Source organism: Eimeria tenella, genomic scaffold (genome assembly GCF_000499545.2).
Source record: "Eimeria tenella Houghton genomic scaffold, Eth_scaff12, whole genome shotgun sequence".
In the NCBI taxonomy this organism is placed as follows: domain Eukaryota; phylum Apicomplexa; class Conoidasida; order Eucoccidiorida; family Eimeriidae; genus Eimeria; species Eimeria tenella.
In genome coordinates, this window is record NW_013541485.1 from 197,866 (window position 1) to 301,127 (window position 103,262).

The following is a 103,262-nucleotide window of genomic DNA, read 5'->3' on the forward strand; positions in this document are numbered from 1 at the left end:
GGAACTGATGGCAAAGGAACTCATTTTGAGCATCGATGCTGCAGCAGTTACAGCTGCGCTACATTAAGAGCCGCGCCTACTGGGCTTGAGTCGAACCTTTTGGTTTACGGACTACAAGTAACCGTTTGCGCATGTGAAGCACAAAGTTTTCACATGTTATTATGATCTACTGGCAATTCGCCATGGCGCAGAATCGCAGAACAGCACATGGCAATAGAGCTGCTAACGTCCAGGGCCCCCGTGAGCACCTGTGCAATTCCATACTGTGCTAGCATGTTTTCTTAGCAGTTTAATCACCCGCTCCTCTGAAAGTTTATAACCAATCATATTTTCTCGTTTATTTTCAGTGCATATTTTTGCCATTGCTGAACCCAGTAGTCGCCCTTCTGGCAGTCGGAAGGAAGGGGTGCCGTGTCTGCTGCATGGCACACAGGAGTCAAGCAGCAAAGTAAAAAAAATGAAACACGCCGTTTATAGGAGGCGAAGGCTTAGCCGGTAGCTGCTAACTGAGAGCACTTGAATGCGCACTTCAAGCAACATTGGGTAGACCGAAGGGGATGCTACACTGGGAAGACACTGCGCGGCTGCACCTATCTGGCAGCTGGAAATTCCACAAACGTCGCAGGCAGCACGAATGCGCGCCTTTCAGAGCCGTTCCGTCGGAAATGTCACACCTATGTCTATGCTGCAGCAAGCTAGGAATCGACGAAACTGTTCAACATTTTCGCCAATAATGGAAGGGCACACTGAAACCTTCAGCAAAGAGCTGTACGATGCATTGCGCAAAGCTCTGTCTGAATGCATCAAGCAGAGGCCAGTGGACCCATGCAAGTTCATAGCGGGTACGGCTTTGCAGATTCGGTCTTGAGCACAATTTGCTGCTTGGGAGAGTGGTGCAATAAGTAGCTAGCTGTCCTTCGGAGGGGTCGAGGTTGTCACCAGACTTCGTCCTTACGTAGGTGATTAGAGTCGATATTTTGATAGTTGAGAAAGGACTCTTCTGGAGGGGGATCCAGAGGGATTTTCTGTCGCATTGGTGCTGTGGAGTTGTTCGTCAGAGGTCCTGCAGCACGACAGCCATTACTCAAGACAGTAAGGCATTCCACAGGGGAGCTACCTACTGAGTCCCAAATATCGAGTTTCTCTACCCCCGGAAGCCTCCGTGTGGGGGCACTATAAGCTTACAGTTGCCAGCGAACATTTAAAAGAGGGCGAGCGCACGAGACATTTCACGAGCAGACAATAAAGTAGCTCCTGAACCACTTCTGTGCGAATAGGGAGTACCGCCGGATGTTGGATCACGTTAAGGGGCAGTGTGGAGCTAAGTCGCCTACTTAGGCGGGAGGATGGCCCTGCTTTTCTTCAGCGCATTTCGTAAGTAATCAATATACAGGCTGCAGCACTGGTGCACTGGTGAAGATGCCTGCTCTGTCGGAATTCAGCAGAAAAAGTATAGCCGTGCTTTTGCTTGTGTGGTCTGTCACATTTTCACTTCGAGTGCAGCTGTAAATCATCCCTGCTCCATGTGAGCATTGACGTCAGCGCCGAACTAAGGCTTTTAGCTTTGAATAAACCGGTTCTATGCCTTCAAAGTTGCTCTGCTCTGCTTTGACGCCTGTGCTAAGAGAGAAACCCACCTCATCTGAGCTCTAATAACCTTGCAACTTTCTCGGGCCCACGGCAAGCGTTACTTCAAGTCACCTGCTTGGCCAGACTCAATGACACAATAAGCTGTCTCTAGCTTTCTTGTTGATGAAGATTTAAAAGAAGCAGAAATCGGCACTATTTCCCTCATTATATCAACGGAATAACGCATATTAGACAGAAACAGGTAGCAAAGTGAACGAAGAAGCCTATACTACGCTTCATGTACTTTAGGGGAAGCGAAACGTTTAAATTCGGGAAAAGAACTCAGGCATGTAAACCAGGAACGGATGACGACGCACACTCAGCTATGCACCACCAAGCTTCTCTCACAATCGCACTGTGAACCTTCATATGTCGGCAAAACATTGATGTTTAATTTGGAAGAACTACGGAGATAATCTGCGCCTCTGAATCACGTGTCTAAGGCAGCTATTTGCAGAGAACAAAAGAAAAAATATCTCTAGGGGTTACACTTAAGTTTTTTTAAAGCTTTGCAAGGACTGTCAGCGAATTTTTCAGCGGCGACTTGTGTGCCGCGTCTTCCTGAAGTCACCGTGCTTTTCCTTTTGACGAATGTTGTTCCTCCTTCGCTGTTCACAGCTTCCTCTGTGGCAGTCGTCTCGCTGAGCGCAGAAACTTACCTTGCTACCACTGGCAAACGAAAATGGAGTTAACGCAAGGCAGCATCCGTAATCTTTTTGTCAGGAGATGATTTGATGGGGTATCTACTCTGACATAAGCTCCTCACACGGCTTTACTAAATGTCGAGTTGCCTCAATCGTTCCGTGTAAGCCTGTAACTGGGCTAGCTGGAAACACTAATGCCCTTGTAGATTGGTGGGGATTCCAGCTCCAATTGTGTTCGCATGAAGCATGATATGCTCTCTCTCCGGCATGCCGCGTCGAAACTTCCGGTGCAGCTCATTCGTGTTAGCGGCTGGTTGCTTATATCCTTGTGCTTATGTGGTTCACTGCTCAGTGTAGCTGGTGGTCCGGCCCGACGGAAGTAACTCTCCTACACGTCTCTCTCACTCTATGCTAAGCTGTAGGCTAGCCTATTCGTTTCCAACAATGCGCTCCAATTGGTCGTACTGCCTCCGCGTTTTTTGTTTGATGTGATGTTGAGCTAAAGTTCAAAATGCTACGTTTTTACGCCCACTTTTGTTCGTTTGACGATTTATTCTTAATTAAAAATGTTCCTGCGCCTCCAGAAAGAGACGATGCAGTTTCTCAAGCCTGATGTACGTATGTTACGGCAATGCATTTTATTGATGCTGATGATACTACAGCTAGAAGTTGCTTAGCCGGAAGAGCAAAAACATTCTGAGGGTCAAGTGAGCAAGTCTGTGGACTTCAGAAGAATGGGAATAGCCTCCGCGCAGAGCTTAGCTTGAGGATTCCTGATGTGAAGGAAACCACACCCCCATGAATTTTCTTACCTGGCCATTTTATAGCCAGAATTGGCAAAAAGGACACCTGAGAGAGTAGCAAGGGGAGCTGTGCGTGTATCTAGCTACAGGAAGAAGCTGTAAGAGAAGGATTAAACAAACAGTAGCTAATAATCTAGCGTAAGGGTGGGAAAATGGGTTGCACCTGGGATGAGAAGCACGCGCGCAGTTTCTTTGGAGTAATTTCGACACATGCGCCAGGAGTGCTGCCAGGTGAAACGAATGAGGATTTTTTCTGGTATATCAGAGCATAGACACAATACTCAGGGCTAGCATACCTGGTTTGAGACCCAAGCAAGCATGCGTACAAGTAGTATTCTACGCTATTGGTGCACAAACGATTGTCGCTTATGGTGCATTGAGCCCGTCAAACCCTTCGACGTCAACTTTGGCCCTCCGCCCTACCTAAGCATCTACGAGTACAATGCAATCAAAGATATACCGGGGCCGTGCTTTTCATAAATTGATTCTCTGTATTGAACTGTTGTTCATCGCTTCGGGGCGTAGCACTGAATTTGAGTATGTCCCAGCCAAAGGCCCATGGGCGTCAGTGCTTGTCTTGCACCTTCTATTCGAGCCATAAGCCGTCGGAGCCGACGACAAGCTGCTGTTCATGCAATGTCTTCGTCTTTGCGTGTACTTTTTGGCCTTCCGATGCACTCAGATAGGCCCTGGTACACCATGAAGATTCAGTTATCGATCCGTATTACAGGCAGTCACGAGCTCTGTCCAGCATACAAAGAGGTACGTATGCCATCGTTTACTGCAGAGCAGTAGCTCTGCAACACCCGTCAAGGATGCCCAAAGGTCATTTGTTAAACAGAGTAAAGGACTCCGCAGGCTTCTGTTCTAGCCTGGTACCATATCCATTCGAGCAGAGAGTTCAAAACTTTATACCTTAGACTACAGAATCAAAAATTTATTTAGAAAGTGTTGCGTTAAAGGGGTGCGCTTGGTACATGGAAGGCTTGGGCGTTTTTTCGAGCCCTTTGCCGAAAGTGAGACAGCTGCACAATAAAATACCTCCAAGATGACTTAAGTAGGCGAGGCAGAAAGGAGCCAAGGGAGAGGCCAAATTTAACTTGTGCAATGAGAACTTTGGAAGCAACCGCATTGAAACTCATTTTGCACACCCGTGGAGACTCCTGAAAGACCGAGAAGGGCTACAGCGATGCCACCAACTGCGCACACTTCCTAAAACTACATTCTCAGTCAACTGTTGACCTAAATTAGCAAGAATCCTCTGATATTATGGACAAATGAGCGTTGAACCACCACCAACTGGTGCTGTAGTAGAGCGATCTAGCGATCAGTTCAGTGGCTTGCTTTCCCGAATACCGAACCCATAATGCCCAGTAACACTGCAAATCAAACTAAAAAAGAAAATTTATATTTTTAGTGTATCTAACGGGCTAGTTTGTTGCCGACGCGAATCACTTCTTGGGTCAGCGGAACTACAACCGATGGCTGCCGACTGTCGGGGGCCGCCGCTTAAGCCGTCGCTGCCTGCAGCTCTGAAAGTCGTCATAGCTCGCAGCGCAGATCGCCCTCTACCTTCTTCTAGTGTGCTTGTTTGAGAAACACTTGAAAAGTAAACTCTCCGGAGTTGTTTGCGTTGGTGATTGAAACTTCTCCATCTGCAAAATCTACAGTTAGCCCTCGGCGGCCCGTTTGCGCTGTCGGCTGCGAGTCTACTGTCCAGCGACACCTGTCGATACGGCCATTTCGCTGCATGGACAGTGTCAGCAAACCATAAGTTTCAGGGAGAGAACATCTCCCTTTTTTCTTAAACCGCTCGGACCGTTTTTGTTAGTCTTTGTGTGCTGGCGACGAAGGCTGACACAATGGCCTCACTCCGCGATGTGCGACTGCCGACTTGGCAAGAACTTCAACGCTACGTCAGAGACCCTGAGATTTTGACATCGGAAATCTTGTTCCTGATTTTGACCTTATCAAACATTTTTGTGGTGTACCGTTTATTCCTCGATATCGTCCCATTTCCAGTTTTCGTCACTTGGTGGCAGCTGGCCCAAGGCCTTCTGATGGCTTGGTGCCTGGGCGAGGTTGGACAGGAATATCCAAAGCTTGCTTACTTCCCACGAGTTGAAATAGACAAGAGGCTTCTCAGGAGATTGTTTGTACCGACGATTGTCAACGCACTCATGCTCGTACTCGCGAACGTCCTCCTGTACCGAGTGCAGTGTATTGCAACTCTCCCCGTCGTAGTTGCCTTCGCTGTTGTCCTTCACCATGTTACCCGTTTCGTGGGTTGCGGAGAAGAATACATGCCTATGCGCTGGCAAGCCATTGGTCTGCTGTTTACAGCGTTTCTTCTAGGCATCACGGACTCAAAGACTGTCGGCTCTGAAGTGCTGCCTTGGGCTTTGCTTTATGCTATTTTTTCTGCCGCCTTCCGCGCAGCGTTCCTCCAGAAAGTCATGCACGAAGTTGAAGGCAAAGGGAACCTTTTGCACAACCACCAGCATCTTATCTCTGTCATCATTCTTCCCATCTTGATGATAATTTGCGGAGAAGGCTCAGTACTTAGTGCTATGCCTATGAACTTCGGATCGCTTTACACCTGGCAGACTTGGGGGTGCCTTTTCACTGTAGGAGCACTTCCGTTTTTGAAGAACATTGTGTCGAATCGCCTCATTCGCAGAACTGGCCAAGGCCCATGGCGCTTTCTGGAGGTTTTGTCTATTTTCTTTGTTTTCATTATTGGCATCACTTTTGGCAGCCCCGGATGGCAAGGCTATATAGCCATAATTTTAGTGATTGCAGGGCGCGCTCTTGGGGCTTGTGACGTTCTCCTAAATGCTGCTGAAGCGGAGCAAAATGAAATGCGGCCAAGCGGGGCAACACGCCACACAGGAGATACAGAGGGAGGCGAGCTAGAACGTGGCTCTAACTCTAAGCAGTACCTTCAGTCCATCGAGGAGGATAGCGGCGAAGTGAGTCTAAACTAACACGTAGGCCATAAACTCAGTAGGAGATGTATATTTAGAAAGTGCTACACTCAGTGCACGTGCACAGCCCATGTCTTACTTCTGGCTGGCGTGTGTATGCTTGTTTGCCTTCTAGGCCTACGGGGAGCTCGCTGAAGGCGAAGAAAATGAAATGTGATGACTCACTCTGGCTTTCAAAGTGCTTTAGTTCAATCGGCGGCAGTGAAGCCTGCTGGTTGAAGCGCTGCCGAGATTTAGATACTGTGGGTGGCATTACCACAGGGTCATCTGCCCACTGGTGCAGACGCCCGCCTCTTGCCGTGCTTGTGTCCAGGCTTACTTTTATTAATTCGTAGTGACTACAATGCGAACAATAACGAGATCTATTAGTTCGCAAGTCAAAGATTTACTATGGCACGCCAGCCCCACCAAAAAACCCCATAGTGCTACCTCTTCTATTAGTGGTTTGCATTTGGATAAAGAGCTACATAAACAGCATGCGTACCTTTCTTTGGCTAGCACGTGCTGCTAAAGCCTCCGAATTAATTTCAAACAGAATAAGTGCAAGTAGCTACAAGAGGGAATTGCAGAAGCAACCCATAAGAGGAACCCTCAGACAGTCAACTTGTAACGTTGTGCGACTCTGCGGATTGCTTCCTTAAGCACAAAACGTCCTTAAAGGACGTCTGGCTAAAGAAGCCGTGCCACATGGCATTCAAAACTGGCCACAACTGACGCGTTTGTGATACACTTACATTCACATTTGTCCTTACGGACTTCACACCTGTGACACAACAGCTCTGCTAAACGGGTTTTGCTGTGCAGCAAAACAATGCCAAAAGCGGCAAGTGAGCATTTCACGCGCAGAGCTGCTGAATGTAAACACCTGAAGGAGTGGAGTTCAAGAATTCTGCGCGAACGCCTTCGTAGGCTTCGAAAAGTGGGGCAGATATGGAACGAGATGCGCTGCATGTTACAGTCGTTCCACGCGTCGAGTCAAGAGCGCCAGTAGCAAGGGTACCCAAGTACCACCATCTCCTCTAGGATTTGACTTCGAATATCACTTTAGGCCGTAGACGCCCAGGAAACCATTTTTGCTCGGATGGGCGCCCTAGAGAGTGCTGGATGTAGCGGACACCCTAAGAAATGCATTCGTAAGTAGGAACTGCAAAACTTCCTGGTGTTAATCTAGGATCAAAGCGAGGGAAGCACTAGAGGCGTGAGGAGTACAGAAAACCCGGCCCAACTTCGCATCGGGGCGGAACGAAACCAGGGGAAACGATATTAAACATTTGCAGGAACTAGGGGGGCAAGGCGTGCGTCCTAAGGCTCGCACCTCTATTTTGTGGTCGATATTGACGTGCGAATGCCCAAAGACGTGAAGCGAGCCGTCCGCCTGTCTTAGCTGCTCGTCAATGCGGCTTGACCCCATCACATATGCGAGCGCGCTGGGTTTCAATGGATAGAGAGTCGCCAGTTCAGCACGAGGTAGAAAGTGAGAAAAAGTAATAACAACTGGCCGGTCATCGCAACATGAATATTCATGCATGCGGCCTTTTTCGGGGGAACTGCTGGCTTCCACTTTAGAATTAACTGCATACAAACTCTTGGCGCTTTCCGAAGAAACTTTCTGACCCACCTGTGCCTCGGCGGTAAAATCAACAGCCGCCGTCGCGTCATGCAGATCTGGGAAGGGCGGCTTCCTCGCAACGTTTGGGAAAGTCCGTCCCGAACGTGTTGCATCTATGGTGTGTTTCTGAGTGTTGCGCACAAAACAATCTCGGCGCTCATTTTCAGCTGCGAAAAACTCTGCCAGACTCAGAGGCATTCCCCATGCGTCTGTAAATCGCCGTGGAGCGCAGCTGTCCAGTGCCTTACAAGCCACCTCCCTTGCCTTTTCGACCGGCAACTTTTGGTGGGGAGATTTGGACGAGGCATTCTTTGCCCATCTCGACCCACAGAGGAGCGCTGTCTCCTTCAGATTAGCATCTGCATGGGTAAGTGCGACAGCGACAGAAGCAGTAGAGGTACGATGCAGATTTTCAGTCCTGCACTGGTATCGTCTCCCTTTCCCAAGACACATTCCTGTGAACCGTTTGGACAAAACCGCTTCGGGGTCGTGTCTCTCGTTAGTATTGCCCTCCGCGCACTGCCGGCTGCCAGACTTCGGGTCATTGTTGCTAAGGGGATGCGGCCAACTGCATGCGCTGTAGTCCATCCAGTTTTCTGCTAGTGAGAGCAGAAGCTTGGAGCTATAAGCCCTGCTGCCCTCGCGTGAAGTGCCTCCTTGATTCGAGGCACGCGGATAGCGCTTGACCGGTCCCGGAGCTGAGCTGACAGGCGTGCGCGCAATCAGGGCTGCGCGACGAAAATGAGGATCGAGTTCGTCGTACCAAGAGAACAAAGGCACTAGTCGTACCCCCTTGGAAGGGGAAAAAGGCTTAGTGTGGATCCCCAGAGATTCGCACAGCCGCAAGATGCTATCGAACTTCTGTAGACTGTCGCCAATCCCTGCACAAACAGGCTTTCACAGTGGCTTTTGCATCCAAAATAGTCATATGCTAAGAAAGTGCTGCTCAACACATTCCTTGGCTTGGTAATCCCAGGGGAGAGGACTGAAATTCCCATACACAAATTTTACACTTTAAAGCAAACGCACACAAAATTCTCCCAGCCACAGCTCGTACTCTCCCATAGAAAAAGCTCGACTTATTTTGTTTTGACTATGGTGCTCCCTTACCCATGTCTCTATCCTTGTGGGTTACCCACAGCTCGTGATTCCCTGGCACGAATGTCACGTGCCCAAAAACTGAGCAGAAGAGCTCCAGTGAGCCTTTGAGGCCTTCCAACTCGTGATGCACATCGCCAGCTAAAATAAGAACATCCTGAGTGAAATCTTCTCTTAGTGGAGCGGTGGCCCCAGTGACCACTTCCCAAAGATGTTCGATGTTTCCCACCAACGATCCTGCCAGAGGAGGCCAAGTTGGTTGTTCTGAAGCAGAACCATCGGCTTTGGAGGTGCCTGGACAATTATTTTCGCCTCCAGAAGTGTATGAACGTGCATGGCTTGTGGAGAGGGGAGCTTCCGTAGAGTCGGTGCGCTTCCTGTTCAGCTGGCAAAACTGCTTGACAAGCTCAAAGTTGACTTTGCTTTCAAGATGCAGGTCAGACCAGGCAAAAATGCGCATTGTCACCAAACTGCAATGAAGTGAGCTAAAGCCCACTGGGGAGTTGTCTTTACGGGTACAGTCAAGGTTTTAACGGCACTCAACCTTCTGATGTTTTCGGTGGCGCGATTTGTCGTGCTAACCGTCTCGCTCGCGATCCAGTCGGTTGAAAATCTGTAGGCCGTTGAAACCACCACTGAAAAAAGTGCGAAAGAGTAAAAAACGAAGCTTAAGGCACTTGAGTTGCAATGTGGGCTCAACATGCCATTTCAGCATGCGGTGTCCTTCGGCTAGCAATTTTAGCCGCCTGGAGGTTGAATTGAATAAATTTTGGAGTACCACCACCACAACCGCTATGTTTGCACGGAGACCTTATCTTGTTTACTCCAGGAAACATTGTGTTTTCTTCCTTAGGGAATAGTTGTTGTTCTGCCCCTCAGTACGGCGGCGTCAGGTGAGCGACCGATTTGAAGACCAGGCATACTCAACGTCCACGGGGGAGCTGAAGCAGCTTCAACGGACAATTGCAGATTGTCCTTGGTTGAATTTGAGTAGTCAACATCTCAGAACACTAATGCTTGAATGAAATTGATGCATACGCTAGCTGTGGACTAGTGTCCGTGATGACCCATTTGGCGAGCAGCAGACCAGCCTAGAGGTGACCAGCCCCATCTGTTGCGGGCCAAACTTCCTTCTTTCCCCTCAAGGTATTATTTTTCTTAGATCACCAGCTTGTGTTGGTATGGAAATCAGTTGCTACCAAGTACGTTGGCAAAGACGACAAGGGACAGCCATGTTGCCTGGGTTTTTTTTACCATGTTAGGACAGTGTTAATTACACATGCTGCCGGCACTGCTAAAGCAGATTAGTTCCACCAGAAGTTCCATTTCCCCGAAGATCAGTGAACAGTAACATCCCGGTCAAAATCCGCCTTGCTGCAAATACGCAAGCGGCAAGCCAATGTGACGCATTCTTGAAGGCAAAAAGCTACCAACTGCTCGGTCTTATCAATTCAGTTGTCTTTATGCAAAAGGCGTGATGCAAGCCATTGGATGCGAAATCTCGTGTTCCAAGATGACCTTACGTCTATTCTACTGTAGTGCCAACCCGCCAGTTCAACGGGAAGGAATAAAGCACTGAATTTTCGGGCTCCAGAGAAGCCACTAAGCGTCAATATTGGCAGCCTTAGTTCAACGCTTTTGCACTACATTGCAGGCAGCTATTTGTTGCACCAGGTGATGGTTCCACCAAGCCTTTAGCTAGCAGCAAACACGGGGACATCCCGAGAGAGCGATTTCTCTGCATAAGCGCGAAAACACCTTTGTTCTGCTCGTCGATACGTCACAGTTTCTTCTAGTGACTAGCTATGCCTCCAAGCGAGACGGGGGAAAGTGCAGTAGGCCACTTAAGGCGCTACTTTCCAGCTGGCGACTTGATCTCGTTTGCTGCTTCTTTATCAAGGGGCAGTATAAATGTTATTCCCGCATATCAATTGCTAACACACAGCCAGATTTGTATACTCCTGAACTTGTTAGCCGTTTTGCAGACCCATGCTGAATTGACTCTTATTTTTGGCCAGTCCCAACGCCGGGACAGCAAGTGAAGCGAAGAAGGATGCTACATAGGAGCTCGCTGAAGTAGTCTGCTCATCACAGCTGCACACAAAACAGCTTCTAGAATACCAAGCACATGCCAGCAAACTCAAGGAGTGCACCATGGAATTCCATCCCCGCGAGCGCAGGTTCACAGAGACACGGTCGAGATCCCGCAAAGGGGAGGCATAGGGAGGAAACAAGCAGAATCACCTCCGCAAATGAGCCAACCCAGGGAAATCGTTAGGCTAAAGCGGGCGTGACAGTTTCATGGCCTCCTACTCTATATGATCCTGGAACGACGGATGCCACTGGCATCACAGCCACTCACATACAAAGAAGGCCGGAGCATGAGAAACTTTTTTCAGTACAGCAGGAAAGCGGCTTAGTAAGATAGACCTGAACCAATGCTGCTGGGGGAGAGTTAAGGGAATAGTTACAGGGTGGTAGTCCAGTGCACAGACCTACCTGAAGGATACAAGCGCTGATGTGGAGGATTGAGCAGCAGTGGAACGAATTGCTCCTACGTTTCTGCATTAGTAGCCGTCTTTTCCTTATTCTACATATTTCCGCTAACTGACAGCAAGAATACCACCGCAGATTCTGCAAAGGTGACCGACGAGAGGTCGAGATGCCTGCAGCGGAGCGCGTGGGGTAGTAACTGGCTGGCCCGACACTCGGCCTTTGCAAGGTCGTAACGAAGCTAAGTACAAACAAGCTGAAGGGCTGGTAGGAAGCAACAGCAGAGTTCTCAGGCCTGCGGGAATCACCAGAGGAAGATTAGTGAAAGTGACGGTGCGTATTGTAGATCTGCCCTGTTGTTGAGACCCACGACGGTCAACCAACTTTAGGCAAGACGGCGTAAGAGACTACGCAACCCTCCGACTAGCAGCAAGGAAGTGATGGTCTGTTTTGAGTGCAAGGGCAAGGAAGACTTCGCGAAAGCCTAATAATCACTAAAGCTGAAGCCTTGCAAATCAGGCGAAACCTCCAGGAGGCGCGGAGGTGAGGGCCACTACTCGAGGGATTGTGCCACTCCACCCAGACCAGGCAAGAGTGATAAAAATGGGCCAACTGCACTAATAGGCCTGACAAGAAGGCAAAAAAACGCCCATTTTCAAACAGCAAAGCCTACGAGTTACGGGGGACTGGCCTCGACGCGCCAACGACTAGGTGGAGGGCTGCTGCATGCCGTCAGGACGGGGCCGAATTTCACCGTCTTGCCCAGATGGAAGCAGAGAATCTAGAAGCGCTAGCAAGCATGTGCCATAGGTGCAGGGACTACAGCAGTTCTCAAGGTGTACGCTGAAAAAGAAGAGGAAGCCACTACGGGAGGACCTTGGCACCAATACTACTCTCAGCATGCACGATAAGGAACAGAACAAGGCAAGCGAAGAGTCTGAAGCATCCGGTAGTACTGAAATGCGAGCCACGCCGCAGCGGTGGCGACAGCAACTGTATACGTAACCGGGTGGTAGGAGCTGGAAGCTGCTGTGCAGCATGGGAATGACGGCTCATTTTGTCTGTCAGACACATAGCATGTGGAGCGCTTGTGAACAGTGCTGCGCCTCACAGTTTCATCAGCCCATCTCTGTTGAGCGGCCAGAACTGAGGCTGCGTCCCCTGTGCAAGGCCTGCAGTTTCACCATTGTCAAATAAGAGCAGCTACATATCAATTGCTTGGCGATAGGGCTATGTATGTGATGTGATACCTAGCGGGGGATTTCCTTGTGGGGCCTATACCTTACGATGCTGCTAGACTGGCTAACGGAACACCAGACAGTCTCTTCATTTTCAGGCTGATGAGCTACAGCGTCTGTGAATGGTGGATGATGCAATGTACCAAATAAAAGGAAACAGAGACAAAGGAAACGCAGCGGCAAAGGAAAAGAACAAACAACCCCAGCAGGCGCTGGGAAGGACCCTAGCTGAGCAAGCCTACGTTATGCTGACCCAGCAACTGTGCCACAAAACTGCATGAGATGTGGCTACACTCCTTCGCTCCACTCCCAGACGTTACAAGACACGCCGCAAAGCCAATGCTAGCATGCTTGTAAAAGGCTACTGTGAGGCTACTGTGCGAGGCTCAGGCCAGCACGATACATCTGCGGGGTGCACTATGGATGTCCAGCACCATACCGGCTTCACCAGGAGTGCGAAAGCTATCCACCATTCACTTGCGCGGAGAGTGCCAAGAACAGCTGATGCGTGCGTTAACAGGGCACTGCTGTCGGATCCCTGCTGCCCAGTCCCGCATCCCATTCCCCGCCGGCCTGCAAGGCGAGCGAAGCTGACAGGGGAGAGTCCTAATTTCTCACCTCCAGCCTCGACGGCACACAGTTCGACCAGTGGATACGGTCATTTGAGGCTTAGAAGGAACCCCTGCATATCCTCCAGTTTTTTAAAAAACACCTGGCAGCGTTGCCAGATAGGTCACATGCAGTGCTGCCACCAATCATCCAGATGGCTCCACACTAGTTGATCTCACGAGCATAAGCACGAATTTCTTCTAACCACAACTTCATGGGCTCGCTGTGTGACTCCCTAGGCAGTGCTTAATTTATTATACGACTGCACGAAATCTCGAAACCACGAAGCACGACAGGGCATATGGGTTACTCCGCCTTGCTTGAGCCGAAGCACATGGTTGTTTCGTTGCTGTATTTAGACACAAAATCTTGACACTCATCAGGGCCTGTTGATGCAGAATTTTAGAGCTACTCGTGAAGCAATGTTCCCTCCTCCTTTTATACTTACAAGCAACAGGCATATATACTGACATCTCACATTATTCAAGAGGGGCAGTTTTCGTACTAGCATGCAAACAAGTCAGCGTCCTCAGGCAAGACGTGAACTCCGTTCCCCAGAAATATCCAATGTATCATATAGAGTTTCTCGCCGTCACTTCACACTAATCCAGCGATCTTCGTCTCTGGTAAGATTAGAACGCATACCGGTCATCATACTCTCGTATATCTGCAACAGCTCATGGCGTCAAAGCCTCTACTAGATCATTCTGTTCGTTGGCTTGGTTTTCTACAGGAATATCAAGACCTCAGAATCACATAATTAAGAGCTGTACATAGCAAGGGTGGCTCTGCCTCGACACCTCCGCACCCTATCCCGCCTGCTCCTTGTGGTATTCCTCTCTAAGGCCATAGACACTCCTGAAAGTGCGCTAGCCTTGGTCGCGCTCGATAAAGAAAGAGGCAAAGCGACCTTAAACACGCGGCAGAGTACAGAGCGTTCGCGCAAGCACACGCCTCCGCGTACCCTATCATCCCGTCTGCGTGCGACGAGTTTTTGCTGTTTCCATGAAGGAGGCTCAAGTGCCGGCAACCCTCAATCCACGTCTCTTTAGCATTCACTTTCCCCTGGTGCAACTTTTCAGTCGTCAGCATTGCGACCCCTCCTATGGTCCCCTTCAGCGACGCACGTGTTTAGCATGCTTGAGAAGCTCTGCCACGTATACCTAGTTGCCTTTCTACTGCTTCAGCATGCTGCTCACCGGAACGACGCACGCCACTAGTACAGAGACAACATTAAAAAAGAGAAATAGTATGCGTGCCATGGTGACGAAGAGGTTTGTGTGTTCAACACGCCTAACTAGTCACACAGAAATCGTGTCTCGGATCGTTCATGCAGCATTTGGAATAACGCTAGCTCTAGCCAGCTACGCCCACTTGTTGGCTCTTAGTCATCTGTGGTTATGCTCAGCGCCGCAGCAGTCAACCAATGTTAACAAATGTCACCTATGGCAAAGTACCCGAGGTCCCCTTACCTCGGAAGAGTTCCAAATGCACCAGCAGTACCTCGAGCTGTAAGCAGTACCACTTGGCCACAGTATCTTGAGCAGTAAGCAGTACACAGAGGCACACAGGAGTGCAAGTAAATATTAGGGATGTACTACACGCCGCTAGTCACTTTACACCACTTCTCCGTTGAAAATTGATGCATACATGTTTTATCTATCTATCTTCGCCCATTGTTGTTTTCCCGGTTGCTCAGGAAGAGAGCATCAGCTCTTCGCAACTCAGCGACCGACGAAAGGCAGGCGGTTTCCTCGTTTGGTCTGCTGTAGCGGCTGCATCACTCAAGTTGCCCGTGTTTCTTTACCAGGTAGACCTGAGCGCTCGCTTTACTGCGATTACTGCAGCTACACCCGTTGCCATGGTGGTTCCTGCAAAAACGCTCTAGGCCCTCCCCGGCGAAGCACCCCTTTTGCCAAGGGTCTCGCAGGGAAGGCTACTGCAGAAAATAGCTCACCCCAGCTGCTACTGACGCAGCTACTGTCCAAGCGGCCCCACTTTCCCACTACTACAGACCTCTAAAAGTAAATGCAAGCTCCACCTAATTCTCGAGCACCAGCACCAACTGCTTCTCTTTATGTGCAAACCTAAATCACAAAAAGTGCTGAAGAGCAACATATCTCCAACCAAAAACAACTCTAGCGGTTGTCTTTGTAACTGCAGCTGTAGCAGCTGCTGGTGCAACTGCTGCTGCTCTAGCTGCAGCTGCTTCTGCCCCAGCTGCAGCTACTTCTCTAGCTGCAGCTGCAACAACTGGAAAGCTCTAGCAGTGCCTCTTGGCACTAAACAAGCAGCCCTCGCTGCTGCTCCTACAGAGCCTTTGCCGCTGCAGTTTCTCTCTCTTCTGGGCACACCGTATGTATCTTGATGAGGCACGTTGCTGCTGCTGGTGCTCCCGCCAGTTGCATGAATAGTCAGAAAGATGATCAACTGCAACGACAGACCGACAGATGGGCGCCTGCAGCTGCAGCATTGCCTACGGCTTCGGTATTAAACGCTTGAGGCCCATCAGCCTAAACGGCAGACAAATAAGCAGACAAAAGAACAGCGAAAAGTACGTATGTACAGAGGCTCAAAGCAAAACAAAAAGGCAGAGGCAACAGAGTGAACACACCTACAGGGGGACTGAATGTGGGTCCTCAACCTCAAAGTGAATCGTACGACATGAATTATGGCCTCACCACTGCCTGTTCGAGGCGTGCCATTCTGTGGCTGATAGGTCTGCGTGCAAACGTTGCGCCTGTGCAATATCGCCGCCTTGCAGAGCGCTGCACAGGGCCACAACCTTCTCGCAGCCGCTGCCACTCAACTCGCCTTGCTGCAGCTGTGGAAAAAACAACAGCACCAGCATGTCCACGCTAGCGCATTGAAGTGCATGAGACATCACTAGATACAAATTTGTAACAACTTCAGCCGAAAGCCGCTATATCTAAGCCCTATCCCCAACCCGAAAACCTTCAATATGCAATCTTAATCCTAAGAGCGAACAATAGTGGAGGAATCACCTTGAGAAGAAGGTCCTCCACCTTGTTCGAAAGGTCTTGTGCTGACGGCCCCTGCTGCATCTGCAACAAACCGCTCAATACGCTGCGCACGAATGCCTGCAACAGAAGCAATAATAGCAAATACTGGTCAACACACAGTGGTTCCAGCCGTCTCATCCTGTCTAGGTTTGGCAGTACTGCCAGAATTCCCCAGCATACCACGCAGCGACACAAACACCAGTTGCGGAAAAATAGCACACACAGCAATAACACCAGCAGAAGAAACCAGCACTTCGTGCTCTTCCAACAGCATCATCAGCAGAGTAAGTCCTAGCGGCAGTTGCAGCAGCAATTATAGAAGCAACAGCAGCAGTTCCCGCGTACCTGTTGGTCTGGCGGCAGAGCCTTTCCTTCCGTCCCCTTTTCGGAAGCTTTGTTTATGCCCATGTTTGCTGCATAGGTGCTCTTCGTTGCCCTTTGGTTCTGCAGCGCAATAAAGTTGAGCCCAAACTCACACAGTGTGTCTAAATCATCTGCTGCCGTTGCTGTTGTTCCTTTCAACGTTGTCCCAGATACTTCGGTAAAACACTCTGTGCGCTCATCTACATTTTTTGTCTGCCGCCTAGCTTTTCGAATGTACATCTTTTGTGTTTTTGCTCTATTTGTAAGTATCTCGGTTCCGCTCCTAGTTGCACTTTGCCTGTGGATTCTTCTGCCTGTCTCTGCTTCCTCATTCCCTCTGCATTCTTCCAGTACATGAATATTTTCTATCTGTAGGGCTGGAACGAAACACCCCTGACTCTCTGTCTGTGAAGACTTTCTTGTTTCCTTCGCGTACTCAGCCCCTGCCCGTGTTCCAAACTTACGAGTTGTGCTGCTGTAGGTATTGGCCACGGTACAGGCATGCCAGGTTTTACAGGCTGGGCTCCAACAGTGGGAGCAGAATACGGGGCAGGACTGTGGCCCCCCTCGCCAGTTGGAGGCAAGCGAGGAAATCCACCCGCATGTCCAAAACCGGAAGCACCAGGCCCAGCGCTCGCTAGCGATCCCGGGGGGGCCGCCAACGATACCCCAGGTGCGCCCCCAAGAGCACCCGTCCCACCAGCGATATTACCGGTAGACGCGTTTGAAGGCGCCGGTGCTGACTGTGGTGCAGTGAAACCGAAGGAAGATGCTGGAGCAGCTGGTCTGAGTACGCTACCTCCAGGAACAGCTGTCCCACCAGTAGCAGCAGACACTGGGGGTGGCGGCACACCCCTTGGGGCGCCCAAGGCAGGGGAAGGACTCATGAAGCCAGCGGAAGAGATAGGGGCTACCCGTGAAACAGAACCCGGATTCTGCGGGAACATGTCTCGTTGCTGGTGATGCTGATGTTGCTGCTGTGAGCCTGCAGTAGTGAAGGACACACAAGGCAGCATATGCACCATTCAGCAAACCTCTGCCGTTCAGTGAAGCTGCTGGGGAGTTATCTGGGACACAACGCGGCCGGAACAGCACAATTTTGCGCTTTCCTACCGTTGGGAAGAAACCCTTGTTGCAATCCGTTAGTCGCTGGGGAGGGCCTGTGTACCGGCCCTAAAGCTCCTGATTGAGTGGAAGGCCCTGAGGCTGGCAGCATGCGGGGAACACAGAACTGCTGCGACTGCTGCTGCATCTGTTGCTGCTGCTGCTGGGGTGGGGGAGCAGAAGGAACATCATGGCCCCTCTGCTGCTGCTGCTGCAGAAACGGAGGCTGCTGTTGTTGCAGCGATGGCTGAGCCGGGGGCATCGAGCGCACTGGCTGCCGCTGCTGCTGCTGTTGCTGCTGGCGCTGCATGGCCCCACCAAACCCCGAGCTCTCCGCACGCAGATTGGGAGAAGTAAATCCTGCTCGCTCCATTGCTGTAGGGTTGCTGTAATACAGACGCATGGCCAGCTCAAGCGCTGCGGCACGCAGGGAGGACTCTAGGGCCTGCTGACCTGAACCAGCTGCTGCCGCTCCATCTGTTATGCTGCTTATGTTGGTGCTACCAACTCCCAAATACAACCGTAGAACCAACATCGCGCACGATCCACACGAAAGGCTGCTTGCCTCGTCTGCGTATGCACTGTAGCAGCAGCACGCAGCCACAAAAGCAGCACAGAAGCCGTAGATGGTACGCTGTGCTAAACAAAGCAATGACTGCAGCTTGGGCACAGCGACAAGTGAAACGTTTGACAAATAGAACACCATCAAATTGGCAGCGTATAGGCCAGCAGGCAGAACAGCAGTACCACAAAAAACAAACCTAACGACAAACCTAACACCAGCAACTCGTGTCTCACAGTGCGACCCTTTCGAATGCAGGGCAAGGGCCCTGGAAATTTGCTGCCGCTCTAAAGACGAGCATTTTTTGGATAGTATTGAGAAGCGGCTGCGCGAAGTAGTTGCTGCCGCTGCTGCTGCTCTTGCTGCGATGTGTGTAGATTCTCTGCTGTAGCTGCTGCAGCCAGATGTCGCATGCAGCTGGGAAATCACGTGACGTAATGAAACACACTAGGGCCCCCTTCAAGTCCCCCGACGCAGACAGCCGTTCCCCTAATTGCCCTGACGAGACACATCATCCCAATAAACAAAAATCGTCACAATAGGGCAGCACAAAGGATAAAGAAAGGCATACTAGCCGGGGCACTATAACTGGGTTCAAGCTTGCGTAGGCAGCTCAACGCCAATGTACACTGTACGCTCCTTCAGCAATAGGGTCTGGAGCCGGCTGAACGCGTATCGCTAGGAGTTTATTACTTACGCGCCAGTCGGTAATATGTGTCCTTGTCACGCGCGTAGCTCCCCAAGAGCCGCAGAGCCTCACGCCAGCATACCAACGAAACTTCCGTAACTAGGCTGTCCAGGCAATCTAGCACCGCGAAACCGAACAGCTGCAGGAAACAGTAGCAGCAAAATTGAACGAATGACAAGGAAGAAAATACCGACAGCTCACACAACACAAAAACCCATATACCAAAAGCGGGCATCCACCGCTTTTGCTGATGCATCTGCTGATGCTACTCCTGATGCTACTGTGATCGCGAATACCGCCTTTCCAGCTCGCGCCTTGGGTGCTGCGCCTGCCTACTACTGCTGCGCCCGCACCTTGAAAAATTCGTCCTGCATGTTGTGTACATACGCCTCCGCAACTGTGCGCCAAATGGCGAGGCCTTGGCCTTCCGCTGCTTCCCAAAGACATGCGTTGCTGCTCTGGCGCTGCTGCTGCTGTTGCTGCTGCTGAGGTAGCGGCGCTGCTGCTGCGGCTCCCGCCAGAAGCAGCGCATCGCTAAGCGTCCCGTAAACCTTCAGCAGCTCCACAGCCCCTTCTATAGAACCAGTAAGAAGACATTCCCGCAGAAGCTGCCATGGCGCAGATGCTGCAGCACGACAGTACGCACGGACATGCGAATACTGCAACGTTTCCTCTGCTGCTCCTGGTGCCGCAACTGTTCTTGTTCCTTCACGTTCTGCCACAGTGAAGCGGCCAGCGCACTGCTAACTGTACGGATGCGTAAAAAATACGCTATCAGCAACAGCAACTCACTCCAGTCAATATCGCCATGCTGTGAAGACGCCCTGCTGCTGGCTGGATTCGGCTTGACTGCCTGCTCTTGCTGTTGTTGTTGTTGCTGGAGCACGTCACCGGATGCGGATTCTTCCTCCCTTTGTTGCTCCTGTTGATCCTTCGAGGATTCACGTTCCTCTGCGCCCCCGAGTTGTGAAAAAAACTCTAAACAGTAGCCGCAAGAACAGCAGCAACAGAAGCATCTGCACAGGTCGGCTAAGAAGTCAGTTCGTCAGTCCTACACTGCCAGCCATCCAGTGAACTCCACCGGAAGCAAGATGCCTTGCTACCTTCTGGGCTAACTGGAAGAACATGCGACTGACTTTCTGGGTCCACTGCAGTCAAGGCAGCAATCTGCTGCTGCTGCTGCTGCTGCTGCTGCGTTCCGTTGCCATTACTCAACGGGTAGCCTGGGTATGACCCAGGCCCGTTGATGTATCCTTGCTCCTGCTGCTGGTGCTGTTGCGGGTGCATGGCATAGCCGTACATGGGATGCTGCTGCATTTGCTGCTGCATTTGCATCTGTTGTTCTTGCTCCTGCTGCTGTTGCAGCAACAGCTGCTTCTGCCGCTGCTGTTCTTGCACAGATGGAAGCGGATGGCCTAGAAGTGTCTCGAGCTGCTGCTGTAACTCCTCCCTGCTGCTCCCCCCGAGGTTCGGTATGCGCTGCAGCAATTAGGAACAAGAAAAAGGGCAGCATGAAAATCCAAGCAATGGCGCCGCCAGCGCCAGCTCTATGAAGCAAGAAATAGAAGCTCACCCCGTTCAGTGTGTCAAGCAGCGCCGACCAGACTTCTCGGTCTTCCGACTCACTCTGGTGCTGCTGCCGCTCCATTTGCTGAAGCTGGAGTGTGCAGATATCCGCCCAGCACTGCTGCCTTATAAGCCCGTCTAGCTGCTGCACCTGTGCAGCAAATGCTGCTGCAAGCTGGCCCGTTTCGTGTGCGTCTGTCTCTTCGAGCTTCGTCTCTGTAAACTCCTCGACGGACCTCAGCATTAACGCAGAATGAGACAAAGAAGTCGAGTACGCTAGCCGCCCGCTACTGCTGAAATCCACAGCGCGTGGCTTCTGCAGCAGCAACAGCGGAAGCACCAGCAAATGCGAATTCAGTAGCAGCAGACAATATGGCCACCTAAAGCCGAATTCCTCACGGCTTCCGCCAGCTCTTGTACCATTAGCAGCAGCATCAGGCGCAAGCAGCAGCGCCCTCGTTCCGGATCACCTTTGTCCTCAGAAGAAGCAGCAGCACCCTTAGCAGCGCTAGCAGAATGAGCTTGCTAAAATAAAGTGGAAGCGAGGTCATAAGCAATACTCTGCACGATTCCTTTCTTTAGTGTAACAATGTGTCCATTCAGGGGGATGGTTCCGACCTTGAACCAAGACGGTATAAACTTGCTGCTAGAGGGCCCCATGATTCTAGAGTCTTCTGGTGGATAGAAACGGTCTGCTGCTGATGACGGAGACCCCGCAGCACAATTGGAGGCTAGCAACGAGCACACAGAAACCTGCATGGGTGTCGCTGCTGCATATACGCCTGGCGCTGTTGGCGACCACAAGACCTGCATATAGGGCTCGACTGCCTGTTGCTGCACGTACACCTCAATGCCACTGCTGTGAGTCTGCTGCTGTTGCTGCACTGACTCTTCCGGTAACCACCAACAAACCAACCGGCTGTCGCGCCCGCACGTTAGCTGTAGCAACACAGGCAGCATCAGGAGGAGCATGGATGATGCGAATAGGACGCGCCACAACATCGGCAGCCAGGCTAGCAGCAATATCCAGGAAAGCTGCAACTACTGCAATCTCATAGAACGACCAACAACAGCCTGCATCAAAGCCACAACTAGCTGCAGCAGCAGTAAAAGCAGCAACAAGAGCGACGAACCACCATGCGGCTATCCGCCGGGCACAGCGAGGCAGATACAATTCCACGAGTATGGCCGTAAGGAGGTTGTGGAATGGCTTCTTTCAAAGGGAACGTTGCGTTGCGTAGGTCCCAAAGCTGGAAATACACAAGCAAATAAACGACAAGGGGGCGGCAGCTGATGCAGTGCCCCGCTAGCCTATTTGGTAGTGCAGACAATTCTACAAAACGGAAGGCGAAAGAATGAACAGGAAACGTCAAGCAGGGGATGACAATTAAGCGCAGACAAATGCGAAAACTATGCGACGACAGTGTGAAGGAGCTGAAGGAGATGCAACATCATCCCCACCTGCGGCGAAGGTTTTCTATCATCGTCGTAAACTAGTAGAAGCTGTGTCGGCTGATTTGGCAGCCACAAAACTGAACTTGGACGCGAATGGCGGTGTTGCGGGTCGCAGAAGCTGAGAAAACACGGAAGGTACAGGGTTCCATGCCATCGGTGCGCCGGACATTACCGCCGTGTCCCTTCTGTTATTGCTTTAACAACTTCATAGAAGCAACAGAACCCACAATAGCAACAGCAACAGCCACTGCCCTAACAGCAACAGGAGTCCTGCCAACAATAGCCGATGCGGCCAACTCAGCAGCAGCAACTACAGCAGTAATGGCAGGCATCACCTGATAGCATGCTTCCTCTGCTTCAGATCCCAGACAACAGTCTGCCCCGTGCCAGTGCCGGTGGCGATGATATGTGCCACCGAAGCGTTCCAGCTAAGACAGGTGCACTCGCAGTCATCACCTGCTGGATTAAACAATAGGCCAAGCACAATGAGACTGTTCACTAGGAAGTGAATGAACCCTACGCTTGCAGAATAAAACAAACACCAATGGCATACTACGTGAGTCCAACAGGACGGAGTTAATGCAGTGGCTACCACATCCAAACGCACACAGTTCCTTTCCAACTGTATGCGTATCTGTGTTCCTGATTGTATGTCCGTTTGTGTTGTCTCTGCTCTTGTATGTCGTATCTCCCTGTGTATTGATTCACGTGTAACCCCCTTCGCATCCAAAGTCGCCCATGTTTCTCCCTACCACTCTCCGCAAATATGTAGCAGGCTACAAAGTTTCCTAGCAAGCCAACCGGTTCAAAAATCCAGTGTTTAGCTACACGATTTGCTAGGTCCCACACAACTTCACTACATGGCGCGTTGGCCGCTCGAATAATTAAATTCCGTTGATAGTTCGGTAGCTGATTCTTCAATACAGCCTCTACCAAGTCTGCCGGTTCGCTAAATAGTCAGATAACTCCAGTCGAGTTGCGTTTACCTGCTCCATCCGCTCCGGGTTTGTGTGCAACTGCTTCCGTAGCAATCTCGACATCGACTATGGAAAGACCACCGCTGCTCGTGCCAGCAGCTAGCAACGAGGGCCGCAGCGAATTGAACTGCAACGCCTGCACGCGCTGCCCCCGCTGGACCTCCACCGTCTGCAGCAAACCCGAGGACCCACTATCACCAGAGGCCACGCCCTGACTACAGACAGGCGAAGGGACAGGTACACGCACAAAAAACAGGTACGGATGAAGGCAAATGAGACGCGGCATCACTGACCTGCGCAGATACACTTCATTTGGACAGTTTGGTCCTGTCCAGCTTGCTGAAGTCAACATTTAAGTAGGTACTTGACTCACCATAAGACAGAGAAGGAAATACAAGGAAATCCACGCAAAGGCAGAGGAAGAACCGCACATACAGTCGCAGAAACAACGACAGTGAAAAGTATACAGAAACAAAACCGGCAATGACGGAGGCAGAGGCAGTAAGAGAGATAAACAAGAACGAAAACTGGAAGATCCTAATGTATCCTAAAAAAAATCCAAATGTGTCGCAAAAAAAGCATGCCGAAACAAAGAAACCTAGGCAAAGCACACCATTTTCACATCAAACGCAACAGCAGCAACGGCACTATCGACGACAGGAGGGGCAAAGAACACCGCACTTGAGTATGTCGCCAGCATTCCAGAGAGTGACGTCTCCTTCAGACATGCCACCCGCGACAAGGCAGGCATTCGCTGAGCCTAAGTCGGTAGTTATGGCGGTAGCTATGCACTGGAAGGGAGAGGGAGCTCCCACAGAAGCAACAACTGGAAGGGAGGCGCTTGGAGATGACAAATCGAAGGAGGCAAACTCCAGCCGAGGATCAACACCCATGGTACCCAGCGCCAACAGCTCGCGGCTCCCCCCATCCCCTCCTGTGCTGCTAGTTTTGCTGCTGCTGCTGCTGGTGCCTTCCTGCACCGAGAGACCCCATGCGCCTGAGGGGCACCAAGCCACCGCGGCGCTGCGCGTGAGATTCTTTAAGCTCATTGCTGCTGCGGACGAGGTGGTGGGGAGAGACACAAGCTGAGCAGCACAGCAAGGCTCAGCCTCGAGAGCAACTTACTCACGGACTAAACACGAACAGCAGAATCAGCAGCAGGCACGGAAAAGAAAAGGGAGATGCTGCTGAGAAGATGAAAACAGACACAAATGGTGACGGGCAGAAATTGCCCTAAGTCAGATGTGCTACCAACAGTGAGCGCCGACTTCCTGCTATGGCGGCTCTTCCTGCTGCTGCTCCAGCGCCTGTCGCCACCCTCTGCGGCAGTTCTAGGGTCCAGTTGTGCTTTTTCCTGGTAACTTTCCGTTCAGAAGTACTCAGAGACGGCAAGCGGTGCCGCTGTTTATCGACCGCTGCCGCCTCTGGTACTGCTGCTGCTGCTGTTTATGCTGCTGCTGCTGCTGCTGCTGCTGCATGTCTAATGATCAGCGCGCTGATGTACTGCTATGCGCAATTTGTACCCTATTTTGCAAGCAAACCCTAGCTATACTAATAATCTTCCCAGCGTATCATATAGAAGGCCGTATCGCAAAACAGGGAGAGTCCTGAGGGTAGTCATATGAATAGAACTGGATTGTTTCACCCGTGAGCAGCGAGTTGCGTCACCATACACAGGCGCCTCATAGACCACTGGATGTCGTTTCTACTCCTTGCAATGCATTGGGCTATGTTTATTCCTTTTGACGACTTTGCACTATGGCGCTAGGCTTCATGTGACGGCTTTTCAGGCCTACAGACACCACTGGATAAAGCACAAGTAGCGCTTCTGCGGGAGCGAACCAAGTTCGAGTGAAGAATATAGTCCAGCGTTGGTCGCTGCAAGCAGTATCCAGCTAGGAGACTGGAGAGAGGAGGGAATGCCTGTGGTGAGAGTGAGTGGCGGGGAGAATGCGGGGCCCAGCTGCTCCCCATAACGTAAGTGAAGTACGCAATAATAAGTATGCAATAAGAAACATAACAGCACCCTTTCGCGCGACGCTCGAGCACTTCCCGTGGCCAGTTCAACGTCCAGGGGTGATGAGCAATGCCCAAATGGGAAGCAACTCAAGCGTTCCCCACCAGGTACGATCTTGGCTGCGGGAGGCGTTGACCCAGACACTTTCCTTCAGGGGATGGCCGGGCGACCTGTCTCCCACAAAGCGGACCTCAACTGATTTGAAAGGGGCATGCCTTTCGCATTAGTTTTGTTAGCCTTCCTTATGCCAGTGGTGCGTAGAACACGAAGAAAAGGAGGCCATGATATCTGGTTTAGTTTCCGCTTATCACTATAGCGGATTACAGACGGTCCTAGGCACTACTACTTGGAAGCTACAGTATCCCACAGTCTCGACCTTTCGGCAGGTCTCGATCGTTCCAGGCCTTGTGCACCTAGCTACATGCTGTTGGGCTGACTTTGCCTCAATATGCCCCCTAAAACACCTCCAGTAAACATTACCCTTGGGCAGCACATGATGAAGGCCTACATTGATGATGAAGACCTACACCTGACGTAGCTCGGGACAAAATCTTTCGCTGCTCAGCGCCAGAAGCAGTTTCGAAAGGAGCAGCGCAACCTTACGTTTCGTTCTTCACCCCTCCTCAAAGTCGCGTGCAACGGCGAGCTGCTCATCAGCAAACCGAGAACACCACCAAATAACTCGCGTAGACTTGCCACAGACTCAGTAAGCAGAGAACAGTAAGTCCGGAAGCTCCCGGTGATTCATTATGTTTGCAATGCCAATGCCCCAGGAATTACGGGCGCGCGGAGCCCGAAGAATTGGAGGCTTCAAACAGAGTGGGTCCGCATATCTCGTAAACTTCAGCTAGAAGCTGTCATTAAGCTTGCTTCCGTGTCCGCAAGGCTCTGTTCACGCAAGACCAAAAGCCAGATGTCAAGCCCACGTGCACATCTGGATCAGTGGAAAATGGGGAGCCAGAGAACCAGGCAACAAGAGCGTAGCATCTGGATACGCTTTACTTAAGAGCCGGCTCTTCCTTTCGCACCGCCGCAGCAAGTTGCCGCAGGTCATCGCAAGCTGCGAACAGCTCATCCCCTCAACTGTCCAATCAGCAAATCTAGGAACTTTACTGCCTGGGCCAAAATGAAACCATCCGGTTGTCCTTCAATGGCCAAGGTCTCGCCTACAGTAACGAAACAAGCGAACGTGACATCTTAAATGACACTTAAGCAGTACTGTGCGACAGTCCGGAAGAAATAAGGAAAAACAGCCTGAAGCAACAGTTCGTATTCTGCACAGTATGCTGCTCTGCAAGAGCAGCAAACTGTACAGGATACATGCCCTTTCCCGCCCTGAATTAAGCTTTGTGCATTGTGCGGAAACAGCGTGCTCTACGAGGCAACGCCGTACATGTGCGCCCGGGTGGCAGCCTCTTACCCCTATCTTTGAAGCCACACGCCTCAAGAAGTTCTAGCGACCCTTCACACACCATGACGCGGGACTTGAACGCCGCGTTCTCTTTTCTGAAGGGAGAATCAGAAACGTGCTGCCACATCTTGCTGCGATGCAACACCTCTTGACCGGCCAGCACCACTGAATGACTCTGCAGCACCTAGCATCTAGCCACTACATGGATTATACTCTGAATCCACCTACTCCCTTGGAGTCTAAGCTGTTCCTTGCCTGATGCGATGGTACTTGACATCTGTAGGGTGCTCTTTCGCGTTCATCACGTAGAGGCGCAATGTTGTCAAACAGACCAGAAGCTTCTGTGGCTCGTCTTTCCTGTACCTTTTGAACAGAGCATTGCTGAAGAAAGCTACTTTATCTTTGCCGCTCATTTTCGACACCCGCTCCTCGACGTCGGCCTGGGAAGGATCATCAGGCATCTGTGCGCAGCACTTGAACAACTTCGCGACCTCTCTTAATAGGCTGCTGCCGACTCTTATTCCCTATGGCGACCATTGATTACTAGTAGCACTTCCCCTCTTCGATGAAACATCTGCATCTCTCTACAGCAGTAAAAAACCCAATACAACCAAGCAGCGTGCAGTCAGCCTTAGCGCTTGCAAAAGCAACAGAAACCCCTGAGCAGACCTCGCAGCCAAATCTGTCCCTGTAGTCTTGACGTAGAAGTTCCCTTTGGCGTTCGCGCTCTTTCTTGGCCTCCTGAGCATTCAACAGCAAATGAACGTGCAGTTATGCTTGTCCCTGCTGGCTCAAAAAGGCTGCAGGGAGGACCAAGACCATCGGGTCATTTCTAAGAACACGTCGCTGGAGCTCAGGATCGCAAACTTCACTTAAAAATGGCGTAGTGGCGAGGGCTTGATTTTGGTCAGTTGGTTGTGGTCGTTGAGATACATGTGAAGATTTCGTTGTCCCGTGGATTGCATGCACTATTTCTAACCTCTTTCTCTCTCTGCAGCTGGCAAAGGGCTCGTTTCCTCGCCTCTTCCTCCAGCTTGGACTGCTGCTCCAGTATGGCCCGGGACTGCTGTAGTCTTAACCGTTCCTTTTCAATCGCCCCTTGCTTCTCCCGTTTTAGCCGCTCCTGAGCCCCACAATAGCACCAATCACAGACACACACTGGGGCTTCACAGTCACTGGCGGTTGCTCCCACATATGAGCAAGTAGCCTGTCGCAAAAAACCACGCAAGGCATCTGGTTCGGTCCCCGCGTATGTGCCGGACGCAATGTAAGCTGTGACGCGGCAGGGACACGAAAAGAAAGAAAGGCTCTTACTTCTCTGAGTTTCTTCTGGAGTTCGTACGCCATTCGCTGCGCCTCCTCCTCTGACAGAGGCGTCTTTTTTGCCGGTTTGTGGGTCGCGAGTTCCTCTGGAGTCAGTGGATCATCGATGTCAGAGTCACCCTCGTGCTCTTCAATCCAAGACAAAGCCGTCTCCAAAGTGGTGGGACACCCACGGGTCGCAAGCAACGCCCGCCCAGCTCGCGCTTCGCTGAAACCCATTTCCTTCAAGTGTGCAAGAAGCTATTAGGCAGGCAAGGCGCAAACACAAATACTGAGGAGAGAAATCTGGAGACAAAAATGAAGGATAAACGAGTCGGATGCTTTTGAGCTCTCGCTCTTTCGGTGGCGCGATTGAGGAGAGACGAATCATCAGAAGGAACACGCAATAAACAAAAAACCTGCTACGTCCTTTGCCTCGTGTGACTATTCCTGGTACCATTTCTGCCGGTGTTGCTGCCGCTGAAGGGGCTTAGGAGAGGATCAGTCTCACGTTGGCATCAACAAGATCAGAGAGGGCTGGACAGGCTGGATCTGACAAGACAGATACAAAAGTACATACGAGAGAAGCTCCTGTGGCGCGAATGCAGGTCCGCATGCTGTGTTTTACTGTGCTCCACCGAGCTGGCCTCGTGCCCGTTGACCCACCGTTGATATTTGCGGCATCCTGCCCAGTGCACTGCGGCGATTCGCTCTTCATTGGAGCACTCGACGAATCAGCACCTTCTTTAGTGCCTGCATCATCTTGCGGAATCGTCTCCTCTACTCCCACTAGCGAGACGTCCGAGTCTTTTCCGTTCCCCATGTCCGCCAGGAACCATTCAGGCCCTCACCGAGCTTCTATCTCTTCAATTGCAGTTGAGCTCTCTGCGAAGTTGTTTAGTTAGACAGGGGAAAGCCTTTTACGTGGAATCCTGGTAGCTGAGCACACACGTGGCAACTATATCTGTCGCCCGCCTCCGTGGGCGTCTGGAGTGCTGTGCAGGCGCCTTTCGGTGGACCCAAATATTATCTACCGGAGCTTTTTCTATGTGTTGCAAAAACACAATCACGGCAGCGTCTAAAGAAAGACACTCTTCCCAACTTGGTCTTGAAGTGCGAAAAGTACCACCGGGGGTGGTGCCTGAGCAGCAGAGTGAATCAATACGTGGCCCCAAGGAGCCATAGGCGCCATCGTTTACAAATATATTTGTAAACGATGGAACTTCAGGCACTAATGGCACAATACGTTCCTATTTCAATGATGCAGCACCTGACTCACGTCAGAAGGGATGCTCAGCCTGCTGGGCTCCTGTCCTGCAGCAGAATCTCTGTAGATTCAGCAAGGAGCTACCATAAGACTTCTTGCCTGATTTGCAACAAATGAAACGTGGAAATGTAGCTTTTCCCATCCCATCCTGGGTTACTATCGAGGTTGCATGAGCAGGCAGCGTGGGATGAGGCTTCTACTAGGAGGCTGAGAACGGCTTGGGCGAACGTGAAACCATTCCGTTCCTTAGCCCCAGGAAATCCTTCATCACCCCGCAAGTACCAACATTTATTTATTGCATCTTGCTGCTAAAAAAGTAGCATACAAGATAATTGCTGGCACAAGCATCACGAGCAATCAGTCAGATACCGGTACTCAGATCTTGCACATTGCATGAAGCAAATAAACAAAACGCCTCCTCAGTTTTTTGAACTCGTTGTGTATCTTGTAGAGAGTGAATTGTACTCACTATGTCTGTATCAGCCGCATGCAGCAGTTCTGCCAACCACGATAAAGCCAGCACTTGAAGTGCTACAGTCAATGTAGTGGCTCTATTGAAAAAACAGGCGCGAAATTTGAATTAATTAAAGTGAGTTTATCAAAATAGAGGGTCGTGTTAAGGTCACGATGGCCTACGATGCCTCGCTACGGAAACAACAAGAAGAAAAGTGGACCACATCAGAGCAAGATGCCGAAAGAGGTCACTGGCTGAAAGCCAACACTAGTGCCCTTGTATTGTCCTCAGAAAGGAACGATACCTATAAGGCCTTTTCCAGCCAATGTTAGTCGCACTCTGACGCCTGCAGCAAGGAAATGTAAACATGGGACTTGTTCCAGTCACTGCACAGCCCATTTGACCTCATCTGCGCTTGCCAAAGCTTGTTCTGCATGTAAAGTCAAACGCACCGAAGGCTCCTTGCTGGCGTGGGCCAAAATGAGTAAGAAAACCAATGAGGGGCAAGTTTCTGTACGCATGAAGCCCTGCAAACAAACCACGGAGAATACAGGGCAGCTACCACAGTATGAAAGTCAGCAGCGCTATGTAGTCATCCAGTTTGAGGTCCAATGAAACCGGTCCCGTTCATTCCTCGATGCATGCTACATCACACATTTTCTTAACAAGGGTAGCACACGTTTTAGATAGTCCCTCAGTTTGGGTGGGGCCTTCGGACTTACGGGCCCGTGGTCGTATGGATTGCCTGATGGGCAGCGACGGCTGCTCTGCAACACAGTCATGCTGCTTGAATACAATGAGGCTACCCACTGCTCATTACCGGCATGCAGTCTGGCAAGTATTTTTCTAATGTGAAAAGCTGCGTTATGTTAGTTACGGAGCATATCTTGCGCTACTGAAGGCAGACTTGTATGTAGGTAGTTCCCTCTCCATCCATTTCGTGAGCTTTCTCATTCTTGCGATTTGCTGGCACTGAGAAGCTCTCGCTCACAGTCCCCATCGAAGGCGTTCCCCCCCAAATCGTGGCACGCTTGCGACGCCGCCATCAAACTGGACGCCTCTGGGCTTATCATACGTAAGCAAACACCTTAGATATACTATGCGTTCGTCCGTTCGTTCCCTTTCCACTCCAGTGTTTCCTCCCTGCCAATCCAACGAAACTCAGATCTCAACGTCTACTTCCCGGCGCTGCTGTCAACACCCCATTTACTTCAACATCCCACCCTTACATCTTGCACACCACCCATGCATCAATGCAATGTCACGTGCGCTCTGTGCTCTTTGTCACGCTCTTCTTGGCATCCTGCCATCGTCACCCTGCCTCGCAGCATCCTCCCCAACAGCAGCTCGCGCCCAACTCTACACGGACGTCTCGGGGCAACAAGAAGTAGGAACGAATGCCGCCCAAGCATGACTGCAATTTACTCGCATCGCCACTAAGATATGCAGACACGAGAGTCTGACGTGGAGGGCCTGTGCGTCGCACTTATGAGGTTTCTTCGCAGCCATGCAGACGCCCCTCATAGCCAAACGCTTTTTTCGCAGTGTCGCAGCGCACGTCCGCATGCGCTTGAGTATGCGCCACCTACTCGCTGAAAAGCGCGCAAACAGCTCCTTTTCCTGCAATGCTCCCCACGCCAACTGCGTTTTCTTTTCGGTACACCTGCACTGGAAAATTGGATCGCGCAGGCGCTGAAAAAGCTGCTCCCCACCAAATCCATTTGCACGCTTTGTGCCAGCGACACTCCGCATAAAACGATTCCAGTACATGCATATACCCTTCTGGTGTCAGTAGAACGACATGTGCAAACGAAGAGCATAGAGACAGGGACGCTGTGCCTCTGCCTCGCACCTCGCCACTGTTCCCTCAGTGTCAAGCAGACACTACACATATTCGAAGGTCTGCTTTGCAGTGCTGTAGTCTACACCTCCATCGCATTCAACAGCTCAAACCTACGCCCTGCGATCCGCGCATCCATCGTTACGAGGCCATAATTGTTACTCTCTTCTTGACGCTCCGGTTCACTGTCATCCTGTCTCGCAATATTGAAGCCAACAACGCCTTTCGTCCCAATACATACGCACGCATTTAGGTGAGCGTCACCCTGTGGAATACCGTGATCTCCATGAAAGCACGAGAGCGAATCATTCCGGTCTACAAAAGGGCGCACGTATAGAGGATTTTTGGCAGTGCCATAATGCACTGTGGTGCTCTGCGCTGGTCCTAGTGCCGTCAGCCATCTATCCAACAGGTGGAAACGCAAGTACACAGTGTGCTTCTATCAGCAGATCCATCGCACCCCTTGTTTGTAGTTTCTGCGTACTTTACTGTGTGGGTTACCTATGCTGCGAGTTCCTGACGACGAGGGGAGCTGCCAACCCCAGCGTCAACGCTGAAATCATGCTCACATTGAGTCCCCCAAATCTTTACGCCTTCATCTTCACCCATACATATAAGAAATAAATAATGGTTTTTTCTGCGAGGTTACGCTGTTGTGATGCACGCCGGTCCATCGCCCCCTGGCTTGGCAGACGGTGCCACTTGATCTATCCACGCCGTCTTCTGCTCTACACTCCGAACTGTGCAAGAGGTACTGCTCCAAGTTTGTCTACCCGGATTATTGCGAGTGGGCTCAACGTCGCTTGTTGCTATTTTAGCTTCTAGAGCTTTCCGAAATGCTTACTCAGCGTAGATAGTACTTAATTGTTAATTGCTCGAAAAGCACCTTTGACCAAGGTTGCTTCCCTTCACCCTGGGCTTGATACGAGACACTCATTCCACCGTACTGGCTGGCTCGCGCAACTCCCTTAGGGTTTAGAACTATCTCATCGTTTTCATCCAGTTGGGATTGTATCGTGTGCTTCATTCAAATTTACTTCAGAAAAGCCGTTTAGATTTGGTTAAGAAGAATCCGCATTTCGATGTAGCAAGTTCTTTACATGAGCTGCATGAAAGGGCACATGCGCAGGTCCGTTATGTACAGTGGCCCTTGCTTCTGTTTATCGTGCTTGTTCCTTGCTTTGGGTTGTGGCCGCTTCAACGTACCGAGGGGTCTCACGTAGGATATACATTTGTAAGGGCTAGCATATTGCGCGTTTCAGCTGGTATAGTTTTGAGACGGATACTGAAGATGGTGGGTTCGTGTTGAGATGAGACCGGCGAGGTTGTCCTGCGCATTACGTTGAGACACGAAGATGATGGCGCATCTTGCAAGGCCAAACAGAATAAATTAGGCGCATACAATGTGGATATTGATTCGGCTATAAGTGAAAGAAAGTACTTTTGATCCAAGGCCAGTGTGTGCTCTCCAGCAAAGTTCCTTCCCGCAGCGATGTTAAAGCAGACGGGAAACCTTTGCACGCCGCCGATTCAGGCACTGCGAGCAAATCCCTTCTCCCTTTAGGGTTTTTATTAATTCTTCAGACATCCCAACAGGAGCTCAACTATCATGACAATGTCGCAGACACGATACAAATTGTGCACTTACCGCTGGTGGTGTAGAACAACGAAACGCAAGCAGACACAGTTTCTGATCCGGTAAATTATTTCCAAATGCTCCGAGGGTCAACTTTAATGACGTCGCTCATCATTGGTCTCACTCAAAAAAATCCATTTTTCCACTGGGTGAAGCGACACACCCATTGAAGCGTTATGTGACGTCTAATCATCTCTACACGACCAAAACCATTCTCGCTAGTACAAAACTTTGCGAATCGCTTATAGGCGTCTCCAGCTCTGCAGTAGGTAATGCCCTTCATCAACAACAAAGCAAGATTACTTTTATGAGCAAACTTGTGCCGAGGGCACTCTAATTTCAACGCTTTCTGCATTCAGTGTCTTCTCTGATTCGGATCTACCAACACCAGATCCGCAATGCATATCAGCGCTGCCATCCCATCCAATCCATCCAAAACAAACGACTCTCTTCTTCGCATCTTTGTGCTAGAGCCTGCTTAGACATCTAGTATTCCACAAGGTCTTAACGGCCTAGACACAGCCAACAACGGAGATTTCTCAGCTGGAAATCCGTAATCGCAGGATTCCCTTTCCTTTGGAATCGTTTTTTTTACGCGTTTGCATTCACAGCCTGTGGCGCGTGCACGTGCGGCAGTTTCCTATATCTCACGCACGCGTGCTTTATGTTCATCACAACCACGTGACTTGGGGCAACCCTTGGCAAGAGAGGACTTTTCTTGCCTCGATTAAGCTTTGCTATTGGCCACGGGTGCATGCCTACGCTCCGTTGAGTGCTGTGTAGCATGCTAGGTTACAGAAGCACTGAACTTTAAACTGTTTAGCCTTATTCGGCAGCACATTATCCCCACATGATCCATGTTGGCGTAGTCTCCATTAACGACTCCGGAGTAAAATGGCTCATTTTACTCCGGTGAAAGAAACTGCAACAGTGGCAAACAACGTCGAACCTCTAGCTGGCTGCCTTACTCGTTACTACACTTCTCCCGAGGTACTCATTGTTGACAAAAATCCCCTTTTTCATTACCTGTTGTAGCAACCTTGCAAATGTCTGAAGCGCACCATTTCATCAGCGTGTAACTTCTAGAATGACGGCCAGACCTTGCTTTTCATTCGCAGTCTGGGGCAGATGCTTGCCACAGACAAGCGGGAATGGGAGTGCTTACTGGCTCCTTCCGCTCTAGCATATAACACAACAAATCACGCTTCCACCATGCTCGGCCCCTTCGTGCTCATTTTACGATGGAGCCCGCTTGTGGCAGGCAAGTATAAAATTACTGATAGCTTGACCGTTATGTTCCCCCTGATTAAGCTTTTTCAAAAGCCGTGCGCTTGGGCTCAAAGTCACATTGTGCGTGCCGAGTGACAGCAGAAGAAACAAGCAGATCCCACTCGGCGTGACGCTGGGCAAGCTGCCAGTGCCAGAGTATAGCTCATCAACAAGTACTTGCCGCCGTCCAATGAATGCACTGGATTTAGGCCCAGTTATCGCTTTTCATTAGCGGTTAAAGAACCCATCAACAAATTTGCTTGTTGTGTGATGTCCCCGCGCTCCTAGCCATGCCGCGATGTTTTTCATGGATGCAAACAATTTCCGTACTGCTTCTCGTGTTCATTCGCGGGCTGTCATAGAAACCGCAATTTGGTGGCTTCTTATGAACAAAGCAGATGCCAGTCCGCAAGGCCAGCGCAAATCAACCATATGCTGGGCGATGTTGGTACTGGATCAATGGGGATAATGGAGAAGATATGTAGAAGCTTGTGAAGTGGAGAGATGTATCTAAAGAGTGGGCCACCTGTGAACCGGTTCCTCACCTCACTGGTTGCTCTACTTAATGGCAACCTTAAATGCGGCTTCTATACAGAGTTCAGATCCTCTGGCCTGCACGTCCAATTTGAAACCACTTGTTCACCTCCCACTCAACTGGACGCATGGTCTCTGGAGGTGGCTCTTTCCTTTTCCCTTTTTTTACCACTGCATTTTTTTCTGTTAGCACCTACACAGACGGACAGCACGACGTCCATCCCTGGTACTGCCACGCGAAGGGGACTAAACGGGATGACTGTGCGCGTTTACATATTTTTCGTTCCTAGGGAGGAGCTTTCACATCACTCAGCACAAAACCTTTACCTACAGGCACAGGCTGGTACACGGACGCTTAGTCGAATTATGTTGACAAAAATGGAGTTTGATTGTACGCCAAACTAGAATGTATGAGCGAGAATCCGCTGTAAGGATATAAATATATGGAACACTGAAGGGGTAAAGCACTCACTAAAGAAGCCTAAGAAAGATGGCACAATACAATATTGGCAAAGTTGCTGAAGTCCATGGTAAACAGCTTGCAAACTACAAAGTGCGCAAAAAGGAGAGCCGCAAGAGTACACGGAGAATGGTGACTTGCGGCACAGCCAAATGAACCACAGGAAAGCATCCAAGATGACTACGTGGGGATCAACTGTTTGGTTCAACAAATGACCATACACTGTCCCGTAAGATTTAAAATAAAGAAGAAGGACGGCACCTTGGCGGCAGAGACTGTGGACCAACCACAGCAGCAGCATAAGCAACGGCAACAACCTCAGCAGCACGAACAACAAAAGCAGCTACAAGCGGATCAGTGATAGCAGCTACAACAAGCGCGACGGCAGTGGTAACAACACCAACCAGAAGGGCTCCAGCAGCAACTACAGCAGCCAGCGCAACCATGGCCAAAGTAGCCAGATAGGCAACTGCTGCGCAAGCGTCATAGAATCACTGAGACGTTTCTGTCTAGCCCCGAGGGGACTTCGCGTGCGACGCCATGGAGAAACTAAACGGCAAAGCTTCTGAAGTTCACCACCTGGTGCAGTGTAGCCCGCATCAACTTAACGAAGAGCCTCTAGCACGTGATAGGGGAGGACAGAAGGGAAAAGAGAAACGACATATGCATGTTTGCGGACAGGTGCTGGAGATGGCGGGAGTTTTCCTACGCATTGCAACATGAAAATGGGGAAGTGCCTTCTAGGCATCTCTGGTGTAAGGATACGGCCGACCTGACCCTGACTAGCACGCTGCAGTGAATTTCAATGCATTCAGGGCTAGTTGTGCAGTTTATTAGCGTGTTCATTGTCGTGCATATAAGCTCTTATAGCGAAAAGGATTTCAGCTGTTGAGATGTAAAACGTATACTTAGGAACCTATGCCCGGAGATGTCATGAAAATGTACCTCTGGTGCTAAGAGTACGCAAAAAGAGGAGCAAAATGACTTTGCTGACTCTCACTTCCCACATGTTGAGTTTATAGATGCTGTTACAATGGATATATTTGCCCTTCTGTTGAAAATAACGGGAGGTAAAGTGAATGCAAGGCAATTTCTCACATTGGGCCAAAAATGGTTTCACTTGAAGAGGCATTGTTTCCTGCTGTAGTAGACTGATTACGCAATATTTCTAGGCACGCAGCTTTTGCATATTCCTTCATTGAAGTACCTTATAAATAAGGCGTTGAGGGATCCCTGTGAAAAAGCGGGACTGCGCAGAGTGCACCGAAAAATTTTGTGGCGAATGACTATGCGCCTTCTTTGAAAACGGTGTTTTCTGCTTTTTAGAGAAGGACATTGTGAAATGGCACATTTATTCCGCCGCGATGCACTCACTGTAGGCGTCAAGGTCTTGACGGCACTTACTCCTAATTCACGGACATGAGGAAATCTTGCTGTGCAGCAGCATCTGGAGGAGGTACAGCACGATTCAGCCTCTGTATTACTGCTGTTACGTCTTTGAAGGCAAGTACAGCTAGTGAAGAAGCGCTAGCTGCTGTCGCTGTGAGGGTACAATGCCACGAGTGGCGCTATATAGGCCGCAGGTTACACGAAATCCTCTTACAGGAAACAATGCAAAGCTCGTTCACTGTTATCCAAAAGCCATCTTTATGGAGTATGTTCTCTGCTTACTTGCATGTTACTGTGGACTTTGTGATGCAGCGAAGCGCAAAAAAGAAGGCGCTCCTCCATGGATGTAAACAGCAAAGAATGTTGCTTGGCCACTGCTTAGCTGATTGCAAAGGTTTCGACGCAGTTTCGCATCCTACTAAAATTTCACTGGCCTTCAGAAGATATATTTTAAGAACAGTGGGGGAAAAAGAAAGCTTGTCTGGTGATGGTATCACGTGCTCCCGTTATTTTGCCCGTGCAGTCGACCTTCGATGGGCAAGCCCTCACGAGATAAGGAGCCCAGTGTGTCCACTTTGATGCTTAAATTGAAGTTTCCACGGAGGAAAATAAAGGCAGTAACGAACTACCAGTACAATATACCTGTTCCTGTGGCTTGTTTGGATGATACTACCACGCGAAAGGAGCGTCTGCCGTTTGGCTTCGTCTGCTGTTGGACATACGAAGCCTAACGGCAGACGCTAGCTAGTAGCGAATTGAACATGTTCCATATGTTGAGAAAACCGCTGCCGTTCTTTGGTTGAATTTATGGCTTTAGGGCTCCCCACTGAACAAGTAGAGCAGTAGCCTCTGGCGCAGGACGTGAGCTGGTTGCTGCTGAGCTGCGTTGCTGCCCTTGCTATTTATTTCCTGTGCTGCTGCTACTACTGAGTTCCCGCAATTCCTCCCATTTTTTCTGTTTCTTGTTAAGCCGTTACCCCCTTAGGTTTGTAGAGGAGGAGGGGAAGCAGTGAAAATGGATGGCAACAGCCCTACGGCAGCAATTGCTGTTGCTGCTCCAGCACTTAGTGGCGCGGATCCCGCAGCAGCAAGAAAACAGCTAGCCCTTCTCTATCAGAATCTACCTGTAGATGACCGCCGTTACGTCTCTGAAGCAGACAGAGACGAAATATTCAGGCGCCTAAGGAAGGAAAACCGCATGTAGGCGACGTCATGCAGATTGGAGCAGATTGCAACAGAAGTGCATGTTTTGCCACACATATATGCACACATATATCTCTGTTTAGATGTTTTTTCGTACGCTTTTATGCGGGGGTCAAAAATATGCAGACGGTTCTCCGCTCAGACGACAGATCAGCACTTACTGCGAGAATGACGCTGAACTGTGGGTTTTCTGTTTTTCCGAATCGTGTTTCAGTCTCGCTGTCCTGAAATATGGTATTTGTTGCATTCCGTGGAAAGCAACCGAAGCGGCCGTTATAATTGTTGACACGCTGTCGTTGCGCTGGGCTGTAAGCTGGAGAGGATCAGGAAATTTATAGCATAGAGTTCGCTGGTGTTTTACGTTTTTTGTCACTGCTTGGGCTGTTCAGATGCTTTGACTGCAGCAGCAGGAATCCCACATGGATATCTCTAACGCATGCAGTATTTGTATGCCTCTCATGCTCCGGCAAACACCGGCGGCTGGGCACTCATCTGTCTTTCGTGCGGTAAGTCCCCAGGACACTCTGTTCGCTTCCTGATTGGGCCTGCAAGGCTAGAGCACAGCTTTAGATGTTGGGTCTTGTATATGGACCTGGGGGACGGCGTCGACGTGCACTCCAGCGCCAGGAGTGATCCACCTACACCCACTGATTGAGTTTGCTTTCTGTACTGCGTATTTGTCGTTACCTTCTCATTTTTTTGATTACATGAAGATCCACGGAAATGGACAAGATATACCCGGAGCAGCTGTTTCGCATGGAGTTGGGTGAGTACGATTTCTCAGTTTCATGACCTCGTAGGATGGGGAGACACAGCAGTCGCATGCCTGTGGAGTAGACAGTACAAAGTGAATGGGCAGCTCGTTTGGACTGGACGCGCAGAATACATTGGAGACGGATAGTGCAGGGGATGCGACAAAGCTTTTGTGTGGTGTACTGTAGGGGGTAACCGTCGGGCACACGAGTTTCTCAGGGAGCACGGGTGAGCACCGGCAGACACTTAAGCTTTACTCATTTGCTAACAGGAGCAACCGATAATAGAGCCGGCTCTTACTGTGTCATAGGTGTCTCACTGTGCATGTTTTGGGGTTAGAGTCGGGGCAGGAAGGCAGTGGAAGTAGAAGTCGCTGAAACAGCCCCATCGTGCAACAGAATCGTGGTTATTGCTTTGGTTGCAATGTGGCTTGTCTTTGTGAACCCAAACAAGCATGAACTATTTTTCCGCCTATTATAATCGAAGGTACATCTTGCGTGGTCACATCTGCATGTGTTTACTGGCCTCTGAAGGGCGGACCTTAGCCAACCGTTGGACTACCATGGCAAGCTTGCGGCGAAACATCGACAGATGCTAGACGTATGTCTCTCTTTTTCTACTTCAATTTGCAGCCATAGGTCCTTGACATGCACTGTGCACGCGTTTGTCTGTAGGTGGCATAGCTATGTTCGCTTTTAATGACGCCAGCGCTACGTAAGAAAATGAAGTCGGCGGCGTGTGGTTCTGGCGCTGAACGGGTGCTGTGTTTGGGTATAAGGCTTGGTGTGTTTACTGTTCAGCGCCTAGTAAGCACGGAAATGCAGGGCATTGGGTGGGTTGTAGGACCGCAGAGTGATCCTGCAGCTCACACGACTGGGACGGCAGCACAGCACAACCAACATCAGCAGCTTCCTCAGCAGCAGCAACAGCAGACGTATGGAGGGCTGCGTAGCAACGACGAACGCGCGCAGCTTCACGACCAGCCTCTCTCTACTCCAACCACTGCCCTAGCAGCCAATTCGGTGAACGCCCCTGTTCCAGTGGCAGTGCCAGCGGCCCCCGCAGGACCTGCCCGCGGGGGTATTGTGGAATCAGCCTGGGGAGGAGTCGCGAAGCCCGTTGTCTCCGGCAGAGGCGTCAGGAGCCGCAAGCTGGAAATGGACTTCGACTTCGAGAAGGAGGCGGCTCTTTTGGCGGCAAAACAGAGGGCAGCAGCACAGGGTGAGCCCACAGAGCCTGATGCATTCATGTAGATGAATAGTGGGAACTCGAGTCCTGGAGTACAATCTCTCTACTTTTCCTCGCGTATCGTCAGCGGAGAGCACCTACGTGGTGAACTAAGCTAGGGCGTCTGTGATGTATGCTGGTTTCGTATTGTGGAGGGGTTCTTGAAAATAAGTAGAGCGGCAGCGGTAAGATAGTTTTCCATTGCGTTTGCTTTGGGCTTCTGCTTGCTGTGCTTGTTGCAGCCTCACCCCATGCCTGTGGGAGTTCTTCGCAGCCACCGACGCAGCAGCAGGCAACGGGGCTAGGTAACGTCAGCGGGAACAACGGTAGCAGCAATATTCATAGGGCGGCGACGAACCCGACCTTCGGGAGCAGCGGCTGCACGTCTCTGGGGTCAGGAGCTGCTGGGGCGGCTGGTTATGGTTCCAGCGGCGGCGCTACCTCTGCTGGCTACGGCAGCAATAGCACGCGCTTCTCCGGTGCGAAGAGTATCTCTTCTGCTCAGTATTTCAATCAAGAAGACAGGTAAGAGATGGCCCGTAATCGCATTTTGAACACGTTACGCTTCTTATAATAGGCTGCAATGCTGCTTCCGAGTTTCAGCGCCAGAGGGTGCGTGCTCACCAGAGTGGGTGTGTGGGTAGAGGAAACGAAAATTTCCTTTCTTTAGATTCATCCAGTTTCAGCTGCCTTTAAATGCCTCTGTTGTCATGAGACGACGTTGTAGCGCCTTGCACCTTGGAGTCTCTGCAGCTCACCTCCCGTGGCCCCTGTGCCCGTCGATCCTTCACGGAGGGCTATTGGCTCGGATGAAGTGTTTGGGAGGAGCAACACCGGCAGACGAGTGAGCAACTAGACTGTTTTTGTGTGTTTCGAGTGTGATCGGTACTTGTGCCGTGGAGCGCCAGTGATGTCTACTTGCAGACGTGGTTCTTGCTCATTTTTACCCAGCGCGCATTTGGGGATATTTTGCGAATTTCGAGGCCCACTGCAATGCTGGTCACGCACTTACCTGTACATCCATGATAGACACATTTAGCATTTCATGTGGAAGGATGACTGTTTTCATTGGGGCTATGCTGGATGCGGCTTTAGGGTTGGGAAGACCAGAGCGCCGCGCGAGTGGAGGCACTGCGCATGCATGCGCAACAGGGCTGGCAGCAACTATCTCAGGCTGGCAGTGACGCGTTGAGCAAAGCCCGGGAGTGGCTAGCTGGTACATGAGAGCAGCGTATTTTCAGGTTTGGTTTGTTGGGAAAGTGCAAGCTCACAGCGGCCAGCTACACGCTTCGGGGGCTGAGGATTTTGGACAGCTTTCTTCGCGTGAATTATTTTCTGAGTATGCAGAAAACTAATCTCATGTTGGGGCCTAAAGAACGATATCTCGCATGGACTAGGACGCCACAAACAAGCTCACGAGCTGGGTAGTAGAGCAGCCCGAACATGCGCGCAGAGTTTCATCCCGCTGTGGGGGAAATACCTGCTTTTGTGAAGGAGTGGAAACTTTTGTCGCAAACCCAGGCGTCCCTCATTTGTCCATAGCACATGCATTGATAATGACAGGCAGCTGAAGCGTGAACTGGGCATGCTGTTGCTGCCTGGCTTCCGTAGATGCTACGGATGTACGCAGCGACGGTGGCTTCGTGCAGCCGCGGTAGAGGGTCCTTAAAACGACGCGGGAAGGCGTACTTGTGCGTAGTCGATGAGCCAAGTGCCCCGAGCAGTTTGGGATACCACAGTTTCTTGTAAAGCGGGACCTGCGCGAGATTGACGGCTCTCTGCACGCCTGTACGCTTCTCGCTGCATGAAATATAAGTCCAGAAGACGCATTACAATTCTGTTCAATTTATACAGACTAGTAGAATTTTTCAGGAGGCCTTTTTTGGAGGCGTGGATGAAGGCTCCCATGACGCTAAACATTCCGGAGGCTCAAAAGTTGTCCGTTGCCGCGCCGCAAAAAGAAAACGAACGTCGCAGGAAGCTCGTCTCAGTTCTTCCTTTTTCGTCGCATTTCACCTCTGGCCGACGTTTTTGTAGCATTGTGCTGGTTCGTTTCTACGTTGTAAGCGCAAATGCAGCGCTTGCATAGGATCCAAAAGTCAAATACTAACGGAAACCCCCTACGTAGCTCTACGGAATCGGGTTTTCTTGAATCACGGGACGCTGCAGATAGATCACGTAGTGTTTGCGTAGTGCAGTGGAGTGTGGCTTTATAGTGCTGGCGTGTAGCTAACGAGTGGTTAGGTGACTAGTGCTGTTACCTAGGAGCGCTAGAGCCCAGTATCTACAGCTGTCATTCTACCCGTTCAGAATTGTTCGGGTATGTGCTGTGTGGGACTTCTGCTCGCCGGCATTCCTCCTATGGTATTTGACAAGCATTTCTAGATGCCCGCAGAAGTCTGATTCAATGTTTGTGGGGAAGTTCAGGAAGAAGTCTAGTTGGCTGATAAACGCAAGACTAAACTTTCCTAAATATTTAGCAAGTCGAGCTGCGCATCAATGGGTATTGAAGGATGTGACCAGTGTGCGTTCTCGGGAAATGAAGGAGAGGTGAATGGGATATAAAGGCTAAGAGCATATGCGAGAAATGTGAATTCGACTAGTGTAATAATGAGGCACGGTTCACCATCTACTTGCTTTGACGATTTGCGCGGGATCGCGAGTTGATTGCGCCGGCTCATCGCAAGCCGCGCAGTACGAAAACTATGAAAGAGGGAAGAGAAAAGAGAGGCAAAATGCAGAGGGCAAGGCAGTGGACGGCAGGAGCTCAGACGGGGAAGGACGGATGGGACACGGCTAGGTAAGCGCCGCAAGACACCTGTTGTAGTGAGCGATGCCAACTTTAAGCCTCTACATAGAATTACCAACTCTCTGGGTGGGCACATTTCTATGAACTACTAAGTCTCCAAGAAGTGATGTCTTACTATCCTTACCACCGCTGGCCACCGCTGGCTGCGCCATTGACAGCCACGCCTTCGGATTGCCTATTGAACTCCGATGAGGAAAAGGGAGCAGCTAAAGAGGAGACATGAAGTAAGACAGAACAAGGGCCTGGACTGGTCGGGAATTGAACCCGAGACCCCCCGCATGCGAAGCGGATGTGATACCCCTACACCACCAGCCCCCAAGTGATCGCTAGAAATTTAATGACATAGTTAAAGATAAGGAAGACACATACTGTCAGCACTACGCCTAGTGCTCAAATACCTTCGTTAACGGAGTGGACTGGCCGGGAATTGAACCCGAGACCCCCCGCATGCGAAGCGGATGTGATACCCCTACACCACCAGCCCCCAAGTGATCGGGAGGATTTTAATGGCAAAGATGAGGAAGACACGTAATGTCAGCACTACGCCTAGTGTTCAAATACTTCCGTTGAGGTAGTGGACTGGTCGGGAATCGAACCCGAGACCCCCCGCATGCGAAGCGGATGTGATACCCCTACACCACCAGCCCGGGAACCCCCCCCCATTTCTGAAGTTCCTGAAGTCAATTGCTCATGTGTAAAATATCTTAAATTTATCCATAAGTTTAGCGCAGTCATCAAACGCTGCTGCACTGAAGTTGTGTGGTGAATTCTGTAGAAGATAGGCTCTCGAACGAACCACTTGTGTTGGAGCAAGGCGCAGGCTTGCTTTTAGCTCGATGAGCTCAAGAAGTCCTTCCCCTGTGAAGTTAGTAAATTTATACCCATTTATTTGTCCATTTGAAGTACATTGCTATTTTAGCTTTTCTATTGAACTTCCCATGAGGAAATTTCCTGTCACCTTAGTGGATCAAGGGCCCCAAATGTCCTGTCACCTTAGTGGATGAAGGGCCCCAAATGCGTTAATCCAGCACAACCAGGGAAAGAAGGCGATCTTGATTGTTGGTGAACGACTGCAACAGAAACACTTTGAAATTTATAGTCTGTCTTTCCAGTTGAGGAGGAAGCGCACCATAACGACATTTTCATAAAGGAAGTCAGGCTCTTACCAGTCCCTCAGATTCACTTTGAAAGGTATGGATGTACTTTCACCCAAACCGACAGATGCCAGTCCGTCATATTCATTCTCAAGGCATCGAAGTGTGCGACCATGGATATGCTATCATTCTCTCAGGGTTCTAGGCAATTTGTGCGATGCTGGCCCCAGCTAATACATTGGGTGAGACACCGTTGTCCCTAGTGCTGCTCTTTGCTCCTTTTCAGAATGGCGCTCGAGGAGGCGACGCCGCTGGCCAGGAGATTTATCAAGTTTGTCAACAGGACAGGCTCCCCATACCACTCCGTGCAGGCAGTCAAGGACTTCATCGCCGGCTATGGATTCGAGGAGTTGCACGAGCGGTAAACGCCACGCACGTTCGACTTCTGCCTACAACGGCGTTGGCAGCTAATGCTTGTTTCGCTGTGGTAGAGGGAGTGGAGGGAGTGCGCACGACTCCTGAATCGATTCGCTGGAGACTGCAAAATAGCAAGGAGCAGTAGTGTACAAAAACGCACGGGTGATGCAGCAGTGCGTGTAGACACTGTATATGACCAACGCATACTGTGTAATGAGGAGTTATGTTTGCATTGTGAACAAGGACGAGCTGGAAGATGACCCAGGGAGGAAGATACTTCGTGATGAGAAACGGCTCTTGCATCGCCGCATTTGTCGTTGGTAGGTGTATGTTTGTTTCACATCTATGTGTCACTGTGCGGTGAAATGTTCCCTGCCTGTTACTAGGGAAGCCACAGTACTGATTATTGGCCTTTGGAATTGCATTGATCACAATACAGGGTGAAAGGTTAGATGCCTACCGCAGATGCACTGTTGCATTCAGGAAGGAATTTCCAAAAGGAATTTCCAGGGGGGTTCTGCGTGACAGCAACACACTCGGACTCACCCTGTCTTCGGCTGCGTCCTCGCGCATTTGCTGAGAAGGAGGGCTACCAAATGGTTAGGCGCGCACCGCGTGGGTCTTACATCCACGCATACAGCAAATCAGTTTTGCCTCCACTGCGTGGAACCACCGGCCCCATGAACGGGTGCTGCGGATTCAGACAAGTGAGGAGGACAGATGCTTTGTGCAACCTTTGTGCAGGGCAGCGTAGAGTGCTACGGTGGGGGCCTCTGGCACACTTGGTTTGACCGGGGACTCGGCGTAGCTGGAAAGGTGGTTCTTCGCACGGGTAAGTATTGTTTATCAGTGTAGTGTAAGGGGCGGAGTGCTAGTTTAAATGATACAAGAAACCAGGGTAAAAAGCAATACAAATTCATGTCTGGAGCTAATTACGCAGGTAACAAAGTTGAGGAGAGGCTCGTGCACATACCCAAGCCTCTGTTTTACGTGCCGAGCCTCGCAATTCACTTAAAGACATCTGAAGAGATTGGGGCCCTAAAGATCAACAAAGTGAGCAGGACTTTTTTCTCCCGTTGCTGCTGCCAGGGGGTTTGTTTTCAATGGAGCGTTATTCTGATAGGGTGGACGGGTTCTACCCGCTCAGCGGAGAAGGCAGTGGATTTTCAGGAATTCAGTATTCACTCTAAAATGCATGGCTCTAGATGCAGTATCCACTGACCGTGCGACGGTGTTTTCTGTTCTTTGATAATTACGCTGGACGTGTGGAGCCTAGCTAAGTCCACAAAGCCACAGATAACCTAATGAACTCACGGTTGTCGCGCAAAGTAGTCTTTTTGCATACTTTTGGCTCACTCCAAGATGAACAGTTGCTGCATAGAGGTTTCGCTTCATAAGTATAGCAGTAGTTGCCCTTTCTACTTACAGAAACAATCAGGGGAGGCTGTATTTCTTCAGGAACAACATCTGCAGCCTGTCTTGTGCTCCGTCATAGCTGAGCATCTGAACCAGGGCAACGGCAGCTCAATTCACGAAGGCGAAAGTGAAGTTCAACGACTTCCGCCTGCGTTGGAGCGTCTAGTCATGCAGTAAGAGTAGCCTTTAGGCTGCTTGCTGTTTGTGAACACCACGACCGGCTATTGTGCTCTGCCTGTTAGCTTCCTTTTACTGCGCTTTGGGCCTGCTGTTGCTCAATTTCTCTTCTTGTCCCACTTAATCCCTTTCATACTTTGTACTGCCAATTTTCCGTGCGGTGGGACTTAACTTGGCGGTCTCTAGGCGCTGAGCATGCATAAATTGGGCTGTCCGTCCACGTTCATTCCTGTTGTCCACCCCAGGGAAATTGGCATGCCGGGCGCGACACTTTTGGATTGGGACTTATGCTTAATGGACGCGACGCCTGGCCGGTTGGCAGGCATTCATTTGGAATTTATTGAAAGCCCCCGATTGGACAATCTCGCTTCAACTTTTGCCGCCTTTGAGGCCCTTGTGGAAACGAGCATTCGCCAGCGCCGGGGAGAGCAAGACTGCGGAGAAACAGAAATTTTGATGGCTGTAGCCTTTGACCATGAAGAAGTTGGGTCCGAGTCTCTTGCAGGCGCAAACTCAAGTCTTCTAGAGGTGAGCGGGTGCGATAGCGCGATGGCAGTGTGGGCAGCACCACTTGCTTAGATCCCGTCGGAGCCGTTTCTGTTTAGCGCTATCGCCCGCAGGCAAAGCTGCACGTATAAACAACCAAGGTCTGGCTGCCTTCATGCTTTTCTGAGCCTAGCGACGCTGTGGTGTTTCGTATTTTGGCGCTTTTGTCTTCATGAAGTGGGGGGTGCAGAGCAGGTTTTGACAGGCCAACACTTTCATGCATAGGGCTCTGACCTCTTATTTCTACAACTGCCACTTTGAAGGCCGAAAACTGTACACTTCCTTTTGTGCTTTATAGTTGCTTAAGGCGAGTGGGACATTATCTGGGCTCTCGTGCATGTATGGGTTGAATCTTCCCACCCGCAATATTGGCTGCATACAAGAGCTTGCTTGGTACGTATCTTTATGCAGATCGCAAAATATGTGATAGAGCAAGTATAACAAATTGTGGCTCTGGGGTTAAAACACAGGGGATAATAATGACTGGCTGACATGTTTGTGGGCAGACATGGATGCGGAGGTCTCTCAAAGCCATTGGTTGCGAAGATGCCCTACATGAAATCCTTGCGAAGTCCTTCATCGTCAGCTCCGATATGGCCCATGCCGTGCACCCAAACTACAGTGAAAAGCACCAAGCTCAGCACAAGCCTTCACTTCACAAGGAAAGTTCCGAGAGTGCTCGTAGCTTCAAATATATTTTGTCGCTCATCGTGCTGAGCTTCAAATATATTTTGTCGCTCATCGTGCTGCTGCCATTTACACTTTGCACTCCTTATGTGCGCCTCTGTTTCGCCAGTTTCAAACATATACCTGCGCCCAGTTGGTTTCCGAAGTGGATGTTTAGCAAGCACGAACCTTGTCTACTTCCGAGGCTCTCTTAATCCCCATCCAATCTATGAAGCTTCCTGCTCCGCCTGTTGGTGCCTTTCTTCAGGGCGTTGTTATAAAGGAGAATGCAAACCAAAGTTATGCCTCCAGTGCAACTACGATGTCCTTCATTCGTGTAATTGCTGGAGAGGCAAATATTCCCTTGCAAGATTTCGTTGTTCGGAATGACAGCAGATGCGGTGGCACTGTGGGCGCGATGCTGAGTGCTCGACTGGGTGAGGTGACTCTGAGGAGCCTTAAAAACGCTCGATACATAAAAGACAGTGAACATGGTACAGAATAATCTGCTGGTGACGCAAAGGCTCTGCGGCTGTTGCGACAGCCCACAGTGCGTAGAGCTAGGTGTCTGGGCGTGGCCATGCCACGCCCAGACACCTCAGAAGAAGAAGCCATTGGCGATAACTCCGCAAGGAAATAACGTTGCCAGATCATTGCGTGTAACGAAAGACAGGGAAAGCTCGTTGTTTTGGCGGCTTGTGGACTTCAGGAATTCGCACAGTTGACGTCGGGATAGCTCAGTGGGCAATGCACTCGTGCAGAGAAATATGCGGAGTGACAGATTTGATGTATCTGAAGAACTTGCTCGAGGTATGTGTGAGGCGTCGGTTTGGCAGATGCAGTATTAGAACACGTTTAGTGGATTGAGTGAACTTGCATTGGAGTCACCTGTTACGCATGATGTGGGGAAGTGCGTGTCGTGACTTTGCATAGGGTAACTGTTCTGCATTGCAAGTGTGAAAGGTTAAATAATACGCACCACATGTAGACGTAAGGTGATAGCGAGATAGTGAAAGCAGTTACGGGCAGCTAGCCGGAAACCCTCAACTGTTGTGCATTTTCAGGCAGTTTACTGCAACTTCCGACGTTGGGATAGCAACTAATGAGGGGAGGATGCATCAGTGGATGCATGGCATCAAACGGAATCAACACCCATGCATTCCGCACAGCGCCTCTTTCTGCAGAGCAAACGGTGCAATCAAGTCATTCCGCTCAGTTATCTGCCCTAAATCGGCGTCTGCAAAACAAGCCCTTCTATCAAGCATACCGCCACGACGCTTGTAGAGCAGAGGGCTGCAGCTCCGCAGCACGCCATAACGAATGCGTTGACTCCTCGTTTGTGTGAGTCTCACATTAGACTTCACGGCCATGTGCTATCGTCATGCATCGTGAAGGCGCGTACCAAATTTTGTGAGAAACAAGGCATAGTAAGCATCCGTCTTACCTACAGAACACGGTGGCAAGAAAGCCCGCGGGCCCAAAGCAGCGTTGTTTCTCTAATTTACAGCTACTTTGTCCTGCCAGCGGCAAGTTAGAGGGGAGCTAGGCAACTGAAAGTGCAGCTGCACCAGCTGCAGAAAAGCCCGACAGCTATTCGCGAGAGCCAACGAGGCCCAAAAAGACGCGATTATAAATTAAAGGTCCACCTACAAAGATGAAGCCTAAGCGCAAGTATTGGGTACGGCCCGGCAAGAGTAGATCGCCCTGTGCCGCGACCTGTAAAAGTGCCTCACTATTTAGGTACACGAGCACGTGTGCATACGTACAGACGCCTTCTGTACAAAGTAACATATTCACGGGCATATTCTTCTCATCCACAACCAGCTTAAATGCAGCGTGCTAGTACGTCAGTTGTCCTCCATCCTCGCATGCACTCGCTTGTGGAGGTCGCACAAGAAATCTACGTAGCTCCCATCTCCGCTCAACGGGTCTTCAATCAGGTGCGTCAACAGACGAGTTTCGTCTGAAGACCTGTGGCTCAAAGCACATACCCACAAGCAGCCATTCCTGTGTGCCCAAATTGCTTCAAAGAAAGTGATGTGACAAATCGTCTCCCTTGGCCTTCCTCCCAGGCTTCAGAACCAAATGCCCAATATCGTAATAAGGTGGGAAATTATTCTGCAACGCTACATACACGCCCCACCGCGTAATGTCCGGCAGAGGTTCACGCAACTTTAGTGACGCATTTAGAGCGCTTAAATACCATCACGCAAACCGATCAGTTAAGACGTTGAGCGAACTGGCCTTTTGTTTGGGTAAACTATCTCGCCCTCACCTTGGTGCGACAATGCGCAGGGGGATAAAAGGCGCATCAAACTTCTCGAAACGAATTTGTTCAATGACGCGAAGAACTTTTACTGCAGAGATCAGAAAGAGCACAGAACAACTAGCGCTTTACGGAGAAGAATGTATGCTACCGTACCTACTAGTCCATCACTTCCTGCGCAAAAGTATGCAGAGAAAAGCAAATAGCATATGGGGAGACAGCCATTCACATGAATGCCAATATTCATGGATTCATGACAATGCAGGAGAGATGGGCATCGCACCCCCAGCAGTTCCTTCGACATTCTGCAGGCGTAGTTCTGCCGTTGAGCGCTCGTCCAACTTCGCGTCGAAGCCGAACAGCTGCACACATGGAGAGGAGAAAAAGCTGATCAGATCTAACTAAGTACATTTATACGCGCCCGCCCATCTACACTTCAGCTGCACACTCTTGTGCAACCGTGCTTTTATGTAGAATGCACCTTTATGAAAGGCATCACGTTTCCATGATTGTGTGCAGTTACTTCTGCAATTATGCAATAGAAAATTTCACATTTCCGGCAAAAACACATTAAGCCAGGCGTTTCTCCCTGCTTACTAAAGTTATAGAATCACATAATTGTACTCACGTCAAGTATGTATTCTCGCCGTACATGTTGGCCTATGTACAGCAACATATATGACCCGGCTTCACATAAATATACCCCGTCACTCAAAATGTTCGTTCCGCTAGCCGGTAACGAAAGGGGCATCCAGACGAAGTCGCCGACACCCGAATAGTCCCCCAGCTGCGCAGCAGACGCAAAGGTTACTGCAAGGAAGAGGCCAACTTCATCGCTACGCTACCGGCAAGCCCAGAGAGTTTATGTACGGAGTACACACGCGAATGAACACGCTACTCAGAGCTCCACCTCAGCTGCTGGGATGGAAAAGTGATTCACGAAACCCAAGTTACCCGTTCAAGAGCTTTGCGCTCTTTGACCGTAGGTGGCTGTACGTAAGACTTGTGTACAAGACACAGCCGTGGATAGAGGTGGGTGGAGAACTCCGAAATCGACATCCGCAAGAACTGCAGCAACTGGAACAGACGGACCTGAGGGTCCACTGTCGACTGGCGGAAAGCCTGCGGGTAAATGCAATGCGCAGCTTTCGCAGTCAACTACTCTCGTATTTACCATATAGGGGGATAGCTGCTGTGGCTATGACCAGGTACCTCTAGTTTGCAATATTTGTGCAAACATGCCAGCATGCGCCACCCCTACTGTGAGACCAAATACTACTCAGTCAGCCAAAGCAGAGTTTCCCTTAAGTTAAGAGTTTAAGATAGACAGAATGGAAAATGACTGCGCAGGGAGAAAATTTTGAGGCTGTCTTACAGCGTGCTTAAATAACGCCTGCAAGTACACGGGGAGAAGCTTGAGAGAATCAGGCAAGATAAGCTGACCCTCAGAGGAAGCGCTGGCGCACTGCGTCCACAAAAAAGGACAAGGCGATAAAAGCGGAACTGAAGACGTCTTCAGTGCCAAAGCTAGTTTTAAATTCAGATGCAACTTTGTAAACAAGTCGCTCAATAGCCCCCTGTAGCCCAAGCATCTGCAAAACCGCGGAATTCCTCAAAAGAATAACTCAACATACTGCTGAGACAGCGATGCAGAGGCAACAGGCCATATATAGGCTTTTCCGAGGTATCTTACATTTATGCGGTAGGCGCTGAGTATCTCGACAAGGTTTTTTATAGCTTTCTCTCTCCAGTTGGGCTCCTGATGAAGTTCCATTATGGCCGACGTCCTTGCCATGAGGAACGCTGTGGCATCTACCTGATATGAGCAGAAGTTTACCAGTGATGCTCTCGAAAAATAATGCGACACAATGGCAGAGCTCTACTGCAGTGCTTTGAGGAGCAGCGTCAGGTGCAAGGCTCGTACCTCTGCATAACGGAAGAGGGACGCAAGAGAAAATGTTGTCGGCAGCGATAGTGAGTGAACCCTCAGCAGACGCCGATTAGGTACTTTTCTAGAGGGATGCATGGGAGTGTACGCGCAAACACTTTGAGCATACACGTTTTTCTGCGTCTCCAGTCTGCCTCACACACACTAGAAAATCGTGCCATGAAGTCTACGTTTGAAAACAAACCCTACAAAATAGGCTCCACTTCGAGATTCCTCCTACCCTTTCACCCAAAAAGCACTTCACAGTTCTAAAATCTACCAGGAAACCACCCCTAAATGTTGAAGACACACTGTTCGGTGTGCTTAAGCTGAAAAAGTAAGCTCGACTGAGCACTTAGGCGAGGCAGCCGGAAGGTGCCCTGGTCCACGAGTGACCTGGCTCCAGAAAATGAAACCAAGATCTTCTCCACGGCCAAGCCCTGCAACGCAACCGGGAGCATCAAAAATAGCACAGGCGACTCCCTATCACTGCATTTCCAGCATGAGCGTTCAAGGGTGGGACTTGCACCCGATTAGCAGCAGGGCCTAAGGGGCTCTGCAGTAATAACCCTGCTCTCTAAGCCCAGTAAATCTTTTGCCGCAATAATAGCAGGCGCAACAGTAGCATTTCTCCAGTCAGATGCTTGCGTTTTCGTAACACGAAACATGCAACAGGTGCACGGGTAACGCCTGCTGCCACCGCCGCAAACAGTTTGACTTCGATAAAAGGAGAGATAGCAAAAGGAACTCTTAACATTATGTAGCACACGTGTCTGCATAGAGGGCGTGTGGAGGACGCGGCATCAACCACAAGCGAAACAGACCTTGGAAAGACGCAACTTGAATTCAACGTCAAAATAAAAGCAAGAAGTGAAGATACGCTTAATCTCCGCCGCCACCCATTCCTTATCTCTGCAGAAAACATAGGAACAGACCAAACAGAATACTCTGAACTCCCCCACGACGCACGGCAAACGCCCGCCGAGAGTATCTTTACTATCTTATCCGACTTCCAGTGTCAGTGGCAGCCAGTTAGTGTCACCTTGAGGCGCAGAATTCAGGCACAAAATGAATGTCGCCCCCGGTCTGCTGTGCAGGAAAGCCGAGAGACTGGAGCTCTAGCGCTAGATTGGGCGGTGGGCATGCGAAAACGTCAATGCATGCGCATGCTGAGAAACATCTTGTGATGATGGAATTGTAAAAATCTTGCTGCGACAGAACAAAAAGCAGATCCCCACTCTGAGTGGATGAACCCTTAGCTGCTCCCATCCACACCTTCACATCTGGCTGTTAACCCTTCCATTCCACTTTCTTCTTTATTTCCAGCAAAAAATACTAACGTGCACTGTTGCAAAATAATGTTTAAGGACACTGACAAGCCTTCTTGCGTAGTCTACGTGTTTTTGCTTCTGAGCCTCTGTGCGTCTATCTACGTGTCTCTTTTCCACAGATCTGCAGTTATCACGACTTTCTTTTCGTTTCAAATTATCGTTATCTTCTTTCCTCGCCCGCCTGAATGCCCCTATAAAAACACACTTGGTGAATTTCGGTGGCCTTCGCTGGCCCGTTTGATGCTCCAGTAGACTGCTTCAGCCCACCGACCCCTGTGAGACGTGCACACACTAGCAAACGAAAGGAGCGAGTCCTGAATGCTAGCTCACAAGCTGTAAATCTGATGCCCTAAATGTTAGAAGCCACTGCACGGACACCAGCAACCAGCAACGGGCCTCACCAATGTCCGGCAACGTGCAGTAAAACATCTCCACCATTCCCCCGGCCGACCTCTCAGCTATTAAATCGACAGCCACCTGAAAAGAGCACACAGAAACACAGTACTGCATAGTCATACAGAGGATGTCTTAGGCCTTATTGACGAAATCGAAGAAACCGCAAGAGAAGAAGCGGTCCAACCCAGCGCGGAGGCAAGATGCCGGGAACAAGTGCGGCTGTTGTACATCAGCGGGTACACACTGCTGCACCTAATACTGCACTAATTCTATACCAGCAGCGATATGAACTGCTGACGCTGCCACTCTAAAACACCGAAACTTGCAGCATGCCTCCGAAAACAAGAGAATCCGTTGCCACGCTATCTGCTGTTAGCACATTATTAGATCACCTTTAACGCGGCATTTGCTGCTGAGGTTTGCGAGATATTTAGGCAGTTGTTGATTGCCAGGGGGAGCTGCGAGACTGCCCACAACAGCTGCAAAACCCGAGACACACCACACCGCATCATTGTGACAGAAATTGTACTATTCCAGCTATTAACTCTACAAAAGTGGAGGGTATTCGAGCTGCAAATATGCGGATCTCCATCCAATGGGGCCCTCATCTGCATCTGACTTGGAAAACAGTTTAGGCAGAATGCTCCCCAGCAAAGCTCTCCTGCTTCTTCGATTTAACTCGCTAATATCCCGTCTACAGGAGTGCATCAATAAGCGCACAGCTGGGTGTCCCATACTCTATCTCTATCTTGAGGTCGGAAGAAACAATGCTCTACAGGGATCGGCAAGAAGGGCTCCAACACGTCATCCACGACCAGCAGCTGCAGTTCCTGCTGCTGCTCCTGCTGAGTTGGCGATAGGGCTTGCGCGTAGTTGGGAATGAAATATAGTCTGTCCGTTACAAGAATCAGACACAAATCCACTTGTAGGCATACATCCTGCAACACTTGTCCCAGACCCGCTGCAACTGCCTGAGAAAGGCCCGAAGAAAAACTTGGCGCTGTTGCATCAACAACGAAAACTATACATGGACGCATGCCGCTGCTGTTGTTGCTGCATCTGGAAACGATGTCAAAGGACAGGCTCTCAGAACCCTCTTTGAGTGACGATGCAGCCTGCGCGCTGCCGCAGCTGCTAGGCTGCACTTGCTGGTGCTGGCCCAGGTCGTTGAATTGCTGTTGTGGTCCATGTTGCTCTGTTAGGTTCTGCTGCTGTTGCCGAAGCTGCTGCTGCCTCGTGGCTTCACTTTCTATGTGCAACAGCTTCAGCAGCTGTGCTTTCCTTGCACGCTGCAGTTGAGCGAGTTTCGAGGCAACAGCGAATGCCTTCGGGGCAACAAAATCGACGGAGCCCTTCCACAACTCTATCCTGCGATATTTTGAATACCTGTCCGCCTCAACTGCTGTGCCCCCCAAGCTACCACCCCCGCGCAAACCACTGCGGTACTGGTCGAGCAAAGTTAGGTAAAACGGGGGTAGCTCGAAAGAGGAACCACAGAGATTGCAGACGCAATGAGTGCTGTTACTTGCCCAAGACATGAAAGGGCTTATGTACGCCATGCAATTACTGCAGCGAACTATTCCTTCGTTGTTTGTCCCCCTTCTTGCGCTGCTGCTGCTTCGGTTTTCACTAGATGCCGCAGCAGTGCTGTTCCTGCTGCTGCTGCCTCCTTTGTTGATGTCCTCGTCCGATTCTGAGTCTTCTACCTCGAAGTAGCCCCCAAAAAAATCTGTTTGTGCCTGCAAGCCAGCTCTATCTTGCTCTGCTGGAGCTGCTACTACGCCTTGGCCATAGTATGAGTATGAAGGCTCCGCCTGGCATTTGCTAATCCTCAAATCTACCAACGGCACTGCCTCTTCAGTGGGAGGCTGTGCAGCAAAAGGAGTTACGACAAGGGCAAATGGCAACCGGGAAAGCTCTAGGCTGTGGCTAAATGCTGGAACCTGCAGAAGCAACGATGGCAGCAGCTGCGGAGATAACAGAGGTAACCCAGGGCACAGGGCTGCTCTTTCTGCTTCAGTCGGTACCCTACAGTTTTCAGCAGCTCCAGCAATCGCATAGAACGGAAACCAATAATAACACACCCACATAGTGTGTGGAAAGAAGAAAACGAAATCCAGCAGCACCACCAGTAGCACCCCCACCAGCAACAGAAACACAAGCACCAGCCAGTTTCATACCTGGTTGATGGTAGAGCGCATGAATCTGCAACTGCAGCAGCCCTTGTCGACGGCTGTGTAAAATCCGGCTGGAGAAGGAGGAGACGCTCCTGGCTTATCTGTCTCTATTCGCTTGCCGCAGACATTTGTTATTTGTTCTGGAAGCACGCACACTCACCAGAACAAGAAAAAGGAGTTTCCCAGGTCATCCAAAGAATAACAAACAACTCCAATGCAGCAAGCCGATAGGCCCGAACCACGAGCAAACAAGACTGAGGGATGAGAGCAGCAGACGTGAACTGTATGCCTCTTGAAGAGGGAAATGCTTCATCTTCTCTAAGAGCTTGAGTGGCATATCAAAGAAAAACAGCAAGGAGAGCAGCACCAGGAGCAGCAGCATCATTTTATGCACCGATATTGTGTGATGCACCATTCCATTCTGGGCGAGGTATGTGGGCTGGGTCTATTCTGTTGTTGATGGGGCGTGCAAGTGGTTGCAGTGGCGGCATGTCTTCTGGAAACGTATCCTGCGGCTGCTGCTGCTGCAGCTGCTGCTGTTGCGGCTGTGGATTCCGAGTGTTTTCAACTTTATCCGAAGAGTTCTTTACCCCATTGGACTCCGCACTAGAGGGAAACGATCCCAAGCCCACCCCCATAAGAGAGGGCAAACGCCTCTCCAGTTGTGGGGGTTGAGGCCTACTCCCGTGTGACCCATCGTATTGCTGCTGCGCTGCGTTTTCGAATATCTGTGAGGGAAACGGGCGAGCAGACGCGGGAAGCGGCTCCGGCTGCTGGGGAGCAGCTGGCTCCGCCACTTTTTGCTGCTGTTGCTGCGGCTGTATGTACTGCTGCGACTGCAGCAGCTTCTGCTGCGGCATTGACTGGCGCTGTGACAACGCCTCTTCTTGGTGTTGGAACCGTTGCTGCACGTGGGACTGTTGCGGCTCAGGTGGGAATGCACACTGTTCTTCTGTGTACTGCACTGGCTCGCAAAGCGCCGACGGTTGCTGCATCGTTTCTGACAGGGGTTCCTGAGACGCATAAAAGGAAGGCTGCTGCTGAACAGGCGGCTGCTGCGGTTGCCCCAGCTGCTGTTCCCGCTGGTGCTGCTGCGGCGGCACCGGTTGCTGCAAAAAGGGCCTTCCACTTGTTGCAGTAGCCCCTGCAACAACGCTGGAGCTCATGTGCTGCCCTGTGCTTTGGAGAAGTCTCCATGCGCTGGCCGGATCGTTGGCATTAGCTGGTGCAGCAGTAGAAGCAGCAGGGTAGCCGTTCAATCGTGATGCGGATATATCGGCCGGGCGACCTAATGCATTGGCCGCACTTCTCGGCGCGTTTTGTTGTGGCATTGAATACTGCATCTCGCTCCCACCACCCTGCCCCAACGAGGATTGTTGCTGCTTCTGGGGCTGGATATGTCGTTGCAGCTCCTGTTGCTTTTGCTGCTGCGAAAGTGGCTGAAGCTGAGATGTTAGGTATCCCTGCGGCTGGTACAGCACCTGCTGCTGTGGTCCAACCTGTTGCAAAGGCTGCTGTGGCTGCTGCAGTGGCTGCTGCAGATGTTGCCGTATCTGCTGCTGCTGAGTTAGCAGCTGAGGCCGCTGCTGCGCCTGCTGCTGCTGACCTGTTTGTGGCGCGTGATGCTGCCACCGTAGTGGTTGCTGCGCCTCCTGCTGCTGCCACTGCATTGGCTGCAACTGAGGCTGGTGATGTATCGCTCCGGGCTTTAGGTGCATATCCTGTTGATGGTACGGGATGCTGGCAGTGGGGTAAGGCGGATACTGCATCTCTTGCCTTGTCTCTTGCCAGTTTTGTGGCTGACGCCGTGGGTCTTCCTGAGCATTATCAGCAGCAAGGGAGCGCGGGACGCTGCGGTGTTGGTATTGCTCCTGCCGATGGCGCTGCTGAAGAGGGGGATTCGGTGGGTCGTTGCTGTCCGAGCTCATCGTGTTTCTCCGCCGTTTTCTGCTGCGGCCAATGCTGCTGCTGCAGTGTCACGAGCCGCTGTTTCGGTGGATGCCCGGAGGCCCTGAAAAGCCTGCCAAGCAACTCCGCACATCTGACTGGTCTCCCAGATGATTGCAGGGTGGCCCCGATGCTGCCAGGGCGGGGCCTGGCTGACGTTAAGTTGCGACAGACTACCGAAGCCCTAGCGGCTAAGAGGAGCCTCTACCACGCTGTCTCTGCCACGTCGGCAGACGCTGGTACAAAAGTTCTAGTGCGGTGCTTCTGCTCGTGGCCTACAGAAGCAGCAGTAGGAGGGTGTCTGCTGCTTGTGGTGAAAAGAGCGGCAGCAGCGCGCAAGAGTAGGGCAGGCAGGAGCACCAGGGGTCCCAGACACTTTCCAATAAGCGAGCAAGAATCGGTGCTGTACTGTACTGAACGGCGAACAAGGCGCCGTCGGCACAGTGAAGTTGCCTAGAAAATCTGGGGCTGTTGGGTCCTTGATGTTGTAGTCCCTGGGCACCACAAAGCTCTGCGAGGGGCCCCTCAGCCGTCAAATTTCAGAGCAAACTGTTTACAGCCCAAGAAGAAACGGCATGGAGGTTTATGTGCCACCAAAGGCAAGCTCTACTGCCCAGAAGGCAAATATTACTAGAGGGGCAGCAACAGCTGCAATTCCAGCCGCTGGTGCTACCGCTCCTCTGTCGCAACTGCAGCCGCATGCCAAGCACGCAGGTCCGTGACCACCCAGTCGGTTTCTGTTTATATCCTCTAATCACCTTGAGTAAAATGATATTTCGACGCCCCACAAGACATCCTGCGGCAGGGGAGTCCTTGCAGCAGTCTCGGCAGACGAGCGGGGGCATGCATGGATGACTCTGCGTGACATTCAAGAGACAGGCAGGGGTCCCCTTGTAGCCCTAGCGTGCGAAGTAGTTGATAAAATGGCAGCGATTATGACGAACTAATTCTTGGATGCTATCGTTTGCACTGTTGTCATCCTCTAAAGCAGCATTGGCAATGCATCCTGCAGGGTTCTATACGTGTCGGATTCGACTTTGGAAGCGGCGCCCTGTTGAGGGGATTCTGAGGCTTCCGTTGGTATCGTTGTGTTTCTATATACTATATCCAGCAGATATCCGATCTCTTTTTGTCATACTGTGGCTTGATTGCTTTAGGGTTACGTAGTGTAGCGCGTATACAGCGAGAGGCGCCGGACGCCTGTTTCGGGTCTCACCAAACATGTCCCCTCTAGACGAGCGCTGTTGGCCGAGGGTCCTCAATAGTACAGAATAGTTTGAAAAACCTTGTTATTTTAGATGTGACGCTAAGCTGAAGGCAGGCGACGCTACATGTCTGTATACACTGCAACAGTTGGTACGGTAGTACTTGCAGAGAATTAGTTAACTGGCACAAGCACACGCAACTAGCGCTAAAGTCAAGTGTACCCTAGAACGGTACAAAAGAGGGACAAGCAAAAACCTTAGTGAGATAACTTAAACGTAGGGAGCAGGGGCTACACCGCTCCTTTGGGCGTCAATGTGAGCCGGTTACGAAAGAGAGACAAGCAAAAATTTTAGTGAGATGACTTCAGCATAGGGTGTAGGGGATACACCGCTCCTCTGGGCATCAATGTCATCCGGTTATAGCTCTCCGAATGATGAAGGCAGCGTTGGGAGAAGTGTAAACATTTTACATGGATGCGGAGCCACTGGAAATTGACGTTTTCAGTTCGGCGTCTAGAGAGGCTACGCTAGCGGTCATGACGCCTAGCTTAGTGGGATACCCGTGTGTGACTCAACTGGGGCTGGTTTGTAGTTTGACCCCTGGAGGAAGCCTTCGGAGCCCCAATCATCCAGGATTGTTGCCTGGCGAATGCTGGCAAGCAAGACAAAGCTCTTCAGAGCCCATCCAGAAGACTTTTTAATGGTACACGGTTTGCTTCTCTTATGGCTCCCTGGCCCAGAACTATAGGAGAATACGTCCCGAGATCCCTCCAGTCATCAAGGGGCATCTGATGGGTATGTCGCCATTATGATGCCATTCAAACGTTTTCAAGCGACGCTGTGGTTAGCTTACAGGCGCAGGCCACAGGGGCTTTCAGCTGTGATGATTGCACGCTCAGTGGACGGGTGGCTCCGCCTCTAATCGGGGAAAGGGCCTAAAACATTGGTTTTGCTACACGAGATAGCATGGAAGAACCCACTCAAGGCTTTATATCGTTATACGCATTCATGCATACACTGCATGTACAGGTCAAGGAAAATTGTAAATTTGTTTGGGAAAAGGTCAAGCCAAGGCCAGTGTCAAGGACCTACAAGTAAGCGCAAGCGGAAGAAAGTGATGAGGGTCACACGCTGCGTTTCTTCTTTACATAAGCCATTGGCAGTAGCAATTCCGCCACTGAAGCAATCGTTTAAGAGGGCTCTCAAATAGAAGGGTTCAAGACACGCGCAAGAAGCTTTGGAAGCGTTAGCACGTGCATGCTCCGATGACTCGAGCAGTTTCGAGACAACACCCATCCCGGCAGATTTCCCCCAGGCATCTATGTTATCCCTGCAGTGGGGGAGAACTTTTACCGTTAGAAGCAGCTCACGTTTGCCTTGCGCGACTGCCTTTGTTTTACACTGAGAAGTATTTTGGCTCTTCAACCTCTACGTACAAGGCACGAGGAGCACCAGCGTTTATGCGAAATGGCAAAAAAACCCGGCAGATGTGTTTTGTTCTCTTCAAAATAGATAGGGGCATTTTCGCATTAGGTTGCCGTTCACGGGAGACTGCGTATCCGTCCATTATTTCGGCGTCGCAGTCTATTTCGGCTGTGTAACGTGCTCTCCAGGCGCAAACGATTTCGAACTGTAAAATGGCGCGCGTGACACGCTCAAATTCACGAAATCAGATCGACATCTGCCTGAAATTGCCTGTCGCTGAAATGAACACTGCTTTTCAGTAACTCAGATCATCCCGTCACTATTGCCCACAACACGTAACAGCGAAGCAAAACACCCAACCTCCCTCTTAAGGCATGCCCGTACTCTTCGTGGCCAGACAACAGTTTACTAGGTTTTCGTGGCTGCGAGACCGGTGGTTCGTCCAGTACATAGGCTACCACCAAACGTAGGCATGCCCGCTTAGCCGGCACATGCGGTTGTCCGTGAGGCAGCAGTGACAAAGAATATCCTTAAGGAAACAAATCTGATAACTGGAGGTATTCTTGTGGAAGCCCATTACCTGCCCCTATGAAAGAGAAATGAGCGGTCTCCAAGAAACAAGAAATAAAAATATGCATATAAGCAAACGAACACTGGATTTGAGAAAATCAGCTAGACAAATGAGGTAATCAGCGCCGCTGGAGAAAAGTTGAATGTGCTCAGCCTAGTCAGCAAAAGCGAGCTGCCCAGGAGACTCCCCAGAGACGTCCTCTTCGAGAACCCTTCAGTCAAGACCACAAGGCAGCACGCGAAATAACCCAAATATGAGCTGCCCGAAGATTACCACAAAATGCCCAAAGCAACAAAACAGCTGGCACCACGGAAACACCTTTAATTTCTTCACGACAGAAATGTTCCTTAGAAAGGAGTTGTTGCCATCACAGAAGCTAATTTGAGTCCAACTGGAAGCTCACGGTTTGGCCCCTTCTATGTGCCTGTCAAACTTCTCACTGTCCTCAGCACGCGGTTGGTATACCTGCACATAAATTAGGAAGCCGAATCACTATGGAAATCTCAAAGGCCTTGAGTCACTGACCTCACTCTGCGAAAAGAAATGTCCCGGTCCCTACCAAATTGGAGCTGGCAGATACACCAGCGCACTTTAACTTAAAGTTCTTAGAACTACAGCAACTGCAATTCCTAACCTGGGGTGATACATTCCACATTTCTATGTTTCCCATTGCATCGCCGGTGGCAAGGCGTCTTCCATCCGCTGACCAAGCCACCTTGTTCTTGGCTAAGTGAGCCCCCAGGGGGACATCAGGCTTCGGGCTCGTAAAAGCTGGCGTCTGCAGAGGCAATTGATGCAGCACCGTATCGCCGTGGTTCCTCTCAAGTCTTTCACTTTTTTTAGATGTGTGGAGGAACCTAGAGACCAAACCCATGATTCGATCTTGTACGCCCTGGCGTGTAGCAATGTGTGAGATGCCCAAACCCGAGAAAGAATCGATACAAACTGACGAACCGCCCAGTCGTTTGCGAGGTTCCACAACTCCAAGGTACCGTTGCCGTTCGTGCTGGCAAAAACAGCCGGACTGGTCGGGTGCCTAGAACACGCGCGGATAGAAGCAAAGGTACACATACAAAAGGTCCTTGGCTATCAAGCCAGAGGGATGCACCCCCTTAAGGAGACATGCACAGGCTTCCAGAAAATCAAATGGGGCTGCATGAAGGGATAAAAATGTTAACATTGAGCCCTAAATTCTGAGTTCTGAACTCTGAGACACGCAAGGGCACAAGTCTTAGTCCTGTGAGAAGCTACCAAAGGATACAGCAAATGTTGATGGCTTTTGGAGCTAAGGAGATCAGTGAACTGCAAGATAATCAACTCACCATTTGACATCGTATACATAAGCATCGCTGCCCTCGAAACAGCCTAGGGGCTCTGCCAGGTTCTGCAGGAGTTGGCAGAACGCAGCGTACAACAATTTTGCAAAAGGCCATTTTGGACCGCAGATTACGACCGGTTGTGGCAGGATAAATTCTGTCCTCACTTTGCTGCTCCAGAGCTTGATGGACCAATCCACTGATGACGACAAGAGCAAATGAGAATAGTCTCTCGAGCCTTCTGTCATGCCAGGGTGGAAGTGAAGGGATGTAAGCGCACCACCATGAGCCTCATACACATCCATCACGCCAGCCTTGCTGAACAGAGACGATGGAGCGCCGGGAACAGAGCAACATAGTGCAAAGCTTGGCAACTCGAAGCAAGAATGACGAACAGTACCAGCATTGATACAGTAGGAGTTGTTGCGGTGATCCGGACTAAAACAGCCAACGGGAAAGCCGTAAAAATGGCAGTAGCACCACCGCTTACTTTCCGTGGATGTTGGCCGTCATGAGACAGCCATCCTCAGAGCCTAGACACAAGTCGTTTACTTCCGCCTCCGCAAAGGAGACACATTCCACGCAGACGTCACGGCTGCCACGCTTCAAATCAAGCGTTTCCTGTTTCAGACAGCGCCACACGCTCGCCGCATTGAAAGCGCATGCATTTTGACACAAGTGTGCAAGGCAAGCATGAATCAGTTGCCAAAGAAGACTATAGTATGTACAATCGCAAAGGAACTTTTGGGATGCAAGGGGATACGAAGACGCACTGCCGGCTGCCCCATCATCTGTAGAGACCATTGACACAGTCGACCGTCTGTATCCACAGACACCAAATTATGAGCGTTTTTCGTGCCCACCATCTCTAAAGCATAGACCTGCAAAAAGGCATACGAATCAGCAGCTCCACATCCTTGCCTATCAGTCTAAGTCAATCCACAAGAGGTGCCACGCTAAGTGCACCAACCGCATCTCACCGGACTGGTGTGACCCTTAGATGACAACGGCGTTCTCTGAACAGGTTTAGACTGCAACATGGCAACACAAGCAGAACCAAGTACCAGGTGAAGCACAAGCGATATGATTCACCAGGGCACCCATGCCTCTTCAGAGTTCAGCCTCCGTAGCTGACCAACCAGGACGGCAGACCGGCGGAGCAGGAAAAATCAAATTCTCTTACTTGCACTCGCGTGTCCCACGTGACGATGCTTCCGCTGTAAGTGCCGCCCACGATAACATAAGGCTGGAATTTGTTAAAGAGGGCACTGCAGACGGCTGACTGAGCAAAAAAGCAGCTAGTAGGCAACTAACGACAAATTCTAAGCCGCAAGCCAGCCCTGGATTCTTACTAGCAAGCAAAAAAGAAAAAGCGCTCCACCTGCGGATTCCCCCATATGCAAGGCCTCTATGGACGTGAGACATCCACACAGTGTGGGAGTTTTGTCACCCACCTGACAGGTAAAGGCATATTCTGGGCGCTGCTTCATTGCCAAACTCCAAACCAACACGCAGCCCTCGGCGTCCTGCTCGGTTGCGTATTTGGAACTGGGGGATCCGTACGCCGCAAGAAACAGCTCAGGAAATGTTGGTGATGCCCGCAAGTCCGTGACTGCCCGGTGAGGGGAGTACCGCGTGTCTTTGTAGAGATCAAGGAATGTTACTACCTCCACTGAGCTGAACAAAAGCAACTGCGCCATTAATTTCGACCTCAACTGAACAAATAGGCAGTCCCTAGTGGTTCTGGTGTCTCATACTACTCTGCAACACAGTCAGTCATTTGGTCCCGATAGCTTTTCTGTGTTGTCACTGGCCTCTACAGATGATGGAACAGTCCACACGATGTTGGACCATTAGATGTGCATTGTGCTCACAACGCGCTACATTTGGGGCTTACGATCCATTAAAGAACCAAATCAGTACCGTTTTAGCTCCCAAGACTATTTCCGTTCTTTCTAGCTCTCTTACTCATTAGTATGGCGCGGAGCGACTGAGCGCTGCGGCAGTTATCTTACCCTTCTTGAACGCCTGCTTCTGTCCCGGAGTAGTCAGCAAATGGGTTGAAGACCTCGGCTTCTCCTAGCATCCTTTCAATCTGTAGAGGCCACACAAATTCGCCGGACACTAGAAAGTCTTGCCTCATGAGGCGAATGAGCGCTCACAATGCGCAATGTCCACACACTGTGGAGACTCTTTTGAGCGACAGACATCTAGAGAACAGGAGTGGGAAAAGAAACTGTAGCACGGGAGCTCACAAGCTTAGTAGACGAGCTGAAAAACTCCCTAAACTCTGGCGTTGCCATCACGCGTTTACCATCAGCCTCAGATAACTGATCTGCAGCATCCAGCGTTCATAAATCTAGTAAGGAACCCTAACCAAATTAAACTCGCCAGGTGCACCATTAAGAACGCAACGATCTTTCGTCATCTCCCGAACAGCAGATGCAGTGCCCCTGTGGGATCTCGGAAGATCAAAATGCAAATGTAGCATCCCACTTGTATTTGAATCTAATAGAAGGCCGAATAAGGCGTCATGGGTAACCTTAAAGGGCTGCACCTACGAAAGATCTTGGGAGCTGGCTCTGCGAGGTTTTCTGCGGCTGTCGGGGTCTTTCCAACTTCAGCAGCCGGTAATAAAGGACTGGCGCCTTTAATAGTAAGGGCCTTCGTAAGTGTCCTAGCCGCCTGAGGTAAAGAAGCACCAACGTAGCCAAAAAGGCAATAGCAAAGACTGCGTGACACAGAACCCTACGCTGACGCGAAGCAGACTATTCTCGTCCAAACAGGCATGTACGACACACAGTTAGCCCTTTTTCTGAGTCTTCATCTTGGCTTCCTTCAGGGACCTCCGGAGTGTTTTCTATTGAGGCCTGAACTGCGCGGTCGAATGTTTCTACGGACTGATGAGCCACACAGCACATCAAGATCGGCAAGCGATTGTAAGCAACGGCGAACTCCCCACAGTAATGCTAGCTTACACCCATCGTCAAGTCTGAGCTACTCTGCTCCACGATACATTAGAGCACTCCGGTGGCAAACTATGAAAAGCACTACGCATCACTCAGCGCAAAGTGCTGCTCATTGCAGTTCGCTGCACTCGAAGATGCAACAGCGGCTTGGTCTACCTTTGGCTGAATTGCGGTTTCTGTGCCATCCAGCTTCGCCACTTTAAATGCAAACCCGCGGTGACTGCATCCCCAGTACCACACAAAAGCAAAAAGCAGAGGGAATACTACCAACGAGGGACACGGCCAGGGGGCCATGCCCAGTTGTCTCCTCCTGCCACGATGCAGCCTGAAACCCATCCTGAAAGGCTGGTTTAGTCGCAAGCTCCAGGTAGCATGGTATTAAGGCAATATTGGATAGAGCGCGTCAAAGCAGTGCAGCAAGCTTACTCCAGAGCAGCGCCAGGTCTGGTAAAGGGTTTTGGAGAGACGGCAGGAGCTGATTTGGCGGAGGCCGCCTGGCCGTCCACCGCTCCCCCTGTCCTAGCAGAATCCGCATGGCGAGATGGCGTCGGCTCTACATTAACAGCAGCAATGACTTCGTTCAGCAGAGATGCCACACTCTACACAAAAAGCAAACAAACGCTCGACAGAACTGCATTCACCACTACACACAAACGCAGCCAGACACATGGAAGCATACAAACCAGGAGTTCACCTAGAGACGCCGAAGCACGCAAAGCTGCATGAAATGCTGGAAGCACACAGCACCAGACAACCAAGTTTGAACAGCGGTAGTAAAGCCCTTGCGAACAATGGTACGGGACAAGCACATGTCTGCAAGCTAATGTCACTTCGGTGCAGCTGCTTGTATTTGCGGTAATGCGTACTTGAGAAATATCCGCCTCCTCTCCTGCAGAGGCTGCGTTAGGGCCCCCATAAGCCAAAACGCTCTCCCTGACTGCGTCTGAGGCCTTCCCCTGTAGCTGCCGCACTTGTTGCTGCTGTCGTTGCAGTTCCTGCCTTCGCTGCTGCAGTCGTTGCCTGAGCTCCTCCCTTTCCTCATCTGTAAGAGGGGCAGTGGTACCTGAGGCCGACATTGCTGCAGTTTGTGGCTCGCTATAACGAAGCGGCCGCAGAGCAGGAGGCCGGATGGATGAACTTGGGTCGTCCTGCACTGATAACAGGAAGTAAGCTGCTAGTCACTCCTTAGATTGCTAGCTCTGCTTACATAAACAGCTAGCTATGGCGACAGTCTGCACGCCTGTTGGAAGTGAGAGGGAGAAAGACAGCCTGTTCTCATTCTTCGCGGCTGTCCTGGTGTAGTGCCCTACACTGCAGTGAGTTTGGGACTTGATGACTGAAGCAAGAATATCTAGCAATACGCTGAAATAAATGGAAAGAAAAGTCTTCTAGCCAGTTTATAAGGAGAGCTGCCCCGAGTGTAGTACCAACAAGGCTCTAGCAGTAACGGTCGGGGCTGTGTGAGACCGCGTGCACAGCTTGGGCAAGCAAACTCAATCAAAGAGCGGCGATATTTATCTGGTAAACCAATTTTTTGAAAAGAATCAATGATTTATGTTTCTAATGAACGGATACGGTTGTATAGGTGGCTTGGCTCGACATGCACTCCAAGCGGACTGTCACTGTAGTCATGTGGCAGTTGACGCAACTTGCTCGCTATTGCTGCGAGCAGCTCAAGGCACTCAAACTTCCTACATATTGTGTATTTGACAAACTTATTAACTAGGTTGGCTCAGATTACGCGCCGTCTATGCACCTACGCTTCGCGCAAACTGCGAGGATTTCAACGTGGACAGCAAACCTTGGCCTGCTCTAGCCCCAATATGTTCCAACCCACAAATGAAACCTAAACATACTTGACTGCTTGAATAGTTGAAGCTTTGTTCAAGTTGCTTTTCAAAATTTGTTGCAGTTTCTGTCGAGGAACTTGGCAGACGCCGTTTCAAATACAATCCGTTGTGTGCGCTGAAGCATTGGCTGCAAAGTGGTAAAAATGAGCATTTAGCTTCGAAGTCTCACGAAAAATACAGATTTTTATGTTGAAAGCTAGGAGGTCCTGAAACTAGCAAGGCATTCCGGAGGGTAGGAGCTGGCGATAAAGAAAAATGTAGGCTTAAGTCCACATTTGTAGAGGAATTTTGGCCATGCTCGCGGCCAGTCAATGAAACACAGAGGCTTCAAGTGACAATCACTAAAATAGCTTCTTTGAGCGCTCTGTCGCGTTCTAGAAGGTTATTGTCAACGACAAAGTCTAGATCACAAATGTGGAAGATGCTCGTTGCGTGTATGCCTACAAAAGGCTGGGACATTCTCTCCACCATGTGTGCACTATGGTCCTGATTCATTTTCGTCTATGCGTGCAGCATTCGTATGTACTCAATTTCAATGTCACTTGAGTTATTTCGAGGCGCGTATCAGCGCGACGTGTAGCGAACGGCACGGTGCACAGTCTTTCAAATCCCCCAGGAAGTCATGCGCTCTTGAAATATTTTGTAGAATTTGACAAGACCACTTGCCCACGGGAACGTCCATCGGCTGGTCATCATATGCTAAGGTCTCTTCGTACTTCCTGAGAGCCAACTTGTTGGGAGAAAAGCAGAAAATTCCTTCTCTTGATTATGCGGTTGTGTTCAATACTGAGTCTAGTTTGGGACACTCAAAAGCTGTAACATATCACTTGTGGGTTTCCCTTTGTTGTTGTTAGGTCGGGAACTACTCGTTACTTTGTCGCCGCGTAGGATAACGAAGCAGGAACGAATTCATCTGGCAAAGGTAGACGCCTGCTTGCGATGGGGAGCATACTACTCACCCCTTGAATACGGAGTTCTTCACCATCAAAAAGCCATTCCTGAAGGTCTTTATGCATTGATGCGTACTTTGTTTTCCCTGGTGTCCACAATCCTGCAAGTCTCGAACGGCACGGTCTCCAGGTAAGGGTACTTCGGAGTCGTGGAACCTCGCGAACACGTTGGTTCGTTCGTCAGTTTGTGCGAAATCCTCGGGATTGGGTTTCTTCCATAGTTCTACACGTCAGGGCCTACGACATCGGCTCCTGTGTTTGATTCCCAGGTTTCTGCTTCTCACTGTCGTGAGTGCACCGTGGTGCTGTGTAGCCGTAACGCTGCCTGCAGAATAAACTTGGTACGTCACTTCGTTAGTCATCATTCATTTGCCACCTTCATTCATGTGCGCAGAATGAATCCACCAAAAGATAGATGGGAACGACTTCTGGGTCGGTTCCCCCTAGAATTTGCCAGTGACTTCCCATAGCGAGTTCTGCCGGAAATTGCCGTGTCACTATTATTATTCAACCCGCGGTCTCTACTTTCAATATATGCCCCTCAATTTCTTTTATTCTCCAGACCCTTCCAGTCTTTTAGACCCCGATGCTACGTTGATATAGACGACTTCCACTGCCACTCAGCTCACAAAATTAGATTTTGCATTAACACACCCAGCACAGCCACAGGTTGATTAGCTGGTGTAGTACGCACTGGTTACATACATATTTCCTGCCTTTGTCAGTGACGGTAGGATATTTCCCGTGTTTGCCGTGACGGCATGAACTTATGAGATCTCTTTCAAAACTACAAAAGTCCATACTTGCACAAATATAACGTTAGTTAATTGTTGAAACCTGCCCTTGATAGCTGTCACGCCAACTACGCGGCATTAGCAATTTAATAGTATGCCACAGGGCTGCGCAGTACAATCTTAAAGACGGAGCGGCATTGTCAAAATTTCGCGAAAACCTTCAGCAGAGAGAAGATTGTGAACATGAGGGCTCATGTGAGTGCACCCGTTGTTTCAAGGCTGCAGGAGACAAGAGGCTGGTGAATACAAATGTAGAGAAACAGATGGGAGACTGCACAGTGTTTGCATGCCAGCAATCTAGAGTCCTGATAGCCACGCTAAGCGGATGAACATGAACAGTTTTTGTATCTAAGCTCTGGGTGGCAAGCTGTTGAAGCGTTGCATAATTTTGTTTGCCATGTACGAATCTTTGAAGGCCTCCTGAATTCTTCCACTTGTTGTGAAAGATGTTGGCGGCAATTATCCAATCTTCCATTTATCCATGGCGGAGAAAAATTCCGCTGGCTTAAGCTTCTGTCGTAGCTACTTAGCTGCTGCATTGTTGTTGCCCCCTCTACTCCACCTTTTGTTTCTCTGAGCCATAGATTCTCAGGTTGATGGCGGAACTTTTTTTTGTTGTCCTGCTTCATCAGACCGCGTTCCTTGCCATAACGGAGGAAGAGTAGTCCTCGTCTGAACTACAGCTCGTTTTAAGCAAAACCTTCGAAAATGTTGCATGTGTGATATGTGTACTGATTTGCAGGGTCTAGGTGACGGAGCCTACACAATCAATGAAGCTAGTCTTACCAGCTAAGGCTGGACAGCGAAAATGCCATACAATTTAAAACGATTACCCCCCGTATTACTAGTACAGTCATTATTAGCCATCCATTGCTGCTTAGATAGCTAATATGATGGAAACATCCGCTACATATAGGTGCCACTAAAATGACAAGAGAGTCAAAGTAGAAACTCGCGTGACATCTTGCCACGACGACATCTCCTTAACCTTAAGGCCAGGTACTTAAAGAGGTCTGAATGACCCCGCAACAACACAGTCTAATACGCCAGCCTCGCTTCTACCCTTTCATCTCTTTGCAAGATCTCTCCCCATTTTTTCGCGCTGCTCATGAAAATGCAGCCACAGGACACCTGCGCGACTGCTACATTGTACAATGTACGCCACATAGCCGCACCGGCAGACGCTTCTGCTTCGAATGAGAGGCAGCCCTTGAAGACTTACGAGAAGCAAAAGATTCGACAAATTCTTATGTGGCGGAGAATACGATTCACTGCTGTGTGGAATGTCCACTCAAGGCACCAGCTGCCCGACTTCACCAATCAGGGCATATGATCAATTATGTTAGACCGTCATCGTTATAGCCGTCTACTCTCACATTCAAATATTGCACTCTCGTTTTCCTTGCAAATCAGACATGGCAGGGCGGCCTCTGCGTTCGCCAGTAGCTTCTGAGGAACGCTCTTGAGCGGTAGCAGCTGTATTGACTGCTGCAGCAGCAACTGCACATGCAGCTGCCTATCCCCCATGGTGCTGCTGATTGGCGTTATGGTGCATGGCATCTAAATCGATTTCAAAGCATGAAGTGATCGCTGTGCGCAGCTTGGTCTGCAGAACCGCGAAAGAAGAATACTTGGGTAGCTTCATCATGAAGAAACATGTGCTAGCCGACGGCAGCCGATCGTCTACTCGCTGGCCTGCCACTTGCCGCGGGCCCGAGAAAGATGTGTCAACAGCCTCCAGCGCCTCTTCGTCTCTGCAGCAAAACCACAACGCGACCACACCCAAGGGAATCATACGAACAGCTGCTTCTCGCTTTCAGCGCCATTTTATGACTGCACTAGCAGCAGCATGCTGCAAACTACCGCAACTAGAAGCAGCCAACCGTGGTAGCTGCTTGAGAAACTGGACATTTCCCGTGTCATCCTCTAGCGAAGCACGAATACGTCGTCTCATGTCTCCACAACTTTTAAAATGGAGAAGTTCTTAGGCCCTTGTAGCTCACCTCATAATGTGGAGCTCAAATTTGCGGGCAGGGAATGCCTCTGACCCCACGCTACCACCAAGGGTCCAGCCCTGGGGCACCCGAGATCTCCCAGACACAAACCTCAGGAAGAGGCGCCTCTCAGCTGCGCTGAAGCCTCGCAAAGCGTCCCAAACCCATCCTACCAGCTGCTTCTCGCGGTCGTTGCAGCGGTCCCATACAACCTTGCAGTTGCGCTGCAACGTGTAACATTAAACACACCCAGGACGAACTATTCTGGATAATCAGACATGAGTCTGTACTATGTGCCATAGTACACCAACACCGTATTAGCAACAGAAGATGAATCAACTGTATCAAACGCCAAAGGCAACAGTAGTAGCACACAAACACCATCAGAGAGGCAACAATGCGAGGCTCACCTTCAGAAGCTCTACATCAATGTCGGGATCGCCGCAGACAATCAGCCTGAAGTCGTCAGGGCGCAACAGTGCTCTTAGGAGAGGTCGGGGAACAAGTTGCTGCAGTCCCCATGCCACGAAACAGGTTGCTTCGAAGCCCTCAGAGATCTAAAAGCAACATTCGCCAAGCACACATGCACAATCGAAAACCTCAACAACTGCGCGGACAGCACCGCAGTGACCGCTGGCAGCAATAGCAACCATGCCACCTCCTATAGCCTCCTATAGATCATCCAGCAGCTCCGCCGCGAAAACAAAAGCATGCAATTCCTGGACTCCCTGTCACACCTTTGCACATTGTTCAATGTTCAAGATAGCGGGGAGGTCTTGGGGTCGCAGACGAAGACGATCCCACAAGGGAGCAAGAGGCAGTGGCCTTCCTACAGAGTCGTCTATGCAGGCGCCACGTTGCAAAAGCACCTGCACAGCAGCAGCTGCCTCTTCCCGAGCCTCCTCTTCATCTTCTCCTGCTGCAACAGCTGCTTTTGCTGCCGTTTCCGCAGCGGCAATAGATGCTGCTGTTTCCACTGCAGCAACATCTCCAAGAGCTGCAGCAGTCGATACTGTCTCCCTACCGCAAAAGACTGAAGCGGAGGTAGGTGCCATCCCCATTGCACTTGCTGCAGAAGCAGCTGCAGCGATGGGCGCCTGGAGCCTGCGAAGATGCTTTGCTGCTAGCAAGTCTTGCTGCAACAGCAACGCCGCTGAGGGCTGCTGGCCAAGCAGTAATGTCCAGATGGCTGGAGTGAGAGAAAGATTAAGAGGGCTCATAGATATGACAGCGCATCCCATAAGAACACCCACAGCTTGAAGTGCTCGGGCCACTATCTGTCCGTATCCTGTGAGTCCTCCTACACCCCAAAACCGCAGAAGCAAACTTTCCTCGTCTTCCTCCGACTCATCTTGCCAACACCCCGCCAGCCGCACAAAGTCCCTCTGCTGTTCCATAACCTGTGAATGTAGCAGTGCCAAGGGATTTGCTGCATCGGCTTCCGGCACGCAGTCAAGGCGTGGACACGAGACGAGTAATGGTGGGGCATCAGAAAGAAGGGACGGTAACGGCGCAGGCTCATGGCTAAGAGTCATGGAACCAAACACACCCAGAGCTGCGTCATCCGCCCAGAAGGAAACAAATTCCTGTTTTTGGGAGGGCAAAGTTGTCGACGCAGCACCGTCAGACACAACAGCGGCTGCAGCAGCGGGAACCAGGAGATCCCGCAGCAATGGGTTAGGAACAGTGAAGTCCCTGCCCTCGCCTACGCCAGCTCTGGCATTGCTAGATGGAACAAAGAGACGACTCGCAATAATGTCGTCGCAGACGGCACTAAGCACCTCCGCATAAGGACCACCCAAGTCCTGGGCGCCCTCGCCCCTCAGCTCGACTGAAAAACAGCGCTCAAGGGCAAGTAATGCGAATGCGGGAATGCGCAGAAGCTGCTGTGACAGTTGGTTTACCAGAGATGCTGCAAATTCACTCTCTGGCAGCAGCGATACATCCCCTTCGTCAGAGGCACTGCTGCCTCCCCCTGATGCGATAGTAGCAGCTGCTGCTGTCCCTCCTGGTATCGTTCGGCCGAGAGACAAGCTACCTGCCCCCACACGAGGACAGTACGCCTCTTGATCTTGCGGACCAGGAGCTTCCGGGTAGGTGCCTCTGATGGCGAGAAGGGCCGCGACAGCTGCCCAGTGCCTCTGCAGCAGGACATCTCTTGGGGCTGTAACGGCACCCCAAGCGAGCTGCTCGGACACTGCAGGAGAAAAGCCAAGCCGCTCCTCGGAACTAAAGGAGTCGCCTCCTCTCAAGCGCTCCAGCAGCCGCGCGCGCCACAAAGAAGACGCACTGAAGGCTAACGCACGGCGAGAAGGAAGCAGTAAGTCTCTCATTCGACTCACCAGTCCTTCCATCACTGAAACTGGGGGACCCAATACAGCAGTGTTACTCTTGCTGTTATTCCTGCTGTATTTTAATCCAATCCTGCGCATCACACCCCATGTGCACGCAGAGTCAAAGGGCCTCGAGAGATCCGCAATAGTGGGACCGAAGATGCAGCGTGCCGACTTTACGCCCAGCAATCCACCTGCGGCTGAAACATCTGAGCTGTTTGCTGCCGCCGGCAGCGGGAGGTCTCTTGCGGAAAGAGGAGAAGAGCAGCAAAGACGTGGGAGGCGAGGACGGCTTATGAGAGGCAAGCAGAAACTGACACTTGCATTGAGACAGTGAAGGAGCTCAAGGCGCCACAGCAAAGCCCTGTGTACTTCCCGGGGGTGAGGAGGCCACAGCAGCTGAAATGTGGCGGCTCCTGCCACAGTACCAGCCCCTCCATCATTTCCACATGCACCAGCTGCTGCTGCAGCTGCACGACCCGCTGCCTTCAGCGCGCTACGGAAGAAGACGCCTAGGACTTCAAACATAACTGCATAGGCCAAAGGAGATATACACGCAGGCAACGGCACCAGGGGCCACCAAGGGAACGACACTGGCCGCCTGCTGTGGCTGTTAACTCCACTTGATGCAGCAGATAGAACAGCAAAAGCTGGATCCCCTGCCTCGTTAGATTTTCTACGTGCTGCGGTAGTTTCGACGGCAGCAGAGGCCGTCGCAGCAGCTGGGGAGAGGGCGCACATCACATATGCCTGCCAGCACAGGCTAAGCGCGCTGACAAGAGGATCGCTCTCGCCTCGCCGTGCGGCACTACTGAAGCCATCAAGACCCTGTGGGAAGGCAACAGAGGCACCTGGGGCAGTCCCCTCAGAAGGGGCAGATCCTACAGAATCGCCATCATCCTCTACCGAGCTGTCAAGTGCATTCGCTGACGCCTCGCGCAACAAGCCAGAAGATGAGGCCTGCAAACTCAGGACAGATCCGAAATGGGATCAAGCTATACGGCGCAGGGCACATGCAGGAGCGCAGGCGCACCTCACGATAGTCTGTAATCAAAGAGGAAACAGCAAAGCCAATCTTAGAGAACCCGCAATAGCGAGGGCTTACTGGCTGCTGCTGTGTGTGTCCTCTGTCTCCTTGTCCAGGGGGAGCCAAGTCGACGCTTGTAAGGGAATCAAGAAAGAACCATTCCTGGTCTGCTGCACCTGTTGTTGCTGCTCCTGTGCTTGAAACTGGCAGCGCTCGTGCTGCAGGTGCTCGGCGACCATAAAATAATCGCATGCGACTTACAGTTTCCAAGAGCCGCTGCGATGAAACTGACGGCCACCATGCCACTCCCCATTCCCATATATTCATTGGGGGAACCATGAGACCGTTGCTGTTGTCCAAGCGCAATTTGAAGTGCCATATGGCCGGTGTGGCTTGCGTTGTTGTTGCTGTTGTTACTGCTGCTGATGCTGATGGAGGCGCTTCTGCAGGTATTCCAGGGAGTGGCAATGGCGAGAAATGCTTAGCGAAAAGAAGCTGCGAGGAAGAAGCACCGTCAGTGGATGCGGCCTGAGAGTCTGCCAACAGGGCTAAGAGGAGACCGTCAGGCCACACCTCATCAAACACCAGGGATAAGGCTGTTGCTGCTTGCCAAATGCTGCTGCTTGCCCCTGGAGGTCCAACTGCGGCTTCTCTGTCTGTGTCTTCTGCGCGAGACAGCAGTAAGGCGCCTGCCGAGGATCCCGGGCGACAGAAGAGTTCCACCAGCCGCGATGAAGGCACTTCCACCTTGACCGTTCGGCTATCACCTGCATCTGTCGATGCTAAGCCTTGAATCGCTGCAGCTTCAACATGCTCCGCCGCCGCTGCCTTGACTGCTGTAGCAGCGATAGAAGAAACACCTCCTAGTTCCGTGTCTATGAGGGAGGGCTGGCACAGGAATGATGCTGAGGTGCTAAGCACTTCTTCCACCTGTAGCTTGTAGCCTGCAAAGATGTACGATTTTTCCTCGCAATTTCTCTTCTTGCCTCCGTTGACATCGCACCTGGCCCTGATACTGCTCCCCAGTTCTCGCGCTATCTGCTGCCCAATTGGGTCACCTCGTACTCCACCGCTTCCACTCTGCTGCGCTTGTTGCTGCTGTGACTGCTGCTTGTCTCGCTGTAGAGGAAAGAATGCGTCTGGGAGTAGCCTGTTCACCGCAACCCAGTTGGCGTGTGTCCTATAGGGACTTCGCTGCAACCTAAAACGAAGGGCTGCGCAGTTAGCTGCGAAAAACCCCCTCGCCCCCCACAGCTCCGGGTTGAGTGGCTGTGGGTAAGGCTGCGCTGCCCGAAGTATCTCCACTTTACAAACAGCTGGTCCTGCAGTAGTATCCGCAGGAACAGAGGCAACATGGAGGGTTCACGGTGGACCAAGTAACTACGGCGCCGTAAGATCGAATACAGCAGCCGGTGCAAGATCAAATGAAAGCACTTTCTAATAGAATACTAGAAGGTGCTACTCACCAAAGCGAAAGCCAGGTATTAAGGCAAGGCCTCCTCCTGCACCAAGCAGCCTTCGCACGTCACCGAGTGTATGCATTACTTCAATTTTTTCCTGTTGTTGCTCGCTCGGCCGCCTTTGCTGCTCTTGCTGGAGTTTGATAATACAGCGGATGCGGTCTTCGGGACCCAGTTGCTGTAACTGTTGCATTCGACGACGAGATCGACGCATTTGCTGGAGTAGCAAATGCATGCGGCGTATTGCCACTGGATCCTCTGGGTTTGGAGGATTTGCGGACCTAACGACTGGAGCAATAAGCTCTTTCATCTGGAGGCACCGCAGCATCAAAAGGCTTGAGGGCATGCTCCTACTAGTTATCAGGATCCCAGGGGAAACATGCAAATAGTAGGTGAACATAAGCATATACAGAACAGCGGAGCAGAAAAGGCGATGCTGACAAACTTGAAGACTCATTTGGAGAAAGATAGCACTCAGCAACAGAACATACAAACAAGAAACCAGAAACAAGTACAACCAAAGTAGATGATGCACCTACACAAAGAAAGCATCAGGGAGGAGGTTGCGAACCTGTTGCCTGGCTGCCGCGAAGTCACTGTGAGCCTGCCTCAGGTTGATTAGTCTTCGCTGGCTAAGGGACACTTCGACGTGGAGAGAGAGGAGAGCAGAGCAACACTTAGCCGTCTCCTTGGGGACTCTTCCTTCACCAGTTGCATCTCCATCTACTCCAGACAGTCCACTTAATGTGTAAGACCCTTGCTGCTGTTCTGCAGAGGGCTGAGCAAACAGCATTTGGACGTCCCCCAAAATTGATGTGTCCACAGACGACCTCTTCGATTCGCCAGATGAGCCCGCGAGTTTCTTGGACTCTTCAGGCAACTCTAACATTCCGCTAGGAACAAACCGGTGCCAACACAAGCTGCCGCTGGCACTGTTGCGGCACTGGGATAGGCTGGCACCGGCGCGACGTAGCGCGTGACGCGACGTCTCCATTGCCGTGGCTGGTACGGCAGCGGTCTCATCTGAAACGGGCGTTCTCATGCTGCTGGAGTTCCCCATGCGTTCCAGCAGCGACGCCACTGCCTGGCTAAGGTCTCTTTTCTGGGTCTGCATTTCCCCTTCAAGCTGTTCCTGCTGCTGACCGCAGGAATACCCAAGGTCCTGCAGTCTAAGTACTTGGTGACGAGCGAAGGTTTCCCCTAGATGGACTGAGGGGAGTATCGGCTGCACAGTCAGATGATGCATGCGATCCTCCTCAGGCCAAGGTGCACAGCCTAGAGGTACAATATCAGCTGCACTGTATGCCCGCAACAGTAACCGCTCCACTGCGCCAAGGTCTTCCATTAGTGGGGAATCATCCTCATCACCTGTTTCATCCTCAGGCCGAGTGTGCCGATCTCGAACAGGCAGCAATTCACATTTCATCTGTTGCTGCAGCACCACTGACTGCTGAATATCGCGCACCAACTCTGTCTTGCAGGAGACCATGAAGAAGCGGTCGGCTGGAGGAGGTATCAGCGGGCAGCTTTCCAGCTGCCCCGTGCGCTTCAGAGATTGCGGTGCTGATCCCGTGCTGTTGTTGCTGCTGCCCCTGTTGATGCTGCTTCTATCTGTCGAAGGGAACCCGTAAACCACCGGCACCAATCCAACTTCCGGGCCGCACACTGCTAAGGCATTCACTCTGTCAGTCTTGGCGGTGTTGCTCGTGTCTCTGCTCTTGCCGTTGCTACTGCGGTGATGAGCAGTGGAAGCCTCTCTGAGAGACAAAGCTTTGCCTGTTGCACCGTCCAGGGGCCATCCCGTTGCCGCATCTTCTTGCCAGGTCACGCGGAGATCTACAGCCCATATGCCGTCCAGAGCGAATGCGTCTCTCGGCATAAGGACACCTGAGAGGAGATGGATGACGTCCTCCGTCTTTGCATCTGTTGCTGGGGAAGAAACCGTGCTGCTTGTGCTCCTGGTTCCGTTGCTGCCAGATGCTGCTAAAGTTGCTGTGGCGCCCGCTGCCGCTGCTGCAGCTGCAGATGCCGCTGCGGTGTCCGCTGCAGCTGCAGCTACGCAGGAGCGGCGACGCGCATCACCCACGCTGCCATGGCAAGCTCGCTGTGGGAGCTGCACGGGGCAGGACGGCTGATCCTCGTCCGCTGCAGGACTGCCATTGCTGCTGGGCTTGCTGCCGCGCAACATGCGCAACAGTTGTGCCGTCGCTCTATCCAAGAGACTCATGGACCCACTAGATGGGGAAGATCCTACGCTACTGACGCTGCTACTGCTGCGCTGTGGTTCCTCACTTTCCTCGGAAGGCTCCACCTGTTGCTGGCTCAGCAGAAACAACTGCTGCACTCGTTCCTGTTGTTCAGAGGAATCCAATCTTCGAAGCACTGCGCCAGGAGCAACAGGAAAGCCCTTGCAGCAGCCCGCAGAACACGACACAAGCTGCTGCTGTTGCTGCTGCCCTTGTGGCTGGTGCTGTCTTCTAGGGCACAAAGGAGCACTCTCGGCTGATGAACCAGACTCTGCAGCAGCAACTGTCACAGCTGCTACAGCTGGCAAGTGACCCATAGCGAAGTGCTTCGTAACTGCACTGTCTCCACAAGTAAGAGAGTAATCTGCGCTGTACCACTGGGGAGCAGTCCAAGCACTACTAAGCTCCAAAGCTGGCGCCCAGCTCTCCTCTTCTCCGCACAGATCCTTGATGTTATTTTCTATTTCAGCTGCCAGCGTTCTACGCACCTCTGCCACAGCCGGTTGCGGTTTCGTGACTGTTGCTGCAATTGTGGCTGCTGCTTGCCGCGGGTCAGCGTGTCGATCATCTTGTAGCGGGGTAGCTGCAGCGGCTGTTGTTGCGTCAAGGCTATCTAGCGTCTGCTGCGCACCCAGGATACGGTGTAGCAGATGCTTTCTCGATTCTGTGAGAGGCAGCGCTTCAACTGACAGCAAGTGCCACGGAGACAAATCGCTTGGCGGCAAGCCAAAGGTCACTGATACACCAGCAGCTTCCGGGTGTACCAGCAGCAGTCTATCCATCATCTCCTGTCCCGCTGCGTGCTGTCTGTCGCCCCTCATTTCTTCCGGCTGCTGCTCTTCCATTGCTTGAGGAACATCTGGCTTATCTGCAGCAGCAGTCATCCGGCTGTACGGATGAGCGCTCTCCACAAAAAGCTCACCAAGACTCCGCACAAGCTCCAGAGGGTGACCGGCAGGCAGTCGGGGAGGAACCACAAGTATTTCCGATCCCAAATTCATTGTGCTGGTCGCGGCAGTGCTGCTGCTAGAAACTAGAAGTTGATTTGTTTGGTGCTCCCGTTCTGATGTACCAACATCGACAGTCCTATGAACAGGGCCCTCCTCAATAAATCGCTCCACTTCGAGTAGCTGTTGCTCTTTTTGCTGCGGCTGCTGACGTTGCAGCTGGGTGCGACTGAAGCAGCACTGTGAGAAAGCCATGGCTTTCCGCTGTAGCCGTCGCCCGTCTTTGCCCAGAAGCAGTAGCATGCGGTGAAGTGGGGCTTTGCCTGTATGCCAACAACTTTCAGTCCCAAAAGGGTTCAAGGCAGCACCAGGAGCAGTGACTCCTGCTGTTGGAGTCCCCGTACTCGCTGTTGTCTCTGCCTCCAGCCCTCCAAGCGCGTACAATCGGACTAGCAGTTCTGTCAAGAAAGAACCCACACGGTCTTGCGAGATCAAGCCAGAGACTGGCTCAATATCTCCTGACAACAGAGGTGCGGGCACGCGTCTCCACCGGATTTCCACGAGCTGCGCCAGGGCCTTCTCAACCTCATTCCGCACTCCGAAAAGATCCCCTCCTGCTTCTGCACTTACTGATGCCGCCGCTTCTGGTTTCTCAGCAGCTTCTGTGGCACCAAGGTGCTCGTACATGCTGTCCTCACCAAGGGCCGCCAGGAGAAGCACGGCTATTGTCTGGGCAATAAACAAGAGGGGCGCAGGAAGCCACTGAAAGACGAAAGGACGAAACAGAGCCTCCTGCCAGAAAGGGCCGACTTTTTCCCTGCCCAAGTTGCCCGTGAACATCTCAACGAAAAGTGGAACGTCAATGGAGCTGAGCAGGTCTGATGCCCGCCAGAGGCACAAACAAGCCACCCGACGAATCAACCCCATTTGAGCAGCACACGAAAGTGGTCGAGGAGGATCACGGACGCAAGCTGCCACTACTGCTCCAGTGCTGCAACGAGACATTACTGTGTCATTGACTCCGTCGGTATTCAGCCAAGGAGCATTCTGAACAGAAGATATCACATTCTGAACGGGGAGCGGCTCATCTTGAGACGGTAACAGTAGCAGAGACAGCAAAAGCGACAGAGAAACGTCTAGCAGCAGCAGCAATGAACAACTGTACATGTAGTAGCACTAAAACAAGCAGCTGGTTTTCAGCAGTCGCGCCAACCCACCTCAGCAAAGTTTCTGGCGATTGCTAATGCGGAAGACTGGAGAGGCAGCGGAGAGACCGCTGCCATTACATCCGCAGCCCCTAAAAGTGCCACGAAGAGTGCAGGATCATATGCTGCTGCAGGCACGAATGCAAGACTGTTGTTGCTCTCTCCCGCTTCTGCTGCTGCTACAGTCGCAGCCTCAACCCCGAGGGCTGCAGCGACTTGCGAATTCTCTCTGGCAGCAGCGATAACGTCCGGGTGCTGCGCAAAGTCGGAGATGAGCCATTGCAGAAGCGCAACGCTTAACACTGGGGAGAAAGAGTGGGTTAGAACACCGTAGATATCGCCCTGATGCTGCTGTGCTGCTGAGGCTGCAATGAGATCCGGAAAGAGCGGGGAGACAGTAGCCGGGCCACAGCAATGGGAAGGTCCAATGGAAGCGTACGCGTTAAACAGCTCCTGGCGGTTTGATACCGAGACACAGAACTTCCAGCCCCAAAGGCCCGTGGCGGCAGGCTCTCTCCTACTGACAGTCTCGCTGCTGTTGCCAATGCTAGGAATGTCACTGTTGAAGCCGTTGCGGTTGTTGCTGCACTTACTGCTGCCGTTGCTCTCTTCGTTGCTAGCTTGATCATGCACCCGCTGCCACTGTAAGTACTCTTCAGCAATTCTTGTGGACTCTCTTGCTGCAGCTGCTGCGACTTCTGCTGAACCCCCCCATTCCGTGGTCCGCAGCGGCGGCGTTGCCTCGGGAGTCCCAGTAACTAATTCTGAACGTGGGCCTCCAGCTCCAGTACCTGCACCAAGTCCTGTTTCATCTTCTGCCTCTGGAAGTGATGAAGCTCTCTGGACGAGACCGGAAATTGCGGGCAGCAGGGGACTCGCCAAATCTGGAGATAGCCACATACCAGGGGCATCGCTCGGGGCCGAAGGGTCCGGGAGTGCTGGCGTCCTACTGCTCAGCCCAAAAGAGGCAAATGAACATTCAAAGCCAAACCCCGGAAGCACCAGCGGACGGCCCCACACTCGCAGTGAGCCTCCGCTGCATCGAGACACAAAGCACAGAGAGGTTCAGCAAGCAAATGGCAAGAACATGCAAACACAAGGCGCGGGACGCACAAGCCACCCCTGCTAAACCTAATTACACCACAACGGTGTATGCAGCAGCGAAGGACGTGCACCAGCCGCTAGGGAGTCTGCAGCAGAAGCAAAAGCATATGCAGAGACATTAGTGGCGACAAGAGCAGGCTTAGCTACACGTAGGTGACAAAAACAAACCTGTAAGCAGCTACACACGCTGGCTCCCCTTGTGAGTAAAACCTTAAGGTGTCGCCTAGACGCGTGCCGCTGAGGCGACAGAAGCGAATGACGCTGCCTCTTGCCCATGAGAATGCTGGAGACAGTTCTTCACCAAATAGCGGAGAGTCGCCAAGACAAAATGCGGCACCTCCACGGTCGCTCCTGCTGTTCTTATTGGTGCTAGAACTGGTTTCGGCGGAAAAACTCACAGCGGGATTGCCCGACCTTTCCTGATGGTACTCCACTCGTTGTTGCTGCTCAACCCCATCTTTGTGCGTTGGGGGAACAAAAGCCTCCGCTTTGCCTGTTAGGGCCGTTACGGGGCAATAAGGATGGGATGTCTCTTGTTCCAGTCCCTGCAGCAAAAGAGCGGGATTCAGGAAGCCTTGTCGAGAGAGGCGTAGGTTGTCAACAGCCACTAAGGGATGGCTGGTTGCTGCGCTGCAGCGCATTACAGTTCCGCTGAAAATCCCGTTAACTGTCTTCTCTATGACCAGCGGTTTCCGATGCTGTTGCTGTAGCGGGTGCAGTAGCTCAGATGCAACCTGCCGCAGCAGATGGCGGGCTGCTGTTGGGGCTGTAAGACATGTCCCCTCCTCCGTGCCCTCAACAGATGCTGCAGCATCCTTTGTCTCCTCCCGTTTCTCTTGGGCCTCCACAAGGGCCTTATAGGCAGAAAACTCGGAGTTGAAATGCAACTCCAGCAGTCCGACTGACATCAGTCCAAGAAGACATAGGCTTCTCAACTGTATCAGCAGCTCCACCCCTAATTTGACACCTGGCAGTGTGCGGGGCACTGTTGCCCAGAACCGGATTTCCTGCTGCTGCTGCAGCTCTCTCTGCAGCTGCAGCTGCGGCTGTTGTTGCTGCTCTTCTTCTGTTGTGTCTGCAGCGCGCAAAATTCTAACGAAGAGCTCCGCCACGACTTCCCTAAGGGAAGGCCTTGAGCGCAGAATATCAGCAAACGCCCGCAAAAGCTGCGGCCACAAAGGCAGAGCAGCTCGAGGCTCCTGCAGGAGCAGTTGCACCAGTAGATTTTGTGCCTGTGTCGCCGCTTCCCACTGAAAGCATCGAACTGCCGCAGTGAGGCCCTGGCGCTGCTGCGTGTCAATCGGGAGCTGTACTTGCAATAGCGGCTGCTGCTGCATGGCCGTTCTCGTGGCTTCAGTGCACAGTCTAACAACCTCTCGCTCTTGCTGCTGCTGTAGCTCCGTTGCCACTACTGTTGCTGCTTCGCCTGCAAACGTAGGGGATCTGCAGGACGCGTAAGGGGGCGGTTCGGCAGACAAAAGCTCTGCCGGATGTGCATTCGTGTACTTGTTGAGCTCCTGTAGTGTCGCGGGGAGCAGTAACTGAAGGTGCCTATGCATGTGAGATGCGAAGAAAACTGCCTCGCTTTCTTTGCCCTCTGCAGAAGCGGCACCACTCACTGCAACAAACCTTGGAGGGTTTGCCGCTAAGACAGGAGAAGCAAGACTCCAGTAAACAATTTCACCGTTCATGTATAAGGTGCCCTTGAAGCGCAAGGGGCTTGTGGCAGGCCCGAAAGCGCGGTGTATGTCCACGTACCATCTATGTTCATCGACACAGTTGGCATCAACGTTGCAGCTGCTGCTGCTGCTGTTGGTGTTGCTGTTGCTTGGTTCCAGTGAAATATCCCGTCTAGCAAAAACATCCCTGAATGGAGAAGGGGGCCGCCTAGCAGCCTCGGTCTTTGCGCTGCCCCTCCAGTGTCCCCTGACATAGCTGCTGAGAAGAAGCTTCTCAGAAGAAGCAAATAGCTGCCGATTTTCGACAGCTAGGCTAGAAGAAGCACTGCTGCTGCTGCTCGTACTGTTGCTGCTAGTGCCGACGCCGAAGCTGCTGCTGCTGCGGCCTGAGCTGGATGTGTCCTGGAATCTGGCCTGCAAGACGAGAGGCCATGTGTTCTCATCTGCAACCAGAATGAGGGTAAGGAAATTCTCGTTGGGGGCCCTAACGCCTTCAATTCTCAGTGTTTCGGCATCTTTGTGATAAAGAGGAAACAAATGACTGCAACCCAGTCGCGACAGCTGCTGCCTGCTGGCAGCAGGCAGAGACGCCGGTACCTCCACGGCCTGAACTACCGCCGGGTTAGAAGCAGGAGGCTTAGGAGACATGAGACTACTTGGCAGGCACAGCAGTACGCCCGGATTCACGCGGTCCGCGTTTCCCCGCACCTTATCTGCCACCAATTCCTCTACTCTCTCATCAGGAGGAGGTAAAGGACGCAAACCGTCCGCCCGCAAAGCCTTCCAAAGACCCGTTGTTCCTCTGCTATTGTTGTTGCCAGATACATGCGTGGAAGTCACGTGGCCATCTGCCGGCGGCGTTTCACCAGAAGCAGCACTAGGCGCAGCACAAGAAACACCGGAACGCACACACGAAGGTTGCTGCCAGAAAAAGACGCCCTTACGGACACTTGGTGGGTCTTCAGGCAGTAGCAAAGTGCGGCTGCTGTCTACACGCCACACAGATTTTCTGCGGTTCAGAGCTGCCTTATAAATGTGGCAGGCCTCGCAGTAGTCAAAATCATCCGTCCTACATCACATAACAAACCACAGAGGAATAGCACGTATGGTGGAAAGAGGGATGATGTAAATGGGATCGCGAATGCGAAACTGCACAGAGAAAAGGAACCGGCAGCCACGGCACCAAGGGGAATGGAAACCCAAGAACGAACAGGTCGAAAGATATGAGTCGACCAATGCACACCCAGGGATAGACGGAGCATACTGGAGCAAGCCGAAGTGAGACAAGGTAGAACTTACTTGCATCTATGTCTCTGTGCACCAGCCCACAACCTAAACTCCATAAGGCCCGCAGCACATCGCCCCTCTGGGTTTAGGCCATCACACCGCCACTTCCCCTCCGCCTCGGGGGGCTTCACCCCACAAAGACGGCCACCACATCGCGGACACCGTACTACCATCAGGCTCGCAGGACCCCCTGTGGGGGCTGCGCTGAAGGCGTCGTCTCCAAACTGACTGTCTACGCAAGACAGAGAATACGGTAAACATGGGCCTGGCAGAGCACTAACAGGAGCTTCTGCTGCTGACCCTGCAGCTGAGGCACCCGCGGTTGCAGATGTGGAGGGCATGGGCGGCCATCCAAGAGATCGCAGAGACCCCGTGGACGCCCAGCCCAGTTCAGCGCAGCGACCACACAGTGGAAGACTGCAAAGGCTCGGGGCTCCCGAAGAGCCGCCTATGGAATCGCCATTCCTGTAGCCTGACAACAGTAATCGGCAGAGCCTTGCCTTAGCTGCCTGCCGCAGAGAACCCCTACAGAAGGAAGGATAACCTCCAGTGTGTCTGCGAATCATACGCTGCTGGTGCTGCAGCTGGTGCTGTTGCTGCCTTCGAGCAGCATGATGCTGTAAGCATTCGCTGTCACTCAATGCCCTCCTCAGAAAGTCTTGACCAGAAGTAACTGCGTCACTTACGGCCGCTGCAGTATCAGTAGTCGCTCCTGTACTATTGAGTGACGTCGGATTCACACGCGCATAATTACGCACTAAACGAAGCGACATATCACCGTTGCTGCCGAAACAGCCGCTCAGGCTGCTGATGCAGCTGCTGCTGTCGCTATTTCGTCTACCGCATCTCGGCTCCCATGCGAATCTATACCGTTGCTGTTGTTGCTGCTGCTCGGCAGCGGCTGACCCTGCGGTCTCTGTGGCCGCCTGCGGATTAACAGAAAGGGAAAATGAAAGACCGGAAGCAGCAGCAGAAGTAGCCACTGTAGCAGCGTTCCCTCTCATTCGCGCAAGCACAGAGCGTCTCCAAAGTGAGGTCCCACACAGAACGCAGCAACCACCGGCACTGCTGCTGCTGCTGCTACGTGAATGGAAGGCCCTGTCTCCAAAGCGGCTAACTGGTGCGTCCCCATCAGACACTGTCTCTCCTGCACTTTGCATATCATCGAAAACGAGGCTCGGCTCTGCGGCCGCTCTCAGTCCACGCCGCGCCAACGCTGCCTCCCACAGGCTTCCGGAAGCTATTCCCGCTGCAGCTAGGGACGATGACCGGGCAGCGAGACTTCGCGAGTCTCTCCCAACTCGGCGCACCCCACGGTGAGGACGACCTATTCCTCGAACTCTGCCACGGCTCGTGTAGCTGTCGCCGCTGCTGCTACTGCTGTTGCGGCTACTGCTGCTCGGAATTCGGGGGCGACGGAGAGCGCGGCGAATACCTATGCGCAGGACATTTGTCGAGGCTGCTGCTGCTGCTTCCCTGCACCCAGCGGCTGCAGCAGCCACCACTAGTTGCCGCAAAATTGACCGGGCCGCTGCCTGCGTCGCCTCCTCGTCAGTTGACGTGTCTTCCCTAGCTGAGTTGCTTTGCTGCTGCCCCCGTGATCGCCTATTAGCCCTGCGGCGACTGTTGTTGCGGCTGCTGCTGTTGCTGTCGCCGTTACTGTGACTGTTTGTATTGCTGGCGTCGTTGCTGCTGGCGCTACTGTGCTCGTTGTTGCTGTCTTCGTTGCTGCTGCCTTCTCTGTTGCTGTTGTCGTCCTCATTGTTGCTGTCGTCGTTGCTATTGCCCTCGCTACTGCTGCTGTTGCTGTTGCTGTTACTGTTGTTGCTGCTAGTGTCATCGAGCACGCCACGGAACAGCCTTAACAAAGTTACAGCCTCAGGGCCAGCCACTTCTAAAGGTCCATCTGCCCAACCTTCCCCTTCAACAGGCAGCACGAGCTCGAAATCTGTATCTCCTGGCGACCGATGTCCGTTGGAGTCGCTCTCCCTCTCCTCAGAGCTAGACATCTCTGGAGCACCTCGAGATGCAGCAGCAGCAGCCCGTCGTGGTCGCACCACCGCAATAACAACCCGCTGCTGCTGCTGCGGCCGATCGGACAGCTCTTCGTCAGAGCCCCTGTCCGTCCAGCTTTCCAGAGAGTCTGCATCGACGTCGCCGCGTCTCCACTCCCGCCGCATCTGTTGCTGCTGCTGTTGCTGTTGCTGCTTCTCATCGGAGTCGCTTTCACCTTCGCTGCTGCCCTCCCACAGGGGAGGAGGGCTTACAAGACTCCGCCGAAGGCGACCCGTTGAGTCAACACTCTGGACACACGCGCATTTGCCGGAGGCAGCAGCTGCAGAACCGGAAGCCATGTTGTCTGCCGTTCCTCGTCGTTTGGGCACGTCTGTACATGCCCCACAGCAGCGCGGCAGCAAAAACTGTTGCTCGAGCCGGCTCGTGTTCACATGCCCTCTGTACGCTGCGGCGCTCCGCGAAACGCTGCAGCTAAATCGATCTGGCACTTCTTTACTCGCCACAAGCAACTCATCCGGGATGTCGTAGTCTCTGCCCTTCCCTCCAGACTCCAGCAGCCATGCATCATCTACAGGCCTCGTTTCACCTGCTACTCTTGCCAGTGCTGTATCTGGCGAGGCTGCCTCAACAGACGTCACCTTTTTCTGGTCAAAGCTGCGCTGCACCTCAGCTGCAACAGCAACCGCCAGACGCCGAGTTAACCCCACCGCTGAGACTTCCTTTAGCAAGCCTTTCAAAGCTTGTTGACGGGCCACAGTGCCTGCTTTCCCCTGCTGTTGTTGCAGCAGAACAGCTGGCAGAAGCGACGCGACACGACACACGGCACTCCATGGAGCAGTTCCCTCAGGGCACAGTCGCCAGTTGCTGGCCTCCGCTGCTACAGCTGCCAGCTCCGCACCGGCAGAAGGGGCAGCAGCATCGTAGATACACCGTAGCAGTCGCCGCGAATCACTGTCTTTTGCAGGCAGACACAAAAAGCCCCACCTGCTCAGCAGGCGCAAAAGAAGAGAGACCCGGACCAGCGCCACTGGTTTGTCTGGCTTACTAGACGCCTTAGCTGCATCAGGTGTGGCCGCAGTCACAGCACCTGACGATGCTGCTGCTACCGGTGTTGCTGTGCCCGGTGAAGGTGAATAAAATGATGCCGCATTATCGGGGGGCGCCAGTTCCTTTGCTGCTGCCTCTGGATGTAACGCAGATCTTGCAGCTGCCGGCAGCAGGCGTAACAGCGTGAATGTAACATCTGCCTTGATCCCCAGCAACTGCGGGGTGTCACCCAGCTGCTTTGATATCAGAGCGTCTCCGTCACAGCACGCCCGTAGCTCCATTTCGTTCCCTTCAAAAGGCCTACGCTTACTCTGGCTCCGTGCAGCAACAGAAGCAGCTACTGCATCAGCAGCAGCAGCGGGAGTCGGGGCCGCCCGCAGCAAAGGCAATGCACAGGCAGCTAGTGGAGACACCTGCTGCAGTAGCATGGAGGCAAAGCGGTAAGCTAGCCCCTCTGCTGCGGTCAGTGGGAGACAAGTCCGTGTACCCCCGTCTTTCTCTGCCAACGCAGGCAAAGGTGGCTCTTGCTGCTGCCGGTGTTGCTTTACAACTTCATCAGCAGCAGATACTGCACCAAGCACGTGCATAAGGTCCCCCAGAAGACTGAGACGAAGAATTCTTGCTTCACTGCTGGCTGCATGCTGCGGGATGTCAGCCGCTCTAAGTGAAGTGTCTCCGGAATCCTTGCAAGCGTTGACCACGTTCTCAAGCAGATGTAAGAGAAAAGCTCGAAGGGCTGCAGAAGCATCACTCGGCAACAATTGCAGCAAGCGACAACAAAAAACATCTTCTTCTGCATCCTCTAACACCTGCGCACGTTGCCGTTGCAGCTTCCAGTCTTTGCTGCTGCTGCTCCCACAAGCTTCTGGTGTGCTAGAAGTGTGCACCGAGGGAGCAGCAGACCCCCTCTTCCGCTGGTCTTCCTGTTGCTGCTGCCCCTCCGCCCCTTCCCAGACCACTGCAGGCGACAAGAGGGACTGCCACAGGCGACATGAGCTCTCCTCAGGATCATACAGCTCCCATGCGTCTCCCCAGTAGTCTAGGAGCACTGTTGGCGTTGCCCACGAGGAAAGCCCCTTGCCTTTGCCGTTTTCCGTGCTTGTCTGCCGCTGTTGCTGTTCTTTTTGCTGAGGTGAGCAGACAGACGACAGAGACAAACCAGTAAGTTCCTGAAGCAGCGTAGACGGTGGCTGAGACGCACTGCCAGCCCGAAGAGACAGCACGCGCAGCAGTGCCTGGGCTCTAGACACAGCTGCCCTGAGTCTCTGCAGTGTTCCCTCATCAGTTTCCCAGTGCAAGAAGTGATACACTTTGGTACCCCTAACTGCTGCTGAGGCTCTTGCGGAACCATTATTCGTGTTTGCTGCCAAAAGTTCACGAACTGGGAGCGGCTGCACGCGGAAGTTCGAGGAGGTGGAAGCAACACTCTGTACAGCTTGCCACAGCTGCTGCAACAGGCCTACAAGCCGCTCAGCGCCAGCAGCACATAACTGCCCAAGGGCCTCTTCTACAGCAACATCATGCTTCTGAGGCAACTGGCTAGAATGCTGATGGTTTTGCTTCTCCAAAAGCTGGCCTGCTGCATCTTTGCGCAGGTCTTGCAGCACGAGAGCTCGCTGCAGCTTGACGCTTTGAGACTGAAGTCCCCAGTGACCAAATAAAGCAGCCCATTGCCACTGCAACAAGTGCTGCAGGTCTCTATCCTGCTGTTGCTCTCGCGGGCATTGCTGTTGAAGTTGCTGTTCTTGCTGCGCTTGTTGGTGCTGCTGTTGTTGGTGCTGCTGTTGCTTTTTTTGCTGCGTGCACCGCTGGGTGTGATGTCGAAAGTGAAGCTGCTGAGCAGGAGCAGCATTGCATGGCTCCTTGATGGGTAGTCTTTGCAAAGGCACGGGAACGAAGGCTGAGCTATCTGCAGGCTCAGACTTGGCGTTTCCCATGGAAGCTGTGAGAAGCTCCTTTAGGGTCTGGCGCCTGCGTAGACCCTTGCTCACCTGCTCAGACTTACGGTGCACGGACAGAGAAATGCCGCTAGCAAAGGGCTCCAACGTGAGCACGCAAAGGTGCAGAGTCCGCATAGGGCCAAGCAATGGGCTATACCGTTCCGACAGCGCTGCTCGCGTCGTCGCTGCTCCTGGTGCTGTTTGCGTTCGTGCTGCTGTTGCTGCGGTTGCTGCTGTTGCTGTAGAACGAGGCGTCACTCTATGGAGGACCGCATGAGGCAGCAACAGGCGCGCAGGTTTCAAGGGTTTTTGGAGGGTGCGCAATTTTACAACTCCTTTCTTCGGAACAGGTAAAGAAACAACGTCGAGACAGGCTGGGAAAGCTTGGGGGAGAGACAATGCATCTGCATTCTTGAGAGACCCCTGGAGACGAAGTGGAGTGTACAATGAACGCAGGTGCTGCTGCAGAGAACTGCTGCTGCACTGGAAACGCAGGGCATACAAACACATGAAACAGCAGTCGCTACACCCTACAGCACACGCGATTCGGCCCCGGAGCCGCAGCAGCAAAGCCAGTACCGCGAACACAGGTACAGCAGCAGGATGCAAAGGGTGCTGCAGCAGACTAACTTTGAGGTGCAACCTTGAGCCCTCCTTCACAGGAGTCGCAAACGCATCGAAACGCAGCAGCTGTGGCTCCTTGTGAGACGGTGGCCGCTCTTGGCCTCTGCACAGACGCCGCACCTGCAACCATACCAGCAGCGAGAAGGCAACAACAGTATCAGCAGCAGCAACACCGCATTGCTCCTATCCGAAGTCACGGCAGCAAACAGTAAGGCCCCAGAGCAGCAACACCCCAGGTCATAATGGGAGCCGCAAGTACAGCAAATGTTATGGAGAAAGCAACAGCCAAGGCAGAACCGCCAGTCTTAGAAGTCAAAAGCAGCTTAGGGAACAGAAGAAGCAGCCGTCATGAAGCCTGACATCATATCCAGTGAGGGCAACCACTTCAAACTCGGCAGTGGGCAGCGAGATCTCCAGGCGCCACCAACTCGCTGCATCTGTGTCTAAGGGAAAAGCAGCCCGGAGCAGGACATAACGTAGAGAGACGGAGCTCCCCCAAGGACGCAGCAGGCCCAAAGGACTGATTACTGCTGCTGTTGCTGCCAGATCAGTAGCTGATGCTGCCTTTGGCCATGCAGCTCCCATTACACCACCGCCAGCTGCTACTTTTGGCGATGAGTGGCTCTGGGCCTTCTCTCCTCGCTGCTGCTGTAGGTGAGCGCCAACAGCATGAGTAGAATGAGTTGTAGCGCTGTCACTTTCGCGAACCCCAAGGCCTGTGAGAGAAAGCAAGTGCCAGCACGGCGCGCTGGGTAGCAATGGTGCTGCTGCAGCAGCAGCTTCTAAGCTCTCTGTCGCAGCAATGGGGAGCCCACATGCACTGCAGGGACTGGTAGCAGATATAATGGCTGCATGCACAAGCCGCAGCAGCAGACGGCCCAGCAAGGGTCGTCCGCAACAAGCTGTTGCCACCAGCCTCTGCAGCAGTTGGCCTTGCTGCTCATGCAGTAGCCATAAACTGATGAGACGTCGCTGCGCGTGCTGGAGTAGCCACCGCAGAAGCAACTGCACCAGGCACACCGCAATAGTTTCCGCAGTCAAACACAGTGGGGGGCGTCTACTCGCTTTCATGCAGAGCATCTTGCAGCGCCTCCGCCGATGCTGCTGTTGATGTTCGTCCGTCGAAACAACGCCGGTCCACACAAGATCCGCCAGGAAAGAAGCCCCTATTCCCAGCAGCTGCGGGCCCGCTGTTGGAGGTGAGTGGTGCTCCATCGTCGGCGTCATGTGCAGGTACCGGTCCGCTGCTTCCTGCACTGACGGCAACGATGCATCGGTTGCTCTTGTTGCTGGTCCAGCTACTGAAGAAACACTAAGCAGCCTCAGGAAATTCGAAGCAAAATGCCGTGTCGTGGATGGCTGCTGCGGGTCTGTCTGTGAGTCAGCCTTGGCCACTGCAGCACCTGAGGCGGATGCGGTTGCCCCATCTGCTGCAAGAAGTGTTTGTCGCTGCTGCTGCGGCGAGTGTTCAAGGTGAGGCAGTGCCCACCACAGAGCCCTCGATATCTCATTCAGTGCGGCCTGAGTCAGCGGCGAAATCGTTTCCTTCGTCTTGTCTAAGCAGCAGCAGCACTTCCTGGTGTTGTTGGTGTTGCTGCTGTTGCTGCTGTCATCAACACTCAACTTCCGTGCGTCTGTGCTGCCAGCTCGTGGAGTTGAAGGGCCACATGGTGAACCTAGGGCAAGGGCAGAGCCGCAGGCGGCTAGACATGCCCTAAAGACGAGCCAGAGCTTGTCTGCGCAGCTAGCTGCAGCAGCTAGCCACAGCTTTTGGACCTCCAAAGCATCTGCCGCCTCCTGGGCAACACGAAGCTGAGCTCTCAGCCCCAGGTGAGCCTCTCCGTATGACCCGGTGGGGCATTCCAAATTTCGAGGCGACGCTGCAGCACGAATGCTTCGTCGCTGCGCAGCCTGGAGCACTCGGGGTGTTGGCTGCTGTAACTCTCCATAGAGCCCCAGCAAGTATACTCCCTTGCTGCTTCTCTCTGCCGCCGCGGCTGATGACGTCTGTTTGGGTGGGATAACACGAACCGCAGCAGCAACACGGGTTCCAGGTGGGCACGCATTCGCAGACGCCCTCGTTCCATTAAGAAAGAAAAGACGCCCACAGTCGCAGTAACCCGCGTCATGTCGCTGCTTCTGCGACTGCTGCTGTTCGTCCTCCTCGTCCCCCCTTTCAAAAGCTTTTTCGTCAGCGTGACCGCACTGACAAGCAGCAGCGACCTCAGCAGCAGCCAGAAGGGCCTCTGGAGGCGGGCCGTATATCCGCAGCAGGGGCTGCGGTGGGCCTCCCTTCATGGGTGAAGGCAGTCGGTGTGCAAAAGTAACTACCCTCTCTGTCGCAGTGCCTGCTGCTGTTGCGGCTGTCAGGATAGTCGCTGTTGCCTCCACATGATGAGAATCCTTGCCCTTATTTCCATCTCCCCCTACCGTTGCTGCTCCAGTAGTTCCTGTCGCCGATGATGCTGCTGATGTTTGTGCTGCTGGAACAGCTGCTGCCGATACCTCTTCTGAAAATCTAGCGTCATCCCTGTCGTCGAAACCAGGTAAGGCGGGCGATGCAAGGACGAAGGTGTCCTCCACTGGCAAAGATAGACGGGCTGCAGCATCTGTAACTCCTCGTGTGTCCACTACACCCAAAGCAACCAAACTGCGCCTATTCTTACTGCTGCTGGTGCTGTTGCTGTTACTGTTGCTGCTGTGGCTACTGTTGGCTAACGCTTGCTCCTGCATCGCTAACTCAGAGAGCACTGCCCCAACCGTACGCACCCAAACCTCTACAAAACACGGCCCTCTTGCAGTTTGCAGGAGGCTCCTCTGTGTCCTCGTGAAGTACTGCTGCAGCACACGAGCAGCTGCAGGACAGCAGCGAACGCCGCCCGGTTCCCGTGTTGCGGATGGAACCTCCTCCCACGGCGACCCTTTGTGCCAGCCCCCAAGACCTGAGACGGTGCTGCCGTTGAAGCTCGTTCGTGTTGATGCTCCTGCTGCATCTACAGAAGCCGGTAAAAAAACAATTGCTACATCTACGAGGGCATCGCTAGGGCAGATGCTTGCTGGTCTGCTGCTAGTGCTGCTGTTGCGACGGTCTCCAGCAGCTCCTGTTCTTGTTGGCTTCGCTACTGTGGCCGTTGTTGCTGTTGTTGCTGCTGCGTCCTGTGCCACCAGCGCAGACTGCCACTGAAGGACACGGTGCAATGCGTCACCCACTGAACGCATCACTGAAACGCAGCAGTTTGTCACTGTTGCGATATCCTCAGCAGCTGCTGCTGCAACTGTTACTGGATCCGCCGTCGTCTTTACCCGTGAACATCCGTGCCTGCTGGCGCTAAAATCATCACTGTCGAGGCGCTTCAGCTGCGCTTGCTGAACCTGTGCGCCCCAGCTAGCCCTAAGAAGCATCATGAGAAGGTACAACAGATGCGGGATCAGCCAGGCTCGCCCTAAGACGGCGCTTGCTGCTGTGAGGCTCTGTGCGTCCACCCCGGCACTATGTATAGCTTGGAAAGCGGGAGCACCTGGAGGCCCCCAAAGGTGTGATGCTAAAGATACACAGAGAGCGGCCAAACCAGGCAGCGCGGATACCCCGCCTGAGCGACTACGACGTTCTTGCAGTACTAGTCTAACGACAGGGGGAACCCACGGCAGCTGCCGTTGATGCAGCTGCTGCTGGTGACGCTGAGGAGGGGGACCAGCAGGAATGCCCGAGAGTAAATAGGCATAAAACGAACGACAAACAACTTCGTAATCTGTAACCAAGCACCTGCAGAAGCAAAACCACGGCACCAAACGCAGCAGCGTAAAAGCTACATACAGCACTGGAGGCTCCGGAAGCTCGCACGATCACGTGCGTTTCGAAGACCGCAGGAAAAGGCCCCCTGGAGCATCTTTGTATACCAACAGTAGTGCTAATCGCGAAAGAAAACGAAGGAGCAATGTGTGTTTACCTGTGAAGTTCCGCCGCAGTAAAGGCCGCAGGGAGCGAGGGAGCCCCTGGGGGACCCAAGAAGGCCACGGAAGTGCTCTGGAGAAGGCGTAACAGCCTCCAAACGGAGTCAACGACAAGACATGTTAGGTAGGTGCCATTGCTAATGTGGTTGCTGTGGTTGTTGCTAGACGCGCTTGGGTCCAGTGCTGCATGCAGCTGAGGCTGGAGCTGCTGCAGAAGCACAGCCAACCCTCTTGCCGCAACGCCGGCCCTCAGACCAACTCCCTGTAGCAGTTCTAGGGAAATACGCAGGGATGCTGGGTCGACGTCTCCTAGCAAGAGCCGCAGCGCCGCATGCAATGGAGCGTGTTTCTTTAACCTCTCCACCAGACCCGCGAAGATTCGACGCATTGGCAACTGGCTCGCGGAGCTGCCCATCATGCTGCTGCTACTGCTGCTACTATTCCCTGCTGCCCCTGATGCAGTTGCATCAACAATAAACTCTTCCACGGGGTCGCGTTGCAGCGGTTGCAGCTTAATGGCCCTGACGGCTATCACGGCTGTCTCCACAGCTTTGCCTGCACTGAAATACAGTTGGGGGTTTTTCTTAGAAGTCCCTCCGCCTTGACTAGCGGCCTGCTGCGCCTTCGCGTGCAGGTGAAGCCGCGCCTGCTGCGTTGCGTGGTGCCATAATGCCGCCAACAGAAGGAATCGCGCAGACCCTTGTTGCAGCTGCAGCAAACGCTGCTCCTGCTGCTGCAACGGAGAGGTCTCCCGACTGGGAGGGCCTTGATCCTCTAAGAGGGCTACCAGATCCGCGAAAAGTCTGTAAAGCGACGGGATGGCCCACAGGTGAGCCGCGAAGACAGCGCGCTCCAGCCACCGCATGCGCAGGAATGAGCCTGGCAACAAAGCCGGCAGCTGCTGCTTCAGCTGCGCTGGCATACGGTCTGCTATAAATGCTTCAACACGACGCATACGCAAGCTGCCCAAGCAAATGAACTCAGATAAAATCGACCCCGGGCTCTCCTCGCCCCATACCCACCCACCGAAGCAAGGTGGACATCCCCCAACATTAGTGCTAGCTGCGCCATTAATATTTACAGCAGCGGCAGCAGCAGCAGCACCGCTATCAAGGGGCAAGGCGCCAGTTTCAGAAGCGATATTTGTGCTCCCCTGCTGCACTTGCTGCATTTGCTGCTGGCGCAGCTGAGTATCTGCTGCAAGAAGGGCTCCGCGCCCCGCAGACCAAGGGATAGACACACATGGAGCCGGCCTTGTAGGAGGCACAATATCTCCTGCTGCGGCTACTAGCATTGCTGTTGACTCAGGAGCAATAAAGTGAGGCGCCTCGGTGGGCTGGCAGCACCAGAGTTCCGGGGGTAGCAGTCGGGCCATGCCCGTACGCAGAAGGCCACTGAGAGCCCTGGCGGAATGCAGAAAATCATTGCCTGCGAGCTGCTGCAGCGACTCCACGTCTTTCTGAGAACTTCCCCGCCCTCCCCAGGGCCTCAGAGGACTCAAATCATCTGCCAAATGCAGCAGAAAAGAAGAAACTGCATCAGCCGCAGCCAAGCGTAGCTGGTGCGGACCGCCCGCAGAAAAAAGTAAACGCCGGCGCGTCGCCTCCACCACTACGCGCAGCCCCCAGTCACCTCCCTTTGATGCTAGGCTCACGTATATCTGCAACATCAGCACCAGCATACGACGGAAAAACAACTGGTGGCCACAACAACATCAGGAAGAAGACTTGGAAGCAGTACTGAAGAACCCAACTGCAGAAGTGAGTGCAAATCTCCTGCGCTGTAACAGCAACGTCAGGAGAAACACAAATTGCATACCTCAAGTTTCCTGACATCCTTGAAGCGTAATCGCTGCTGAGTCCCCTCCCGCACCCTGTGAGTTTTGGGACCCTGGGAGCTCAAAACCTGTAACGCGTGACACCGAAAACAAAAGCACAGTAAAGCACAGTTGCAGCAGTATGAAAATAAATATCGGCCATCTTCCGCACAACATGAAACACTGAAAACAACAATGGCGGCACAAAGGGTACCAACATTCCGAACCTACGAAAAAGGCTCATCAGCAGGAACAGCAGCAGAATTAGCACAAGAGGCAGCGGAAGCCAACCTTTATGATAACTTCTCCTTTTTGCGCTGCAGCAAAGCTCCTCGGGTCTATCTGAATCCGAACGCGTCTGGCAAAAGGGAGAGGAGGGCCCCCTTCGTGGGGCAGCCACGGAGATACAGCTGCAGCTCGAGTTGATCTTGGACTACCCACCGGCCCCACACTTCCACCAACCGAACCTCCATCTGCCGCAGTGAATGCTGCACCCTCGCTGCTGCTGCCTCCTGCGCGCCTGCTGCGGCTCTGAGATGCCCCACTAGTGCCTGTAGCAGCAGCGACAGCTGCAGCAGCAGAACCCGGGACCTGCACCAGCTCGGCTGTTCCCCACTTGGCGGTAAAATCAAGCACGAACCTCTGAGCCTCGAAGGGGGCAGTGGGGTGCGGCGTCTCTAGTACGTACACTGCCACGTCCTCTTTGAATTCCCGATTGTACCCGTCACTCCAGCAAACATCTTCTGTGCCCGAAGATGGTCTCTCGCTGCTGCTGTTCTTGTCGCTGTTGCTGCAGCTGTTACTGGAAGGTGTCTGCATTTGTGGATGCTTCGAGGGACTATAGCTTAAGGGACCAGTAGCAGCAGCGTTAGCCCTGTTTGCCACTGTGGCCAAGTCCCCCTGTAGCAGCATGAGCTGCGGAAGCACCCGCAGAAAAAATGCATCAACTTCGTGTAGCAGCAAAGCCACGCGAACAGACGGGGACTCCGGACGGGGCATTCCACTGGATCCCAAAGGAGGAACCCTCTTCAGCAGCAACTGCAGCGCATCAACAAGCGAGTGTCGCCGAAACCGCAGCAGCAGCTGCAGCTGCAGCAGCACCAGAGACATCACTTTTTGCACCTGACTGTCTGGTGCTTCGAAGTTGCTGCTGCCATTGCTGCCACTGCCGTTGTATCCAACCGCAGCGAACATGCAGTTAATGGAGTGGGCGAGAAGGTGCAAACGGTCCCGCACCTTCATTGTCAGGCTGCTCTCTGTGAAGGACAGACTGGAGACACTCCCTGCAACGCTACTACTGTCTGCTGCTGGCGGGGAACTTCCTGCCTGCTGCTGCTGCTGGTGCTGCATCTGCTGTTGCTGCTGCTGCTGCTGCTCCTGGGAGCCACCCAAGGAAGAAGTTAACGGGTGAGCCGCTTGCGAAGTTCCCACGGCAAACATCTCTTGCTGCCCTACCGATGCGGCCGTCGCAGACGACTGCAAAGCACGACCTTCGTCACTGCTGCCCTCTGACGAAACAGGGAAAGATGGCTCGAACGGCCTTGCTTCAACTGGTGCTGGATTTACTGCTGGTGCCACAGCTGTCTGTGCTGCCGCCGCACTCGATCCCGCCTGCGCTAGTGACGCTGCGGCTGCAACCTTGCTGTTGCTTCTTCTTCTTCTAAGCTGCTGCTGCTCTCTATGGTTCCCTGTGTGTACGCCTGACCAACGACACACAAGAATTGTCTCTTCTACTGCGTGTAGTAAGCCTCGTCTTACGCCAGCAAACTGCTGCAGTAGCAGCCGCCTTAGCGCTCTCAGAGCAAGACAAGATAGATGAGCAGCTGACACTTCAACCCCAGCAGCTTCAGCCTCTAGCTGCTGCTGTAACTGCTGAGTCTCCCTACCAAAGCCTAGTGACTCAACCCTGCTCGAGTTCCCTGTTAATCTGCTGCCGTTTTCACGCGGCATTTTAGGCGAAGCAGCAACCGGAAGCCTGCCAATCCGCAGCAGTGTCTGCTGTAACTGAAGGAGCAGCGGAGCTGGGCAATGTGCAGCTGCAACAGCAGCAACAGCGGAGGCAGAAAGCGCATGTAACGCCTTTGACGCGACAGTTCCCAGCGCAGCTATTACAACGGGCGAGCATTCTTGCTGCCCCTCACGCGGCCGCTGCGTGCCGACCGCTGCAGCATCTGACCCTGCTAAAACGAGAGCCAAGCTGTCTAGACACCGCAGGATGAGAGGCAGTGTCTCTACAAAGGCTTCCGCGGCGGCACGAGTTGCCCCCGAAAAGAAACTAACGCATTCAGTTTCTCTGCAGTCAGCCCTTCCAGAAACTACAGCATCTTCAGAACCAGCAGTAACCGCAGAAGCAGCCGCTGCTGCTGCTGCAGAACCTCCAGCAAACGGCAGCAGGCCAGACGTGGGCAGCAGCCGCAAGTAGTCCACGCGGGCACCGCATGCAGCAATCAGTGCAGCAGCCTTCAGCTGGAATCTCCAGTGAGAGGCCACAGGCAGATTCGATAGCCATACCCCCAAGGAACACCCACTCTCACTGCTGAAGTCCCTGCAGCAGACAGCTGCTCCTCCAAGGCAATTGTGGGCCAGACACTCGGCAACTGCGGGAACAGGGGACAGCAGTGGTGCTGCTGTCTCCGCCTCCGCCAGTATGTGCGAGAGAGGCGCCACTTCCCCGAGAAGGTTTTCTCTCCTATTCAGAGCTGCTGCTGCTACTGCTGCAGTGTATGTAACTCGCGTGCTGGTGCACCCAGGGCGTTGCGCAGCGGCTGCTGCAGAACATGGGAGCACTAGTGACCAAAGACGCAAGAGGGAGATAGTTGCTGACAGCAGACAGCTCTCCGTAGCTGCTGCTGCGTTGCACGTTCTGCCGCTAGCTGCCGCTGTTCCTGAGCTCACCACTGAAGGTGAAACCCGACACGACGGCCTTGCTTCTAACACCTCGGGCTGAGCTCCTTGCTGCCGCCCCCGAAGTCTCTCTTGCTCCTGATGATCTTCTGGTTCTTGGCGTTGCACCAGGTGTTGATGTTGTCGCTCCTGGCTTGCCTCAGGCTTGCCTATATCTGTCGACTCTGTGCCTTGTCGCTGCTCCTGTATCCGACGCAAGTGCTGCTGCTGCTGCAGAGTGCGTATGCTGACGATAATGCAGCAATAGATAAGCCACAAGGCGGCACTGTCAGGCCTGAGGGCGAAGGCAAAACGCGCCTTTCCTGAAGCGTCTCCAATATCGCTTCGACGCCGCCGCTGGTTGTGCTGCTGCGGCTGGAAAGTAAACCTATCTGCTGTCTCCCGCTGTTGCAGCGTGGTATGAGCTCCTTCGGCAAGCCGAAGCAGTGCAGAAGCCACGACGGCAAGCAGCGACGCGGGTTCTGCTGCAGCATTCCGCACGTATAGAAACTCAGTGCTGCGGTGCTGCAGCTGCTGCCCCACTAGCTGCCGCAGCTCACGGCCTCCCAGGGCAGGAAGAAAAACGAGGGATGCCGACTGAGACGACGAAGACAGAGAAACGCAAAATCGGTAGCCCACTGTCTCCTTCCCAGTGCCACCCCACAGAAACGGCGGCAGCACCGGCAAACAGTGGCATGCGTAGACCTGCAGTCATAATGGCACAAATATTCACCTATGCTTCTTGACTTCGTGCCACTGTGTGGGTGAAACACGACTACCTGTTACTGCCCTGCGGATGTTTCAGCTACTGTCGTGCAGATGTTTCAGCTAGCTCTGCATACTCATCTTCATCTATGCAGATGTGTTGCACCATTTATTTATTTCTCTGATGTTCGAGGCATTCTACATTCACTGTCTGCCTGTCTCAGCCTCGACCCACATCCCTGCCTGCCAGTTTCTCTGGCTCAAGTCGGCACTCCACTTTCTCACATCTGGCTCACCTTCCGTCCCTCTACGAAGACCAAAAGGTCTCCTTTGTCTGCGTCAAGTATTAAAGTTACATTCCAACTGCGCCGGCCTCCCCCAATATCGCCGCCGGCTAAAGCCTGTTCCAGTCGCCTGAGCGTCCTCTCCCCCCCACTGCACGAGTGCCATTTGTCCCTTCCTCCTCCCGCAGCCCCTTCTGCATCTGCCACTGCTGCTGCTGTTGCAACAGGTGAGACGGATGCCGCCCTGCTCTTTGGAAATGCACTCTCCTCCTCAGAAATCAGACGCCTGCGCTCTGGGCTGCAGCCATTGCTGCTGCTGCTACTCCCTCCAGCAGCAGTAGAACCAGCCTTATACTCCTGGTGAAGTACACCTGCCCATGTGTCCCCGTTGCTGCTCATTGCGCAGCATCCAGGTGTCCCTACAAGAGGACCCTCAAGTCTGCCGCAGCGATGCAGCACCTCCCTCTGGCTGCATGAGTCTGCATCTATTGCCGCTGATAATGAGGGTCTCTCAACGACGTAAAGATGGCCTTGGGCGTCACATAAAGCCACCCCTACCTGGAAGGCGTGCAAGGGGTGGGGGGGCGGGTCTGTTCCCTCTACCTTAGCCGCCGCAGTTAAGGTCTCGGACAGCCGGAATTGACAAATGTGAACGCCCTCGCAGGCCCACTCGCGTGTCTCTGCCGCTGCAAACCACTCATCCCGCAAGCTGCTGCTGCTGCAGCTGCTGCTCGTGCTTGCAGGGGCATCGCCACCCTCCCACTCCCCTGTTTCTCCAGCAGCAGTAGGCGCAACAGCAACTGCTGGGCTTCTTCTTACAAACGAACCGCTTGCTGCTCCACTTGCAACAGAGGAGGTCAATCCCGTTGCAGAAGCAGCGGCGTGAGAGGCTTCTCCAGTGTGCTGCTGCTCCTGCGTGTGTAAAAGCTGCGTTTCTGTTGTTGCTCCTGCAAGCAGCAGCGGTGGCAGCATCTCCTTGAGTCTCTGAGGCCTCTGAGGCCCCTGCTGCAGCAGCACATGGGTAGAGGACAGTGCCTCCTCTGCTGTCAACATCAATACTTCGTCCCGAACGGACAAAGGAGCTCTCCAGCCGCGGCCATCCGGCAGCCATAATGCTGCACGCAACCTGGCGCTGCTGTGCCTGTTTTCCTCTGAAGGCAGTGAGCTGTCTATGCATTCCAAATCGCTACCTCGTGGCAAACACAAGTACCCAAGCCGCGTATGATTGGGCTCCTGTAGCAAACGGACGCCACAAATCGCCCCTCGAGGCAATTCGAAAGGCCGCAAGCCCGTCCAGTTGGGAATCACAAACGTTTCCTCCTGGTCGTGTTCTTGCTGGAGCAGCTGCTGCAGCAACTGCTGCCGCTGCTGCCGCTGATGCCGTGAAGAAAGCACTTGGTTGGACGTTGGAAATACGCTTATAGGCATGTCTGGGTCGCCTTCGTTTACAGGCTCGGGAGCGGCTACCGTTGCTGCTGTGCTTCTTCGCTGTCTAGACACCTCTGTGAAAATATCACCTTCCTCTTCTGTAGAAGATGCCCCAGAGTCGCTGCCGCGGCCTAAAGCTGCAACAGCATCATGTCCAGGTCCTGGCGGATCTCCTGCTGCAACGGCAACTGCTGCGGCAACAGATAGCGTGCCTGCTGCAGCAGAAGCGGACTGCTGCTGCTGCTGCTGCTCGCGAAACTCTTCACGTGCTGGACTGTGGGGACGCCAAGCCACAACGCGTGGGTTGGACGTAACGACGAGTGAGGCACGGCCTCTCAGTGGGACTGCTGCTGCTGTATCTGTTGTTGTTGTGGTAATATCAACTGCGGCAGCCCCTGCATACGCGCAGTCTTCGCGGCTTCGCTGAGACCACGAAAAGTCCCTTAGAAGAGACAAAATCTGGAGCTCCTCCAGAGCAGCATCTCCCCAAGCTGCGCCTTCAGCAGCAACAGTAGACGCCTCCTCCCCCTGCAGTTGTATCGCCGCTTCTCCTGTTGCAGCTCCCGCTGTTGGTCCTGCAAAATCTGAGGTTTGTCCTAACGAATAAACTGACGAAGAAGGCACGGCCCGAGTATCTACTCCTGTAACGCCTAGTTGCTGCTGCTGTTTATGCTGCAACGCAGCGAGACACAGCAAAAGCAGCAACAAGAGTTCCCGCACAGAGCCGTACCGCAGGGCAGCGCTAACAGCTGCCTCGCTGACGGCAACTCGTGCTGCCGTCGTCGCCGGTGCTGCTGCTGCACTGACACCAGGTTGCTGCATATGCATCCAAAGTTGCTCCATCAGCTCAAGGGCCTCCCGCTGTGCTCCATTGCCCTTAAAAACACCCCAGGCGGCCCCATAATTTCTGGTGGTTCCAAGACTAAAAGGCGGGAAAGTTTTGAGCTGATGCAGCAGGCGCCTCGCCCTGCTCTCAATATCCGCTGCTGTGGTGGCAGAAGCTGCAGCAGCAGCTTCTGTACCGGTTGCCGAAGCAGGAGCTGCAGGTGGTACCGACGCTCCAGATAGGTTCGATTGGTCTGAATTTTCTGGACGCTCGCTGGATTGCGTGGCTGACCCCAAAGGCCCCCGCAAGTGGGAAGCCCCTCGCGTAGTATGCCCGTAGGGGTGAGGCTCCAGGGCCTCCTGCCAGGGGCCAGCCACGGGCTCGGGGTGGCTCTCGTCAGGAGGCCCAAAAGCCTCTGCCTCCCAGAGGCGGCCCTGAACCCTTTTGGGGGGCAGAGTCAGCTGATGCTGTGCTGCTACTGCCGCAGATGCTCCAGCAGCTGACGTTGCTGCTACACCCCGCTCTTCCCCTGCTACTGGTGCGCGTGCAGGGATTTCCGCGGTGCGAGCAGTGCCTGCAACCGCCTTTGCAGAAGCTATAGCAGCGACAGTACCCTTTGCTGTTGCTGCTGCTGCAGTACTCCTCGCTGCGGCTCGCTGCAGCCAAGGGTCCCCACAACGTTGCAGCGCTTTTCGAGCAGCCTGCTCCCTCAGAACAACCTCCGTGAACGTTTCTAGCACGGATCTCCCTGCGCCTACAGTGAGCATTAATGCCACCTCCTGCTGCAGAAGTAGCCGAGGAAGCGCACCAAACCAGGGAGGCAGTAGACCCAAGGGTCTCTCCATGAGGCCTACACTCGAGCCCTCCATTACAAAGGAACCCCCAAACCCTCTACTGTCAGGTCCCCAGCCTTCCCGCTTGCGTGGACTTGAAGGACCCTCCGGAGAACCCCATCCATCAGCATCATACAACAGCCAGGATAATGGGCAAGGGGGAGGCAACCGAAGTGCTGCAGAAGCTATCGCGGACCCCATGCCCCAGTTCCTGTTTCTTGCGTTTCTGTTGCTACTTATAGGGGCGGGACAGGAGCTTGTAGAGGTCCCATCTTGCACACCATGCGCTTGAGTTGTGCCAGCAGCGGCAGCAACAGCCGTAGCAACTGCCGGAGCACTGGCAGGTGTTCCGGAACCAGCTGATGCTGCCGCTTGCTCTTCAAACGCCGCGGAAAAGGCTTGGAGAGCCCAAGTCCCACTTGGAACGGCCCCTGGAAACTGCATATCAGCAGGAGGAGGATCCTGGGGCACGGCGACCCTCTCTGGCGTCATTGAAGCTGCTGCTGCCGCTGCGAGCGCTGGTGGTGCTTCAGCGGCTGTCGCTGCACCCACGCAACTGCTAGTGATGCTGTTGCTCCTACTGTATGGGACGCTGCCACGCTCAGATGCTGAAAGGAATCCTCTATGGGGTCTAGTAATGCTGGGTAGCTCCGAGGCTTGAGTGGGGTCTGGGGCAGGAAGGCACCATCCATTAGGTATTTTGGACACACAGTAAGTCCGAAAAGCACCAAGAGACCTTCCAGTGAACAGGAACAGCTTCGTAAGGTCCCCAAGATGGAAATTCCTAATTCTGATGCACCGGAGATGTTGGTTCCCGGTTACACGGCTCGCTGCTGTTGTTGTTGGCGCTGCCAGTGCTAGCGTTGACACTGTCGTAGTCGCTGCTGATGTCGCTGCTGCCTCTGCTAGTCAAGAGGGGTTTTGCATGGTAGAAGGGCACGAAGAGCAACTGCTGCTGCGGTGGGCTCCAGAAGCACTGGACGAAGCAGCAATAGCGGTGCCCCAGCGAAGCAGCCGCCGCTGCCGATACACCCGGAGAAATCAACCAGAAGTAACAAAACGAAGCCTTGAGGAATTAGAAACCGCTGTTTAGCCTCCACCAGAGTATATGGGGCTGCTGCTGCGGCACTCGGTCAGCTACAACAGCTCTTGCCGTTGCTGCTGTTCCAGCTGCCGCTGTTGCAGCAGCTCCTCCTCCAGCTGCTGTTGCCGCTGCCCTAGTATCCGTTAGGTCCGTGCCCAACAAGGCCTCATATTTGACGTGGTACTTCGGCTTCTTGTTGATACTTTGATGGCTTTTCTGAGCTCCAGCTTTTCCTACTCCTGTACTGGGGGAAAGGTGCCAGGGCCCCGGCCGCTGCAGTGAACCCAACCTTCTGCTATGCTTCAACACCATATATCCTAAAGCGTCGACCGTTAGTCCCAAGACTTTAAAATTGATGTTACAGACTAGCCTTGGCCCCAAGACACGTACGCTGAAGACAAGGAACGAACCAAACTCGCGAGCACAGAAGGCGCACTCGGCAGTCCTCTACTAGCTGCCCTCTGGTGAAGGGTTAGTCTGCCTGCACTACCATCCCACTGCAGAGCACTACCCTCGATACACGAGAGTCCCCGCCGTGACTAGCGGTTATAGCGGCACCGCTCCCCGCCTTCGTCGATCGGCGGCGAGTCTAGCTGAAATTTCGACGACTTGCAAGGCCTCCGGCATAAATCTGTGTCCAGAAATATAATTTGCCGTACGACGCTGTGCCTCGCAGTGCAACGG

At 52.4% G+C, this 103,262-nt stretch overlaps 9 protein-coding genes across 9 annotated transcripts; 3 read left to right on the forward strand and 6 right to left on the reverse strand.

Moving 5' to 3' along the window:
* Window positions 1–4,938: 4,938 nt before the first annotated feature.
* On the forward strand, window positions 4,939–6,220 carry ETH_00026960 (uncharacterized protein; the record flags this gene model as incomplete). Its single annotated transcript, XM_013373094.1, has 2 exons — window positions 4,939–6,048; window positions 6,179–6,220. The coding sequence occupies 2 exons, from the start codon at window positions 4,939–4,941 to the stop codon at window positions 6,218–6,220; spliced, it is 1,152 nt and encodes a 383-aa protein (XP_013228548.1).
* Window positions 6,221–7,225: 1,005 nt separating this feature from the next.
* On the reverse strand, window positions 7,226–9,230 carry ETH_00026965 (uncharacterized protein; the record flags this gene model as incomplete). Its single annotated transcript, XM_013373095.1, has 2 exons — window positions 7,226–8,553; window positions 8,783–9,230. The coding sequence occupies 2 exons, from the start codon at window positions 9,228–9,230 to the stop codon at window positions 7,226–7,228; spliced, it is 1,776 nt and encodes a 591-aa protein (XP_013228549.1).
* A 6,356-nt stretch (window positions 9,231–15,586) lies between these two features.
* Window positions 15,587–23,897, reverse strand: ETH_00026970 (uncharacterized protein; the record flags this gene model as incomplete). The annotated part of the gene is made up of 18 exons (XM_013373096.1): window positions 15,587–15,623; window positions 15,792–15,934; window positions 16,116–16,211; window positions 16,479–16,577; window positions 16,961–17,481; window positions 17,610–18,181; window positions 18,399–18,660; window positions 18,860–18,989; window positions 19,204–19,475; window positions 19,643–19,828; window positions 19,987–20,329; window positions 20,424–20,732; window positions 21,035–21,355; window positions 21,550–21,666; window positions 21,878–21,989; window positions 22,207–22,330; window positions 22,858–23,141; window positions 23,530–23,897. 18 exons carry the CDS (start codon window positions 23,895–23,897, stop codon window positions 15,587–15,589), a joined length of 4,296 nt encoding a protein of 1,431 aa, XP_013228550.1.
* A 2,039-nt stretch (window positions 23,898–25,936) lies between these two features.
* ETH_00026975 (UBA/TS-N domain-containing protein, putative) lies at window positions 25,937–28,401 on the reverse strand (the record flags this gene model as incomplete). Its single annotated transcript, XM_013373097.1, has 7 exons — window positions 25,937–26,031; window positions 26,286–26,371; window positions 26,532–26,737; window positions 26,946–27,017; window positions 27,256–27,399; window positions 27,591–27,839; window positions 28,090–28,401. 7 exons carry the CDS (start codon window positions 28,399–28,401, stop codon window positions 25,937–25,939), a joined length of 1,164 nt encoding a protein of 387 aa, XP_013228551.1.
* Window positions 28,402–37,442: 9,041 nt separating this feature from the next.
* Window positions 37,443–40,834, forward strand: ETH_00026980 (ARF1-directed GTPase-activating protein, putative; the record flags this gene model as incomplete). The annotated part of the gene is made up of 9 exons (XM_013373098.1): window positions 37,443–37,627; window positions 38,020–38,136; window positions 38,344–38,396; window positions 38,572–38,611; window positions 38,917–38,983; window positions 39,184–39,604; window positions 39,853–40,135; window positions 40,364–40,454; window positions 40,706–40,834. 9 exons carry the CDS (start codon window positions 37,443–37,445, stop codon window positions 40,832–40,834), a joined length of 1,386 nt encoding a protein of 461 aa, XP_013228552.1.
* A 2,966-nt stretch (window positions 40,835–43,800) lies between these two features.
* ETH_00026985 (aspartyl aminopeptidase, putative) lies at window positions 43,801–47,838 on the forward strand (the record flags this gene model as incomplete). Its single annotated transcript, XM_013373099.1, has 11 exons — window positions 43,801–43,934; window positions 44,174–44,250; window positions 44,414–44,529; window positions 44,675–44,762; window positions 44,871–44,983; window positions 45,389–45,519; window positions 45,769–46,051; window positions 46,576–46,779; window positions 47,004–47,172; window positions 47,445–47,545; window positions 47,800–47,838. The coding sequence occupies 11 exons, from the start codon at window positions 43,801–43,803 to the stop codon at window positions 47,836–47,838; spliced, it is 1,455 nt and encodes a 484-aa protein (XP_013228553.1).
* A 744-nt stretch (window positions 47,839–48,582) lies between these two features.
* On the reverse strand, window positions 48,583–56,760 carry ETH_00026990 (sec23/Sec24 helical domain-containing protein, putative; the record flags this gene model as incomplete). The annotated part of the gene is made up of 17 exons (XM_013373100.1): window positions 48,583–48,706; window positions 49,011–49,092; window positions 49,285–49,363; window positions 49,630–49,788; window positions 49,956–50,123; window positions 50,377–50,466; window positions 50,695–50,817; window positions 50,926–51,079; window positions 51,241–51,368; window positions 51,753–51,840; window positions 51,971–52,137; window positions 52,465–52,532; window positions 52,661–52,736; window positions 53,048–53,134; window positions 53,393–54,598; window positions 54,836–54,972; window positions 55,245–56,760. The coding sequence occupies 17 exons, from the start codon at window positions 56,758–56,760 to the stop codon at window positions 48,583–48,585; spliced, it is 4,452 nt and encodes a 1,483-aa protein (XP_013228554.1).
* Window positions 56,761–60,133: 3,373 nt separating this feature from the next.
* ETH_00026995 (dynein intermediate chain, putative) lies at window positions 60,134–65,341 on the reverse strand (the record flags this gene model as incomplete). Its single annotated transcript, XM_013373101.1, has 18 exons — window positions 60,134–60,191; window positions 60,384–60,445; window positions 60,615–60,758; window positions 60,935–61,016; window positions 61,303–61,364; window positions 61,464–61,614; window positions 61,787–61,917; window positions 62,070–62,177; window positions 62,277–62,327; window positions 62,480–62,578; window positions 62,751–62,973; window positions 63,312–63,391; window positions 63,552–63,631; window positions 63,858–63,981; window positions 64,098–64,196; window positions 64,422–64,485; window positions 64,692–64,864; window positions 65,132–65,341. 18 exons carry the CDS (start codon window positions 65,339–65,341, stop codon window positions 60,134–60,136), a joined length of 2,001 nt encoding a protein of 666 aa, XP_013228555.1.
* Window positions 65,342–69,375: 4,034 nt separating this feature from the next.
* On the reverse strand, window positions 69,376–101,986 carry ETH_00027000 (uncharacterized protein; the record flags this gene model as incomplete). The annotated part of the gene is made up of 16 exons (XM_013373102.1): window positions 69,376–69,613; window positions 69,863–70,077; window positions 70,264–70,410; window positions 70,591–73,146; window positions 73,292–74,535; window positions 74,680–74,983; window positions 75,245–78,913; window positions 79,084–80,107; window positions 80,344–82,923; window positions 83,154–88,627; window positions 88,775–88,888; window positions 89,129–92,531; window positions 92,716–94,379; window positions 94,538–94,624; window positions 94,827–98,123; window positions 98,420–101,986. The coding sequence occupies 16 exons, from the start codon at window positions 101,984–101,986 to the stop codon at window positions 69,376–69,378; spliced, it is 29,583 nt and encodes a 9,860-aa protein (XP_013228556.1).
* Window positions 101,987–103,262: the final 1,276 nt, after the last annotated feature.